The sequence below is a fragment of the Canis aureus genome, chromosome 26 (genome assembly GCF_053574225.1).
Source record: "Canis aureus isolate CA01 chromosome 26, VMU_Caureus_v.1.0, whole genome shotgun sequence".
NCBI lineage: Eukaryota > Metazoa > Chordata > Mammalia > Carnivora > Canidae > Canis > Canis aureus.
Genome location: NC_135636.1, coordinates 49,063,926 through 49,206,007, shown reverse-complemented (window position 1 = coordinate 49,206,007; position 142,082 = coordinate 49,063,926). Strand labels below are relative to the sequence as shown.

Below are 142,082 nucleotides of genomic sequence, written 5' to 3'. Positions count from 1 at the left end.
TTTTTATTTTTAATTTTTAAAAAGATGTATTTATTTTAAAGGGAGCGGGAGCAATAGGGAGAAGGAGAGCAGCGAACTCCCTGCAGAGTGCAGGGCCCAAACCCACGGTTCTGCGATCATGGCCTGAGCCAAAATCAAGAGTTGGACGCTCAACTGACTGAGCCATGCAGGCGCCCCAAAAAGGTATTTTTCTTAAAGCCCAGGGACAGGACAGAAACAACCGCACTATGATTATGAGGAATGATTGATTTTTATGGGGCTACCATTACTCTGATACCACAGCCAGATAAAGATGCTACAATAAAAGAAAACTGCACACCAATGTACTATACTACAATAACAATGATTATTGCAACTGATGCAGAAAAAGCATTTGACAAAATTTAACACCCTTTCATGATAAAAACATTCAACAAACTAGGAACAGAGGGAAACGATCTCCACATAAAAGCCACCTTTGAAAACCCTCAGTGAACATCATAGTCACTGATTGAAAATTGAAAAATTTCAATTTTTCAATGAAAAATTGAAAAATTGATTTCCTCTAAGATCAGGAAGAAAGAAGGATGTCCGCTCTCACCACTGCTATTCAACATTGTGCTGCAAATTCTATCTAGACAGAGCAATCAAGAAAGGCAAGTAGGAGGTGTCCCAAATGGGAAGGGAAAAAGTATAATTGTGTCTGTCCCCAGCTGATATGATCCTCTGTATAGAAAACCCTGTATAGATCTCACACACACAACCATTAGAACTATTAAATGAATTAGGCGAAGCAGCAGGACACAAAGTCAACATACAAAAGTGAGCTACATGTATATACGAGGACAATGGGTAACTTGAAAAGGAAATTACAAAACCAATCATTTATAATGGCATCAAAAAGAAGAAAAAATCTAGAAGTTAATCAGGGAGGTGAACGATGTACAATGAAAACTACAGAACATTGCTGAAAGAAATGAAAGAAAACATCAGTAAATGGCAACAAATCCCGCTGTCATAGACTAGAAGACATAATATTGCTAAGATGTCCACACTACCCGAAGCCGTCAACAGATCCAGTGTAATCTATACCAAAATCACATTTAAAAAATTCTGGGTTCTACAGAGTAGAAAAGCCCCATCCTAAAATTCACATGGAATCCCAAGGAACCCTGAATAACAAAAACCATTTTGAAAAAGAAGAGCTGGAGGACTTACATGTCTTAATTTCAAAACATTCTACAAACTACAGTAATCAAAATACTGTTGTACCAACGTTAAGACAGCTAGACAAATGGAACAGAATAGAAAGGCCTGAAATAAGCCCTCACATGTATATTCAAATGATTTTTGACAAGAGGGGCTGAGACCAGTCAATTGGGACAGGGTAGTTTTTTCAATACATGATGCTAGGAAATCTGTGTAGCCACATGCAAAAGAATGAAGTTAGACCCTTACCTAACACCATATACAAAAATTAACTCAAAATGGATGAAAGATCTACATGTAACACTTAAAACTGAAAAACCCTAGAAGAAAACAGGGCAAAAACTTCACAACATTGAATTTGGCAGTGATTTTTTTGGATATGACCCCAAAGGCACAGGAAACAACAAAAAAAATCCCATAAAAATTAGGGTCCCTGAAAATTTAACAATTTTGTTAATCAATACAGTATCAACAGAGTAAAAAGTTAACCTCCAGAATGGAAGAAAATATTTGAAAATCAAAAAAAGGAATGAATATCTGGAATATTTAGAGAACTCCTAAAAATGACAAAAATCAACCTGATTTTAAAAATGGACAAAAGACCTTAGTAGACATTTCTCCGAAAAAGATACACAAATGGCCAATAAGCACAGGAAGGATGCTCAGCATCACTAATCATTAGGGAAATGCAAATTAAAACTACAATGAGACACCACTTCACACCCATTAGGATGGCAACTATTAAAAAAAAAGAAACAGAACTAGTGTTGTCAAAGATGTAGAGAACTTGGAAACCTCATGCACTGCTGGTGGGAATGCAAACTGGCGTAGCCACTGTGGAAACAGTATGGCAGTTCCTCAAAAAATTAAAAATAAAACTACCATATGATCCATAATTCCATCTCTGTATATACCCAAAGAATTAAAAGCAGGATCTTGAAGAGATATTTGTATGCCCCATTTATAGCAACATTGTTCACAGCAGCTAAAATGTGGAGGCAACCAAAGTGTCCCTGAGTAGGAATGGGTAAACAAAATGTAGTTTGTACATACAGTGGAATATTATTCAGCTTGAAAAAGGAAATTCTGACACATGCCACAACATGGAGGAGCCTGGAGGATATTATGTTACGTGAAATAAGCCAGTTGCAAAAAGACAAATACTATGACTTCATTTATATGAGTTAGTGTAGACAAAATCACAGAGTTGGACAGCGGAGTGGTGAATGCCCAGGCTAGGAAGGAAGGTAAGTGGAGAGATATTGTTTAATGGGCATAGAGGTGGATTTTTTTTTTTTTAAGATTTTATTTACTTATTTGGGAGAGAAGAGAGAGAACATGAGTCGGGGGAGAGGCCGACTCTCTGCTGATCACAGAGCCCGACACAGGGCTCAGTTCCTGGACTCTGAGATCATGACCTGAGCCAAAGGCAGACGCTGAGCCACCCAGGCGCCCCTTGTTTTGTTTTTTTAAGTAGGCTCCACGCCCCTTGTGGAGTCCAGTACAGGGCTTGAACTCATGACCCTGACCGAGATCAAGACCCTGAGATCAGGACCTGAGCTAAGATCAAGAGTCGGTTGCTTAACTGAGTCACCCAGGCGCCCTTAGAGTTTTGGTTTTAAAAGATAAAGAGTTATGGGGATGGATGGTGGTAATGGTTGCACAACATTATGAGTGTGTTTAATACTCCCGAGCAGCACACTTAAAACCGGTTAAGATAGTGGAAGAAGAGGAGGAGGAGGTGGAGAAAGATCTTGCTCCGTGGTCCTAAAATCTACTTGCTGTGTTTTCTATGGACGAGCGCAGGCCTCTGCTCTTAAGACATCACAGAGGTCTGTTCTTCTTTCCCTGGGCTTATCTGATACTTGGAAATACAGTTGACTCCAGAACAACATGGCTTTGAACTCTGCAGATCCCCCATACGTGGATTTTTTTCCCCCAATAAATGCAATAAGTGTCTTTTAGCATTCTTACAATTTTCTCAATAGCATTTTCTTTTCTCTAGCTTACTTTGTTGTAAGGATATAGTATATAATACATGTAACCTACAGAGTATGTGTTAATTGACTGTTTATGTCACCAGTAAGGCTTCCACTCAATAGTAGGCTCTTAGTAGTTTAGCTTTGGGGGAGTCAAAAGTTATAGGCAGATTTTTGACCATGTTGTTTGAGGGTCAACTGTAATCACCCCGAATCTTTATTCTTTCAGAATAAAGTCTTTAATTCCCTTGAAAAAGATGTTAATATGATACTAAATAGATTAGAATTCATGCTGATATTATTAATAGTCATAGAAACCTAATTGGCTACAGATGGAAGATGTTGGAGAATGAACAAATTATTTTGAATACTAGTAAGTAAAGACAGAGAATTAAGCATTTACCTGTCTATCCTATACATACTATATATTTGGTAACCAAATAGTAGATTAGGGGAAGTTTCTTTTCAAAGAAGCATTCCAGCTAATACATGAGAAAGGAAGGCGATTCTTAGTTTTTGACCATATTACAGGCACTGATGAATTGGAATTGGACAAACATATAATGACATGTACCCGTAATTATGTTATCAGAGTAGTTTCTCTGCCTTAAAAATCCTCTGTACTCCACTTATTGATCCCTCCCTCAACAATGCCTGGCAACCACTGAATTTTCTTTTTTTTTTTTTTACTGATCTTTTACTGTTTCCATAGTTTTGCCTTTTCCAGAATGCCATATAGTTGGAATCACACAATATGTAGCTTTTGACTTAGTAATATGCATTTACATTTCCTCCGTGTCTTTTCATGGCTTGATAGCTCATTTCTTTTTAGCACTGAATAATATCCCATTGTCTGGATGGACCACAGTTTATTTACACATTTCTCTACTGAAGAATATCTTGGTTGCTTCCAACATTTGTTAATTATGTGTAAAGCTGCTATAAATATTTGTGTACAGATTTTTGTGTGGATATAAGTTTTCAACTCCTTTTGGTAAATACTACGGAGTGTGACTGGTGGATTGTATAGTAAAAGTATGTTTCATTTTGGAAGAAAAAGCCAAACTGTCTTGCAGAGTAGCTGCGCCATTTTGCATTCCCACCAGCAATGCGTGAGCGCTCCTGCTGCCCCCCACCCCCACCAGCACGTACGTGTGAGTGGATTCCATTATTTCACTTTGCATTTCCCTGATGACATATGATGTGGAACATCTTTTCATGTGCTTATTTGCCATCTGTAAACCTTCTTTGCTGAGTTGTCCATTAAGATCTTTTTTAGTTGTTTTTTTCCTCAATGTTGACTTTTAAGGGTTCTTTGTATATTCTGGATAACAGTCCATTATCAGATGTCTTTTGAAGATATTTTCTCCTGTTCCATGTCTTGTCTCCTCATTCTATTGCCACTGTCTTTTGCAGAACAGAAATTTTTAATTTGAATCAAGTCCAGCTTATCTGTTCTTTCTTTCGTGGATCATGTCTCTGGTGTTTCATCTGAAAATGCATCCCCATATCCAAGGTCATCCTGGTTTTCTCCTCCGTTGTCTCCTAGGGGTTTTACAGTTTTGTGTTTTACATTGAGATCTGTGATCCATTTTGAGTTAGTTTTGTGACGGGTGTGAGGTCTGTGTCTAGATTCATTTTTCAGCATGTGGCCTTCCAGTAGTTCTTGCCCCATTTGTTGAATATGCTGTCTTGACTCCTTCATATTGCTTTTGCAATCAAAGATTAGTTGACTATATTTATGTGGGTCTATTTCTGAGCTGTTTGTCTATATTTTTGCCACTATTACCCCATCTCGCTTACTGTAGCTTTACAGGAAATCTTAAAGTCTTGGAGCACTGGCCCTCCAACTTTGTTTTTCTCCTTTATTACTGGGTTGACTCTTCTGGGTCTTTCACCTCTCCACGTGAATTGTGGAATTTTTTGGTTGATACCCACAAAACAACTGCTGAGCCTTTGACTAGGACTTCAGTGAATCTATAGACTAAGTGGGGAGAAACTGGCAATCTGACAGTATTGCATCTTCTTATTCATGAACACAGAGATCTCTGCATTTATTTAGTTCTTCTTTGATTCTGATCATCAGAGTTTTATGGTAGATCTTGTACATATTTTGTTAAATTTATACCTAAGTATTTCATTTTGGAGTGCTGATGTAAATGGTACTGCATGTGTGCATGTGCATGTGTGTGCGTGTGTGTGTGTATGATATTCCACTTATTCATTGCTGGCACATAGGAAAAGCAATTTACTTTCATATTTTAAAATTGTATCCTGCAAACTTGCCAGGATCGCTTATTACCTCTCGGAGTCCCGCCACCCCCATTCTTTGGATTTCCTACATGCATGATCGTGTCATCTGCAAAGACAATTGTAGGTCTTCCTTCCCAATCCATATACCTTTTATTTCCTTTTCTCATCTCTTATTGCATTAACTAGAAATCCCAGTACAGCGTCGAAAAGCAGTGGTGAGAGGGGACATCCCTCCCTCGTACCTGATTTTAGTGGAAAAGCTTTGAGTTTCTTGCCTTTCAGTGTGAGGTCAGCCATGGGAGGAAGGGGGGCTGAGGATATTCTTTATTTTTTTATTTTATTTTTTTTTTGCAGATATTCTTTATAAAGTTGAAAATGTTCTCCATTTCTAGCTCACTAAGAGTGTTTATCATGAATAGGTGTTGGGTTTTGACAAATGCCTCTTCTTCATCTATTAATATAATCATGTGGTTTTTCTTTTTTAGCCTATTGATGTGATGCATCACACATTAATAGATTTTCCAATGATGAGCCAACCTTCTTGCACCCCTGGGATAAATCCCCCAGGGTCATAGCATATAATTCTTTTTATACATCATTGGATTCATATGCTATTTTTAATAGTTGACCTAGAGTTTGCAACATGCAGTTACAATTAATCCCAAACTTGTTTCAAAGAACACTATATCATTATACCATGTCACAGGTGGTACAAGAACCTTATAATAAGAAATGATTCCTTATTTTTTTCTCCCATATTAGTATTGCTGGTGCCATTCCTTTCACCTATACATAATCCTACATAAGTACTTGCAGGTACATTGGCACACAAAATTGAATACTGCTGTTACTATTTTGAACAAAGTATTACTGGTTAGGGGATCCCTGGGTGGCTCAGTGGTTTAGCGCCTGCCTTTGGCCCAGGGCGTGATCCTGGAGTCCTGGGATCGAATCCCACGTCGGGCTCCCTGCATGAAGCCTGCTTCTCCCTCTGCCTCTCTCTGTGTGTCTCTCATGAATAAATAAATAAAATCTTTTTTTAAAAGTATTACTGGTGAGATCTATTAAGAATATGAAAAAATTAAAGTTTTTATTTTATCTTCACCATTCCTACTCTGATGCTTTACCTTCCTTTAGGCAGATCTGAGTTTTTGACTACATTACTTTTCTATAAAGAGCTTTTAACATTTCTTGCAAGGCAGGTCTACTGGCAACAAATTCCCTCAATATTCATTTGTCTAAGAAGATCTTTATTTCTCCTTCAAGAGGTACAGAATTGTAGACTGGTGGGGACTTTTTCCTCTCGAAACTTTGTAAAAATTCTTTTTTAAAAAGTATTTTATTTATTTATTCATGAAAGACACAGAGAGAGGCAGAGACACAGGCAGTGGGAGAAGCAGGCTCCCTGCGGGGAGCCCGACATGGGACTCGATCCCAGGACCCTGGGATCATGACCTGAGCCAAAGGCAGATGCTCAACCACTGAGCCACCCAGGTGCCCCTAAAATTTCATTTTAGTGTCTTCTTGCTTGCATGGTTTCTGAGAAGTCAAAAATAATCCTTACCTTTATACTCTATAGGTCAGGTGGGTTTTTCCCCCCTCTAGCTCTTGTAAGGATTTTTTTCTCTATTCATCTTTGATTTTCTGTAGTTTGAAAATGATATGCCTAAGTGTAGTTTTGTTTTGTTTTGTTTGTTCGACATTTATCCTGCGTGGTGTTCTCTGAGCTTCCCAAATGTGTGGTTTGCTGCCTGACATTAATTTGGCAAACTCCGCAGTCATTATTGTTTCAAGTATTTTTTTCTGATTCTTTCTCTCTTTCTCCGTCTGGAATTCCCATCACACATATGTTACACTTTCAGTTCTCTTTGCTTTTCCATTTTTGAGGATTCTGTTGAGATGTCCTCTGGCTCAGAGACTCAGTCACGCGCAGTCAACGAGTAAGCCCATCAAAGGCATTCTTCGTTTCTGTTCCAGTGTTTGTTTGATCTCTGGCATCTCTTTCGGTTCTTCCTTAGGATTTCCATCTCTGTCACCCTGTGCCTCTGTTCTTGCACGCTGCCTGCCTCATCCATTAGTGCCCATGGCACGGGTGGATGTTGGAAGCACTGTGGGTCTGGTCCCAGGCCACCTCGACAAGGCCAATATTGCAGAAACGCGAGTGAAATGAATGTTTGGGTTTCCCAGCACGTACAAAAGTTATGTTCATCCTATGTTGTATTCTATTAAGTGTGCAATAGCATTATGTCTAAAAACAATGTACATACCTTAATTTAAAAGACTTCATGCTGGGACACCTTCGGCTCAGGGCGTGATCCCGGGGTCCTGGGATCGAGTCCCACATCGGGCTCCCTGCATGGAGCCTGCTTCTCCCTCTGCCTGTGTCTCTGCCTCTCTCTCTGTGTCTCTCATGAATAAATAAATCTTTAAAAAAAATAAAAAACAAAATAAAATACTTCATGCTGAAAAATGCTAACCGTAATTTGAGCTTCCAGCGAGTTGTGACCACTGATCGTAGATGACCGCAACAAGTGTAATAATGATGAAAAAGCTCAAAATATTGCAAGAGTTACCAACATGTGACACAGAGACATGAAGTGAGCAAATACTGTTGGAAAAATGGTGCTGACAGACTTGCTGGCTGTAGGGTCGCCTTAAACCTTCAATTTGTGTAAAAAAAAAAAAAAAAAAAAGCGGTATCTGCAAAGTGCAATAAAATGAAGTATGTCTGTATGTTTTCATAGTGTTTTAAATTTCCAGTCTGATAATTCCAACATCCCTGCCACATCTGGCGCTGATGCTCTCTGTCTCTTCCAATTGTTTTGCTTCGGTTTATTTCTCTTGAGAGCAAAACATGATGTACTGGGTAAAGGAACTGCTGTAAATAGGCCCTGGTAACGTGGTGGTGAGGGTCAGAGCTGGTGGGGGAGCATCCTGCAGCCTGTTGTTGCCTGTGATCGGTCTTTTCAGGAGCTTATGGGCCTGGACTTGACTCACCCATGTTTCTCCCACGGAGGTGGGGCAGAAAGGCTGTAGCGGGCTGCCCTGGGGTGTTCACCTTCCCCGGGCCAGTTGGCTCCGGTGGGCAGGCCTGGCCAAGGACAGGTCACACTGGGGTATTTAGAAATATTGGGATTTTTCTCAGATACTTATTGTGGGAATCTGTTGAGCTCCCACTGTTAAATCTCACAGCACTGGGGGGACCTCTCCAGGAGGGGTCTTTACCTGGGGGGTGTTGTCAGTTTGGCTCCCCCTGGGGTGGTCCTCCCTGGGCCCACCTGCCCCGTATGTAGCAGCAGGTCCCTGCATTCGCTTTCCAGACGAGAGGCAGCGCTTTGCCCTGTGTCCTCTCTCTCATGGATCCTATGTCAAGAAGCGCTCTTGACTTTTCACTCTGTTCAGCTTTTTACTGGGTCTTAGGATGGAGTAGCAACTCCCACACTCCTCACGTATGGACCGGGAAACTGGAAGTGGGCCCCACAATGCTCTTTTGCAGATAAATTCCTAGAAGTGGATAGGCTGACTCAGCACTCGTGTGACCCATGAAGACTTCCCTCCTTCCCCAGCTTAGCCTTCGGAGTCCAGCATGGAACCATCTCCTTACCGATGCCCTAATTCCACGGCCCGTCATCCTTTTACCATATACACCCCCAACCCTGGGAGACACTCCCTGTGTCATGCCTACAGCCGGGTGGCTAAGGCTTACAGAGAAACAAAAGCACACAACAGGGCAACCTGTTTCCTGGAAATTCCTAATCACCAACATCAACCAAATGGTTTATCTTTATATCCTGCTTCTCCCTTCTGGTCAACACCTTCTCCCTCTCTCTGCAAAGATGTTTCAGACTTTCTGTTTCCCTCCCCGAACCTCTGACGTCACCAGGCTCCAGCCAGGAGGCCTCTGCTACAGAGAGATCATCACGGAGGCCATCGCCTCGGTGCCCTGCCAGTGAAGGCAGATCCTCGTCCCCACCGGTGCTCACGACCCTCCCCACCCTGCCTCTCGGAAGCTTCATGCTATGGATCTATGGATCTATGGAGGACTCCTTTGTCCCCAGATTCAGTGTTTCCTTTCCAAAATAATATATATATTTTTTCCCTTCAACATGTAAACCTATTCAGGTAGCTTCCATCCTAAAAAGCAAAGCAAAACAAAGACCATCTTTCCTTGACCTCACCTCCTTTGGTCAGCACCCCATTTTTCTTCTCGCTTGACAGACCACGTGTCCCAGTTACTCCTCCAACCTGAGTGACATTTATTATTCTAGTGTTTTCTTTGGGTGAGGAAGCAGAGCCCAGGGGGGATGACTAGCTTCTGCTCTATAGCCTCTGAGCTTCAGCTGTTGTCCCCAGACTTGGGCTGGCCTTCCCTGCAGGCTTGCTCACTCACTCGGAGGCGGCTGGGGGCTCTCTGCCGGGGACCTCGGGCCTCTGCACGCACCACTTGGGGCTCCTCTGTGGCGTGGCAGCTGGATTCCAAGGAGGCAAACACTACGAAAGAGAACCAGGGTCAGTCAAGGTCCTGGAGTCAGAAAGTAGGTGGGGGGGTGCCACGGGCTGGGCAGAGAGGGAAGGGGGGCTCGTGTTTCATGGGGGTCACAGCTTCCCTTTTGTGGGTTGACAAGAGTTCTGGAGATGGGTCGCATGACGGTGTGAATGTACTTTACACTAACGAAGTGTACATTGGAACGCGATCAGAAGGGTAAGTTTTATATGTTTATTTTCCTTGAGAGAGAGAACACGAGAGAAGCTGCGTCGTTTTTATGGCCCAGCCTCACTAAGCCCACAGCACCACCTCCTCCGTCCTCCATTGGTCAGAGAAGTCACAGGTGCGCCCAGATCCAGGGCTGTGGGGATGGACTCCCCCTCCCGATGAGGAGAGGAAGGTTCTGGAAGAACGTGCGGAACGGAAGACAGTGCTGTGGTGTTTGCAAACACAGGCTGCCACACACGCCGGGCCCTCAGCTCCCACAAATCCCTCTTCCCTCCAGGCTGGTTTTTGCTGTGTAGCTGCTCACGGGAACGTCACAGATGATTTCCATGTGGATAAATCAGCTGGGTTGTCTTTATTTTCTTTTGTTGTGATGTATAGAAATGTTCCAGCATCTTCAAAAGGGGAGCGAATAGCATAAAGAGCCGCCCAGCATCACCCAACTTCCCAAGTACCAGTATCTGCAAACCCCTTGCTTTGATTCCTGCCACCCTCCATTCAGTGACTTTGTAGACAAGCTCATCTCTCTCTCTCTCTCTCTCTTTAAAAGATTTTATTTATTCGTGAGAGACACAGAGAGAGAGACAGTGACAGTGACACAGGCAGAGGGAGAAGCAGGCTCCCTGCGGGGACCCTGATGGGACTCGATCCTGGGACCCCGGGATCACGACCTGAGCTGAAGGCAGACGCTCCACTGCTGAGCCCCCCAGGCCTCCCAAGCTCATCTCTCTCGACCCCCCAGCAGCACTGGACAGAGGTGGCCTCTCCCTCTGCCTTGAGACACTGGCTTCCTTTGGCTTCCAGGGCACAGATATCCTCCAGTGCCCCTGTCCTTCTAGGCCTTTCTTTCTCAGTCCATTCTTTTATCATCGTCTCTCTGAAAGCACTCTGCCTCGGAGGACCTCAGTGCTTGCCTGGGCCTTCTTCTCGGCCACCTGTCACAGCCATGCCCTCGTGCAGGTGGCTCCTGGGGCGGAGACCACCAGATGCCAACACCCATCCATTCCTCCTCCTTAGGAGCGCTGACTGGTAGCCGGCCGTCGGGCTGCCCAGGGAAAGGCCACCGTTCCCAGCCTCCCCTGCAGCGAGGAGCGCCATGTGACAAAGCTGTGGTCATTGGGAGGTGAAGGGAAGTGACCCGTGTGAACTCTGGGTGGTCTCCTTCTCTCCGCCCCTCCCGGTGCTTGGATGTTGTCCTCGTGATGGGCCACCAGGCCCCTGGGGATGAAAGCATCCCGGGCCCTGGGCCACCTCCTGGGGTGGGGCCACCACACCTGTACCTTCTCGGGCTCCTCCGGGGGGCACCCGTGAACCCACTGTGCTCCTGTTCCTTCGGCCTAACCCGAGAAGCCAAACTTAGATCCTAACTACGCTGTTTCATCAATTCTAAGACACATTTATTCTTTTCATTTTAATTTCTCTGCAATCAGACCTGGTCAGTTCCTGGCAGGTGGCGCCTTGTGTCTTCCTCGGTGGCAGGGGAAGCAGGGCGCACCCCGACCAGGGGCATCGTGGCTGCACGCGGTCCCCTCCCACTGGCTCTCTGGCACTTCTGTTTGATGTCTTGAGGGCAACGAAGCCATCCTATCTGTGATCTGCCCGCTGCCCCCCAAAGTGGATCCAGCACCCCCAGGGACCTCCCGCCCACTCACCACTCCTGTCCAGGCCATCACCCATGTTTGGTTTTTCTCCTCTTTGCCATGTTTTGCTGCTAATATGGACTGCCGTCATGTCTGTTCTGAATTCCAGCAACACCCCACAACTGATGGCCCTTCTTCCATTTAACCGCACCCCCGGGCCCCTCACCACACCACAGCCAGAAGGATCTCAAACCCATGTTCATTCTTGTCGGTGCCTTTACCCAGAATCCTTCAGCAGGCCGCCCGATGCTCTTAGGACAAGGGCCCTCTCAGAAGCTTTGGATTATTCCCCCCTGTGACATACAAGGGCCCCAAAGTAAGAGCACCGTGGGTTGAGGTTCCCGGGGCTATGGGAGCCTTCCCTGACTTGGCCTCCCCCCACTGCGAGGGACTTCCCATGCACGTGTGTAGACACCCTAGGCCACGTATCCAAACTCTGTCCACACCCTCAACCACAAAAACTTGCCTCTTGCTCACCCCTTGGTCACCCCTCGGGCCCAGAGTGCACACACTCCGTCTGTCCTTGGAAAGGTGGCCCTGGGAGAGGAGACTTCACAAGGCCCGAAGAAGGTGGGAGCTGTTTGGGGAGGGGACTCCAGGCTGTAGGGGGTTGGAAGCGTTGTCTAGGACAACACAGGCTCCAGACAGGCACCGCAGATTCCTTGTCCTGGAGCGAGGGACAGAGGCCAGCCAAAGCGGAGGGCTCTAAGGACCTTCAGTGGGGCCCCAGCTGCCCGGCCCCATGGGCAGCGCCGCACTCATTGACATGGGTCCTGGTCTGTCAGCAGAGCCCACACGGGCCTCTCCCTCACACCCTCTGTGCCCCAGTCACCATGACCTCTACTTCCCCAGACAAGCTCTGTCCCTTCTCCTCTTGGGGCCCTTGCACATGCAGATCCCTCACTTTGGGACACTCTCTCCTGCTCGTCACTTGGCCAGCACGTTCCTTAGCCCCTCGATAAATAGGTACAGGTCTGAATCATAACAGTTTAAACATATTTTTTTAAATATTTATTTATTTGTGATAGAGAGAGAGAGAGAGAGAGGCAGAGACACAGGAGGAGGGAGAAGCAGGCTCCATGCAGGGAGCCTGACGTGGGACTCGATCCCGGGACTCCAAGATCGTGCCCTGGGCCAAAGGCAAGGCGCCAAACCACTGAGCCACCCAGGGATCCCCTGAATCATAAGAGTTTAAAACATTTGCCAATTTCTAATCAGAAAATCAGCTCACCTGTGCCCAGTGAGCAGAACTGCAAATTGGCCCAACGTGAGCAGGTCGGCTCCGTATCAAAACTTGACATTCATTTCTTCATTCAACAAATATTTATTGTAATAAATATTATGTGGGTGAAATGTCTTAGGTTCATCATCACGTCCAGATTTAGGCGCATTAGGGTCTCCTGCTACCTACTCTCAAGGCCCATCCCCTCCCCCTTTACTGTATTACTGAAGATGGTTAGGCCTCTCTTGTCCATTGGTTTGTAACCTTCCCCTTCCCCAGAGGATGCAGACTCCTAGTGGGGGCTGTGCCTGCTTGTTCACACGGTATCTCGGGGGCTTGGAGTAGTGTCTAGTGTGCACACAAGTTATATTGGCTGAATGAACCAATGCATCTCACTCTTTGGTACATGAAACCAACCCATCTTCTCAAAAGCTTGGGCCAGTTTATGCTCCAACCAACCACACCCGAGCATGTGATGTTCCTCCCGTGAATTCGCAGGCTTTGAAAACGTTTATTATTCACATGGTTCAGACATGTAGTACCCTTCATCGTCCTGCTTTCTCAGAATCATTCATGTCTTTTTTTTTTTTTTCAGACTTCCATCGGCGTGGCCATCTTGCATTAATCTCTGAGAACTCTTTGGCATAAATGGGGTACCAATGCTTTGCCCGACATGTAGGTTACAAATCCCCCCACTCCCATGTGTCCTTAGTCTCTTGGTCTCGCTTATAGAGATTCTGGTGGTTTGGTTTGTTTTTGTACTATGGAAGTTTAGTATGTGTTGGGTTTTTATTTATTACATTTAATTTTAGCGTCATGGTTAGGTATTTGTGAAGGCTCTAATTCCTTCAGTCGCCATATGTTTTGCTAGCTCTTGACTGGGCTTCCCCCCCTTAAATCTTTGTCCTTATAAAGCACATATTGACATCACGAATGAGGCAGAAAAGGGGCATTTCTGGGTTGTCCCTGTCCATTGTATTTGCTCTTTCTCTTTCCCCAGTGGTGCAACCTCTTGGTGGTCTGACATGGTGTGACCTCATCCAGGTGTGACCAGACATCTCCATCTCTCTGGCCACAGGGATTGGTCCAGGGAAGGGCATGTGATATAGGTTGGGCCAATCAGAATTTCTCTCTGAAATAGTTTTTTCTACCCCAACGATTAGGAAAGAACCACTTTCCTTAGACTACGCTTGTTAAAGTACTCTGTGTGTTTGGTGATAGAGGCTACCACGCACATGTTGGGGAGAGCTTCTCAGAGACAGGGAAAGAAAGATGGAGATCTGATGACATTATTTGAGCACCTAGATCCAACGGACCCACTACCCACAGTGACTTTTGAGTTACTGGAGCCAATATGTTCCTTTAAAAAAAATGACTTGCAATCAGAGGCATCCTGGATGCGTGACCTTACTTCCTACACCAAACACTGAGCTACGATCATCTATCTCTTTGTCTGCCTGTAAGAACATCCCTCCCTTCCTCTCACCTCCCCGCACCCCCCACTTGTCCTGGGAAAGTTTTCTCTTCTATTCCTGCCCTGTGGTTTAAATAGAAGCTGTCATTTTATAGAGCCACCTTCCCAGTCACCTTTGTTTTTAAACTTAAATTCAATTTAGGGGCCCCTGGGGGGTCAGTTGGTGAAGCATCTGCCTTCGGCTCAGGTCATCATGGTCCTGGGGTCCTGGGATTGAGCCTGGCATGGGGCTCCCGGCTCAGAGGGGAGTTTGCTTCTCCCTCTGCCTCTCCCTCTCCATTTGTGCTCTGTCTCTTGCTTTCTCTCTCTCTCTTTCAAATAAATAAATTAAATCTTTTTTTTAAAAGAAAATTCAATTTAATTAACATAGAGTGTGTTATTAGTTTCATAGGTAGAGTTTAGTGATTCATCAGTTGCATATAACACTCAGTGCCCATCACATCACATGCCCTCCTTAATGCCCATCACCCATGGACCCCATCCCTCCACCTCCCTCCCCTCCAGCGACCCTCAGTTTGTTTCCTAGAGTTAAGAGTCTCTTATGGTTTGTCTCCCTCACTCTTGTTTTTCCTTCCTTTCCCCTATGTTCATGTTTTGTTTCTTAAATTCCACATATGAGTGAAATCATATGGTATTTGTTTTCCTCTGACTTATTTCACTTACTTAATACCCTCTAGTTCCATCCACATTGTTGCAGATGGTAAGATTTCATTCTTTCTGATGGCTGAGTAGTATTCTATTGTATATATACATATATAGACCACACCTTCTTTATCCATTCATCTATGGATGGACATCTGGACTCTATCCAGTTTGGCTCTTGTGGACATTGCTGCTATGAACATTGGGGTGCAGGTGCCCCTTTGAATCACTATGTTTGTATCTTTTGGATAAATACCGAGTAGTGCAATTGCTGGGTATTAGAGTAGCTCCATCTTTAACTTTCTGAGGGGCCTCCATCCGAGTCACCTTTGATTGGCTCAGGCATGTCTCCTGATTCAAGCCTGACCTATCTTCCTTTCATGAGATTTTTTTTTCTCCGAAGAGTTGGGAGATGAGATGCGGAACAGGAGTATATCCATATTCATATTAGGCTACATCCAAAAGATCCTAAAGAATATACAGCAAAGATCTCTACAAGTAACTCTTGAAAATCAATAAGAAAAATATAGAAACCCTAATAGAAAAAAAAATGAGCAAGCAATTTACAAAAGAAATCTAAAATCAATAAGCATACGAAGAGATGCTTAAACTCATTAGAGATCATAGAGCTACAATTTAGAGCAATAACAGCTATCATTTTACACCCATTTGACTGGCAAAATTTAAAAAAACTGGTTATTGTCAAGCATTGGCAAGATATGGGGATAAATGCACCTTTGTGTCTGCTTATAGCGTGCCCTGGAGTAGCCATCCCGGAGAAGGATCTGGTGCCCTTAGTGAAATTAAGCACCTGCCCACCTGTCCAGAAATCCCACTCCTGGTTGTAGTCCACAGCAATGGTCCAGTGGGCCTGCGGGGGACACATGCGGGATTGTTCATCATACCATCATTTGGGGGGGGGGGCAGGGAGATGAAGGCAACATGAGGGCGTGTGACACTACTCCCCGGGACTGTCTGTGACTATTCCGACCCTCTCTCTTTCTATAGTCGCATGGTAGGATTGGACTTCCCTGCCATTAAAAGTTACGTGGATCCATGTGACATTCTCTGACCATCAAATACGGCTAGAAGGTATGTGTCTCACATTCAGGTGAAAATCAAGTCAGTGCACGACATTCTTTTACCTCTGGCATAGCACCTGGCAGCAACAGAGATGGGGCACGGGTCCCTGGGTGGTTGCAGGGAGCAAAGCCCTCCTCCCAATCTAGAGTGAACAGGAAGCACGAATGAGAAGTCAGCCTTTGTGGCTTTAAACTATTTCAATTTGGGGCATCTTTGTTACTGTAGGGCAATACACTCTGACTGATACAGCGGCCACGTGTGGACATTGGAAGCAGTGTGCTAGGCACACACACAGCAATGTGGGTGGATCTTAAAAATGGTTCTAGGGGCCCCTGGCTGGCTCAGTGGTTGAGCTTCTGCCTTTGGCTCAGGGCCTGATCCTGGGGTCCTGGGATCCAGTCCCGCATCGGGCTCCCCACAGGGAGCCTGCTTCTCCCTCTGCCTGTGTCTCTGCTTCTCTCTGTGTCTCTCGTGAATACATAAATAAAATCTTTAAAAAATGGTTGTGGGTGGGGGGGAAACTGAATGAAGGTCTCTATCATAATACCATTTACATCAATTAAAAATAACGTGCCCCAAACAACTCAAGCATTTTTCTAAGAACACATCCACACAAAAAGGGTACACCTCAAACATACTAGAATTGCTGTTGATGGTGGGAAGAGAAATGCAGCTAGGGGACTAAGTAATTCAATGAAACAAGTGGCCCTTGCACAGGCCAGTGATGGCCTGGCCGGAAACTGGGAGTGAAAATTAACTCTTCTCCTGAGGCCCAGGAGAAAGATTCCCCCTTTGAATCCCCTCCCTGGAAGCATCTAATCATACCTGTTTACTATGTATCCCCTTAGGGAGCTTATATTTAGGTCATAAATATAATGTAGTATGGTATAATAAGTTACATACAATTTAGTATGTAGTACATCAGCTTTTACATGTATAATTATATGAAATGAATATATGCAATAATATTAAAATATAGCACAATATTAATCTATAATACAATTTAGTGTTTAGTATATTGATTATATATAATTCAATACGTATTTCATGTGTATGTGTGATTTTTTTTTGTATTTTTTGTATGTGTGATTATAGATGAAACTATGTCATAGAAATATATTTGTTGTAGTATGATGTGTTATGAATAATTTATACCATCCTGCAACGTGGCACAAATAGTATCTAAAGTCTCTTACAATTGATCAGAGTATTTAAAAGTATTTGACAGGTCCTAGTGCATCATAAACACCCAAGAGGTGTGAATTTTACCATTACCGTTGTATGTATATGAGTGGCAAAGTATCAAACAGTCCTGGGGATACTCCATCATTTCTGTTTTTATCGTTAGGGTCACACATAGGTGAGCAGTAGCACACGAGGCAGTGCGGGCGCTCAGCAAGTGTGCAGTTGAGTTACAGTACCTGCAGGGGCTACGTGATCAACTTTACCTTCTACTTTCTCAGGGTTTTAAATCCAGTAGTGGGCAGCCCGGGTGGCTCAGTGATTTAGTGCCGCCTTCAGCCCAGGGCGCGATCCTGGAGACCCGGGATCGAGTCCCACGTCGGGCTCCCTGCGTGGAGCTTGCTTCTCCCTCTGCCTGTGTCTCTGCCTCTCTCTCTCCCTGTGTCTCTCATGAGTAAATTAATAAAATATTTTTTAAAAATCCAGTAGTAATTACTATTATTTTTGGCTAATTGCCCTGGAAGTGTAACCAGAACTTGCAGAGTGAAATTACATAAGAGTGATGAGCGCAGGCACTGTTCTCGCTCCTCCTGACTTCAAGAATGTCGAGAATATCACTGGCTGTGGGACCCGTGCACACACGATGTCGTATCCTTTTATTACTATGCTGCCAAGGACTTTAGAACACAGCCAGGAGGGGGCCCAAAGGTCTCACATGCCCTTTGAACCCTTACCAAGCAGCACTATCAGCCTTTTCTTTGGACCCATTAATATGGGGAATCCCACTGGCCTATTTTGCGATGCTCACCCTCTGCCTTCCTGGGATAAACCCCTCGGGCCGTGGTCTGGAGCCTGTTTGCTGTGATCTCCATCATCTCTCAGTCTGTAAAGAAGTGTGTCAAGCATCAGGGTCAGAAGACAAAGCGTCATTTCAGGAAGAACCAAAGGAGCAAGATGTGTTGCCAAGTTGTTGAACTGTTGTTGACAAACCCAAAGCTGCAGTGGAATGCAGAAGAGAAGTGGTCAGAATTGCTTGTTCCGAGGGCACGGGCAGAAAGCTGGCTCTCAAAACTCATCTGAATTTAAGCTTTTACAATGAGGATTTGGGTTTCAGAAGATACATTGAATTACACCTGAAAAAGCCCTTGTCTTGATCAGGTGTGTAGATAATTCTGTGTCTGAATTGCCTGGTTGAAGAAGAAGTAGGTGACTTATAAGTTCAATTTTTATTTGAGGTAGGTAGGTGTAAAGAAAATCCTGGGTACTTTTTTATTATTTTCTTTTTTTTCCTCCCCCCCCCCCCCACCACACACTTTTTGTATAGAAAGAAATACAAGACTCTGAGCTTTTACTTTCAACACATCAGTGGGTTTCATTGAGGGTTGAACCTTGATCGAGTGAATTCATATTGTCATAGGCACACCCGGGGGAATCCTGTGGTTTCTGTACTGGTATTGCTACTTAATAAAAGTAAGAGCCTTAAGGCAAATGATAAGCTACTATTACAACTTCAATTTATTGCTAAAACTATTATAAGAATATTTGAACCTCTATATGAAGATAATGGAAATGTTTATAGTTGTGGATGGAAGCTATTATAGAATCCTACATGGGGTAATTTCTCAATTGGTTGTACAATAAGCTATAATTTTATGGGTAAAGGTTTAATGCTTTGTTATCATGTGCTGTCGTTTGGAATTTAACTTGTAGTACCTGCTGATTTTTAGATTTTCGGTTACTAATTAAGGAAAGACCTCTTCTTTTTTGTGAAGTGTATTCATTTCTGCGTTGCATTCTTGTTCCTGGAGATAAATAAGAATTATTCCAGCTATTCCAGTGACAATAATTCTCTTCTATGTGAAGTCAAGAAAACATGAATTTTTCCTTAAAACTTGCTGTGCTTGCAGTCTGGTTTCTCCCTTACTTGGTACCATTTTTCTTGAGGGGTCTATGCTTCTTTGATCTATGTCTTTTTATGGCCAATCTCTGTAATCTGGTATTAAAAAAAAGTTTCAGCGGTTTAGTGCCTGCCTTCGGCCCAGGGCATGATCCTGGAAACCCGGGATCGAGTCCCACGTCACGTTCCCTGTGTGGAGCCTGCTTCTCCCTCTGCCTGTGTCTCTGCCTCTCTCTCTCTCTCTTGTGAATAAATAAATAAAATCTTTTTTTAAAAAAAGTTTTCAGTTTGAAGCTAAGGAAAGAAATTGTAGCAGCAAATTACCCAAATGGAACTACATTGGAGGGTTCCTCAAACTCTAGGAGCCTAAGACATTTCACACTTGAAAGGCATCGGAAAAATGTTGTCATTGTGGACACTGCCAACAAAGGCTACTTAATAATTGAGAAAGACAAAGCAGAGGGAGAAATATTGAATAATTGAAGATTTACCAAATACAGTGTGATTTTTAATTTTTTTTTTTGCAGTGTGATTTTTAATGGGTCTTCAGATGTTTGCTCAGCACTATTAAATTATAAAACCCTAAAGAACATAGTTTAGAATGTCCTCACTGGCCAGTTATTACAATGTCCAAGGATCCCCATTTTGCTAGTGATCTATGAAATTTTAAAGCAATACCAGACAATCAGGGAGTAAAAGATGAGAAAACACAAAAGCATTCTTAGCCTTTGTCTGAAGGGCTGTTTGGTAATCCCAGCCCTGTGTATAATTATCCATTGCTTAAAGTCCCTGTTCACTGAAACCCAGTTTAATGGAGACTCTCTCTTTCCTTTGAGGATCCCCAACCTTGGGAAACAGGGTCATAGAAATTTTTTTCTTTGATTGTTTCTTTTCAAAAAAAAAAAAAATGAGAAACTGATTATTCCCTCCAGCTCATGGATCCTTATTTCCAGCAGCTGATCTCAAATATACTCAGACTTGACCTCCACCTCTGAAGCAGTGCGTGTGTAGAACAGTCCAGGCCGGTGGGGGGGGTCAGGGAAGTCCTACACTCACCTCCCCAGAATCGAGAGAGCCACTTTGATGAGCTCACTCATTTCACCAGGAAGTTGATTGAAATGCCCTCCTGTTTCCCCATGGGGTCATTCTACAACTCTGCTTCCAACAAGTGAGTCTTCCCATCACCTGCCCTCTTCCTTACCCCACCCCCAAGTCCACCTGGCCCAGCCAAACTCTCCGCTTTTGGCTTGTGTTTCTATAGAGCCTCGCTGTGGAAAGGAAGGACCCGAGAGGCCCGGCCAGAGAGCCATGGGTGGTGTCATGAAAATCCTTAATTATAAGCACACATTTGTGTCTCAAAATGTGTGCTTCAGCGACGTGGAGCACACCCGGGACCTTCCACTGCCCCAGCTCCTGCCTCGCCTCACATTTCTGGTCTCAGGCCAGTATCACCTCCTCAGGCAGGGCTTCCCTGATCACGCTTCTGAAGTGATGCCACCGCCACCACATGACCTTGCTGTAGATGGACCTCGTGACCCTCCGAGTTACCTTGGTGATGGAGCTCCTAGAATGAGAGGGCTTTCCTGCCCTGTTCGCTACTGTGCCTAGCACCACGCGTAGTGGGGAGGAAGTACCCAGTAACTGTCTGCTGAGTGGGCAAAATAGTCCATGCTATGACAAAAAGTGAAAATATTTGTTTTGGGTTTTTAAGTTTTCATTTAACTTCCAGATAACATACAGTCTAACATTAGTTGCAGGTGTACAGCATAGAGATTCAGCGCTTGCACACATCACCCGGCGCTCGTCACGACAGGTGCCCTCCTTCATCCCATCACCTCTTCCCCCAGCCCCCACCCACCTCCCGTCTGGTGACCAGCAGTACGTCCTCTGTTTCTGAGTTCACCTCTCTCTTTTTTCTCCTTTGCTCATTTGTTTCTTAAATTCCACATATGAGCAAAATCATATGATGTGTGTCTTTCTCTGACTTATTTTACTTAGCATGATACTCTCTAGACCCATCCATGTCAGTGCAAATGGCAAGATTTCATTCTTTTTTATGGCCTAGTAATATTCATATATATTGCATATTATTTATAATATGTATATATATATTTTATAATATGTATATATTGCATGTATATATATATATTATTTATAATATGTATATATTGCAAGTGGGGTGGGGAGGGCCAGAGGGAGAGGGAGAGAGAATTTCAAGCAGACTCTGTGCTAAGCACAGACCCCAGTCCGGGGCTCAATCGCATGAATTAGTGTTTTGTGTCCTTTGGGTAAATACCTAATCATTCAATTGCTGGGTTGTAGAGTACCCCTATTTTTAATTTTCTGAGGACCCTCCATACTGTTCTCCAGAGCGGCTGCACCAGCTTGTAGCCTTACCAACAACGCAAGAGGGTTCCCCTTTTCCCATATCCTCACCCATACTCATTTCTTGTGTTTTCAAAATATAGAAAAATTACTCTTAACAGATTTATGCTGAGAAACTACCAGAAAGAACACCGTGTTGATAAAAGACTAACCTCAATCTTTATATATCAATAATCCTTGCAATCTTGCTCCACTGAGCCCCCCCAAAATGAAATCCCATTGTAGAAATGTGCTTGGCTTCCCAGCAGAGGTGTGCTGCCTGAGGACAGGAGCCAGATCTGCCTGGGTCACCATCATCTGGTTTAGTTCTAGTCTAAAGGAGGCACTCACCAGATTTGTATTAGAAAACAGTTCTCCTAAACAGTGCGTTGTTGGTGGGCTGCATCATGGGTTTATTTCCATTCTAGCAATTTGGGGTGTTTTGTTTTTTTTTTTTCCAAAAAATTAAGTGGGGTGCTTGGCTGGCCCAGTCAGCAGAACATGTAACTCTTGGCCTCGGGGTCTTAGAGATTACTTAAATAAACTATAAATAAAAACCAAAATAAAGTAAAATTAAGTGTCTTGGGTCAGAGTTTAAAATATCAGGCTCTGGACTCGGACTACCTGGATCTGAATCCCAACTCGGCCACTTTTGGCTGTGCGAGCATAACCCTAGGAAATGGTTTGGCTTTCTGCTCCTCAATCTCTTCATCTGTAAAACAAGGATGATAAAAGCCCCACATTGTCCCTCAGAAAGCTCTTAAACCAGGGTCAAGCAGGTCATAGGCACTCAGTAACGTGGTGGCTCTTACTGTCATCATGAACCACTGAGGTGGCCATGTGATTTCTTTATTTTATTTTATTTTTTTATTTTTTATTTTTGGCCATGTGATTTCTATTCATAATTATCTGCAATGATAAACCGTAACATTAAAAGGCTTAAAAAATTTAATCTTGCAATTTAGGGTTTTCCTTTTTTTTTTTTTTTTTTTTAGGGTTTTCCTTTTTAAAATTTGTAATTAAAATGTCAAGCATAGGGGCACCTGGGTGGCTCAGTTCATTAAGCGTCTGCCTTCGGCTCAAGTCATACACCCAGGGTCTTGGGTTCAAGCCCCACCTCGGGCTCCATGCTCAGTGAGGAGTCTGCTTCTCCCTCTCTCACTACCCCTCTCCCCAGTCATGTGCTCGTGCTCTCTCTCCCTCTCAAATAAATAAAATCTTTAAAGAAATGCCAAGCTAAATAAAGAAAGAAAGAAAAAATAAAGAGATGTCAAGCATATACAGAATGAGATGGAGCTATAACGTACAGCTCGGTGAGGATAGTTAACAGAACTATATTGTATATTTGAAAGTTACCAAGAGAGTAGGTCGTTAAAGTGGTCACCATGAGGATAAAACCAGGTTTGTAACTATGAGCGGTGATGGATGTTGACTAAACGTATTGCGGTGATCATTTTGGAATCGATACGTATATCAAATGATTATGTTGTGCACCTGACACTAATACAATGTTATGTCTATCATACCTTAATCAAAAACTTTAGAGAGACCAGGAAAAAAAAATTTAGAGATGAGGAACCCCCATGGACTCATCACTCCATTTCAGCAAATACCAGCTCCCATCCAGTCTTGTTTTGCCTCTGCCCCTGTTGGTGATGTCCCGGAGCTGGATGCCCGGGTCTGCCAAGAGCTGGTCATCTTCCTCTCTTCTCAAATGATGAACCACAGGGAGTTTGAATTTAACTGTGATGGGCATGTTTACATCATGGAATTTGGCAAATACTCCCCATCGGGGCTCCCCTCCCCCCACCTCTGGGCCAGGGAGCCTGCTGTTAGGCCGTTACCAGCACACCCTCGCTCCAGCTCCCCTCCTCCCTCCGCCCAGCTAGTTTATTTGGGGACATCATATTTTGTTTCAGTGGGTACACCTAAACCATGAGAATTCCTTAAAACAATATAACTGTAATTTCCCATTGCATGTAAAAAAGTTCCCACAACTTTTTTTTTCACACAACTTTCAAAAATATTGTCAAATGTCCATCACTGTTCCAGTTTCCCAGATAATTTTGTGATTTTTTAAAATAGTTGGTTTGGGGGTCCCCGGGTGGTTTAGTCGGTTAAGGGTCTGCCTTCTGCTCAGGTCATGATCCCAGGGTCCTGGGATGGAGCCCCATGTCAAAACCCCTGCTCGGCGGAGAGTCTACTTCTCCCTCTCCCCTGCCACTCTTCTCTCTCTTTCTCTTTCTCTCTCAAATAAATAAAACTTTAAAAAATAGTTGGTCTATTCAAACCAGAATTCCACATAGGTCTGTACTATGGGGATGCAGTATTTTAGAAAAATCTAAAATATGGAAAGCTCTATAGGACGAAGAGCCTGATTCCTTTTTTTATTTGATTTTTTTTTTATTTTTTCAAAGATGTGGGATCCCTGGGTGGCGCAGCGGTTTAGCGCCTGCCTTTGGCCCAGGGCGCGATCCTGGAGACCCAGGATCGAATCCCACGTCAGTCTCCCGGTGCATGGAGCCTGCTTCTCCCTCTGCCTATGTCTCTGCCTCTCTCTCTCTCTGTGTGTGACTATCATAAATAAAAAAAAAAAAAAAAAAAAAATTCAAAGATGTTATTTATTTATTCATGAGAGACACAGAGAAAGAGGCAGGCTCCCCGCCGGGAGCCCGATGCGGGACTTGATCCCAGGACCTCAGAATCACTACCTGAGCCAAAGGCCAACGCTCAACCACTAAGCCACCCAGGTGCCCCTGAACCCAGCTCCTTGAACAGTGAAACTGTAAGGGGGTTTGGAGAGGGAGCCACAAATCAAATAAGACATATAAACCAAATGCAACATGGTGCCCTATGCAGCCAGTGGTCTCCTGTGTTTTCTCCTAAAAGCTTTATTATTTCACCTTTCCTGTGTTATTGATCCCCCCATCTTTACTGGGGTATAATTGATGATTTAAAAATATAGATTTGGGGCAGCCCGGGTGACTCAGTGGTTTAGCACCACCTTTGGCCCAGCATGTGATCCTGGGGTCCCGGGATCGAGTCCCACGTTGGGCTCCCTGCATGGAGCCTGCTTCTCCCTCTGCCTGTGTCTCTGCCTCTCTCTCTCTCTCTCTCTCTCTGTTCTCTCTTATGAATAAATAAATAAATGAAATCTTTTAAAAAATAAAAATAAAAAATATAGATTTGAGTTGTACAGCCTGATGTTTTAATATATGTCTACATTGTGAAACTATCACGTAGTCAAATTAATGAACATACCCACCACCTCCCCTGGTAACCATTCCCTTCTTTGTGGCCAGAACACTTACCACCTACTCTTGAGCAAATTTCAAGTACTCAATCCAGTATTAACTGTGGTCACATTGCCGTGCTTTCGATCTCCAGAACTTATTTGTATCACTGAAACGTTACCCCTGGCCAAGATTTCCCCTTTCCCCCTTCACCCCAGCCCCTGGGAACCACCATCCTCTCTGCCTCTATGAGTCTATTTTAGATTCCACATGTAAGGGAGGTCAGGCAGTGTTTTTCCTTCTGTTTCTGGGTTATTTCACTTAGCATAATGTCCAGATTCATCTATATTATCATATGTGGTAGGATTTCCTTCTTTTTAAAGATTGAATAATATTCTAGTGTGTGTGTATGTGTGTGTGTGTGTATATATACTATATATGTATATAATATATATATTTATATATATAAAACGTTTTCTTTGTTCATCTATAGACAGACTTAGGTTGTTTCCATGTCTTGACCACTGTGAATCATGCTACAATTAACGTGGGAGAGCAAAGATCTCTTCAAGATATTGATTGCATTTCTTCTGTCTCCATACCCAGAAGTGGGACTGCTGGATCCTAAGTTCGTTCTATTTTCATTTTTGAGGAACCTCTATATTGTTTTCCGTAGTGGCAGAACCAATTCACATCCCCATCAGCAGTGTGCCAGGGTTTTCTGTTACTCCGACACTTCTCTTCTGCCTTTTGGATGACAGCCATTCCAATACGTGCAAGGTGATACCTCATGGCGATTTGGAATTCCATTTCCCTGGTGATTAGTGCCATCGAAACACCTTTTTTTTTTTTTAAAGATTTTATTTATTTATTCATGAAACACACAGAGAGAGAGGCAGAGACACAGGCAGAGGGAGAAGCAGGCTCCATGCAGGGAGCTCGATGTGGGACTCGATCCCGGGACCCTGGGGTTATACCCTGGGCTGAAGGCAGGCACTAAACCGCTGAGCCCCACAGGGATCCCCAAAACACCTTTTATACGCCTTTGGGTCATTTGTATGTCTTCTTTTGAGAAAAACTTATTTAGTTTCTTTGTCCATTTCATAATTGGGTTCCTTGGTTTTTTGCTGTTGGTTTTTGGATATATATTTATTGGGTATTAACGCCTTCTCAGATATGTGGCTTGCACATATATTCTCCCTTCTGTAGGTGGCCTTTTCATTCTGTTCATTGTTTCTATTGCTGTGCAGAAGCCTTTTGGTCTGACATAATCCCTTTATCTGTTTTTTTGCTTTTGTTGCCTATGTTTTTGGTCGTATCTAAAAAATCACTCTCCAAACCAATGCAGAAGCTTTCCCCCTATGTTCTCCTCCTCTTCTCCTCTTCTTCTCTTCTCTTCTCTTCTCTTCTCTTCTCTTCTCTTCTCTTCTCTTCTCTTCTCTTCTCTTCTCTTCTCTTCTCTTCTCTTCTCTTCTCCTCTCCTCTCCTCTCCTCTCCTCTCCTCTCCTCTCTTCTCCTCTCCGCCCAGTGTCTGGAGAGGCTGAGATCAAGACCTGAGGTGAAATCAAGAGCTGGACATTCAACCGACTGAGCCACCCCTATATTTTCTTCTATTCATTTTATGGTTTCAGGTCTTACTTTTACCTCTTCAATCCATTTGGAGTCTATTTGTGTATATGGTGTGAGACAAGAGTCCAATTTCATTCTTCTGCGTGCAGATACCCAGTTTTCCCTGCACCCTTTAATGAAGAGACTGTCCTTACCCTCATTAGTACTTTCATCAAAAATCAATTGACTAAAAAATAAAAAAAATCAATTGACTATAGATGTGTGGATTTATTTTGGGGCTGTCCATTCTGTTCTATTGATCTATTTGTCCATTCTTATGCCAGTGCCATGTCGGTTTGAATACTGTAACTTTGTAATATATTTTGAAATATATTTCCATGTGATTCCTCTAGCCTTGTTCTTGTTACTCAAGATGGCTTTGATTATTTGTTTTGTTCCATAATAATTTTGTTCCATGATAATTTTAGGACTTTTTTCTATTTCTGTAAAAAATGCCTTTGGGGTTCCAATAGAGGTTACACTGAATTTATAGATAATTTTGGGTAGTATGGACATTGTAACAATATTAATTTTTCCAATCCATGAACATGAGAGGTCTTTCCATTTACCTGTGTCTTCTTTAATGTCCTTCATTTTATAATTTCAGCGTACCAGTCTTTCACCTCTTTGGTTAAGTCTATACATAAATATCTTATTCTTTTTGTTGCTGTTGTGAATGGGATTCTTTCTTTCTTTCTTTCTTTCTTTCTTTCTTTCTTTCTTTCTTTCTTTCTTTCCTTCCTTCCTTCCTTCCTTCCTTCTTCCTCTTTTTCCTCTTCTCTTTTTCTCCTCCTCTTCCTCCTCTTTGTTGTTGTTGTTGTTCTTCTTCTTCTCCTTCTCCCTCTCCTTCTTCTCCTTCTTTGCCAGTATAACATTTTAAATACCCAGCGTTTTTTTAAGATTGATTGATTTATGATAGACATAGAAAGAGAGAGAGAGGCAGAGACACAGGAGGAGGGAGAAGCAGGCTCCATGCTGGGAGCCCGATGGTGGGACTCGATCCCGGGACTCCAGGATCATGCCCTGGGCCAAAGGCAGGTGCTAAACCACTGAGCCACCCAGGGATCCCCCAATACCCAGCTTTTTGAACATAAGGTAAAACAGTCTTAGACAGGTAACCCCTGGGAATTTTTTAAATGTCCATGGCAATTACACAGATATGGATCACATTCAGTCTTTAGTGTTTGATCAAGTTAATTAAAAAGAAGTCAAAAACAAAGTTAAAGTTAAGAACTGATACTTCTTTGAAAAGCTTCTCATGTTAATTTACTTCTGGACAAATAAGTGAGAAGAACCATGAATGTAAACCTATTTTAATTTCAGTCTCTATCCTTAAAATTGTCTAGAAGTTCTTAGAACACAGAAAAACTAACTTTGAATACATTTGTAATAGATTAACAATTTATGGACCCTATTAGGATCTTTTAATGGAATGTTTTGAAATCAATCATAATTCTCTGCAAAGATAAATCAGAAAAAGAAAACAAATTTTTGAATGGCATGTTACAATGTCCTGGAAAAAAGTAATTATCAGCTGGTAATAATTAACACACGCGACAGATTGAGAAATTAAATCCTCTGCTATACGCTTTTAAGTATTTTGTCAGATATGAGGAATGTTTCTATCAATAACATTCATCTTCTCACAAATTCAATTTTATTTTAAACAAGAAAATAATTCTTTCTCTCCAGATTTTTATGTTTATCAGTACGAAGTGAAACAAAGCAATCTCAGGAGATTGCTTATTACAGTCTTAATTTAGGAAGTTTTTTTTCTCCAAAATGTACTAAAATGTGTCCAAATCATGAGAATGATGAATGTCAATGGCATCCTCTGTGTCTGTCCACCTTTGCCTCTCCGTGGCCTTCTGAGGGCTTATCTTTTTCTTGTCTGTTTCATTCGTGCCACTTGCAAAGGTTTCTCATAATGCATCTCGATCTTCTTAAAAATTTACATTTTTGGGACACCTGGGTGGCTCATTGGTTCAGCTCCTGCCTTCGGCTCAGGGCATGATCCCGGGGCCTGGGGATCGAGTCCCGCGTCAGGCTCCCTGCATGGAGCCTGCTTCTCCCTCTGCCTGTGTCTCTGCCTCTCTCTCTCTCTGTGTCTCTCATGAATAAGTAAAATCTTTAAACAAAAAATTAGATTTTTAATAGCTTGTTTCATCTTTTTTCTCCAACACTTGTGTTCTCTTCCTAGCAGCCTTTTCATGTTCATACTCCTTTTGATTTTCAGTGTAGAAAACATCCTTAATTTGTTCCTCGCCGACACTAGGAATGTTTCCCAGGAAATCTGGGAAAACACCACCTGGTGTTCTTCTTCAAGTAGCATCCATCATGAAAAGGCCAGCCGCATTTTGTTCAACTTTGGCATTTCTATCAGTTCATTTGCCTTTTTGTTCCCAATTATCCTCACTCCTTGTGCTATCAGATCTTTCTTTGGTGCCTGCAACCCGAAAGAAATTTTATCAGCCGCTTTCTCATGTGGATCGTCCTCCGTGATCTGATACTGGCCGGTACAGGTCATTTCTAGTCTGTCCCCAGGCCTGTCTTTAACGGGTCAGTTCTGAGTGAGGTGACCTCGCCCATTTTTCTCTCCCTTTGATCTCATTTTTTTGCCACCACGCTTCTATTCATCTAGGTCTTTGTCTGATTCCTTTGTATGTTCTCAAGATTTCCTCTTAAGTTTCCTAGCAAGCAAATAATTGTAGGTCCCCCATCGTCTGGTTCTGTCAACAGCACCCTCCACTCCCAAGATACCGAGTGGCCACTGCGCCTCGATTCTCTTCCGGTAGCCCAGCACCCCGGATGGTGTCACCTTCTTAGGTCCAGGCACACGTGGTTTCTGGCTGCTCTGACTTGGGAGGAGGCTTAAAATATTTCTGTCGCTTGCATTTCAAAGAGAGCTATTATCATCTGCATCAGAAAAACTCTCTTTGCTTGAATCCATACTTTTTTCTTAAGATTTGATTTAATTATTTGAGAGAGAGAAAAAGAGAGCATGAGCAGGGAGAGGGGCAGCCCCCCCCCCCCCCCCCCCCACCGAGCAGGGAGCCTGACTTGGGACTCGATCCTAGGACCTCTTTGGTCATGACCTGAGCTGAAGGCACCCACTTAATGGACTGAGCCAACCAAGCGCCCCTGGATCCACACTTTTAGAGTCTGCTAATGTGATACACCCGGGTGCATATTGGTGTTGCTGCACCCAGGGAGGGCCTCCCCGTGCTGCCCCCACCTAGTGTTTTCAGTACCTGCAGCAGCCTGTCACTGGGAGCAGTGGTGGTGTCGGAATCCAAGTGGGAAAGCTGCGCATCCTCCATGTCACCAGCCTCCCGCACCGTCTTCCCACAGCCTAGACTGTTTTCTCAACTTCCTTTTTGGATAATTTGTGTTTGTGTATAGAAACATGACTAATTTTTGTACGTTGATTTTTAATTTCGCAGCTTTACTGAATTCATTTATTAGTTCTAACAGCTGTTGTTGAGCTTTCAGAGTTTTCTGTGTATATGATCATGGTCATCTGCAAACAGAGATCATTTTACTTCCTCTTCTCCCATTTGGATGACTTTTATTTCTTTTTCTTGTCTGATTGTTCTGGCTACAACTTCCAGTTTTATGTTGAACAGAAGTGCCAAGAGTTAGCATCCTTGCCTTGTACTGGATCTTAGAGGAAAAGCTTTCAGTTTTTTCCCATTGATTATGGTACCAGTTGTGGACTTTTTTTCATACTGGCCTTTATGGAGTTGATATAAGTTCCTTCTATACCTATTTTGCTGATAGTTTTAATCATGAATGGATATTGAACTTTGTCAAATGTTTTTCTGCATCAATTGAGATGATCATGTACTTTTTATCGTTCATTTTGTTAATGCATTGTATCACACTGATCGATTCGCATATATTGAGCCATCTTTACATCTTAGGGGTAAATCCCACTGGGTCATGGTGTATGATCCTTTTAACGTGCTATTAAATTTTATTAGTATTATATCATTTATGTTCATCAGGGATATTGGCCTATAGTTCTCTTTTCTTGTGGTGTCTTTATCTGGCTTTGGTGTCAGGGTGACACTGGCCTCAAAACACGGGTTTGGAAGTGTTCCCTCTTTTTCTATTATTGTGGAAGCATTTAAGAAGAATTGGTATTAATTCTTCGTTGAATGTTTGACAGAATTCACCAATGAAGCCATCTGGTCCTGGGCTTTTCTTTGTTGGGAGGGTTTTGATTACAAATACAATCACCTTATTTGTTATTGGTTTGTTTAGGCTTTTATTTCTTCTTGATTCAGTATTGGTAGGTTGTATGTTCCTAAGAATGTATGTATTTCTTCTAGATTATCCAGTTTGTTGGTGTTTAATTGTTCATAATATTCCCTTACCCTTTTTATTTCTGAAGCACCTGTTGTAATGTCTCCTCTTTCATTTCTGATTTTAAAAATCTGAGTCAGGGCACCTGGGTGGGTCAGTTGATTAAGCATCTGCCTTCAGCTCCTGGGATCAAGTCCTATATCAGGCTCCCTGCTCCGTGGAGAGCATGCTTCTCCCTCTCCCTCTGCAGCTCCCCCTGATTGTGCTCACTCTCTCTGTCAAATAAATAAAATATAAATACATAAATACATAAATAAACAAACTGAATCTTCTCTCTCCTTTTTAAAAAAGATTTTATTTTTAAGCAATCTCTACACCCAACATGGGACTTGAAACTGTCAAGATCAAGAATCACATGCTCCAATGATTGAGCCAGCCAGGCACCCTTGAGTCTTCTCTCTTTCCTTAGTCTAGCTAAGGACTTCTTTCTTTTTCTTTTTCTTTCTTTCTTTCTTTCTTTCTTTCTTTCTTTCTTTCTTTCTTTCTTTCTTTCTTTCTTTCTTTCCTCTCTTCTTTCTTTTCTTTTTTCTTTTTTCTTTTTTTTCTTTCCTTTTTTTAATTCATGAGAGACACACACAGAGAGAAAGGCAGAGGGAGAAGCAGGCCCCATTCAGGGAGCCTGACGCGGGACTCAGTCCTGGGACTCCGGGATCATGACCTGAGCCAAAGGCAGATGCTCAACTGCTGAGCCACCCAGGCATCCCTAGCTAAGGATTTCTTGATTTTGTTTATCTTTAAAAAAAAAAAAAACTAATGGTTTTTTCTATTGGTTTTCTATTTGATATATGTCTACCTAATCATTATTATTTCCTTCCTTTTGCTAGCTTTATGCTTAGTTTGTTATTCTCTAGTTTCTTTAAGGTGTAAAGTTAGGTTGTTTATTTAAGATATTTCCTCTTTTTTTCCCTCTCTCTCTTTAATGTAGGTGTTTATCACTATAAACTTGCCTATTAGTACTGCTTTTGCTGCATCCCTTAGGTTTTGGTAATTTGTATTTTCATTATTATCTCTCTCACGATACTTTAAAAATACCTTTCAATTTTCTTTTTGACCCAATAGTCACTTAATGTATTCTTTAGTTTCCACATATTTAAATTCTACATATTTTATTTTATTTATTTTAAAGATTTTATTTATTTATTCATGAGAGACACACAGAGAGAGGCAGAGACACAGGCAGAGGGAGAAACAGGCTCCATGCAGGGAGCCCAGTGTGGGACTTGATCCCAGGACTCCAGGATCACCCCCTGGACTGAAGGCAGCGCTAAATCACTGAGCCACCCTGGCTGCCCAATTACACATATTTTAATTGATTTCTAGTTTTGTTTTATTTTATTTTGGATGGGAAAGACACTTGGAATAATTTTGATCTTCTTAACTCTGTTAAAACTTGTTTTGTGACCTAACATTGCTTTATCCCATTACTGTTAAGAAGAAAGTTCTGTATATATGTTAGGTCTACTTGGTCTATAGAATTGTTCAAGTCAGCTGTTTATTGATTTTTCTGTCTGGATGTTTTTTTTTTTTTTTTTAAGATTTTATTTATTCATTCACGAGAGATGGAGGGAGAGGTAGAGACATAGTCAGAGGGAGAAGCAGGCTCCTCACAGAGAGCCGGATGTGGTCCTTGATCCCGGAACCCCGGGGTCATGCCCTGAACCAAAGACAGACACTCAACTGCTGAGCCACACAAGCATCCTCTCTCCAGATGTTCTATCCATTATTAAAAGGCTATTGATTTCTCATGTAGATCTTATAAACTTGTTCTTTACTAAATTCTTTTTTTTTTGTAATTACTTTTCTGTAGATTTTTTGGGGGAACTTATGATAGTTACATAATTTGCGGTACAAGATAAAGTAAAAGTTTTACTTCTTTCTTTCAAATTCTCAGGCCTCTAATTGCTTTCTTTTGTCTAATTGAATTGGTGTATATTTCCAATACAATGATAAATAGTATGGTGATATGGCATCCTGGTCTTTTTTGTTTCTTGTTTCTGACATTAATGGGAAAGCTTTTAGAGGTTTCTCATTAAGTAAAATATTGGTTTGTTTGGAGTGAAAAAATGTGTAGAGATACTTAATATATCTATATTAATTGGTTACTTAATCATCAGTTATATATTTATATCTATATTTAATGTGTGTATAATGTGTTTCTAATATTTAATACATTTACATATATAGAACATAGGAATGTACATTTTAAATACTATATGTTCATATACACACAATGTATTTTATATATTATATATACACACATACATATATATATGTAGTATACCTATAGTCATTAAGAAAGCACCCATTACCATTTTATTGGATTTCCAAAAATATAAATGGGTATTAAATTTTGCAAATATTACTATTCTGCTAAGATTGAACCAACCTTGAATTCATAGAATAAATCTCATCTAGGCATGATGTATTATTTTTTAAATGTAATATTGGATTCTATTTGCTTATATTTTAAGATTTTCACATTAATATCATAAATGAGATTGGTCTGTAATTCTATTTTTGGATGCAGTCTTTGGCATATTTTAAAATCATTGTAAGGGGTGCCTGGGTGGCTCAGTCAGTGAAGCGTCTGTTTTTGGCTCAGGTCATCATTCCAGGGGCCTGGGATCGAGTCCTGTGTTGGGCTCTCTGCTCAGCCTGCCACTCCCCCTGCTTGTGCATGCTCACTCTCTCTCTCTGTCAAATAAATAAATAAAATCTTTAAAACATTTTTTAGAAAATCAATATTATAATTTCTTTACAAAAATAATTTTGAAATTTTCCTTTGGTTATACTCTGGAATAATTTAAGTAGTATTGGAATTATTTGATCTTTAAAGATTTAGTAGAATTCTCTGTGAAACTACCCAAGTCTAGTGCTTTCTTCCTTCCTCTCATTTAAAAAAATGTTTTTGAAGTATAGTGTATAGACTGAAATCTTCATGAATTGTGGCTATATAACTAAATGAATTTTATTAAATAACTTTGTTTAATCAGCATTTAGGTCAAGAAACAGATATCTCATAAGCCTCCCTCATGTCTCCTTCCACTTGCCAGCTTCCCACTCCAACATCAGCCTGGAGCCATCTTATCATGGTGCTCACTAGGCTCTGTGGTTTGTTTGTTTTCCTACAGTAACTGATTTGCTTAGATTGTTTTTGTCTCCACTGGAGTCAGTTTTGATAAACAGCATTTTTCTGGACAACTATCTATTTCATCTAGGCTTTCAAACTGATATGCATAGAATTATCCAAATTGCTCTCTTATGATTTGAGAGTTTTTTCCTATTATCTTCCCTAATCCTTAAAAACTACAAGCACTAGATAGATCTTTCTAGATGCTCCATCAAGGTCTGTGCAACAGAAAATTGCAAATCCTTCTCTCTCTGTGATAGTGTTATTAAGCATACATTTTTCTGTCTGTCTAGCTAGTTATCTAGGCATCTAACTATCTTGCTCTCTAGGTATCTATGTATATTTCACGTGGTTGAGAAAATGGAAGGGCAGCTACAAAGCGTTTGCATTCCTGATAAAAGAGACAGTTGACTAGGCTTTCTCTCCCTCTCCTCTCTGCCTTGGGCTAAGATGTGATACCATGTCTTGCAACCAGGAGAGAGACGCCAGGAGAATTGTGGCGGCACCGGCCCTGCCATTGATGAGCTGCTTAAGTAACAGGAGGAACCACTTTCAGAATTCTTCAGGACTCCTGTGAAGTGAGTTACAGGCCTCTCTTTCTCTGTGACACTCCAAGTCAAGGGCTGTAACGCGTTCCTGACTGATAGAATAAATTAGACAAAACCAGCAAACTTTAGATGCTCATAGTATATGCGTGTTTAAACATACCAAAATTATCACAGAGATGCCAAATCCCTTAACTCTAAAATAGGAACCTGGGTAGCAATTACTCCAATCAAGTGCTTACTGCAATGGCCTTTTTAGTGTAGGCATTGTTAAAAGCATAATTTGCATACATTATTCACCATGTCTCAGATATCACTTTTTGAAATTTTGTACAATGGGGTACAGATTGGGTACATCTTGTATAGATGACAGAACACATCCTCAAAGGGTTTCAAAGAGATTAAATGAGATAATTCACAAAAAGGGCCTCGGACAGCACCTATCATATGTTAAAGTACTCCATAAATATTAATTATAATCTTTTAATAATCAGGATTAATAAAACCCATTGATGTGAGCTACTTCTATGGATGGCAAGCGCCTTCTCAACTTTTGCATTCCCATGAGAAAATCACCTCCCCCGAGAGGCCCTCTCTGGCTGTTCTATCTAAAGTGGAATCCCTCCCCAAATACCTCCCATTCCCCATTGCCCCGTTCTTTTTATTAGCTCAGAGACCTTGTTGCCATCTGTAATTCTTTTGATTATTTATTTGGTAAATGTGTGTCTCCCCTGATAGAATGTAAACCCCATGAGAGCAAAACTCTCAGTGGCTGGCAGGGATTCTGTACTCTGTATGCTTGTATTGCATAAAGATGACCAGTAATATCCGAGGAACAATTATAATAGAAGGCCATTTGACGTAGAAGGGTTTTGCAGAGGTGGTCATTTTTTTGGATATGATTTCGCCCACATTTAAGTAAAAATGACAGTGGATAAAGATTCTGCTCAATTCTAGATACTCCTCATATACTAGGCCTTATTGGAGAGCTTGCTGGTTTATTATTATTTTTATTTATTCTCTAAATAGTCACTAAATAGTTATACATGGTCTATACACCTTTAGAAAGGGTGGCACAACTTGTTACCTTTATTTCTTAAAATCTTTAAAAGGTTTTATTTATTTATTCATGAGAGACACACAGAGAGAGGCAGAGACACAGGCAGAGGGAGAAGCAGGCTCCACGCAGGGAGCCTGACATGGGACTCGATCCCAGGACTCCAGGATCACACCTTGGGCCGAAGGCGGTGCTAAATCGCTGAGCCACCCCGCTGCCCACAAATTGTTACCTTTAGAAAAATGTTGTTTTGCATTCATATAGAGATGTAAAATTCAGCTGAAATTTTAAAAACTAATGGCTACTTGTAATCAAAGATTTAGATGAAATTCTTCATAATTCTTTGGTCTTCTGAAGGTCCTAGAATTTAGATTTTTAAAGTAGCCCTATAAAAGGAATGTTTGGGACCAGGTCCGACGGAAAATAGAAATGGAAATGTTTTAAGTAGAAGGAATAAATCCATAGGAACAGAAGGAACCCTCAAACACATTTGAGTGACTAGGGGTGGCCCCATGGCAAACGTCTGAACTGGTGGGGAGGCAGGAGTATGGCCAATGCCACTGTCAGAGGGAAGAGGACCCCCTCCCAGCTCAGCCACTGACCCCACCCACCCCATCATCACCACTGGCTTTGGATTCCAGAAGAGTCCTGCAGGATTTCCCCTCCTGACAACTGGCATCCTGGACCCAACAACAGGAGGCCATTTTCTCTTTTTTTTGGTATCTTCCAGAAGGGACAGTATGGTATGGTACTCAAGCAGTGGGCTTTGGCTACCAGAGTTTGAAGCCCAGATTCCTGGTTAAACAGCCATGTCTTTTGCAGCAAGTGATTTTGACCTCTCTAGGCCTTGGTTGACTCATTGGTAAAATGGTGGTGATGGCCGAAACTGTCTCATTGGGCAGTGGTCGGCACATAATAGGGGCTGGATAATTGTGACTTAAGTGACCCTCCTTCTAGAGGTTATTGTGAAGTTATTGTGAAGTCTGCCAGTTCCAGGGGGTGGCCAGGGGGTGGGGTTCTGGGGTATCATTTTCTGGGTGTAATTGCTTTATGGCCTGAGAATTTGTTTCTTAATTTTGATGGATCTGTGGCTAGTGCTGTGGTCATTTCCTGTGGATTCTTCAGAGAAGGTTCCAGAATATCTAGGGAAGCATACAGGCAGCCATCTTAGAAGAGCTGGCCATCTTGGTGGGCTGACCTTGATAGCTGATACCCAGATTTTAGTTAGCTGTTTATTTGGAGTACTTTGGAGGATTATGGGGATTGGTGGGCTGGTCTTGTGGCTTTATTTGCATAATAAGCACTTAAGTGGATTGATGTTAATTTGGGGGATTGTATGTTAATTTGGGGGTACTTTTGAGGGTTGTTTTGCAACAAAATCTACAGAGAATGCACACAATTTTTGTGTGGACTGAGACTGAATATTACGTAGGAAGCTTTCAACGGGTTCATGGAGGTATTTGCTACTTTTTCTGCCCTCCTTGGGGCTTATTTTGCTCACCTCTGGTAAGCTATGCTAGAGGATTAATTTGGCTAGGATTAATTTTATCTGGAAAATAGAACCAGAAGTGGATTTTTGGGCTGAATTACAGAATCAACTTAAAGTTTCATTTGGCCACTTTCAGAGGGTGCAGTGGTTGATGCTGAAGAGGAGCTGGTCTCACTCTCCCACTTCCCCAGGAAGCCACACCAGGGGTGACCATAAGCTTAAGGTATGACCCTGGGGATGAAGATTAGGAAGCCCAAGTGGACATCAGGTCCAAGCCACCCACAGTTCATTACAGCTTTACTGAGTTTCATGTGGGGCCTGTGAATGCTGATGACCCCCACCACCAGAGTTTATAGTGTATATTTCATTATAAGTTAAGACTCCCCATTTTTCCCTTTATTTGTAATTTTTAAAGTAAACTATGTTTATGAACTTTGCATTTTTATGATGGCTTATTAGGGAAATGAACCCTTTGTTACAGATTTTTACCCAGTCTCCACCCATTCATATTTTGTTTTATATAATCTTAACTTCCTATAGCCCACCCCACCCCCATGGCTTGTGGCTATTAGGTCATATAGAAGGGGCCTCCTATAAACCAATATTCTGATTGTAAATATACCCATTTTAAAGTACATTAAAAAAATTAAACATGTGATTGATCAACCTAAAATTCCTTTGCGTATGGAGTGAGGTAGGGATCCAGTTTAAGTCTGTCCCCAAGTGTTTATCCATTGGTTTAAAAACCATTTCTTTCTGATAGCTTGTTCATTTTTTCTGCCAGCTTTGAGGGTAATTGACGAAATTCTGAGATACTTATTAGAAGTGTACAATGTGAGGATTCGATAAAGGTCTACATTGTGCACAATTTGAGTAACCCCACTTCCCCTCTTTTGAAACTGCATTCCTGAATTTCCCCCGTATACGTGAGCCCATACCCTCAAGTTGGACAGAGCCCCAAACTGAAAACCTATTTTGGGGAGACTCTAGGCACACTGTGATGCTATATATCAGGGAAGCTGGTGGAATGGGTAGGGTGGCAACCATCAATGCAGAATTCTTAGACATGGGCCAATGGTTTTCTATGGGGCATGGGCAAAGGACAGGGGTGGACCTTTATGAGTTATCTGCAAATTGTTTTCAGATACCCAAATCAGGTCAACAAAAAAACAGAGAGTGTCAAGATTTTACCCCATTTTATAAACCTTGGGGACTTTTCCACGTGGGGCTTCCCATCTCCTATAGCCATCAAAACCGTTAACAGGTATTTGCTCAAAACTGCAAATAATTCACAGGACTCACATCTTTTGCTCACATTTAATTTTTATTTTGATTTTTTTAATGCTGCACAAGACAATATTTATTTCATTTATTTCATTTATTTCTTTTATTTCATTTATTTCTTTTATTTCATTATCTCTGTTTGCTGCTGTTATTTTAATTACTGAAAGAGAGAGGGAACTTTTGTGGCCTTTTTCCTTTTCTTTTTCTCTGTAGGCCGCCTTAAGCCTTCTAAATTTGGAATATTTAAGCAAGCGGAAGGGAAGAAAAGGGGGTTTCGCAAAATCACTTGGGGAGAAAAGGAAAGGTTGCGTTGTTAATCATGCCCTATGGTGGGTGATCAACTGCGTGTACAATTACGTTTCACTCTTAATTAATTGTGCTTAAGGCTTTAATTAAATTTGGGTGTTCCCTTCTTAGAGCAGCTCATACTGACGAAGGTGCATGCGCTGAATGATGTCACGGCAGTCGTTGAACACACGGCGAATGTTCTCGGTGTCCACAGCGCAAGTGAAGTGGGGGTAGCAGTAGTGGCGCCCATCTCCACTAGCAGTGCTGATTCTCTGTGGCACAAACACAAGAAAATGGAGTCAGTGCCACCTCTCTACGATCATCAACTGGGGACCTGCTGAGGACTAGCTGACCAGCTACTGATGTTATGTTAAAGCTAAAATTCTCAGTGGCTATCAGTGACATAAAATGGAAGAATTCAACAGTTTAATCCCCAAATGTTCAAGTAAATTTGCACTTCTGAGAAAAAGAACCAGTAAAGAGAGATCTAAAGATGGACTCTACTCACCAGAAATTCGTCGCGGATGAAGTACTTGGCCCGGGTCACGCGTGGGTCCTCTCCGGGCTCGGGAGTAGCTGTGAAGAAGAGAAATATTTTGGTAAGGTAATTAAAAGGTTAGGAGCAGAGCTTGAATGCTGGCATCCTTGTAGCCCTGGGATTTTTCCATATGCAAATTAGCAGAAATAAATTTTTCTTGCTTCCCTACAGACCCCCTTATAGTTTGGTGGTGCAAGTGAAGGGAGATTTCCATTCTTAGAGGTGGTTCATTTAGGTGATTCTTCAACTCTACGTATGAAAAACCTCCAGAAATGGAAACTTTTAGCACTTTCATGAATGTATAGGACCAATGAACTTAGACATGTCCCAGTGCAATGGCAGAAGGCCACACGTACCATCCTCAGGAGTAGTGTAGCGAGCAAATTCTGGAAAGTAGTCCTCAATCTTCGATTTTCCAGCAAGGACTTTCTCAGCGAGCAGGTCTTGCTTGTTGAGGAACAGAATCACAGAGATGGTGCGCAGCCATCTAACAAAGAGGGAGGCAGGTTTAATGTCCAGGAAAAGAAATCATTCTTTCTGGGAGGGGTTTGGCATTCTTACGTGAGTCTTTTTATAATAGTGCAAATACAGGGCCTTGAGATCACAGTAACAGGACCCCTGGGTGGGAGGGTGGGAGAAGCCAGGGAAGATGCTCCACAAACCTGTTGTTCCAGATGCTCTTGAAGAGGTTCAGAGCCTCCTGCAGGCGGTTGGTCTGGTTGTCCTCCCGAATGACCATGTTGTAGCTGCTGCTGGCCACCACGAAGATGATGGCAGTCACATCTTCAGCACAAGAAAGCAAAAGCAATGCACGTTAGAGGTGAAAATGACCTTTAACGATCGAAAGAGCAAAACGTGCTTATAGAGCTGAGAAGTCCATGGCTTCCATACCATTGAAGCATTGGATCCATTTGCGGCGTTCATCGCGCTGGCCACCCACGTCAAACATGCTGCGGAAGACAAGAGGACACCGGGTCGCTGCAAAGGGCTAACACCACTCCACCACTCTGCTGGTGGGAACGTAAGGGAACCATTCTGTTTCAAAATGGGAGTCATTCACTTACTGGAAGTTCACTTTGTCCACCTGGAACTTGGTCTCAAAGATTCCAGAAGTCAGGACGCGGCAGCGAAGCAGATCCTAAAACAAAACCCAGGTCAACAGATCTCCCCAAAACCAACTGCAATATTAGTAACTGCGAATTGGAAAGCAAAATCTTGACTAGCTTGGAATGAGGGCTCCGAGTCCCCCGACCAAGAACTTCTGCATACCTGATCACTGGGCACGTAGTCAGCCTGCTTGATGACATCAATCTTGTCCAGGAAGCTGGGAGGCAAGGAGAGACACACCGCGGTTTTCAAGGAGCTCATAAGCTCATGGTGATTGGCCCCCAATTCCTGCCTCGCTACAAAGCTGAGCTCAATGGAAATGATGGTGTCATCGTTACGTGGCGTTAAGTCAATGGGAGTTTTGCCTGCGTTGGGTATGTTTATGACTCAAAGCTTATGCCTCAGAAAGGTTAGCTCAAGCAGCATTTAAGATAAATGCATTTGGCTGATGAGATCTAGGAACCAGGAAGTAGGATGGACTCTTGGGGCCCCTGGCCTACAGGTACAGCACAGGACAAAAGGTGGGGTTCTGGTTCTGTGCAACCAGCAGAGGCCCCCAAACCAGGCCTATCTGATCTTGTGCCATTTGAAAATGATTGACTAAAGATTTAAAATTTCTCGGGTTGTTTGGCTTGGACTAAAATGACAAGTAATCTGAAAACTGTATACTTATGCTCCACACATTTTTTTTTTTTTAAAGTAAAATGGCACACTTAAAAGCAGCAAGGATTTTCCCCTCAAGGGACTCATGAAAATGAGATTGTTTGAATTACTCAGAATGGGTATCCCTTCCTCCTACTTTTTAAGAATCTCACTTATTAAAAGAGAACAAAAGAGGTTGACACAAGAGGCCCTTTCTGGCCTAACCACACCGAACAGGAAACGAACACAAAGTTCCCTTCCGTTCTATTTGGTCCATGAAATAGAACACTCCAGAGAGGAGACTTTTAGTTATTAAAAAAAGAATCCCATAGCCCTCCAAGGTTATGGATCCTTCTCTGGCTCGGATCCTGCACAAAAGAGGGGCTTGGGGCTTGAGAGTGGATCTTCCACTGGAGGGGAAGTTATGTGGAAGAGGGGGCCCCGGCCATAACCTTCCCAGAGCAAAGAGGACCCTGCTGGTGTTGCTGGACTAGACACACCATTAGGAAAAATAACTTTGGAAAGATTGGGGGGTCATTTAACTAATATGCAAAGTTCATGTTAAAACTAGGGGGGAGTTTTGGGGGCGTGCCGAGGGGAGGAGGGAGGGGGTATGGAACTGTTTGAAAACTGAAAAAAAATCACAAAGGCAGAAGAAGTCTACTGAACGACATTCTGCAAGTTTTTTCTCCCCTTCTTTTTTACCAGTTTAGAGTTAGTCTGGCTTAGAGGATACACTAACTTGCCCAATCAGTCCCACATTACAGCACCGGTCCAGAAATAGCTCCCCAGCCGCCCTGGCCTCCAGCATGTTGCCATGGCAACAGAACCACAGTTCTATAAATAGATCATCAGCACCAAATCTTGTGAGAGAGACATCTGGAGCCCCGCCAGCCAAACCCCAGCTCAACAAATAAAAATAGGCAGCTTAAGAAATGGGCAAGAGACCAGGATGGCAACTTTAACGTAAAGGCAGTTAAACCAGACACACGCTGGTCAGCGTGAATGCGGGGCTGTTCCAATCATCCCGCCAGGGAAGACATTTTAAAAGTTTGAAGCTGGGTTTTTTTTTCCCCTCCAAGTTTCCTTAAAACTTTCCATAAACTGTGCAAACGTTGCCATTTTCAGATAAAGTTGCAGGAGCAACTGAATGGTGCTTTAAGAGAAAACTTTTAAATGGTGGGAAATAAAAATTAAAAAAAATAATAATAATTTAAAAAATCCCAGAAACCTGGCTAAAATTCCAGTCAATGAACTTGTTACACCCTCCCCTGCCCCCTTCCAGGGCACTCAAAGCCTCGAGGGTTAAACCCTCCTAATCTTGTACCTGTGCTTCTGACTTGGATCCAAAATACAAAACGCAAACAATTCCAGGATTTCCATTTGTTTTGAGTTACTATAATTAGCACTTCCAGCTTTTAGTTCAAACTTTTGAGAAAATCAGGGACTTTGTTAAAGAAGTGGTAGGGGGTTGGGGTCACAGGGACCGGCCAAGATGGACTGTTTTTCTGTTCCTTGAGAAAACACACAGATTGGCGTGTCTAGTCCACTGCGACACAGCTCTGTCTGTGACAACTGGAAACAATCCACTGGGCACTTCCTATGGGAAGGCGGGGCCAGGGAGGGAGGAATTGATAGGTTTCACAGACCCTACGAGAAGCTTCTGTGATTTGTAGATAACAGGATTCTAGGGGACTTGCTGTTTGTTTGCTGTTACCTGTTCCTCCCTCCTATTTATTCAACCGGTGGTAGAGTCACAATAAATCCCTCAGGTTTGGGGCTCCTAAGTAATGCACTTGTTGCTGTTGCTGAGCCAACTGGGAACCTTGCTCCTGACTCCTTATTTTCTATAGCAAAGTCGTTTCTGAGTTTCAGCTACCTACATCACCATTTGTCACCTCCCTCCCCCCACCAAGTCATAAGACACCCCAACTTCAGAATATTTTCACCGAGACCACGTAGCGTGTTTGCGCTACCTTCAAAAACCCTTTATGGCTCTGACCGTCATGTATTTACTGTGTCAGGTACGGGATCGGGGAGGCTGTAGGCTATTTAAAAGGCAACGCTCCAGGTAGGTATGGTGCTGTCCATTGGAAGAGAGCTCAGGAGGGGACAGGGCAAGGACCCCACAGGGGGAAGCATCCTTGAATTAAAGCCCTGTGTGAATGAACGAATGAATGAATGAATGAATAATACGGGTAGGCAATGGAATTCAACACAAAACCTCAGTCCACATGAACAGCATCCAGTAACGCTGGACACGTCCTGCAGTCCCTTACCTGATTGCAGAAATAGCAAGGCCATCATCAGCCACCAAGGAGGGGGAGGGGCATGGTTCTGTCATCATCATTTGTTAGGTTTTTAAATTATAGCAATAAAATATAGTATTTTTACATTATTCAAAGCCCGAGAGCTGCCCAGTCTTCCTTCCAAAAGCTTGGAGGTCAATCCAATTAATTACTTCAAGCTAATTAATTACGAACATCACTTTACTGCAAGTAATTATCATTTTGCTCTCACAGGCATTAATTGTTTATATAAAATAATGTCACTGCACTGAAAAGTGCAATTAAGGGCTTTCTGAAACAAATGAATCAGACTAGAACTTTCTACGTGCAGGTGGAGCTGACTGGCTGGCGTCTATGAACAGAAGCCCTCTGCCAGTAACTTCACAAGCGGGAATTGAGAGTTTGAGCACTTTCTCCACGTGTGCGTATCCCGCGTGTGGCTGTGGAAGAGGGGTTACTCACTACTGGGCGCAGTCAATCAGCTGGTACTCGTTGGAGCGCTCATAGCAGGCACGCACTCCTTCATCCTCCCACAGAGCCTTGGCATGCTCATAGAACTCCTGAGAGCAAACACAAGAAAGGCCAGGGATGAGCATGTGCCCGGGCAGGAGCACGACCCCTCCCAACCCTCCAACTCAGGCACCACCAGGTGCCCTGTGACCAGCATGGGGTGGGATTCCCGGTGGTGAGCCAAATTAATGACTCTCTGCTCACAAGAACTTTCATTCAATTTGTTAAACGTAATTAAAAGCCAAAGTAATTAATTCCTGCTGTCCTCTTATTGTGAATTAACTGGTCCTGGGTAGTGTTCCTCCTATGTTATTTTTTGGGGGGGCGGGAGGGGGAACACAGGGCAGAGTAAACTACTGAATCATTTTGTTTCCTCACACAATTGCCTTTATGGGAAAGATATACATTAATCTGAATTAGGAGAATATGCCAAGGAATGATTCAGTGTTGTGAAAACAAGATATTTCATTTGTAAGATGTGCTGGGATGAAATTTCCCTTCCAGGAAAATTTGAATTTTACCCCAAAAATATGATGGTTAGGAATTGCTGGCAAAGCTGGCCTTCTCGGTGCCCATCCCTCAGGGAGGGTGGTGATAGGGAGAATAAAAGGAGCAAATGACCTCTGGGTTGTTCTGAACTGCAGTGGGGGTTACGATGCCCATTTCATTTGAACATAGAAACGTTTTTAATTATTTGGGGGCGATATTCCCTTAACAAGGAAAAGAGGTTTTTTCTTCGATGTGAATTCAGCAAGAGAAGGATTAAAAGTAGGAAGGGACACAGTCTAGCTATCAGCACAACTAATAAAAGGTTACTGTTCTGGTGCATTTTCAATAGGCTGCCATCTCTTCTTCTATTAGAAATAGGCATTATATATATTGTGCTGACTGCTTGAATTTTTTTTTCCAAGCAAATGCTGTTTAAAAAAAAGCACCTAGCCCTACTTATTAATACTGCTTCCCTGCTAGTAGTAGTAGTTTGCAGCCAAGCCCATTTAAAATACACAAACACAAATTCCCAGGAAAGCCTGACAAAAGGCAACAATAACTCATTGTTTTAACTGTAGACAAGTCCTTTCCTTCTGGGCCTTATAAACTTGCGCATCTTTCCATCTTGTTTCCCCGTTTTCCTCTCATAAACTACTCCTCCCCTACAAACAGGGGTGGGGGGGTCAAAATGTATATGCTTGGGCCTGGGCAGTTTTGTGTTACCTAAAAATAGTCCTTTATGGAACAGAGGATTTTTGTAAACAGCGTCCTGCACACCAACCAGGGCGCACAGAAGAAAATCTCCAAGTTATAATTTAGGTGAAAGTCCTTTTTTTCCCTTTTTTTGCAAAAAAGGGAAAAAAATGAGAAAGGGTTTCATTTGCCCCAATGCCAAGGACTGATTTTTGGGAAAAACAAGACAAAAAAACCTTAATAAAGGTCAACTAGCAAATTGTTTAAAATGAGAAAACTCAGGGCTGGCACTTCGTTTCTGCATTCTTTGGTATCTTGGGATACTTTCCTCTAACTGGACAATTAGCATTTGTGTGCCATGTTTAACATACAGCTTTGCTTGTCACAAGTCGCGTACAAGGGCATGATTAAGGCTGCGACACAACTCCTGACACTTTCCCGCATGAAAATTTACGATCTAATCAGGTTGAAGATTAAAGTGTGTTTACTTGTGGGGATGGGCGAGGCAAGATTTACAAGGGGTGATGGAATTCTGCTCACCCATTTTGAGCAAAAGCTCTAATGATCTGATTATTAGGGTTTTGTTTTGTTTGTTTGAACATTAAGGATCCTAAGGGAATTCACTTTTTCCTAAGAATCAGGATTGCTGAAACGAGTTTTGCCCGAAGTGTGTGGCTTTGGCACAGGTGTGCCTGGGGGTTGTGTGTCACCCATGTTCCTGTGCCACATACAGGTGACTCGCCAACAGAGCTCACCACCTGTGCCGCCCAGCGTGCCGGGGAGGGGGTTAAAGGGACAATCCAGGAGCTGAGCTTACAGGAGGGAAGTCAAAGTCAGGCACGTTCATCACGCTCAGAATGTAGTCCACTCTGAACTGGTTCTCAGGGTTGGCCAGCTCCACGGGGGGCACCAGGTTGCTCATGGCGGCCACGATGGTCTGAAAACAATTTAGCAAAGAGGTCAGGGGGACAGCACTGTCTGAAAGGGAGGCGAAGAGAAAAGAGAAAGGACCCAGACACGTACTTCGATCGCCTCTTTCAGGTTGTTTTTGATGTCCTGAACTTTGGTTGCCTTCTCACTACAGTGGGATTGAAAAGAGAAAGAGATCATATTGCATCACATTGATGAGCAGGGCCTCTTTAGTCAAGATATTCCAACTAAAAGCATAGTATTCTGTTCTTGTAAGAGCCGTGGCTTCCAATCTGTCCAGATTGGAGGTTCCTGAATAAAGGATGGTTTCAAATTATCACTCCCAAAGGTGTGTCCTGAGGACATGCCCGATTGGGGCAGATTAGCAAACTGGCATCAAGATAATGATCAAGTCTACTGTACCAGAAGTCAGGCCTGGCTCATTGACCGTTTCAGATGGGTTCCATTTTGTGAAGCTCCCACTGCACAGCAACACTCCTACAAGGTTCCTATTGGCCCTTTACAACACCCCTGTGTGTGTGTGGTGTGTATATTGGGGCTGGGGGAGGCTGATAGGTCAATCACATATTGGGGAGGAGAAAAGGTTTCATGGTTCCACTTGGGGCTTATTCCATCACTGGATTAGTACAGGGAACCAGTGAATGCAGATGAGGATACTATGAATTTTAAGAATTTGGGGCCGTTTTTATTAAGTCACCATGTCAGTCACCAGCCAGCAGCAATGATGTTTTTCAGTGACATTAATATAGGTTGATCCTTTGATATGAATAGGGATAATGTAAGATTCTGTCCCCAGAAGGCTTCATGACCTGGGACTTGTGTGCTGGGGGTGGGGGGTGGCAAGGGGGGGGGTACCTGTTAGGAGAAGTTAAAGGTTTAGCAGCCTTTTTAATTACGATTTGAACTTAAATCATATAGGACATGTGGGATGATCTTTATTCAGAGTCACTGGGGCTGTAAGTAAAGGCCACACCCTTTGGCTCGTGGGGGCGGGGCAGGGAGGGACCCTGATGGAATGTGTCAAACAAAGTGCGGCAGGTGTCTTTCAGTGCTGTCATTTGAGACAGGACCCAAGCAGATTCAAGTCTGTGTCTTCAGGGAATAAAAAGGACCTCTGCCTTGGGGTATAAATCTTATCACACCTATTGCCTCAACCTTGTGGTTTTGGGTGGGGGGGGTGGAAGGGAACCCGAATGCAGGACACACCTACAGTGCATTAGAGCCGCACCGCAGGAGTTGATATTACTGTCACGTGGCAGGAGGGTGCCACCCCTCAGAGGGAACTAAGGCTGAGGAAAAGTGAGTCACAGAAGCAGAAGGAACAGAGCCTCCTCTTTTTCTTGCTGTGTAGGACTTTTAAAAAGAAGCTGAAGATTCGTATCTGTGAAGCTTTCACTTGGTGGATTCACCAGGAGTCCTGGAATGGAGGGGGGAGAATCAGGCTTGTGACCACCCAGGAGAAGAGGAAACACAAGGAGGGGGGGTTGGTTAACAGCTCCTGCAGGCTGCAGGGTGGTTAGTAGTAGAGCAGGGTGCAAGGGGTGCAGGGTAGAGGGGAGGTGCAGGGGGTCGTGTGCTCACCTGCCAACAGCCCTGCCCCCCGCCCATCCTGGCCTTGGGCGTTCTAAGGAATAGCTAACATTTGCTGTCTCAATCCTATCAAAATAGAGATCTGCATATTGATCTGAGGGGTGAGCCCAGATTTCGGATTTCATTTCACCCCTTCTCCAGAGTCAGCCCTCTTTCTCCCTTAAACTGGCCTCTGAGAAACTGCTTTTGATATCGAAGAGGCTGGTTTAGGAGTGTTCTCATCAGTGGGGGGAGGGTATGTTGTGGGGTGGGGGTAAAATATGGTCCCAGGAACACGCCCCCCCGTCACACCCACTTAAAAGTGCTGAAGTCAGGAGAGCTTGAGGAGCAGACAGGACAGCGAGAGGCGTCCTGCAAACAGTCCAGCAAACCGGGAGTGTGGGCATTCAGGCCTCGATGGGAGGCTGGGCTCTGGCCCCCTCCTCTTAATGCAACCTCCCTACGCTGTCCTGACCCTCCTGTGGGGCTTTTCTGCTCTCCACATGCACCACTCACTGAAGCTCATTTCTGAAATTAGGAACCCTGTGCAGACCCAGTGCTACTAGGGTCAAAATCAGTTATTTAGACATGAGAAATTTCTAAAGGATGTGTGTTTGCCCCTAAAGTTCACTTATGGACCCAAATTTACCTAAAATCCCACGGGACAGATCCATTCCCATTCATTAAAAACAGGCTCCTTTTGCATGGTAATGAGAGCCATTAACCTTCGCTTTCAACGTCTCAGAGTAGTTAAAATTAGAGATGTCCGGGTATTAAATACCCAAATGTACGTACAGCAAGAGGAAAGTACCTCCAGAAACTAGGTTCTTTCATTCAGTTTGATATTTTGGTCTAAGTAGTAGTATGATAATTGGAAAACTTCCAGTCTTAAATACGGATATTTTGAGAACGTGTTCAGTATTCATCTACGTATGTGAATAGGTGTGGGAGTATATCAAGTATAAAACAGCTAAAATAGAAATCTAAAATCTAATTCGGGTGTGTAATACTAAAACATAAAATTCTTCCATTGAAGCAATTACTATGTAGATGGAGATATTATACTGGGGCTGGCAGGTTTATCATCATTTTTACTATCACTTAATGAATTTAACGTTGATTGTGAAAATCAGAGAAAAATCCCTCAGAGGTCTCTAAAACTACTTACAAAGCCAAATTATGTATCCATGATCAAGTCTGCATGGACTAAAATATCAGGACTGGGGCTGAAGTGCTTTTTAGCACATTGCTTCCCCCCTCCCCCCATATGTATATAAAGCCTGTTGTCAGGGTTTGAATTTTAAGAGCCCGTCCCCTCCCCCTCGTCAGCTGCCTAAGGGGTAGGGGGAGGCTAGGTCGTCCTAAGAGTCTCTTTTCCGTCCTATAATACCTTATCATTGTGCTTTTGTGGGAAAGGACAGACAAAAGAAGACAGCAGACAGACGCAGGATACAGGGATTGCTGAGACATGCAGAGAATTTTTATTTATCACGTATGTTAATTCTTATATTTACTTGCAGAACAGTCACAGATAGAAGTGCAGGCAAGGTATTAGTAGGGTGCAAGGGTCTAGTACACAGTAGGTGGTTCAGTTAAGGGCTTGTCAGGTAGTTCTCAAACGCCAACTTTTGGTACAGTAAACGGTCACTTTTACGTAGATGCCTTTGAATTGCTGTTACACTAAGTTTTTGCCAATGAAGGATTTCATGTCATGTATTTTTTTTGTGGGGTTTTTGTAAATTGTTTTTTTTTTTTTTTTGAATTTTTTTTCGGTTTTCGGTTATCTTTAGAGGTTAGGTGGTAGGGCCCCATTCCCCTCCCCCCCACAACAGAATAGTATTCTTATTAGAAGTTCCTAAGACCAGGCAATTCCAGCATGCAAAGTGTGATAGGACATAGCCAGGAAGATGAGAAACTGTAGCCATCATCTAGGGATAATATATTCTAAAAGAAACAGATGAACAAACATGTGTAAGTTACTTTGTCCCAGGATCCTTTGCCCCGCCCCACCCTGGCCTCAGAAGCTATTTCTTTGAGATACCCTAGGCTAGGTCAATTGGCTCTGCGTGTTCTCATGAGAAATAGCTGCTTCATCACTGCATGCTGAATGTGCAAGCAGACCTGCAATGGTTACCTGGCATGCGTGTGCGTGTCGGCATGTGATGGGGAGTGGGGATGGAGAACTGAAGAAACACAAAAAAATTGATAATGAATGGAGAAAAAAAAAAAAGCGGATGCCATCGTGAATTTCCTATCCACTAGCTAACACAAAATGCCTCCAATTAAAAAAGTACTTGAAAATCTTGAAAAGATCGGAGACTTTTCGAGATCATTCTTAACAATGACCTCCTGAGAGGTGCCGAGGCACTTTTTTTCCTCCCCAAATTACAGACAGTGCAGCACCACGTATTTTAATAGGAGAGAAAGATTTTTGTCTCCCCCCCTCAAAGGTCTGAAATTTTAAAATCAGACCAAGCACTGGGTGGAGGGAAATTAGTAGATAGTTTTTAAAAACAAGTAGCCAATTTGAATGGACAGCTGGGGTAGGGGTGGGGAGTGGGGAAACAAACCATACGGAAAAACATCAATTCTCGAAATCTTAAACTGATCAGCTAAAGCTGAAATGAAATCTATAATTTGTCCCCAGCTGGATTTAATTATACTTAAAGGCTCCCCCCCCCCCATTACGTTCTGCGCTTCCCTCGCTCTGCAATGTTAAGAGACTGTTCATGTGTCATGTGCGAACGTAGACCATGATGGCTGATGGCCCTGAAATGATTTTGTTTCCTCCCCGGGTCTCGGTTTCCCAGTGTGATCTTCGTGTGTGTGTGTCTGTTAAAAAAGTTTTTCTGTTTTTGAATGTGCCTACCCATCGCTGTTGCTCCTTGCAGCTTGCGGGTCCTCTTCGCCGCCCCTTTTAAAGAGAGATTGAAAGCTCACCTAATCTGCAAGGCACCGCGATTTCCCAAAAACCCCACACAGCCTCTCTACATTCCTAAACAAATGTCCGCCATCCTCCCGGGTCAATCCTGGTCGCCTTCCTGGCTAAGTTGGAATGTCTACTGAGACTGCGGCCGTGGAGGGAAGAATGCCACACCTCCGCCACCCTATTAGCCGAGCCCTCTGGAGACTCTCTGGTCGGGTATACAGAAGGGACGGATAATTATTTTCTTGTGCTTTCACTAAATGTACACGCATCAGGGAGATAAAGCAGTGATTTATCTCACAATTCTTTTGAGAATATAGCAGCTCGTAAGGCTTATTTCTCCCAGATCTCAATCTTTCCCATGTTGTATCTGAACACACAAAGGCAGACATGCCTGATTTTTGCCCATGATTTCCTGGTGCAGTATTAATTTCCTCCCTTCTTGTAGTCGGGGTAACTACCTCTAAAGTGTTTTTATTTATATAATTGTTCCCGATAAATTGTCATCAATTAAAATTGTGTCTGCACCATGAGGCAGCAAAAAAAAAAAAAGAAAAAAGAAAAAAAACTGGAAGAACAAAATCCACTACTACCACCATAAAAAAATAAAAAATAAACAAACAACCAAAAGCCCCCAAACCCTACTCAAAACCTAATCTTCATAAATGGTAGGAATTCCTCCTTGAAGGTGGGAAGGGCAGCGCAGCTAAGCGTTCTACATGGGTTTTTTTAATTGATTAGCTTATTAGCTCAACCAATGTTAATGGCACCTTCCCCCACCACCCCAACATGAGGAAGAGTTAGCTTTGAGTTAGGAAAATCCACACTTGACCTCTGTATTTCTCAAGGTCAGATTAATATTACACTTTACTCTCAAAATGTAACCGGCCCGGCAGTCTGCGGATAGTTAAGGCAAATTTAATAGCTCAGCCCAGCCCTGACAAAGCGCACATTTACGGGAGTGAGGAGGGAAAGGCCCCGCGCCACGCAGAACACCCCGAGTGGATGGATGTCACCATTATTTCATAGGGAATTCCTAGTGAAGAAGGAAACCGCTTTTGTTGCAATACCGCAGTGAGGAAAAAGAAAAGAGGAGGCTCATTTGAAGGAGACAAAAATAAAGTTTCTAGACTCACACGAAGAATTCCCCTGTATGTCACTTCCACGGGCTAAATTTAACATCCTGAGAGATTACCTATGGCTTCCTCTACCAGGCAGGCAGACTGGGAATGTTGCTTCCTCTTTTTAAAAAGAAAATAGAAAAGAGAAGTTCTGGTTTAAATGCCTCGTGTGTGTTACAGACTGCTCGTCAAGGGAGAACCCTTTCTCTAAAAATTAAAAAACTGTAGGGCAGCCTGGAGAGTGAGGAAGCCTTAAGTTATAGCAAGGATGTCCTACCTTCTGCTGGACTCAAGAAGGTAAACAGCGGCGGCTGCGTCCTTTTAAAAATGCTAGCCATGTCCAGTTTTAATCAAAATATTTATCCAGAGGGTACATGGTCAAATTATTTTTGCTTAACTAGCCTCGTGAAGAAGCACTCCCCGGCAAGTTGCGAGGGGCGGGAATAATTATACAAGATTTATCTTTAAATTACAAATTCACATAACTAAAAGTCAGTTTTGTTTATCAACTGCTGGCAATCTCTGGGAATAGGGCTTTATTGAAGGGTGTGTCAGGAATTAAGAATCTCAGAATTTGCTTTGTGACAAGTGAGAGTGAGCCACTCTATTAGTGACCTGTATGTGCATATTGATAACACATTGGGTCACTCCTAAAATTGGTAAAGTAGCCCATCCTAGCGAATCCATGCTTAAAGCATAGAAATCATCCTAAACTAAAACACCCAGTTGTATGTGTGACATCATCCTCAGCCCGGATTAGCTGACCTAAGAAAATTCTAGAATGTTCCATTAAGGGCTGCCTTTAAGTGCAGTCCTTTTACCTCTGAAAGGTAATAAAATCCATCATTGTGTCCTCAGTGCCTGGTGCGTAGAAGGCATCCGTACGTAAAGTATGTAAATGGCATTTTATTTGGGGGGGGGGGGGTGGGCAGAGGGGGTACCTTTGGTGCATAACAAACTATGCAGCCTTGACTCAATGTCCCCTTTCGAAACCAAAGGGGATGCAACGGAGACACAAGTTTTAAACTGAACCCAGGTTTAGGGAAGGGATTAGGACTGCTAACCAGCTAGTAATTCCAAACTAGTGCCTTCAGGTGTTTGCAGTCTAGTGCAGTGAATGGCTGTCACCCCAGTGAAAGCAGAGGACCAGAGATTTAGTGTCTTCTGTTTCCCCAGGGGGGAGGAGGGGGTGTCCATTTGGGGTCTGGAAAGAAAAGCAGTGCCCTGATGATATTGAAAGCTCCCCTCTGTTTGCATTCTTCATGGCAAACAGGACCCTACATTTCTCTTAGGTCCCTCACTCTTAATCTTTGTTCTCAATGCGGTATTGTCACCCTGTCCCTATACCACGATGCCTGCAAGGACTTTTCAAAGGCAAAAATGCCCCTTGACCCGGCCGGCCGGAAGTACCTAACTCCCAATCTCCATCACTTACATGTCTCCTTTTTCTTTCTTTAGGCAAGACTATTGATTTTTTTTTTTTTTAAAGAAAGGGAAACAATGATTTGCCTATAATATTAATTCCAAAGGGGGCTGGTGGGGGAACAATTAACAGGGACTACTTGCCTCTTCTAACTTTGTTTTAGATGAGGACATTATTGAAACAGTGTTTTTCTCTAATAGCTTAAAACATCCTGCATTGGTGCATTGCGCTGACATCTACTGGGATGCGGGGGTGGGGGTGGGGGGGGCTTCTCTGCAGTGGCCAGGGTGCCCGCAAAGGGGGTGGCCTCGGCAGGTGTCAGCCATGTTGAGGACCCACTGCACCAAAATCTGTGGGCAGGTCTGCGGCAGACCTGTCACAGGGCCAGCCAGGTGCTGTTTTCCTGGGGTGGGGTGTGGGGGTGGGGGTGTTTTCCTAAGAACCCTGGTGCTTTATTATTACTGTTATTATTTATTGCTGCACCAAAGATTAAAAGGAGGGAGGGGGGAGGGGAAATCCCCAAAGAGCTCTTCCCTGGATTTTCTAACATGTAGGCTGAAAAAATTAAGTGAAAATTGGCTACCCAGCCCCCAAAATCTACCTAAACTTCCTAAAGGTTAGTATCAAACGTGTTAATCCTGCTGTGCCCTTGCACAGAGTTGACACTTACTCTCCATTAAACCCATTAACATGCAGGATCCTCATCTGCTTCACAATGGTGCTTTTACCAGATTCTCCGGCACCTAGAAAATGAAAGTAAGTCTCAGGTTATGAAGGAGGCATTTTACACACTTTGGGCAGGGAAGAGGACTGCCGTCTTTTCCATAGGAGCAGCACGCAGAAAAACAAAATAACAAGACTTGCAATTTTCCTTGACATTTCGACGCAGAGAAAAATGAAACACATGTACAACTCTGTCTACCTGCAGTATTCACCATCACCGTTAATGAGAATTCAAAAGGGATTGTTGTTTTCAGGATTTTTCTGTCCCCCCCCCCTCTTTGGGTTGCTTTAAAATTTGTGGGGTGGGGAAGCCAAGGGGCAAAGGGAAGGAATGACGCAATTTTGTCATATGGGGGGGGGGGGAGAGAAAATTGAAGTTAAAACTGAAACTGAATTCTTGAAATAGGAGCATTCACTTGGTGAAACGCACACATCAATGTAGGCAGCCACAGAATTCACTGTTTGTTGGAGGTTTCATGGTTAAAGCACCCAGGATTCACAAACAATGCCCAGACACCGCAGTCTCCTTCAGCTTTGCACTGACGCAGCATTTCCCTCCCGCAAATTCTCACAATGCAGCTTCTTTGCGGGCAGCTTTCTCTAGCCTTGGGCTACTCAAAAAATCAACCCCAACCCTCAAGGTTACGAGGATCCTCCCTCCCTCCCCGCCAAAGGTATCATCCTAAAGATAAATTCTCTCTGGATACAAGCACCACCATGTTGCAGGGGCTGGGGGGGGGGGTAGCTGGGGTGCTGGGGGGGGGGGGAGTGGAAGCCCATCAATTGTATGTCATCTTTCTCGAAAAATACATTTTTAATATCAAACGTAGTGCTTGAGAACAACCATATTCACATACAGCAACAACTGTAGAAAGTCTTAAAAGGACACGACTTAATGAGGAAAAATATTCCTGGGAGCTACTGAATTTTCAGAACCCCCAAGCCCTTCTCTGGAAGTCAGAAGGAGCACATGCCTCCATTTTAAGTCACCTTTCATTTGTAAACATATATTTTATGGGGGGGAAAAAAAGGCACATTTCCACCCAGCTAGAAGGAGGATTGCTATTTTTTCATTTTCTTTTTTTGCAAATGTACACTCTCTTCAACAGATACTCTTTGTGTGAAAAATTTTTTGCCCTCCTCCCACACAATCCTGTTTGGGTTTTTTAAATTTTTAATTTTTTTTTACCCTTTTTCTTTTTTTTTTTTCGCTTTTCATTTTATTAATTGCTTTTGTTTTACTGCCCAGAGAGCAAAGCATTCCTCCTTCTCTTGCCTTTTCATAAGGCTGTAATCAATATCTGTAAAAGTTAAAATTAGTTTCCACAGAAACATTGATTTCAAAGCAAACACTGTATCTTAATGAGACCAACTCTAATAAGTCAAAATATTATTCTCTAATAATGCAGAGAATACAGGACATTAATCAGGATCTGCAAATTCTTTTGTCAGAAGTGTTAACGTGTGTAACACCTCTCTCTCACAGACACAAACAGGTCTGTGCCTCAGTTTCCATATTTATGAAATTAGAGGATTGGGCTGAAAAATTACTGCAGGGGCTTTAGTGGCGCTGTAATTTACTCAATTTCATGTGATTAATAAGATGCATTTACAAAGAGGATCTGGGGTATCATTAAGGTTTCCTGGAGGGGGGCATTATTTGGTGAGAACTACCATTTAAAAATGCAAAATGTGTGGCACTGAGTTGGGCTGCAGACCCTTATGCCAGGGGCTATCAATAAATCATGATAAAATGTAGCCATAAAAGCTAGGACACCTGGGGAAAATTAGCCCACAGGGATGCAAGGTGTGTTTCAGAGTAACAGTCTCAAATTAAGTGGAGACTTTGTGATCTCTGAGCAAAGGTGTCAGAAATCTAAGGCACCTTTAGTATCACATTTGTTTCAAATTAGTATTCAGGTAGAAGGATGGCATTCCTAGGAAAGATTCTAGACTTTTCCAGGCTTCTACTTTGAAATCAAGTTATATACACATTAATATTCACATAGCATAATTCTACCTTTAGCAGTTTTAGGCAAGACTTCAACACAGGTTATCATTTAATTTTTGAAATGGCAAATGCATAAACACCAGACTTATTACCACTTAATTTTCAGCTTTATAGAAATCTGGACCCAGGAGAACAAAGGGGTGACCCATCCAAAAAAAAGCAAACCAAACACCACCAACAAAGAAAAATCAACCTTTTTACATTTTTATTCTTTATACTCAAGCTGTTTTGTTGAAATGTGACCATGAACTAGGCTTCAACCTAGCAAATTCACAAATTAACTCAGATAGCCAAATTACTAAGGAAGTGGAAAACTTCCATACTAATTAATGCTTGTGTAATTCTTCTGGTCATTTCAACAATTTCTTTTATGCTTCTGTTTTATTTTGTCCCATCCCCCCCTCCCTTAAGGAAAAAGGAGGAAAGGCCATCTCCTTATAGTTAACACGCCCCCCCTCCCCGCCTTTTTTTTTTTTTTCTGGCCAAAGAAAAACCGCAATCAAGAGAAAACCCAAAACCAAACAACCAAATGTCACTTGACAAACAACTAATTAACGTCTTTTCATCTCCTTCCACCTGGAAAAGAAGTCTTCTCCTGAAAGCGCTCTCAATGCCCCCTCCCACCTTGAAAAGGACCAAAAAAAAAAAAAAAAAAAAAAACCACGCCATTTCCAGACCAAGAAGCCATTTACAGACAAATGTCATTTTCCAGTTCTGATTTGTGAATGTCTTTTTTTTTTTTTCCTTCTTTCACAAAGCACTCTCAATGTGGCCGACTAACAGGAAAATGTGTGTGTGTGTGTGTGTGTGTGTGTGCGCGCGCGCGCGTGTGTGTGTGTGTGTGTGTGTTAATGGTTTGGTGCTGGTGGTGGTGGTGGAGGGGCTACAATTAAATTCTCTTTGCTTTTCAAAAAGCCTGCATGTCTGGAAGAGGATAAAAAGGTCATACTGTAAAAATGACGTGTCATTTGGCTTCACTGGGCACTTAGCGTACTAACTCCATTTTCCTTTTTTTTTTTTTTAATTTTTTTTTTAATTTTTTTCTTTTTTGGGGTCTTAATTTTATTGGATTCTCCTGGTCTTCCTTCCACGGCCCGACCCGGCCCGGGACACGTCTGCTCCGCGCACACGGCGTGTCCGGCCCGAAACGCACCGAGTCGCGCCCAGCGGCGGCCGCGCTCCCGCCCCCCGCCCCCCCGCTCCGGCGCCACGACTCGCCCGCGCCCCCTCCCCCCCACTGCACCACCTTTACCGCTGCGATCCCTTCCGAGGGGCTGATGTCACCCGCCCCCCCCCCGCTCCTCGGCCACTTCCCCCGCCGAAGCCTCCCCTTGGCGAGGTCCCCCCCGCCCCGCGTCACCCCCTCCTCTCCGGCCCCTTTCTTCTCCCTCTCCCAACAAATCACACATCCCACGGAGGCGGGTCCCCCTCCCCCTGCCCGCCACCCCATTTCCTGTCCCCGAAACCCTCTTTTTTCTTTTTTTTTTTTGTCGCAGTCTCCCGAGCCCGGCGGGGCTCCCCCTCCCCCTCCCCAACATGCACCCAAACCCCTGGCGTCGTGTAGGCCTCGCGGAAAACAGAGAGAGGAAAAGAGAGCGAGGGGGAGGCGAGAGAGCGCGAGACGGACGGACGGACGGACAGAACGGGCGGGCCGGGGGGGGGGCCCCGCGCCCGCGCCGCCGCGGCCCCCTGCCCCGTTTTGAGCCCCCGCCCGGCCGAATCCGCGCCCCGGGGTCCCCCTTCCGGCCTCGCCCCCCCGGGGACGGCCCGCGAGCGGGCGGCGGGCTCGGGAGCGCGCGCCCGGGGCGGGGGGCGGGCTCGGCGCGCGCGGCCTGCGGGGCGCCCCGAGGGGCCCCCGGGCCGGGCCGGGCCGGGGCCGGCGCCCCCCGCCCCGCCCTTACCCAGCAGCAGCAGGCGGTGCGTGGCCCGGTAGACCTGCTTGTCCTTCTGCAGCTGCTTCTCGATCTTTTTGTTGGCCTCGCGCTGCGCCTTCTCCTCGTTGCGCTGGTCCTCGGTCTTACTGTTTCCGAGGCAGCCCATGGCGGCGGCGGCGGGGCGCGGGGCGCGGCCGGGCTGCGGCGGCGGCGGCGGGGCCGGGCGCGGGCGGCCTCACGCGGGCCGGGAGGGCCGGGAGGGCCGGGAGGGCCGGGGCAGCGCCGGGCGGGCGGGCCGGGCGCGGGCTCGGCTCCTCGGGGAGGAGCGCGCGGGGCGGACTGCGGGCCGCGGGGCGCGCGGGGAAGGGAGGTTGGCGGTCGGACCGAGGGGAGCGCGAAGCTCCCCGCCCCTCGAGCCGAGGCCGAGGGGGGCTGATGGCCGCCGCCGGGCCGAGGCGGACCAGAGCAGGAGCTGCGGGAGCTGCTGCCGCCGCTGCCGCCGCCGCCGCTCTTATTGCCTCGGCCCGGGCCCGTCGCCGCCCCGACCCAAAGCTTTGCAGCGGGCGGGGGGAGGCGGGGGGAGGAGGAGGAGGCGGCGGCGGCGAGGGGGGTGGAAGGAGGAGGAGGAGGAGGAGGAGGAGGAGGGATGAGGAGCGGCGGCGGCGGCGGCGGCGGCCGCGGCGGCGGGGAGGGCGCGAGCTGGCGGAGGGAGGCGCCCCCCGGCTGCCCGGGAAGGGGGGTCCCTCCGCCCGCGCCCGCGCCCGCGCCCGGCCCGGGACGGCCCGGGGAGCCGCCCCCTCGCCCCCCGGGCTCCGGCCCCGCTCGGGCCGGGCCGCGGGGGGAGAGGGGGCGGCCCCGAGCCGGTGACGACCCCTCGCACGACGCCAACGCTCCACCCCCCGGGCCGCGTAGCCCTGCGGCCCCCGAGGCCGAGCGCCCCCACCCCCCCTCCCCGCCCCTCCCGCGGGCGCCGCCGAGGGGCCGGGGTGGGCGGAAGGGGAGGGAGCGCGAGCCCGAGCCCGGACTTCGGAAAATTTTCGAAAAGAGAGAGAGAGAGAGAGAGAGAGAGAGAGACACGGAGAGAGCCAGAGAGCAGGGAGAGTGTGGAAAAAGCGAGGCGAGCACGAACCAAAGGACAGAGCAACCGAAAAGGAAAATGTGTCCAAACACACACACAAATACTCAATAAAAATCCACACTACACAGCGATGGTGGTGTCTGGTGGCGGTGGCGGGGGGCGGGGGGCGGGGGGCGGACTAGATGAGCCGCTCGTCGCGCCCCCGGCGCCGGGCGCCGTGGCCCGAGCCGAAGGCGCCGCCGGCCCCCGAGCGCCCGCGGCCTCTGCGCCTGGCGCGGCCGCCCAAGTAGGAGAAGAAGGCGCAGCCCAGGAACACTCGGAAGCAGCAGGTCGCCCCGAACACGAAGCCGCAGCCGCGGCCCTGCTCCGTGCGCTTCTGCAGCAGGAAGTTGAGCACCCACGAGGGGCTGCGCACCGAGAAGACCAGGAAGACCACGAGCGGCAGGTGGGCGCTCAGCGCGCCGGCCTTCAGCGGCCCGGGCCGCCACACGACGCCCCCCACGCGCGGCGCCGAGTAGTAGGCGTCGTCCTCGTCGCCCGAGTCCGTGTCCCACGCGGCCCAGGCCCTACTCGCGCCCCCGCCGCCGGCGCCCTCGCCGCCCCCGCCGGCGCCCTCCGCGGCGCCCTCGTCGGCGGTGGCGGCGGCGGCGGCAGCGGCGGCGGCCTCCGGGCCTCGGGCCTCCTCCGGGGCTTCGGGCGCCGCCGCCTTCTTCTTCTTCTTCTTCTGCATCTTCTCCAACTTCTTCCTCTCCTTCTCCTTCTTCTTCTCCTCTCTCCTCCTCTGCTCCTGCAGCTTCTTCTCCACCTTCCTGCGCTCCTTGTCGGTCAGGAACTTCTCGGGGGGCGCGCCCCGCGCCGTCGTCGGGGTCCCCTCGGCGTCCCCGCTCCTGCGCGGGGCGAGCGGCTCTCTCGGCCCGGCCAGCGCCGCAGCCGCCGCCGCAGCTTCGGCAGCCACCTCGGCCGCAGCCGCCGCCGTCTTCTTCTCGCTCTCCGCCGCCGCTCGGGCTTTGATCTTCATGGCCATCTTCAGCATGGTGGCTCGGCCCCTTCGGGGTGCCCGGCTCTCGCCTGGCCCGGGCGCCCTGCTTGCCCCCGGCCTCGGCCTGGCCGGACCCCGTGCGCCCCGTGTCGGGGAGGGGGCGGGGGTGGGGGCGTCGGCCGCGATCCCCGCCGCGCTGCCCGGAGCGGGGGACCCCGGAGCGGGGGACCCCGGAGCGCGCGCCGCTGGCTCGCTCGCCCGCCCGCCTGCCCGCCTGCCCGCCCGGCCGGCCGGGGCGTCGGGCTGCTGGGCTGGCTTGCCTAAGAGTTAGCGCCAAAAAGGATGAGCAAACGGAAAAAAAGGGGTGAGAACAAACCAAAAAGCACCCAACAACAGCGAGAAACCAAAAAGCACCGAGAAATGTCAAACAACTCAAAAAAGAAAAGTGCAGAGGCGCGATGGCACGAGTTTGCTGTTACCCTCAGGCGCTCCTCGGTTTGGCTCTTGGGCACGCCAATGGAGAGGAGGAGAAAAGAGAAAAGAGAGAATTGGGGGGGTGCCCGGCGGGCTCGGGGCAGGGCGGCAGCGCCGGGGCGCCCCTGCCCTGTCCCGGCCCCGGCGGCTCTTGCCCCGCGCCGGGCGACTCGCACTTCCTCGGGAGGCCACGGTGCACCCGGACTTACATGTGAGTGAGGTGCACTCACACGCAAGCAGTGCCTGCCTGCCTGCCTGCCGGCCGCCCGCCGCCGCCCCGCGCCGGGACAGGGGTTCGCTCCAGCCGGCGCCGCAGCCCCGAGCCGGAGAGCCGGGAGCCGGGGAGCCAGCGAGCGCCGCCGGGCCAGCCACCTGACGCAGCCCGCTCCGCGGTGCCGACGCGACTGAGTGTCCCCGCCGGAGACGGCGCTCCTAAGCAGCCCGATGACGCCCCAGCCTCTTCAGAGGACGGACCCACAGCGGCGGCCCCTATAAACCGAAGGGGAAGCCGAAAAATCGGCCCGCCGAGGACGCGCCCACACGGGCCGCCGCGCGCGCCGGGGGTGCGGGCCGGTGCGTGAGGGGCGTGGGCGTGGGCAGGGGGCGCGGGGGGCGCGGCGGCGCGGGGCGCGGGGGCGCCCAAGGCGGTGGGCGCCGGACCCCGCCTCCCGGACCTGCCTCCCAATTTTCGGTGAGTGGTGTAGCCCTGGGCGGCGTGCAAAGTGTGCGACGGCGGCGCTCGCCCCTGCCGCGCGCCTCCTTACCTCCAGCTCCGGCCGGCGCACGCGGGGACCGCCGCCCACCCCTCCCCTTCCCCGGCGGCGCGCGCCCGCCCGCGGAGCTGGGTGTCGGAGACACTAATTAATCGCGACGCCCGCGGAGGGTGCTCAGCTGTCCTGGCGGGAGGCGCCGTGCGAGCGAGCGCTGCTGCAGAGGCCGGCGGCGGGCGGTGCGCCGCGGTGCAGGGTGCAGGGCGCAGGGCGCAGGGCGCTGGGCGCTGGGCGCAGGGTGCAGGCGGCGGGCTCCGGGCGGCGGGCTCCCGGCTGCACCCTCGGGGCCCGCGGCGGCTTCCCGGGCCGGACGGGACGCCTGCTTCTCCGCGGCCCGGCTGGGGAGCTCTGCAACAGAGGGGAGAAGTAGTTTACGGAACATGAATTAGTTTGAGCGTCGTTTAAAAACTTTATAAAAGTGTGTCCCGGCGCCAGGCACACGCACAGGACGCGGGGTGCGGAGCAGCGACACTGAAGTTCTGCAACACCGACGCTGCTCTCCTCCCCGCGGACCCCCCGCGTGAGTCACTTGCACCCGTGTCTGCTTGGGTGCAGCTCGTTCGTTCGTTCATTCATTCATTCATTCATTCATTCAATAAAGGTGGTGCATGCGGCTCACCTTGTGCGCAGGTGAGCACAGGTGAGCAGGCTAAGACACCGCGACTGCCTTTGGTGGGTGGGCGGGTACCACCACCTAGACTAGGTGGTCGTGAACTCTCTCCCACCCTTGACCTTCGTTGACTTAACAGACTTCCCGGAGCCTCCGGTTAAAGTGAGGAAGGAAGCCCACCTGTAAATGGAAACACACCTAACAGAGCTAGGGGCCAGGGGTGACTGATCCCACCGGACGCCTGGAGCCAACTGTCGCCAACAGTTCCTAAGTTTTCTTTGGAAACCGAAAGACACTAGTAACTGTTCAACGGCACTACTGAAATCCCCTTTCCCAAAAGTAAGAGAAGCTGTGACAGATGAAGATGTCACCTATTATTTTTCTTGGCCCCATCAGGTACACCTCCATCCCTGTTCTACAAGGCCTCTTTTTTATGGATCCGGGAGACAACAGGGCAATTCAAAGTCACTAAAAGAACACTTGGAGTTAAGCACAGGAAGCAGAAGCCGCAGGCCAGACCCTCATAACCCTCAGCGGCAAGGCCGCCGAAGGCCTCCGAAGCTCTCTGCCCGCCACCGGTTGCTGTGCTTGCCTTCCCCTCCTCACGCGCAAACTTCACCAGGTCTCTATCACACACATCTGGCCTCTCTTCCACACAAAAATATACCTTCTTTTGAAAAGAGCTCAAAAGAACTGCTGTTCCAGGTTGACTTTTTTTTTTTCTTTACCTAAACCAGAGCGGGTAAAAATAGTGAACCCGTGGACCCAAAGGGGCCTGAAAGCCACCTCCACAGCAAGGCCTTCGGAGCAACTATTCTGTGGCTCTTCCGAGAGATCGTGACTCACAGTCATTCACCGACTAGATTAGACACTAGTTGAAGACAGGGCCCACGTTTTCTATCTTCCTATATTGAATAAAAACTTCTTGGTTGAATTTGATTAACTGACTGTGGATTTTTAAAAATTGGCAAAGATTTATAAGGAGGAGGAACAGGCCAGAAATTTGTTACGCTCCATTTGTACAAAGGCATCTTCCTTCCTGCTCCTAATGTGGCAAAACACAAATATACTGTATTTAAGAGGAACAAGGTAAATAGTAACCAATGATACTTATGCCAGTAGCTACACCTTACTACAGTGAACCTAATGCCCAGTCTCCTTATTTGGAAAGCCTTGAGGTGGGTTACCCTCCTCCCCCCCTTCTAGATAAACGTCACACCTAAACTTTCAAAGGGACGAACCTGTCCCATGTCACACTCAGAAACATATTCCAGGCAAGGTACAATTGGGACCATTGTCCCGGAAATGTATCGAGCAAGGTCAGACTTCATTCATTTCAGCCTCTAACCCAGCAGGCCATCCTCCAGAGGTCTTTGTTTTGTCTTAGTGTAGGTTTCACCTATATGTCATTATGACCACTGATGGACAAATAAAGCATTTACTTTGTAAATAAATGACAGCAGGTGGAATCAAGGGTTTACAGGTAAGCAAATGACACCGAGCACCCTGGAACACAAGCTCGTTTGTGGTCTGTTCGGCTTTCTGTTTTCACCCGACACAAACTGAAAGACGAGATTTTACTTAATTGGCGTGGTGAGCCGACACCGTCTAGAGTTTTCGGCCTAGCATTTGACCTACCCAGGCCTTAAAAGCTTTAATTTTTTTTAAAAAAGGTTTTCACATTTGGAGGCCACCATGCGTGACCTTTTCATATGAATTAGTAATTTATTCTAATAGGTCGCTGCCATTTTAAGTACCTGGCTTACGCTTTGAAAGTACAGCAATCCATTAGCATAATTCTTGGAACAGTTCAGCTAGAGTTTTTTTTAATGGAAGGGGCCTCTCATTTGGCTCTGGGGGAGATGGAAGTTGTGGAAAATTAAAGGCTCCAGAAAGGGGCAAAGGGCCGGAATGTCCTGAGGATAAAATGTCTAGGGAGGGCACAGGTCCCTGGCTCAGGTGACCTGCTTCCTGGCCAAAGCCAGCAACTTGGGATAGCACACCCTTAACCTAAAACATTAGGTCCCCTCATGATACGCCTTGGATTAAGCAGAGCCGCACACGACCCAGAGGGATGGCCTAGCAAGAGATCTTCCCAACACGACGTTTTATGACAATGAATTCACATGTCTCGGTTTGAATTTTGTGGTCTTGCGAGCTTCGTATTTAGGGATGGATGTGTTCCTTGGCTCTTTTGCATCTTCCTGCCTGGGTAAGAAGGCCTAGTCTGCTTTTAGAAGCAATAGACTCGCTATAGCTTGGAATCTTGAAAATATTGTTACACTTAATGATGTAATTCAGTTTTTGGACAAGGGTGTTCTTACTGGCTTTTCATCTGTTGGGGTCATGGAAAGAGCCCAGAGAAAATATAGTAAGATTTTAACAGCCTCGGAAACAATAAATAGGTTTCCACTGAAACGGAAACCTCAGCTGTAAGATTTTAATAGTATTTAGTGCTTCCACAGTGTTTTCAGTCTTTAAAGCACATTCTGTACTTTATTTAGATAGAAGGACTAAAGTGGTTGCAAATGAACGTGACCTGAAACCTGTGCTATGTAGATGATGAGAGTAAGAACTAAGACCCAGTAAATCCCTGGTAAGGAGGTCCTATTATTTAGGACCACAAAGTTCTTAAAATCTAACCTGGTGATTACCCAAGGCATCTTTTTCTTGTCATATTCCCTAGTTAGTAACTTCAATCACAAAGTACTTCTAAACTTGCATTCCAAACTAAACGCAATGTTTAAGTCAGTAAAACTTCATTTCAGAAGATCTGAAGTCAAAGAATTAACTACATGCCATGTGAAAAGTCCCTATTTCATTGCCATCAACTAATTTCAAAACAATTTGTTTCAAATTCAAAACACAGCTGATCCAAGCAGAATGTGGGAGCACAATGGTCCATGTGTTTGGACCCAATTTCTTGAGCACTGGCTCAAGAGCCAGTGCTTTGAGATGCCATTGAAGCATCTACTTGAAAATGATGGTGCACAATATGAGGGTGACTGAGACTTTTTGCCTCTTTACTGATCTTTCTTGACTCTGATGAGGGGGCCCCATTTATGAAGGGAGCTTTCTGGTCTCCACGGATGCCCTGTGTCTGGGGCCATGAGCGCCCTCCTTACCTTTCTCACCAAACCCCCAAAAGGCCCCAGAGTGGGTGGGAGTAAACCTTTAACAAAGCCAGCCACCATCTAACCTTAAAAGGGGGAAACCATCCAAGAGAGACTATGTGCTTTACTCTGTTCCTTTTAAAGCTTAAACCTAAATAATATGATACACATGTTAAACTTGACTGAAGATTCTAGATGGACAGACCCTTTGGATTAGGGGCACAATGACATCAAACATAACAGATCCATGGACCCACTAACTGGAGATCATAATTGGGTTTGAAAAAAAAAAAAAGCTGTACGAGTGTTACTGCCCTTGAGCAGGAAAATTAATTTTCCTCAACTTAAAATATTTTTAACTCCCCTTGGGGGAAAGTCTTTTCATGAGGGCTAAGGTAATGGCAAAACCTGTTGCTTAGAACTTTTAAGTTGGCCTTGAGTACGGAAACTCATCCAGGATGGGGAGTGGTGGAGGCAGGGCCGGCTAACTTCTATTTTCATTTACAGGGTGTCTTATTTAAATGGCATTTTGATCCGACATCTCACTAAACAAGGAACAGCATAACAGGAAAAATATAAACAAAAAGCAAGTTGGCGCGATCGATAGGGCGCTAAAGTCCTAATCAGACCTCCTCAGATTAAAGAGGCCCTCTAATTGCTCTGATTTTAAAGATTTTAGTTTTTTTCCCTATCGCATTCAATTCTTCAAATTCAGCCCCCTTTAATTAAGAGTTTAGAGAGTTAAACGCTCCGGATTAATCAGGTAATAAATTTCCTTTCACTAAATGCTGCTTTGTGTATATAACATTCGCAAATGCAACAATTTCTAGCTTCAAGTTTTACGTCCTGGGTTTTACTTCATTTCCCTACCAACTAAACGCAGGTGATCATTTTCAAGTGGCCCTGCAGTTAGTTACTAGCCCCCCCATTTGCCATCACTGACATCCTGGCGAGGCTGGGCTGTCCTCTGCCCTCCTGGCTGGAGCCCCCTCCCCTTGTCCCATTTCCATCTGCTGTTGGTAAACCCTGAATGAAGCAATTCATGTGACATAATTAGTCACATGCCTTCTTCATCTAGACATGGATCTACCTTTTCATCTTTTTGTGTTTGCCCACACACGTTTAGACTGAAATAGAAAAATGTGTAATTATAGTGTGGCTCCACCTATTTCCCTGGGTTTTTGTTTGGAGGGGGGAACAAACCATCCGGCCGCCAACAGCAAGGCCCCCAGATGGGGAAAGCCGCCTCCTCCTGGCTGTCCCCCCACCCCCACCCTACCCCACAAACTCCACTAAGCCACCATTTGGTGTAATTCAGGGTTTGCTGGGAGGCCCAAGGCTGGTCCCCCCTGGCTCCCTTCCCTCAGGTTACGGGGTCAGCAGGGTGCACAACTGTGGCCGGCCTGCCTGTCAGGAGCCCATGGACATCAGCAGAGCCCCGCTGGCACTCTGGCTTCCTGAGGTCTCTGCTGACCTCTGGAAGTTAGGACGAGAAAAATCACTCAGCCAAAGCACCAAGCAGTTGCAACCAGTCTGGGGATCAGATGAAAAGGAGATGTTTCCATGAGCTCCAGACCTCAGCCCTAGCCACAGCCGCCGCGTCTCGGGGTCTCTGCACGCCCGCCCAGCACTGGGAAGGCGGCCTCTGCCGCTTTCCTGAACATTCCTGCCCATCGGTTGCCTTAGTCTCTACTACCTTCTCAGATTACGGCTCCTTTTGTGCTAATTACACTGAAAAAATGGAAAGAATGTCGCTGACTTTACAAAGAACACAAAGCAGGGTTGCCTTAAACCTAAATATAGCCAATTTCTTTCAGAAGGCAGACAACTCGGCTTTCAAACGAGCTGCACTTTGCGGATTAATTGCAGATGGCCAATTCATTTATTAAGACCCAGGTGACAGAAGGGCCCAGCGATTGGGAGGACAAATTAAAAATGTGTGTTGCTTTTGGGGGCCATTTACATAAAATGAGGAGACCTGATTAACGATGAGCTCCCCCCCATCTCACCCCATCCGCCCCGTCCTAGCACTTCATTGTAAATTATGACTTGCCAATGATGGCAGGCTAACGTGGCAACCCAGGGAAGAGGGAAGAGACCAAAGCTGCAGACCTGCAGAAAGCAGTACCTGTTCTAAGGCAGGTAAAGACATCAATGAAATGCAAGCCTCACTTTCCCCCCCTCCAAGGCGGTGGCTGCAGCCGAGCAGAGGATTTGGTTTCTGCTGCCCCAGCTCTCCACTAGGTAAGAAGCGGCCCCGGGAGAGACAACACCGGAAAAGATGAGCTATCCCCGGGAGCCAGGCAAATTATGGATTACACCACCCCTCCTTCTCTGAAATCCTCCTCTAAGGGTTAATAGGTGAGCAGTAGCAGCTTGGAATGATTTATTTTTCTAAGGAACATTAAATACTGAGTTGCTCATGCTGAAATAATGCCACAGCTGTGACCCGTAGGGCTGAATTTTGGACACGGGCTCTAGTGACAGGTGTACTTGATGTATGCCCAGCTTGGCTGGAGTTGCAATGCCCCACTCAAATTTTCCCCCCAATTAATTGGTGGGGACTCTGGAGCCGGCCAGGAAAGCAAGTGCCTTTTGCCACAGACACAGAAGACCATGTGTGCTCAGCCGTCAACAAAAAACGCCAGCCTGGGGGAGCTGCGGTGGGGGGGGGGGGGCACAATGGAAGCACTGCTCCCTGAAGGTAAAAGAAGAAATCCAGGCAGACCCTGGAAGGTGGGGGAAACGCAAAGGTGGGAGCGGAGAGAACTGATTGGGACCAAACCCTTCCCGGTTTTAAAGCAAACAGGTCTGTCCTATAATCACTTCTTGGAGGATTTTAGCAATTGAAGCGAGCCCGGGATTCTAGGAAATGTGTCACCAAAATTGGTATTATTAGAGGAAGTGGCACAAAGCTAGAAACGCAGAGTCTAATCTGTAACATACTAATTATACCTATTTTTATCACAGGGTTGCCGTGACCTAACACCAAGATACAAGATCTGTAGAAAACTGGCCCTTTGCGTATGTAAGACATGAACACCTTGGGAGTGGGGGTGCCACAGGACAATGGCTTCACTGAGTCCCGTGGTCCTCTCTGGGGTGAGAAAGCAGCAGTCACCCATGAAGGCAGCTGATTTTCATGGGAACTTGGAAGCAGTGAAAGAAGCCAAGTGAGGCTCTAGACCAAACCTTGGGAATTCTGGGGTGATGTCAGCACACTGGGAAGAGGGCAACTCTAAAATGTCAGTCTGGCCGGGGCAAGCTGGATTATGCCCACAGGGTGTCCTGGTCTAGAGAGAGAAGGAAGAAGGCTGGGCTGTGTTTTGTCAAGCCAAGATGGATCCTGGACAGGCTTTCCTTGGTCCTTCCCACTGACTACAAAGGCCCCGGGTCCCCTGTCTTCTGGCAAGATGGCGCCACATGGCTGATGGATAGAAGACCAGCTCCAAACGCTGCCACGTCTCCCACTTTAGAGACTGGTTCCAGTAAGACTGCTTCTCGCTAAGATGAAGATGGCTTAAGATGTTGACCAACTTAAAGCCATGTTAGTTTTCTCTGCTTCTTATTCTTAAAAGATTCTCATTCTTAATCTCTGCCTTCTGAGTACCAGTATTTCTTTAATAACTGGATCTCCAGAGCTGCTTCCAAAAGCATAGCTGTGAAGGAACCTTTGAAAGGAAGTTGATCTAGAACTTAGTTGGAACCCAAAGACACCTAAACTTCAAGTTAAAATGGATATTCCATTTACTCACCGCCATTGAAAGCATCCCCACAAGTCTAGGAAACCCTGACCTCAAATTCCTACCATGAGGTTATTAACCCATGCCTCAGGGGGGCGCCCCAGAGCAGGATAATTTAAAACCACTCTGTGCCTTAAAAGTGAGTTTCTTAGATGGTTTTCTGTTAATTAAGTCAAGGAGTACTCTAAATATATCATTTCAATGAGCTGCCATGAGTTGGCTGAATGCAAAATGTGAAAAAAAAACCAAACTGTTGACTAACTAGTGTGATCCCCAAGGACACTTAATGCTTGAATCTTCAATATAAAATACCTTGATATTTCATTTCCCTTGCACATTCTTAAATGTGTTAAATAAAGGTGTTTTCTTCAACCTGGCATAGCTATCTATCTGACAGATTGACTGAAGCTATGGATAGCAGCGAGGGGAACTCTGGAAAAAGGAGAAGGAAGGCAGGACCCGAGGCGAAGGAGAGAATTCTGCGACAAACATCTAGTTTCTAAAATGGATGCCAAAGGCAGGGGGGATTTGGGAAGAAAAGTATACATGTCATTTCTAAAGCATGCAGAGCACAACAGCACATTCTGCAAACAAAAAATTTTTAAAAAGCGACCAGTGGCCCACAAACCCCAGGGAAACAGACAAAAAAAAAAAAAAAAAAAAAAAAAGATCGTTCTGATTTATCATAATGGAACCTTTGCTTAACCTTCTTCCCAATACCTGGCAATTCTGTGAAATCACCCAGCTGTCACTCTCTTCCTTTTAGGAACGTGACACTGATTTGTCTGGCCGAGACCCATTATTAGAATTCTGAGGTCTGCCTAATGGGGCTACTAATAAATCTAAGTCATCAATTCTTGACCTCTCTCTCCCGAAATTCTCGGTATTGTGGTCAACTGCTGCAAAGACGTTTTCCAGGTTCTGTAACTGTAACATAAAAATAAAGGATCGAGGCTGGGTGGGTTTGGAGGTCTGAGCACATCTGGGCTCTGCACTCCCTGTGGCCCGGAGGGAAAGTAAGACCCGGTAGAGACAGCATCTGGGGGTAATATCAACGCGCTGCGTTGGGCTGAGCTGTCTGCAAACAGGAATGAAGGGTAGGAGGCTGGAGTACGCCGGGGGCGCCAGTGCCCTTCCCTGCCTCTCCTCAGCCCCTTCCTCCTCCACCTGCCTGGCTGCTCACCGCACTGAAAGATCAGGACAAAATGTAGCCCAGAGTTGAAACTGGCTATCCACGCGAGAAAGAAAGAAAAAAAGAGAGAAAAGATAGATGATCTAGCTCTAGTTGTGATGACTTTGCGATAAAGGGGATGCGGGGGCCAGCTTTTTTGAGAAAATGAACCGTGGACTTTTTTTTTTCCTTTCTTTTTCTATAAAAGCTGCATCTCTCATCCTTAGTGTTGACTGGTGGGACCGGGGCAGGTGGCTTTAGGTTTTAGCTTCCTCTAAATTCTAAGATGGCTGCAGACACCAGACAAATCTCGACCTTGATAAGGATGTTGCCGAGAGCGAAGTCGTAAAGCTGTCTCTTGGCATCGTTCTGCCTCCCTGCGCCTGCCTGTAGGGACCGCCTTGCCACTTGGTCCCCGCCGCCCCTCCGCAGCCTTCCGATGGCCGCTGCAGAGAAAGCGAGACACTCGTGCCCTCCCTTCCTCGGCCCTCGGAGCGCAGCCTGGCTCCTAGGTCTGTTCCCTCTGGTTCCAAAAAATAAGTTTATCTACGGCATTGGGGTTGTGTTGCGGTGATGTCAGGGTAGGTGGCCGGATGTTCCTCTCAAGTGTTCGGGCAAACTGGCTGGCTGTAGACAAAACAACCAGATGCTCTTTCACGATTACATTTTTGACCAAATTGATTGGAAGCTTCGGTGGGAAGAAGACAAAAAAACTCAAGTCAAGAAGGTCACCAGAGCAGGAAATTTGTGGGCGCGAAGACGCCGTAGGAGAGTGGACAGCATTACATTTTTCTCGCAATGAAAAATCCGAGTTTCCAGATCGTGCTAAATGACTCCAAATTTGCCAGAACAAAGCCACCGCAGAGAGAATGGATTTTTTTTTTTAAAGGTTATACTGTTCCTATTTACTTGGCGTTGCTGCTGCCAGAAAAGTGGCCCGGGCCCTCCTTTTCAGCACTGAATAAAATGTAAATGGTCTAAATTAAGAAGCCATCTAATCTCAACCAATATTAATTCTGATTCTGACATGAAAAATGAGACCACTTCTCCAGGCAGCATGATGACCACCGCCGCCCGATATTAACCGATCGCCTCACCGTGTTTCTCAAAGAACGAGCTATTTTCCCCTTTCCGAAGTGCCTATTTCTCTCAAAGAGGGGATGAAATCCTCACTGTCTTTATTCTGACATCGGAAAGGCACAGTATCCTCGAGTGGGCTCGCCTTGACCGCCCCCCCCCCCCGTCTCCCACTCTGCCAGCTTCTGTATCTTGTCTGTTTTTCTGTTCCTCCAAACTATAAAATCACTATAAAATAAAATATCGAAGTACCCTGAGGGCTGTAAGTCAAGATGCTGTCCTCGAACGTTTCTCTTTGCAGACCGAACTGCCAGCTCCTGATATTATTCTCCAAGCAAAGAGGGAGGGGAATGGGTTTGAACATCTTTTTCTAATGTTTTCCCCTCAACTGGTCCACTGAAATCAGCCCGATCATGGTGCCTCCATCTCCGTAGCACACAGAATCCCCGAGTATCTAGATAGAACAAGAATTTGCATCTCGGCTTGGCTCAGACGGGGAGACTGCAGTGGTTCCAGGGAAGGAGGCATCTCAGCCCAGCCTGCAGTACCGACCGCTGCCCCCTCCTCTACGAGTCTACAGATGTGGCATTCTGCTTGTTAATCCTCTTGTTAAGTGCGAGAAATAAAGTGGTTTTACTGGTAAATGTCCATAATTCATCTACCACAAAGCCCTAAGTCCCTGCTGTTTCATTATCCGCTGCCCGTTAATAATTGTCAAAATTAGAAGTGTCTCTAGCAGCACGCCAATTTAGCGAGGGCAATAAGGAGCCCCAGAAAAATCACAAATTGTTTGGGGGAAGTTGCTGCAGAGAGGGCCTCCTCGGAGGGACATAATGCCCACCGGTGTTTAATTCAAGGCCGAGGGGCACGCGGCAGCCGCGGCGGCAGTGGTGGCGGCGACATCACTTTTAACAGAGACATTGTGTAATTCAGTTACACAAAAGCAGCCGAGATGAGCAGGTTCAAATCATGTCTCCTGCTCTGTGCGATTCCGCGCTGGAGGCTCTGGACGCAGCCTACACCGTGCGTTTTGCGGCATGAAAGAGCCCTAACAGAGCGGGGAGGTGAAAGGTAGCAGGAAATAATGCACCTTCTATGTCTGTGTGTTTTCCCTCTGCTCCCCTCATCCCTGGGGACCCCACAGCCAACCTGGACGCCTTCTGCTACTCTCTTGCTCACATTCCTAGTCCCAGCAGCTACGGCCCTTTCCAGCTACGAGAGGCCGGCATTCACTTTTACATTTCTCTCTAAACGCTGCCAGCCCCGTGGGCCCAGTGCCTCGGGTCGGGCCAGGGATTACAGACGAGCCGAGAGGATGGAAGGGGGAACCAGGGCTCTGTCCCTGATGCTTGCCTTGCGGGCACTGAACCCAGCCTATCGACACCTGCCTTCCTAACTCCCTTCCCTGCCCCTCGGAGCATTAGGCCCCGGCTCTCCCTGCAGCTCCAAGGCCCCTGAACGGCCATGTGGAGCCTGCACCTGACTTTAGGAAAAACTTCATTTTCAACGATGGGGTGTGTGTGACCACTCAAAACCCCTCCAGCACCGCTTCCAGCGGTGGTGGAGCCGAACACATGCTGGCCTCCTCCTCCTGGGGTGAAAGTCCCAGCTCACCCCCCACAGAAGGGAAGAGAGAGGCCAACACCCTGCAGCTTGCCGACTTCTGTCCTGTAGGCCCTTCCTATTCACTCCTCACCCCTGCGACAAATGACAAACGGCAAGGCGGGACCCACCGAGCCAGGCCGGGACCCCAGGCTGCTGCCGCTTGTCTGCCCGCAGGCCCCCCCCCCCACCAGTGTATCCATCACGCGGGTGACAGGCGCTCTGCACTCCCGCTCTGCAGTCCTCAGGTCCCTTCCCTTCCCCCGCCACAAGCCTCCTCTGTAAAAACCAAAAAACATCTTGTTCTTTCATCATAATTAAAGTGCTGTCAGGGAAATGGCATGGCTGATTTTTGCTGCAGTTGAAATGACCCTCTCGTTCCTCTTCTCTCATTTGCTAAAGTGGTCCTTTCTCCGCCTGAAATCAGGCCCTTTGGGGATGGAAATTTTAGCTCGAAGCCGAGAGTTCTAAGCACAAGCCTAACCTTGGGAGGGTGGGGGGGGCGGAAATCGATGTTTCGAGCGGCCTCTCTGCGGCAAGGTGCCGGCGAAGCCATCTTAGCGGGCGGGAGCGGTGGCGGCGGCCCCTCGTTACCAGCCATTGTCAGGGTGCACCGTTCAGCCACCCCGGGGGGCCGATCCCCCCGCCTCTGGTGACTGAGCAGAGGGGCAGGGGGATGCTGCTTGGAGGAAGCCAATAGGTTCTGGATCTGGGAAGATAAAATCCGAATGCCTTTCACGCTCCCCGGGAAAGCGTGACTGTGTGTTTAATATCAGCGGCGGCCTGCGTGTTTGTGTTCGAAATAAAGCTATAACTTACACGCATAATTAAATGCCCTCCTCCTCCCAGCCGAGCGCGACCGAGCCACTGGGTGACACTCCTGCCTGTCATGGACGCTGCAGCGTTTAGGGCTCTAGTCCTGGCAATGGCGTCCCTTCTGGGTTTTGTGCAAACGTCACGTTAATCCTGCTGGCCATCGCAGAACTTTCTGCAAAGAGCCTCGCAGGTGGGGTGCCCATCAACGTTGCAGAAAAACAAAAGGCAGGAAAGGGGGAAAAAACGTGGAAGGAAAGAAGAGGAGAGAGAGAGAGAGAGAGAACCCAGGGCCCCGGGTAGCTCTGAGCTCTGCCGCTGGAATCTATGACATATGTTCAAATACATATTATGGGAGGAAATCATAATATTCATCCTAGCCTTCAACTACTTACATTTTAAGGAAACTCGTATGTCAGGAGCTTTCAAAATTAGCTTAATTTCCTTTTCCTAAAGATCACACATCTTGGAAAGGCCCCTTTTGAGTTACACTGGGGAGCTTAATTGGCAGGCTTCCGGGTTTCTATGAGGGTATGCTAATATCTAGCAAGTCAAAATGGCAATCCAGGCCTCCCTCAATTGAATCATTAGTTGTTAATGCACCTCTGAGTAACTGGAAGCTAAGGTGTGAAATCAACCCAAGTGTCACTAAGCACCAGTTTTTCCTGAGGCTGCAACGCAGGACAGTTGGGGGGCTGTTTATGTAACATCCGGGCAACAAGAGTGTTTTTGCTGCGGGATTATTTGCCGGCCTGGTCTCCTGCCTCCTTGCTCCTTCTCTCTAACTACCCCCGACAGGATTTTTTTTTCCTTTTTCTCTCTCTTTTTTTTTTTAAAGAAAGCAAAGCCACCATATAGTACTGGAGCCTTTTATTTCCTGACTGCTCTGTGTGTCATAGCAGAGGATGCTAGAGGAAAACATGGGGCTTGTTATTATCGACCTGAGCTGGAATGAGTCAGGCACCTAAAGGCTTCGATCTGGACCTGACTCGGCCACTCGGATGCCCACCCCCGGCCCCCCACTGCCAAGCGGAAGCCAGTAAGGCGCCCTGGTAGCACCTGGAGAGCTGGGGGTGGACTGGGGGAGTGGGTGGAACCCTCAAGTCCTGCAGGGTCACAAGGGAAAAAAGCCAATTCCATGAATTCACTGCATTACGGGGATGGGGGGTGGGGTGGGGAGGGGGAGAATGGGGGTAAAGCCCAGGACAAGGAATGGGGAGGGAAGTCCACTGCCCAAGGGCCCCCTCCTCATCCTTTCTCTGTGCCTCCAGTTACATTTTTACCTCCAAGGCCTCCACCATTAAAAATGTGACTCTGCTTTTTTCTTTTTTCTTTTTTTTTTGTAGCCTCACAGAGCTCTTTATTAAAATGCAAATTTCCCTTAAGGGTAGCCCTGTAAGCCTCTGCCAGCTAATGGGATTAACTGAACCGAACACAGCCACCTGCGGGGAGGTATGGAGGCCCCGGGTCAGGTCTCCATTTCTCAGATTTGCCAGGGGCTCGTCTGGGAGGGCGCAGGAGCCACGCGGCATCCCTGTCCCCGACCTCCAGGCCTCGCACCCCAGCAGGCGGACCAGCTGCCCGCGGCGTCTCCGGCCTGATGCCCTCGCCTCTGCCCATCGCTTCTCTTCGGGCCGACCCGGCTTGGTTACTGTCCTGGACACGCCGCCGGGGGACAGAGCAGCCCGCAGCCGGCCCGGGACGTGGCGCCACACGGACTAACGCATGTCACGAAGGATGCTTTCAAGGGAACCTGGGCGACTGACTTTTCTGAGCCACCTCACGCCCTGAGACCAGTCTCGGCCCCTCTACCGGCCGCGGGGCTCTCTGGGGGCAGAGGTCACGGGGTCATGGCCGGCCGGGGCCTAACTGCGCATGCCAACCCTCTGTACGTGCCTGCCCTGAGCTAAAGCACAGTCCCGGTCTGTAGACACTCGCACGTTAAAAAACCGTCTTTTATACAGAGATCACGGAGGCGCTGAGCCTTACGGGAGGCCTACAGGTAGCACCATGCCCCTCCAAGGCTGAGGCTTAGAGTAGTTCCTGAAACGGAAGTTGGAAATTAATTCTGGAATTTAAGGATGTGTGTTCTTTCCACAATGACTGGGAACTAACCGCGCTACTTGAATACAGAAAACCTCTACTTGCCTCAGAGAGCAGGAGAAAGGCTGAGGGCCCAAGATGGGGGCCTGGAACCAAGATGGAGGGCAGCTCAGGGCCCAAGATGGAGGGCGGCTAGGGCCCAAGATGGAGGGGAGCTAGGGCCTAAGATGGAGGCTTGGAACTAAGATGGAGGGCAGCTCAGGGCCCAAGATGGAGGGCGGCTAGGGCCTAAGATGGAGGCTTGGAACTAAGATGGAGGGCAGCTGAGGAGCTAAAATGAAAGCACTCCACGGCCCATCAGGACCTCTGGCGGCAAATTATGAGCACGTTCCCCTCCCACCCCGGGCACAGGAATCCCAAAGCAGATCCTCAGGTAGGGGGAGAATTTGGGCCCATCCGCTTGCAGAGTTTCCAGGTCTAGAAGGTCCGGGAGGCCCGGCGCACACACAGCAGGGGAGGGGGCGGCTAGCTAGGGGCCTGGCAGGCAGCCCGGCCGGTGACCTCTGGTGACCTCCAGTGACCTGGGGGCACGTCCCTCCCCCGGGAGAGAGGCCCGCAGAGGGCTTGACCCCGACCCCTGGGTACACAGTTCCAGCCTCAGGCGACAGGGTACCTGCCCTACGTGGAGACACCACTGTTTGTTTTGACCAAAAGCAGCTCAGGCGGGTTCCCTGCGGTTAAAGGTCAGGGCGCAGTCCTGTGACCTGCGCTGGCCGGGTTTGCTCTGCGGCCCGGGGGGCGCTGGGGGGTTTCTGACAGCAGTTCTCTGACCGTCCCTCCACTGTCCTCTCCACTGTCCTCTCAGCACAGACCTCCTGGGTTCCTTCTGACAGTAAGACCATCAAAGGGAGTCGCAAGTCTTACACCTCCGTCTTCCCCGTGGGGAAGGGCACATGTGGGGCACCACGCGTGTCCACTGAACAAGTCAATGAATGAATGAAGGAATGAAAATGCCCAAGAGAAGGCAAACTCACCGACCCGGCAAGCATTGCATCCTTCGGAGCGGCTTGGCAGACACACGGGCGGCGGCTAACGCAAGCTAAGAGATGCTACTAGGGAGGCAAAAAGGAAACAAAGCCATTTCAACATTCGACTTGACCCCCACTTTGGGAGATGACTTATCAGGGAGGGAGAATGGGTACACATCTACCAAGGACCGGGCAATATTCCATGCTCTTTGCCAAGTTGGACATGATGCTGCATATGAGGTAAACCTCGGATCTGCCAATAGTCAAGAATTTGAAAAATTAATTTGTGACAACTGTTTTCATTTGGAACGGAGACTTTCCTGGGCCAGGCGTGTCGTTTTATGCTAGATTCCCATTAAACGCTTCCCAGCCACCCTTCTCTTGCTCTGAAGAACCACCATGACCCCCCCCCCCCCCCCCCCAGTGATTTCTAAACATCAGAGAAGGCCCATTTTATAAACTTATTTTGTGGCTGGTCCCTTTTCTTGGCCATCAGAACAGCAATTGTTGCTTCCCCCTCCCACCTCCCCCCATTGGCCCCTAATTGACCATTTGCTAAGTCTCAAAGCAATACAAATTTAGGTCAAATCAATTAGTGACACATTTCTAACTCTTGGCACTTGGTGTGAACTTTTCCTGGTGGAGAGAAGCTAAGCCTTGAGAGCAAACCCCTTATGCCTCTGTGGGCTGTGCTTTTTTAAAACAAACAAACAAACAAACAAACAAAACAAAAAGGGCAAAAACTTGGGAGACTGGGGTCCCACCACAACAAATTAGGACAAGACTTTGATTTTTTTTTTCTTTCTTTCTTTTTTTTTTCTTCTTTCACTTGAGTTAATGAATAAAGGCAGGACAGAGAGGCCGCTGACGAAATATTTTCCCCACTAACTCCAGGAAGCTGAAGGTCTGTTCTAGCGTGTTGTTCCTTGTCATAGCCTGAGAGATTTGCATCTGGGCGTGATGGTCACTGTCGACCCCCCAGCACAGGGCAATCAATCTTGTGTCTCCTCCTGCAGAACCCTGCCCCCCATTCTTCCTCACTGAATAGAATGTCTCCCCTCTCTAATGAACATACCCAGGAGAATAAAACTTGTTTTTCCAAAAAGGGGGGGGGGGGGAGAAGAAAGGAAGGAAGGGAGGAAGGAAGGAACAGAAAAGAAAACAATGCCTATACTGGGTCTGGCTGGAGCCAGATTCTCGAGGACACCAACCTGTAAACTTCTAAGGATTTCCTCAACATCTGAGATGTATACGTAATGTACAGGGTGTTTTGCTTTTAACTTTGGGACTTGCTTTGTTTTGCTTCGAGTAATTATCGAATCAAAGAACTCATGAAGACTGGATTTTTTTTTTTTTTTTAAAGGACAAAAAGAAGGTCCACTGGGTGCCAGATTTCTTAAAGCAAAACCAAACCACGGAGTGGGGTGGGGGGTAAGGCCTGCGCAAGCAGCTTGGAAAATCAGGTTGTGCTAGACGGGGCTTAGTTATTAGTTTCAAAAAAAAAAAAAAAAAAAAAGGATTCCAGGAATTGAACAATCATTGTAGGACCAGGAGAGGAATGTGGGGACGCAGAAAGGGTCCACTGTGTGAGAGAGGAGGCGGTGGTCAGAGCTCAGGGAATGAAGAGCCACTGTCCCTGCCATGCACACCTCCTAGTCCACCCCCCGCCCCCACCTCTGTCCCACTCAGGGGGCTCCTGGCATCGACATCCAACCCTGAGGGCCCAGAGGGATGGGGAGGATGAGGCCCCTCAGCTGTGCTGGCTCCTACAGGACTGGCCGCTGGCAGCCCTCCATCCTCCGCCTGCTGCTGCTGCCCTGACTTGCAACCCGATCCTCTTTCCTCCTCCCTTCTCAACTGTAAGCTCCCAGAGGACAGGGACCCCGGCTGCCACTTAGACCTAAATTTAGCCAAGGCAACTTTTCTCTCTCTTTTAAAAACTTCCATTTGATCTCTGTGTTTAAGTCTTTACTTCCTTTTGCACCTTCTTTCCTTCTCTTTCCCTTCAACAACAAAGGACTGGTGAAGGGGAGATGGTTTTTGACTTGGGGGGGGGGCGGCGGTGGGTGGTTCACAAGCACTCTGGGATTTCTAGAGTTCAGAGGAGGAAAAACCAAGGAAGGGAATTCATAGTCCTTACCCCACCCGGTGCAGGGACAGCACAAGTAGAAGTGGTAGGCACCATGGAAAACGTGGAAAACCTCTAAGGGAGTCTGTGCGTGTGTGCGTGTGCATGTGTGTGCGTGTGTGCTGGGGGGCGGGTGAGGCACGAGCACAGAAGGGTTTGTATGCCGAGGTTAATACCCTCTTTAGAAACATCCATACATCTGGCTGAAGAACAGGAGAGATAAGGAGATGTAAAATCATGGCAGGATGAGGGCGGGGTAGGGGGATTTCCTGTAATATTATAATGTCATTTTAACAATAAGTACAACCTTCTGGAAGATAAAGGGAAAGGGGCCAGGGAAAGTCTGGGGCGCAGATTCCCAGTCCTGTGGGCAACACATGGGCAGTTTGGTCACCTGTGGAAGGCTCTGAACTCTAGAGGGCAAGGTCCCTTGTAAGGAAACGGGGTGTCTGTGCATATGTATGGGTTGGGGGGCTGGGGACACTGGCAAAGAGACCCCAGTGAACAGACCAAAGCCCCCCCCCCGCCCCCCTCAAAGCCCAGAATGGCAGGACTGGTGTCAACACTAATCCCTCTAGGGACCCAGGACAAAAGGAGACCCCAACCTAAGATGTCCCTAAAAGGTGGGGCTTTTTTCCGTTGGGTTTCCTACATTCCATCTAGAGAATTCTAAGCGATCCCACTTCCTGCGAGCGGGCAAAGCCATTCTGAGCTCTCTGCTGACCTCTGGTGGGAAAGGAGCTCTACTGGCCCCAAAAAGGTGTTCTAAACAGGGGCAGCCCACCTGTCCCGTTCCCCAGCACCCCCAAAATCCTGAGTTACATCCCCGGGGGGGCCACCATGGTCACTTGCCTTGGCCAAGGTTCAGGGCTATAAGTTGGGAGGTGTGGGGAGAAAAGAAAGAGCAAGAAATGCTTTAAAGGAGCCCCAGAAGATTATGGGCTTAAGACAGGAATGTTGGAATAAACTTTGTTAACTTAAAAGAATTTTAATAGCGGAATGGGGGAAGCTCCTGCCTGAAATTAATACATTTTATTCAGTCCGTTTGGCTTTTCAACTATAAATGGGGGGAAAGTATCTAGGGATGGTGTATGGAGGATGAGTTTTGTTGGAAAGGGATGGATTCCCTTGACTGGCTTTGAAGGCCCTTCTCAAAGGGATGACCTCATGATTGTACAGCCACTGCAGGGAGGGAGGGAACGGGGGTGGAAAGATGGCGGAAGGGTGCCTGTTCTTTTTGGAACCAAGGAACCTAGCCCCAGACATCACCAGAGCGAGCTGTCCCTCCAAGGAAACTTGGTCTAAAGGTGGCAGAGGTGACCTGCTCCATGTCCTGAGGGGTAAGGTGGGGGTCCCATCCTTAGGCAGGGAAGGCTCTTCATACCCTAGTGCATTGTGGGTTTGTAGCACTGAAGAGTGGAGAGGGTCTGAAGGCGGAGGAAACTAAAACTTGCCCTGAAACCTCAGGGTCCCTTAAAAACCCAAGGACGCCCTCGTAAGCAAAAAAACAATAGGAATTCATCCTCAGCCAGAACCTTCTCTTGTCAGAAAGCACTGAGCCTCCAACCCATACTCTACTCCCTCATCTCGTTGTATCTTCCCACATTGTCTCCAACGCTAACTCCTCCACGAAGGCTCCTTGGGTTTCCCTGGTAGAAAAGGGACCTCTGCCCACCTCTGAATCTCTTTTCTTGCCCTTGACTGGGGTGGGGAAGATGCACCACTCACCCCTGCTTTCTGCAAAGATTCTCCCAGCCATGGCTATCCAGAAATTATTCATTATTTACCAAAGGACAACAGATAGGCTGAAAATTTCCTGTACGGTCTGCCATTTTGAAAAGGACACTTTAAAGGCGGTGGGGGGTAGAGGGCCATCCTACCTGTTCTAGTTACACTTTTTACGAGGGAACTAAAGTTTTATTTTTTTTATTTATTCATTTTTAAAAGATTTTATTTTATTTACTGATTAGAGAGACAGAGAGAGAGAGAGAGGCAGAGGGAGAAGCAGACTCCATGCAGGGAGCCCAACGTGGGACTGGATCCCAGGGTCTCCAGGATCACACCCTGAGCCTAAGGTGGTGCTAAACCTTTAAGCCACCGGAGCTGCCCGGAACTAAAGTTTTAAAGTGAGGAGGACATCCCTCTGATTTTTCAGATGAGGGAAAAGGGGACCCAGAAGATAAAGCAATTTGCCCCCAAGGTCTCAGAGCTGGTTCCTAGAACAACCACGGCACACGCGTGGGCTGGGACCTTGGAGGTCACTGTGATAGTGTGTTTTTCTGCACTGGCTAAAGTCTCCAGAGCCACTAGTTAAAAGTGACAGGATTTGTCCTCAGATATCAATTGTTCAACAGAAAAATCTTTAAAACTATCCCTAGGCTGTGGGGGAGGGGTCTGTGTCCCTGAGAAAGGGGATTAGGGGAGGGGGATGCAGAGGCAGAGTCGCCTAAGGCGGAGCACGTGGTGAGTTTTGAAAAGCCAGGCTCCCAATAGTAAAAGCCGAGCGCCATCTGCCAGCCAGCTCTGAACAGACTTGCTTTATTTTACTGTTTCTATATCTCAGCCTCAAACAGTTGGGGATCTCACCTCTTTCCCTAAAAACAACCTATTTCCTACTCAGAAGCACCCCACCCCCACCCCTAAAATTAAGAATCTGATTGTTAAAAAAAAAAAAATCTCAAAAGAGAGGGGAAAGAAAAGGAAAGCAAGAAGGGAATAAGAACTTCCTAGGAGGCTGATTTCTGCTTCCATTTCTGAGCGGGCCGACCTGTGTGGGGACAGGACAAGCCCTGATGGTGGTTGTCTTGACCCCTTCTTCCTGCGGGATGAGAGGTCAACCCCCAATTTTGAGCCTGCCTTCACATCTGAAGTCAGACCCCCACCTCTGGGGAATGAAGGTTTAGGGCCAGAAAGAAAAAGAGAAGAGAGCCCTCTGCTACCTGCCAACTTAAGTCTCAGGATAGGGGTTTTTGCAAGGGTTTTGATGTTCTCTACACAGAATCTTTTTCTCAAGCCCTGCCTTGGGTCATTACCTCTTTATACATAAAGTTGGACATAGAGACACCACCTGGCTTTCTCTTAGACTACCCATCAAATTTAAGTCCCTCTCTTGACCGTGGCAGGACCCCAGGACTACTCTTGCAGAATCATCACAAAATGAAGGCTTGTCGACATTTTTAAGAATCAAACTTTGGCCTTTTCTGGATGTCACACTTGGCAAAGTCATGGGATCTCTAGAAACCACCAATGTCCCAGGAATGAGAACCCCCACCCACCCCCAATGCCTAAGCCAGTGCTCTCTTTCCAATCTCCTAGAACCCTTCAGAAAAACTGGGGATCCTCTGTCCACTCCCTCCCCCATCAGACCAGACTCCCTCCCATCAGGGCAATGTGGGAAGACAGCAAGCAATAATCGCCATAAGCTCACCCGATGCCAAACCACCCCACGATAGATGATTTCCTAAGACTGCTCCAGAATGACTGGATCCCATCAGGAAAATTTCCAAAGACTCCCATTTGGAAAGGGGAACCCTCCTTCAAGTGTCCATCTTAAAACCAGCCCTGGCCATTTGTTTGTAAAACAAAATGATCTGGTATGCTTCTCTTTTAGCAGCAAAAATGAAGAAATGAAATCACACAAATGTTTAATTATGAATAGCTTATTAGTTTTCTGGCAAATCCAACTTTTAAAAAGTTTCCCCTAATGTCTGGCGTTTGTTTTTGGGTTCTGCCCGGAGTCTAAGTACTTCCTTGGAAAGATGCTGTACTTGGTCCCAGGCAAAGTGTCAAAATCAACATTCAAAAAACATGCCTTGGGTAATTTCTAGGATTCTGCAAGAAGGATGTGTTAGTTCAGGGGCACTTTACTTAGCTAAACTCGAAACATATAAAAAGATATTTTTAAGTTTTTACATATCCAATATATAATTTATCAAACTCCCAATCACTTTTTTTTTTTTTTTAAATTTTTTTAATGATAGTCACGAGAGAGAGAGCAGCAGAGACACAGGCAGAGGAAGAAGCAGGCTCCATGCACCGGAAGCCCGATGTGGGATTCGATCCGGGTCTCCAGGATCGCGCCCTGGGCCAAAGGCAGGCGCCAAACCGCTGCGCCACCCAGGGATCCCTCCCAATCACTTTCTACCCCTCACCCCTAAAGTCATCCTAATAATAAAAGCAAAAGTGTTTACCTTCATATAGAGGTCTGTGGTTGGGAAGTAGTTATTCTTTTAATTTTTTTTCCTTCTAGACTTTACAATTAAAGATCACAAATTTCAAATGCTCTAAGCAAAAACCCACAACACTTTGCTTAAGAAAAATTCAATCTCTGATGAATCTGTAAGATCTGAAAGCTCTATAGAAAGACCAGATGGGGGCAAGATTATAAATGTGTTGGGCTCAAAATATAATAAAGAAGCAATAAAGTCTTCTACCATAATGATTAAGTGAGGGAGAGGCTGTTTAGGTGCAAGTGTGTGTGTGTGTGTGGGGGGGGGTCAGGCCACTGTTTAAAACTAAAATCATGATTTAGTCTTGATAGGATTATTACAAGAGGTGCTGGTTGTAGAATCCACCCTAGGATGGAGAAGGGGGCGTTGACCATCTTATCCAGGACCAAGTACAAGACTCTTGACCAGCAAATGTCCTTGGATTATTACTTCTACTGACACAAATATGTTTTATTTCTAAAAGATCTTATTTTACCTTTCTCAGGCAGTCATTCAGAGGTATTCCATGCCTTTGCCCCTCCCACCCCACAAGGTAACTTCCTGCCTTGAAATATCAGTTGCTAAAGGTCATAGGGTCACTTCCATGCACTGGGCTGCTTCCCTGTGGACCTGGGACCAAGATGACCCAGCTAAGAGCCTATACCCTTGTGTGCACACACACTACCAATTAAAGGCTCCATTAATGTTTGGCGGGCTCATGTCACATGGGGCCCAGCCATCCCAGGGCTGCTATGTTAACAGCCGTCTGAACACTAGTCCTGACTATCCTGGCATCTTTCTTTACACTACCCAGTAAATTAATTTAGTACACGCCTGACAGAAGAGAGAATCCCCAGCCTGCTCCCAGGGCCCCTAAAAGAACCTCTAAGTGGTAGAAATGATCATGTAAGGGTTAAAATCTATTTAAGCCCTGATTTATCCTGGCCCATTGATTAGCTACGGGACTGACTTCGTTAATCAGAGTCTTAGGCCAATTCATTACTTACATCCCTGGAATAATTCCCTTTTCTCTTCTACTTAGGGTCATCTGGGTCACCTCCTTTTCTGCGATTTTTAGAAATTACTTCTATTCACGAATGCGGGGTCGCCACCACCAGGCAGCAAACATTTCTGACTGGTTATTAGTAATTGGAGTCCCCAACCCGCTCTCTTCTTTTTCAGGTGCTCAAGTTATGACGAGTGTGATCCCTATCTTCCCCAGAACTTGATACTGATGATGCTAAGGCAGTAAGTTATCCACTGGGGGGTGATGTCATCCCCCTGGGGACATAGTTGTGGTGGTCGCACTGTATCTGTACCTAGTGGTGGCATGGTGGGGTGGGACACGTGTGTATATGTCTGTCTGTCTGTATGGGGGAGGGGCAGAGAGAGATAGAAATGGGCAGAGGTCAGGGATGCTGCTAGACATCCTACAATCCCTCCTACAGACAGCCTCCATGACAAAGTATCAGTAGAACTCCTATAGAGAACCCTAGGGTTAGATATGGCCCCCTAAAATGCTCCCCAAATCCCAGTGCCTGGCCAACAGGGAGATGTCACAGCTTAAAAACAAAAGGCTGGGATGGACTAAAGCTTTGGGGCCTATGAGATGGGGGCTTTGTCATGGGATGGGGGAGGGGTGAAAGTGGAGCGGGACCCTCCCCCACCCATTCCCTGTCCCCTTCCCCTCTCATTTAAGGACAGATATGACCCTTTTCTTCTGCCTTATATCGTCTCACCATCTAGTGGCCACCTGAAATATCAACTCACCTTTACCATCTCTGGACCCTACTAAGTCAGTCATCAAAAAAAATTCACACCTGCGGGGGCAGTGGGCAAAGGACGCCTGAATGACCCATAAGATTTCTTTACTGTGGTAATTATGCAGCGTGTAGGCCTTAAGGGCCTATAAACACAGAGGCTGTAAGGAATTAAGATGGACACTTTCTAGGATCTGAGAACCCAAGAAAACCAAAAAATTCAGGGGACTGACGACAAATGAGGTTTCACTTTTTATAAAGAGGGGCCACACAGGCTTTTGCTTTTCTATAGACAAGAAGCAGCCACCTATTGAAAGGGACATGTCCACCTGGCTCCAGACATTTAAGGACCCAGGACCCTTCCTAGATAACACCATCTATTCTCAACAGGTTGAAGGGGTTCCTCATTTTCAGTTGGACCCCAGCCAGTGAAACAGGCCCCAGATTCTAGCATGCCACCTGACTCTGGTTTTGGGCATTTGTATGAACATTAGTCTTTCTTTTCAAAAATCCTGCAGACTTACCTGAATGCAGGTTCCCTGTAAAAAAAAAAATCTGATCATCACCTGCACACTAGCCATTGGTTTGATGGAAGGAAAAACCGTTCCATTTACTAATTAGGTACGAGGAGGGAGGTGACACAGTCTGTTGATTGGGGGAGGCAAAAGCTGTGCCAATCAAGGGCGTGCCTCTCGGGGTCCTTGGCCTCCCTGTTAGACTCAACTGCGGTCTCGGGGGGCCGTGGAGCTGGATCACGGCACTCCTCAGGAAGTGGGTACAGATCTTCCTTCCCATTATCAGCTCATTAGAGGCAGTTTAAGGTACTCACTCTGTCCCACACACCAAATGTGTGTGACAACGTCGGAAACACTGACTGACTCATAATAAGTCTGGGATCAGATAACAATTTATACACCTCTCTCCTCGCCCCAAACTGAATCATTAAGAAGCATTTAGTAAGATCTAATGTTCAAGTTCTGTGGGCAGAGCTCCACGAGTCAAAGGCTCCCGAATTCTCCCGAGGTTTAACAAATTACTCTGTAGCGCAATTTGGGATTTTCCCGTTAAGTGAGTACAACAGAGGCACACTCCCTTCATTTCCATTACTCTGTCATAGATCAGCTCCCTAACACTCTTCCCGTGTGACAGCCCCTGCTTCCTGCACCGGGGCACAACCGCTCTGATAATTCTAACATGAAAGGTGTGCGTCTGTGTGCTCACGGTTTGTTGGGGACCAGAGCACCCCAAGTCCCAACTGAGCGTATGATCATCAACAATAATCAAATGTCAAACATTGCTTTTTCGTGTTGTTCTTACCTTATTCTTGGAGATCTCATCTTCAATTTTCACTGGCTGGTCGGCTTCATCATCCGGCTGTCGAGAAGGAAAACTAGAAAGAATCTTTTTTTTTTTTTTTTTTCCCCATGTGTAGTAAATATAGAACAAGCTGTGCTCAGGTCCCTGGGTTCAGTCATGGTATGGAGATGGTTTATAGATGGGAGAATATAAATAATAAAAAGAGAAAGAGGTGTTGGGGGGGTGTGAGGAGAAACTTTTTCAGGACAAGTAAAAACAAGTTCTCTCCTATCTCCTTTTGGCCATGTCACTCACCTGAGAGTGACTTCACACAAGCATAAATTTGGCAAGGTGTCCTCTGTCTCCTGTTTGAGCTGACCTTTATTTATAAAGGGTGTACAAAGAGTGTACTCTGAAACGTAGAGAGAGATAGGGTGCCTAGTACTTTTAGAACTTACAAGTTAAGTCTCATGGATAATACAGAAAACAAACCAAAAAAAACGAGAATCTTACTCAGAGCAGGGAGAGAAAAGTCCAAGAGAGTTTCTAAAAACAACAGTTATCATTTATTGTGCCCTTACACGTGCCAGGCACAGGGTTGAGAATTTATAGAGGGTTAACTTCACTTCTAGCACCTGGCCCTCTTTTTAGAGGAATTATGGGGGGGGGGGGGGGAGACCTATCTTCCTTGGATTCTTCTGGATGCCCCTCCTCTCCCTCGTCCAGGGCCCCCTGGCCTACCCCCATGGTAACTCGTACCTGGGGCATCCCCCCTGTCCTCCACTTTTAGAAAGGCCACTGAGGATTTGCTGATTCTCCAGCAGGACTCTCTCTCAAAGACACACAAACTCAGGCAGATTCTTCTGCCTCCCTGAAGAGGTCAGGATCTCATGCCCAGGGTGACCACAGGCCAGAACAGGAAGCTGATGGGACCAAGCCCCTTTCCAGTCTAATTCAAGGAAATTTGTCTGGGAGGGTGTCAGCAGAGCCATAGTCAGAGTCACTGTTCCTGGGGGGCCACCGGGGCTGGGGAGGGTTAATTGGCGGGACCAATGCTTGACTGTTTCACTTGGTGGGGGCAACCCTGTCCTATCAGTTGGCCCTGCCCTTCCTATTTTGGAAAGGGCTCATCTTCCTTAGAAATCTGATTCTGAAATGAACAAGTGGCATGCTAATTTCACATTCCACTAGGAACCCCAGGAGGCACAAGGTGGGTTTGGAAAGAACCCTTTTGCCACCAGTTAAAGAAACCAAGAAGTGTAGAAACCAATTTCAATTCTATCGAATGAAAGGCTATTCCTGTGTCTCCTGGAAGTTACTTTCTGTAGAAGCACTGGAAGTGCCACATTTTGCTAGGGGTGAGGGTAAGTTTTATTTGGTGGGGAAACTGACTCAAAAAAGGAGAGGCATGACGGTATGAGGAATTTCAAATCTAGGCAACAAAGCTACCCTCTCTTAAAAAATATATATACTTTTTTTTTTTTTTTTTTTTTTTTTTGCTTAATGCCAACATTCCTGTATAAAAGTCAAAGGTGATTCCTAAGCCTATGCATTAAGTCTTGCTAAGTAGGAATTAGGCCTCAACTAAAAGTAAGGAATACCTTTATATTTTTTAAAGATCACTATGAAAAATATTAAAACAAAGAGTTATTTTAATAGGGTTATTAGATCCAGGCCAGGATTTTAAAACAGTCTGCTCCTCTAACACTGCAAAGGTAGGGGAGGGAGGCATAAAAGCACACTTTTTAGTATTACTGTAAATTATTATTATTATTATTTTTTTAGTGGGACTCCTAAGTAAGGAAAGCTTTCAACCCCACTGAAGAAAACCACAGAGGATTCTAAAGGAAACCTGCAGTTAAAAGAGAACAAAGCCCAATAAACAAACTAAGACTGCAGTGTTGGCAGATGAGTTAAAACAAATGTGGAAACCAAATATCACCGTAGTGATGACAGGTATCTCAGAAATGGGGGAGCTCACGTGTCATGTACACTCAATGGACATTTATAACCAGAGATCTGTAGAGTTTGGCTATCCTTCAGAAAGCAGAAGACTGCTAGACACCTGTCATTTGACAAGGGATTTGAAGAGCACACAGCACACTCAACAGTCATGCTTTACATTTAAATAATGCCTTATCGCCTATTACCATATTTTTTTGGTTAAGCATGGTCTTATCTGAATTAGAAACTTTTGACTCCTTCACTTACCTTGCAGTCTTTGAGCAAAAGTCCCTGACATTTAATCTCTGAGCTTTTGGTTTTATTTGCCTATGACATGTGGTCCTACCACATTTTTATTGCCCAAGGCTGTTTCAAAGGACAAATGTGACTTAGATGAAAGGCTTTTAAAAATACAGTAAGAATGTGGTATCATTATCTGTGATCATCACTGTTACTGGTTACTAATACCTGAAGGCAGTGAGACTATCCCTTTCAAGTCAGGAGGGGGTATGCAAAAAGCCCAAGGACCCCACTTTTCTTTGCCTAATACCAATTTCCCATGATATTCATAATGTGGGTAAATTATAAAAATGAACCTACTTATATAGAAAACTTTTTTTGAGAGAGAGAGAAATCTACGGGAAATTGGATTTTAAAAGGCAAGGAAGAATTTTGGGTTTCGAGAAGCATAAAATACTACTGGGAGACAGAGGGAAAATCATAAAAGTCTCTCTTAATTCTAAAGATTTGGTGGCCTGATAAGCTATGCCCTTCTCACTGCACCAAACAGCTCAGTGGAGGCATTCTGAATACGGAAAAATGGCTGTACTAAAGAAGAAGAAAAAAAAAAAAAAGGCGCTCCTGCACGATGTGGGATGCAATGCATCATTGTTGCACCTGGTGGCATAAATAAATTATCATACAATTAATTGAAATTCACTGTATAAATAAAGTGTCATGGCAGGATGGCCATTATTATCTATAGCATTTGCCTGCACACTTTTAATAAACGTAGCAGATACTAAAAAATTCTGATCTGCAATCTCCTTCAAATCTTAAAATACAGGGGAATCATACCCAAATTGGGTTTCCAAAAACATGGGAATACTTAAGTCTATTACTGATAGTGTCAGATAAGAAAAAGGCTTCATCTCTTACACACTGTAAAATTTGAGTCATGTTATTGATTATCTATCTTCTTAAAAAAAAATTCCCTGGAATGTGGTTAAACTGGGCAATAAAAATGGAAACAGTGTATACACAGAATTACACACACACAGTTGTAAAGCAACAGATGAATATGCATGTCACAAATTAGTAACCATATGAAAAGATGGTCTTTTGACATGCCTTTTTCACTGGTAGCAATATATGGATGTCTTGTTTTATGTTAGACTGTTAATAAGAGGTCTTGTCCTTACATTTGTAAGTCCTCATCCTTCTTCCCCCTCCTCCTCAATCAGTAACTCAGACCCAGATGGGGTGCCTCTCTTGGTCACTTTGGGCAAATGAAGCCTGGTCAGAAATTAGCCTGGTTTGACAAACCGCATTATGGCAGCAGGTGACAGTGGCTGCCCTAGTTCAGGGTCATGTCTGACATGGCCTGAGGTTTAGTCTTCTTGACCAGTGACTCCCTGAGAGCAGAGTCAGGACAACTGCAGGATGACCCCACGACATTCCCTTTAATTAAGGTTAATTTTGCACCCTGGATACAAAACAAGGGTAAGCAAGGTAAACTTCTACTATTCTTAAGACTTGACCCCAGACATGGACAGGTTGCTGCAGGGTGGGCATCTGCATAACCCATGGTTTAAGCTTCCAGTTCTGACTTAAGTGGACTGTGCTTTCCACCCCTCCCCCGCTCCTCCCCCAATAGAGGACTCAAGACATGGAACAAAGGTGACTGTGGTGGAGATCTGCTGGGAAAGCTTCATGTCACAAATGAGACAACCAAGACCCCAGGAGATAAGGGACAATGCCAACTAGGGTTCAAGCGGACAATCGTCACTTGGCTTCCTGTCTGTACCCACTATGTCCCCTCCCCATCAGAGGCTGGCTCCCTAGAGCTATGCTTGGAATATTGAGATGGGACTGTCAGGGCAAAGCCAGTTGTCTGCAGGAGAACAGCGCACTGTCCTCTAAGGCTCTGGCTGTAGTACAGTTGGGACATCCCAAATTTAAAACTGCTTCTCTTCCATAGGTGTTTGGGAAAGTGATGATGTCATTATTACCCTGGGTGGGCGTCACTGAAGTGACCACCATATGTAAAACTGTGATTTGTGAAAGAAACACATGTCACAAAAGCACACAGTTATGTCCATAATGTCATTAATAAAAAAGCGTCACACATTATAAAATATTTAACAAACAAATGTAGCCCAGCTTTAGAAGTTGTGATCTTTAAATCCCTTGAAAGGTGTTAGAGAATAAAATAGAGAAATTAAGATCGTGGAGTTTCGCTTTTGAAATCTTCATTCAAGCCACACATTTAGACCCTTGCTAATTGCTGCTAATTTGATGGACTGTGGCACAAGAAGCCAAACCTTCAGATAGGAGCTAAGGTGAGGGTGGAGCAGGGGCAGTCGGGGGGAGTGGGAAGGACCACTGAGGTAGGGATGGGGTGAGGGAGGGACTTGTGTGTGTGTGTGTGTAGCAGGGGGGGAGAGACTCCCAGAGGGGTGGGGGTGGGGCTCTCAAAGGTGAGAAAGATGCAGAGAGGAGGGGGGTGAGGCGGAGGGCCGCCAAACGTACCAGATATGGTTATGAACACAAGACCTTTTTAATTTCTTGGTATCCCAAGTCCGTGCGCAGAGGATCTTACCTTTGATCCTCTCTGCCCCCAGCTAAAGCTGCTTGAAAAGATTCACATGCAAACATTTACATATTTCACAAGTCAGAGTCACATTTTTACCACGTTTCGTCCACATACTTAAAATACACTGGAAACATTTTTAAAATGTTTTTATTTTAATTGCATTTCGAGGACAAGACAGCATTCCACTCCCAACGCATAACACTCTTTTTAAACCAAGCCCCTCCTCCTGTACTCTTTGTAATAGCGTAAATGATTGGCTTACCTCGGGCTCTTCCCTAGGAAAAAAATTATTTCATATTTTTTAAACACAGCCACGCCCACCCTCTTGGAACCAGCCCCGTGTAGGTTTGGATCCAGACCTGCCTGTGGCAGATTAAGTGAGGTGTTGCTTTTTAAATTTTTTTCCCCCTCCTCCCTCCATCCCCCCACCAGGTGAGCTGAGTGTGTGCAGAATACTGAACTTCTGTGTGCAGCCCCGGCGCCCCAGATACCTGAGTGTCTGGTTTTTCAACCGTAAAGGCGGGAGGGTTTGGCGAACGAATGAGAAGTGAGGAAACGCTTAGCGCAAAGGGAAAAAAGAGAGAAAGACATACAGAAAAAAGGTTATGGAGGCCGACGAGGGGTGGCCGCCTCTACCCCGCGCCAGGGACCCAACACGCTCCCCGAGACGTCCCTCCACCTTCTCCTCCGCATTCTTCGCGCCGCCCGCTGCAGAGCGCCAGCGCACAGGTACCACCAGAGTGTGCAGACACGGAAAGTTTTTGCCCGCGCCAAGGCGCAAAACACAAGACAGCCCGTTCCCCGGTACGAGTACACAGTCGGCGGGTAACCTGGGGGTGCCAGGGACGGGGTCGGGGGCACTTGAGCGGATCATGCACAGGCGGACACAATAAAGACACCAACACACACCAACGAGAAGCTGTCTGACCCAAGCAGCAGTGCCAGGCGAGGCGGGGGCGCACCTTCCCCAACGACCCCAGCCCACCGCGGCCCCAACCGGCCTAGCCTGGGGAGCCCCGGGGCCCCTCCCCGGCAGTTCCTGGCTCACCTGAACCCCCGCCTTCCTTGCCGGCCCCCACCCCTGGGCTCGGGGGCATCTTACGGTCGCTGGCGCTGGCTTGTCCAGCCGGAAACGACCCTCAGTGTTGCTCGGCACCACTTTTCTCCCTGGAGGGCACATACTTCGGCCACCCAAGCCCAACCGAGGCCCCCTCCCGCTCCCAGGGCAAAGTTGGGGCCCCTCACTGGAACTTTCTCGCAGTGTCTTCCCGCCTGGGCCTGGACCCCCTCCTCCCGCTGCCAGGCCCTGAGCTCCACCGGGCAGCCCTGCCACCCGCGCCCGGGGCCCCCCGGCGGCCCTGCTCCCCGCGGGCAGAGTCCGCCGCATTACCTAGAAGCAGCAGGCGGTGCGTACACATGTACCCCATCTTTTCTTCCTGGAGTTGCTTGTCGATGAGCTTGCTGCGTTTCTTCTCTGCGCGCTTCTGGGCGCGCTTCTCCAGGGCTTCCTTGCGCATCTGTCTGCGCTTCTCCGCCAGAGGAATCTTCTTGACCTTGGGGCTGTGCGCGGCTTTGGGCTGGGGGCTCTCAGCTCGGCCGAAGCAGCCCCCGAAGGCCTGCATGAGGAAGTTGCGGAGCAAGTTGCGCCGGGGCTTTCGGCGGCGGCGGTTTCGCCGGGGCTGCAGCCAGCGGCGGCATCCGGAGGTCCCATCGTCGGACTCATCGCTGCTGTGGTCGTCGTCGCTGCTGACCGACCCCTCGTCGTCGTCGCGGCTGCGGCCAGACCTGCCCCGCCAGGCAAATGCGCGAGGAGGCTGCGGAGTAGGCGGATCGGCAGCCTGGATCTCGGGGCTGGGGGGTCTGAGGAAGCGGAGCTTGGGTCGGGCTCCAGACGCAGGGGCGGCAGGGGCGGCAGGGGCGGCAGGGGCGGCAGGGGCGGCCCGGGAGGCAGGAGCGGCCCGGGTGGCAGGAGCGGCTGCCCCGGCGGCAGGAGCTGCCCGGGCGGCAGGAGCGGCTGCCCCGGCGGCTGGAGCGTCAGGGGCGGCTGGGGCTGCCCCGGCGGCTGGAGCGTCAGGGGCGGCAGCGGCTGCCCCGGCGGCTGGAGCGTCAGGGGCGGCAGCGGCTGCCCCCGCGGCTGGAGAAGCAGGCTTGGCCCGGGCGGCAGGGGCTCCGTCCCCCGGAGAGGAGACTTTTCCTCCCTCCGCAGCAGCGGCGGCCGAGCCTCCTTCCATCTCGGCTGCTTCTCCCTCAACTGGGGGTCTCTCTCCCTCTGCTCGCGCTCTCTTAACTGGGGCTCGGGAGACCTCGATGGGCGGGCCGTCAAGCGCGATTGGGGGGCTGTCCATGTTGACGGGAGCGTCGTCGACCCCAACGGGGGCGCTGCCAATCTCGAGCGGGGGTCCGGAGATCTCCATCGGGGGGCTGTCGCCCGCGAAGTGTGGAGGAGGTCTGACAGCCTCTCGGGATGGGCTGCCGATGGCGCCTGGGACCCAGAGGGGGGGCTCGTTCGCGGCGGGAGCGAGGAGGACCGCACTCGGGACCGCGGCTGCCGCGGACTCGCCGCCGCCGCCGCCGTCGATTTGTGGGATAGCTCGGGGGAGCCCGGGGGGTGGGCTGTCGTCCCCGAAGGCTGCTCCATCAAACTCAAATGGCATAGCCTCCTCAGGGGGAGGGCTCCGGTCTCCTCTGAAGCCTGCGTTTGCAGGTTTGAGAGCCCGGGGCTCCTGGGGAGGGGTGGTATAGACCCCTGCACCTGGGCCTCCTGGAGCCAGGTCTGAGACCTGCAGGGGAGGCTGGTTGCAACCTCCCTGTGCAGGCTGCTCAAACTCAAAGGGCATGGCTTCCTCAGGTGGAGGGCTGTAGCCTCCCAGGCCTGGTCTGGCATCATCGAAGGCTCCGGGCTCCATGAGCGATGGGCGGGAGACCTGAAGGCCTGCATGGGCCCCAGTGGTGTCTCCAGGCTGCTCCGGGGTAGGCCAGAAGCCTCCTGAGCTGGGCTGCTCGACCTCGAAGGGCATGGCTTCCTCAGGTGGTGGGCTGTAGGCTCCATGGGCTCCGGCTTCCTTGACGGTCTCGCCCAGGTCTTGGAAGTTGGGCCTGGAGACCTCTGGGGGTCCACAGGCCTCGCCTTCAGTCTCGACGGGGACGGGCTCGCTGTGAGGCGGTTGGGTCTCCATCTCTTCGGCTGCGCCAGGCCCAGGACTGGGGGCAGCTGCCCCTGGGGCCTCCAAAGATGGTTGCTCGGGCTGTTCCCCGAGTTCAAGGGGGATATCGCGTTGTCCTGACATATTATTGCCGTCGAGGCAGTTGCGCACGCCCATAACACGGTGGCGGCCTCTTAAAATAAACTTGGGGCCCCGTAACACGGAGCACCCAACCGAACTAGGGTGAAAAAATTTTTTTTCAAAAAAATTCAAAGTAGTGGCTGGAAAGTTCTCCAACCTCACTTTTCAACCCCCTTGAGGTCTGGGGGTTCAGGGCCTCAAACCCAAGATGGTGGCGGAAGCAACTCTACCGTTGCTGGTGGAGTCTTGGTCCTTCCTGGCCACTTTTTATCCCCTCAGGCTGGCCCCTGGCCGCCCCCCCACCCCTTGGCCTGTCCTTGTCCCCTCCTCTCTCTCTCTCTCTCTCTCCCTCTCTTTCTATCTCTGCTCCAGGCCAGCCCCGCCTGCTTGGATCTGAGGAGCGTGCCGATTCGGTCCGAAAATCGCTCGTAGTGTTCGCTCGCTGCCACCAGAGGACGCCGGCCCCGGGCCGAGGCGGCTCCGGGAGCCGGATCCTGGCGCCGGCAGCCCCGGACTTTGGGTAAGGGGGCTGAGGAGCGCAGGCCTCGCAGGGATGTTTTGGCTCCTTCCACTCCTCTCCCTGACTGATTTGGAGTCTTTCTCCTCTCTTATCCCCTGGCCAGAGAGAGAGAGAGCTCTCCTGCGTTGCGGGACACGTGACGCAAGACGTGGGCCCCGGGCTGCTCGAGCGCAGGAGCTGAAACCCTCCCTCCCAGACCTAAATGACTCTCCTTGGGGGGAGGGGGGAACTGCAGGAGGGTTTCATCACCCCAGGATACCCCTGCACCCCTGAGCCGCAGCCCCCAGACCCGGGCAGCCCCCCACCTTAAGCTCCAAGTCCGGAGTGTGAGGCTTTGGGCGCGTGGGAAGGGGGCGCGGTGCGCGCGGGGATGCGACAGGTGGTCGTGAGCCCACCGGCGCAGCGGACCGCAGGCGAGGGGCAAGGGGCTGCGGTGTGTGCGCACATAATTTGTTTTTAAAATGCCTTGGGGTACTTTCCGCCGCTTCTGCAGCTTTTGTCTGCCGGCTCGCCGAGGCTGGCTCCCCGTAAAGCACTTCAATGTCCCCCATCCCCACCACACTCTGGGGGTCCTCGCAGCAGTGTAGGGTGGCGCGGGGCAAGGGTCTCCCCTGGTTATGTATGATGATGCAGAGGAATTAAGAGGGTCTTGGGCGCGCCCCACGGAGACCCTCCAAGCGGTAGTCGCCCGGCACAGAACTGGGGGGCGCGGGACGCACAAGGAGACCCCATCCTGTGCAGGCCTCAGAGTTCCGGGGGTCCCGCTGTTCTGGGGGAAGGGCGAAGGGGATTTCAGCGGGGATTTACGGCCGGCTTAGCGTGGTCTCAGAGACCGGACAGCCCCTGTGCGCACCGAACCCGAAGACAGACAACCGTGCCGCGCCTGCGGCAGCGGCTACAACGTGCCGCTTATCTGCCTCGGATGCCGGCTGCAGGGTCGGTGGGTCAGCGGCCCCAGTCCCTCTCCGGCCCCCTTCCAGCCCCTCTCCCTTCGCTACGGGTATCCCAGGGCACCGCTCCACTTTTCCACCGCTGGAGCCCTCAGAGGCGGCACTGAGCCCGGCCGCAAGTCCGCCGGCCGCCTGGCTGCGCTCCGGTCGCCGAAGCTCGCGGGGGGCTTGGAGCCTGCTGGGGAGAATGCCAGCCCTCTAGGTGGGCTTGGTGCGCGCGCACTGCTCTGGGTCCGGGGGCTGGGGTCTGCCGAGGGATTGGGGCCGCGGGAAAAAATTACTGCTTGCGGATCACGTACGATCCGGGACACGGGCATGAGGTCTGTCTCGCCAGCGGGTGAAGCGGACCTGCGAGCCACCTTTAGGTGCAGGGCATCGGGCACGGGGCGGGTGGTCGCCTGGCGGGCGGGCGCGCGAGACCGCAGGCTGAGTGTCGCCAGGGGTGGGCTGCGGGGAGCGGGAGCACCGCTTGGATCGCTGTATCTACGAGCCGCCGGCGGGTGAACCACGCACCGCTCAGTCTCGTTAAGTCGAACGCATCCCTCTTAGAACGATGGGACCACAGCCACGGCGCACCACTGCCCCGCATCCGCCATCCACGTGGCCGTGCTGCAGAGGAGAGCTGACAAAGTCGGACTCTGGGCAACGCGTGGGGTCCCCCAAAGGCGCATCATGTCAGGTCGGCGGGTCTACACACGTGGAAACGCCAACACTGAACTTTGGCTCAAACTTTGCCCAACTATCCCCACGCGCCAGGGCTCAGCCGTTTGAGCATCCACTGAATGGGCCAAGTGGGTCGCGACCGTCAACTCACTCCCCTCCGACCCCAGCGCGGGGTCAGCCATTGGGCTGGGGTCACGCCAATCAAGGTTGCCTGGCGAATGAGCAGGGGGCGTCGGACCGGAAACCGGATATGAAGGGGAGGTCCAATAGGGGGCGCCGCGTTGGAACGCCCCAAGAGGTTGTGCTGCTGGGGTGGTTGGAAGCGGTTGGTGGGCGTGCGTATGGCGGCCAGGCCTGGGACGCCACGAGGCTCACTGGCGCCGTGGGGTCACTCTTCCCAAAGCCACAAGTCGCCAAGGCTGGAAGGGAAGGTCTGGGCCTACCAGGAGACAACCCTAGGGCTCGATGGGCAAACCCACCCTCCCGAGGGGACCGCCGATGAGGCCAGGCGAGGAGGAAGAAAATGTCTAGGGCCTGTTGGTAGAGGGCCAAGGCCCTGATGCACAGGAGGGGCCCAGACGCCTAAGGACCTGAGGCCCTGGGATGCTGCGCCCTGCCGAGCTAGAAGGTCAGTAGACATTGGGGTCTGCAGCCCCAAAGGGACGGTGTGCCCCCCCTCTCTCCTCAAGCACTGCTCATCAAGGAACGGGTACAGGGTCTCTTTGTTTGACATCCTCATGGGCATGGGGGACCTTTTTGTTCAACACTCTTTGGTATGTTGGTCCTTTACCTGGAGAACACATGCATTGAGGGGATAAAGGCTGGGTAGATACCAGACCTCCATCCTAAAGGAGCAGGAACATAAAAATGAAAGATGACTCCTGGGGGTGGGGGTGGAGGACTCTTGGAAGTCTTGATGGGGAACATGGTGGCGGTTCAGATGGGCTTGCATGGATGGGTAGGGCCGCCGCCTACAATTGGGAGGAATGGGAAGAATGGGAAGAATGGGAGGAATGGGAGGAATGGGAGGAATGGAAGTAATGGGAGATGTGGGCCTACCCTTAACAAAGACCCAATTGGGGGAAGCGAGGGACTCCATGTGGAGTCCTGGGAGGGGCACTGGGAGTGAAAGCAGGACCAACTGGATGGGATCTCTCTGGGCATACTAGGAAACTCTAGGACAAGCACTTTTGAGGCTGTTTTAGTAGGAAATGGAGATGTTGAGTGTTTTTTTGTCCTGCGAGTGAGGCTTTGAGCCTAGTTTTAGTAAAGATGGAGGTGGTGTGGAGGATAATCCTGATGGAGCGAACATAGGAAGCTGTGGCTGGTCATGACCTTTAAGATGTGGAGAACCACATGCATGGAAGGAAGCAGGAAGGCTGAAGGAAGGGCCTCTAGAGGGATCCAAAGGGCCCTCTAGCAGCTTCTGTGACAGAACATCACCAAAGGTGGAGAAGCCAAAGTATGGCACTTGGATGATGGGACACAAGTGACACAGGGAAGCCCAGAGGATCTGGGGAGGAGTTGGGTGGTAGCGGAGCCCATTTGGTTTTAGACTGGGCAGAGGTGAAGGAAGGGTGGGCAATTGGGAAGAAGTTTTTCACGGCCTTTTAAGAGGGCGGGTCTGGTTTAGAAGGAAGGTACAGACCCCAAGTTCAAAGTCACAACCATCCTTCTAGGGTATGAGATCACTGGATCAGAGACTACCCCAAAGGGGAGGAATACATTGGGTGATAGGAACACAGAAAAGAAAAGGAAAGATGTCTCGGAAGAGAGCAGTGGGCTAGGACAGGACTAGTGGGGGTACGCTGGAGGTGGTGGTAGGCTGGAGGTGGTGGTGGTGGGGTGGGAATCTTAAGAATCGCTCAGAGTGCCTCAGGGAGATTGGGGTTTCCGAGCCCCTGCATGGTTCACATCAGGGCCAGCTGATTCTCTGCTGTGGACTGTCCTGGGCGCTTGAGGGTGTTAGCAGCATCCCTGGCCTCTACCCACTAGATGCCAGTAGCAGCCCCTTAGTTGTAGCAACCAAAAATGTCTGTAGATTTTGCCAAATGTCCTCTGGGGGGCAAAACCGCCCCCGGATGAAACCATGGCTGGAGGCTGAGAAAAGACCCTTAGACCTGAGTAGGAATCATCTTAATTTAAAGGTAAATTGGGACTGCGAAGAAGAAAAACCCCACTATTTAACTCCAGTGTTCCCCATTTTGTCTACTTTTACTTATTTACTTATTTATTTTCTGTAGGCATTGGCCACCAGAGTCTAAAAACCCCAAATCACTTATGTGAGGGGGTTCAAAGCAGAAACCATCACAGATGAGCAGTGGGACCTGGGACACCTCAGAAGTACAGCCAGATGTTTGAGGAGCTGGCTGAAAGGCAGCTGGTGCACCTGGCAACAGGGACCTGAGGAGCCCGGTGTGGTGAGCACTGGGGGCAATGAGTGGGAGGGTTGTCTGGGGGCTGCTGTGATTGGTGGGGCTGTCTCGTCAGCCCACCAAGGACTTGGCAAGCTTTCCGGCTCAAGACAGAAATGTGGCCTTGCCCTGGATGGAGATGGCCAGTTACAGGTGTGGTGGGCAGCCTAGTCCAGATTTCCACTTCTGGATGATTTCTATCAGGGAAAGAGGCCACTATTTGACAGGAAGAATCAGGAACGAGGAAGGCAAGTGGGTTAATGAGTTCACGCGGATGACAGGAAGAGGCAAGATGGGCTAGTCGGGGTGCCTGAGAGGAGGGGGAGTTGAGGTGAAGGGCAGAAGCTATGTGCCAGGGTCTGGGCCCTGTTCCCACAGGGAGTGCGGCAAGATGGTATACCCGTCAGGGAAGGGAAGGATTGGCTGTCAAAGTCTAGGCGAAGGTTTCTGGGAAATTGTGTATCTTTAGCTACTTAAAAAGAATATGTCTTCTACACTACAATGGAGAAAGGAACAGCAGACACCACTCATGGTTCAGTAAAAGTGCGTTTCTGAGGATGGTCGGCCTGTTCGCCAAATGGCAGGTGCCTTAGGTGGACTATCTGCTGGCTTTTTGCAAATGAGTAATTCCCAATAGAAAGAAGGTATTTCTGCACTGTTGGCTCTCCCAGCAGCACCCTTGCCATCTGCAGGGACGTGGCCCCCTTCCTTGGTGACCCCGTGTGGTGCCCTAGGCTTCCCAAACTCAATCTTCCTGCTCTGTTGATGCTGCCCCACTAGCACGCACTGCAGTCAGCAAACGGCTGCTGGGATACTTAGATTTGGGGGATTCTTATTCATTGCCTAAAGCACCAGACACATCCAAGTTTTTAAGTAGCTGCCTGTCAATTTTCTTCCTTAGTTCATCCCTGTATCCAAGAAAGAAAAAGCAAAGCAGACAGAGAAGGGGATGGTCGAGAGGGAAGAGAGCAGAAACCTAGGAAAAACCTTCTTTTTCTGGCAGTAGCATTTCGTCCTAGCCTGTGGTGGGGGTGGGGGCCATTTGCACAAGAGCTGGCTCCGCAGACCACCTCTGTCACTTGTTGTCAGTGGCTTGCTTTCAAAGGAGGAAAAGGAGAATCTTTGTACCAGTTGTGGGGGGGAGGGGGACAGAAAGGAGAGAACCTGGGAAGAGAATTCAGGCAACTATTCCGTTTCTCAACCTCCCAGTGACAAATGTTTTTTGAGTGCTGACTGAGTAGCCATAAGACTTTGAAGCTGTTCAGTTAATTACTGTTCAATTAAGACTTGCTGTGCCCATCCTTCTACCTTCCAGCATCTCCTCTGCCAGCCTTGGCCGGTGGAGGCAGCAGCAGCCTACTGCTGTCGGCAGAAGGGTCTGCGTGACCAGGCTGTTTCAGGCAAATGCCAGCTGAAGAGAAAATGCCTCAAATGGAGGTTAGGAGCAGGTGCAGGGCTGATCTACTCCATATGCTCAGATTAAAAAGCCCCGTGCTGGAGCCCTGGGGGCTGAGGGTCTCCTACCAGGAATTCAGACCCCTTCATTCAGCTCACTTGCTAAACTCAGCAGCCCTCCACTTGGAAGGGCTACCCGTTCCTGCTGCAGCCAGGCACATGACTGTCCCCTGACCACTCGCGCTGGTATGGTGGGTCCATGCCTTCTGGACAGTTGCTGGGCCTGGGCTGTGGACTCCTCCTTTAAGCTAGCCAATGATGCAGCAGAGAACCTGGAGGGGAGTGGCCATTCCAGAAAAGATGAACAGTGCCCCGAGAAGGGGGACTAAAAGGGGGGGAGAAGTGGGGAGGGGGGGGCGCAAGAAGGGCAAGAGGGAATCTCAGAAGAGAAATTCGGCTTTAGTGGAAGCTCTGTTTAAGATTTCAGTAATCATGGTGGAAACTCCAGGCACCCTGGGGGCGGCCGGGCACCATAATTTGAATGTAAGGGGAATGGTGTATTTCATGTTTGCGCCTGGCCTCAATTTCCCAGAGCGCATCCTCCTCCTGAGCTCAGATACAGACAGCAACATAAGCCAGGGCACTCAGAGCCGCCTCTCGCCGGGGGTGGGGCGGGAGGAGAAACTGGTTGTCTTCAGCTGGCGGCAGTCCTTGGCCAGTTTGAGAGTTGGGGCCTCTCCTTGAACTGAAATCCAAGATTTAGCATTTAAACTCTAAAAACAGTATTTCCTAGGTTTTAAATCTTTCTGTTGGGCGGATGCTGTTGGGGTAAATACACAAAAACCCCCGCTGCACCTATGAAATTGAAATTTCTGGCCTTCCGTGTGCCTAATCTGTAGTCCCCAGGGTGCTCTTCTACAGCAGGTGTGGCTATTAAAAATGCTCTTCCTGACGTTACTTCTGCTGCCACCAGATTTTTGAAGATGGCCATGAAGTCTCCCCTAAACCTTTTTCTCCCTGAATCTCTATTTCTTCATAAGAATCTAAATAGCCCTAATATTACGGGCTCTGTGACTCCTAGTTCCAGATAGTATCTTCTCTTCCTTTTCCAGTGTTCTTGTCTTTGTCTTCCAGTATTTTCTGTGATTCCCCCCAAACACTCCTTTCCCTCTGTTCTCAACTCTTCCTGCACATTACAGATACCACGTACCATCTGTGCATGTAGTCTAGTCTTACCCTGGCGTTTCTGATGGCCATGCCCCTCTGTTCATCTGCAGCATGCTCGCCCTAAAATAAGCTCATAGAGTAAAAAATAGGCCCTGTCCACAGGCGAAGCCAGGAAGGCAGCCTCCCCAATTCTACCTTGCAATAGGGAGTTTGCCGCCGTCGGCAGTGGCAAGGGAGTGTGTGTGTGTGTGTGGTGGGGGGGGGTGCCATGGCGCCAGCTCCTCTTGGATGTCCTGCCTTACTGGCTGAGCGCTGTCAACAGGTGACGGTAGCCCTGCACTGCAGACTCTTGGCCTTGGGGAGAATCTAAGTCAGTAGGCTGTTCACTCTGGCTCCTCTGCTCTGAATTAGCTAGGACCTAGCACCAGGACCAGTGCCAGGGGATGTGGAGCTGGGAGTGGGAGGTAAGATTTTTAAAAAGGGAAAACCAAACAGCAAAAATTTACCTTATATGTAGCCTTGTGATATATAGCCAAAACAAAACAAAAATGGGATGTTAAATCATTGATTTGACTGTTTTTTTTTTTTTTTTCATTTGCATTGTTATCCCACGCATTTGCAACAGGGGGAAATTGGTTTAGGAGGAAATGCAAAAAAAAAAAAAAAAAAATCTTAGCTCTCACAAGGTCTTGCAGTATAGAAACAGATACATCTCTAGAACTGTGGTATTAAAATTTCATGGGAGGAGCAATTAAGAAAAAAAGTCTGAAAAAGCTCCTGGGAGGGAAGGGTAATAGAAACAAAGGCCGAGGATGCTGGTTATCCAAACTCACTGCAGCCTCTGAGCCATGTTTGCAGGTCTGGCCTAATCAGGACACTTACAAGTGTTACCAAATAATATATTCAACACTTGTGGTCGGTTAGCTAACGTTGCTGTCAGACTGCTTGCTCCCAGAGCTGTGAGCATCTCCAGGCTGCAGTACTCAGTGCAATGCTGGCTTCAGGCTGCCTGCTCCCACTCAGAAAAGCTTGTTTTCGCACACCATCAGGGAGAGGTGAGGGAAACGGGCACACAGAAGACACACACTATAGATCTGCTCAAGGATGGCCAGTTCCCCTTCCCCCCAGGCTAGTAACAAGACACAGTGGAATTCTGTATTCTCTAAGTTGCCTTTTTAAATTTTTTTTTTGCCACCCATTCAAAAAGACTGGATAAAATGGAAATTGGAACAACACAAAACAGATTTCTTCACAACTGGTGCTTTTTATTTGATTAACCTTGAAAACCTTTTTTTGTTCCATTAGTGTTAAAATCATGGGTAGAGTCAAATTGGGCAACCCTGGGCTTAATCAACCTGCAAGCATTTGGAGCTGAAGGGAATGATGGGAACATACTTCATTTTCATTGAAGAAGTGGAGGCAGTGAGGTGCTGGGTCTGACCCAAGGCCACTGGGCAGGACGAGGCCTAGAAGATTCTTAGGTCCTGCTGTCCATCCCTGGGGCATCCAGACTTAGGAAATAGTCATTAATGTCAAAACCCCGGAGAGCAGGACGAGGGATTCCATCCCCCATTCTGGAACATGAGGATTAAAGATGGAATTTGAGGACCTCATCCCTTTTGCTGGGCAATGTCTAAGAGAAGGGCAGCACTGGGGCTGGCATATGACATCACTCGCCTCTGGAAGCTTAATTTGATTTTAGTAATTTGTTTTTTTGTTATAGGTCACCTTTCTGTTAAGATACATACTTTCCCCAACGCCATGGTTTCTGCTCAGTTTCCTCTCAATAGCTTCCCTCTGCATGAGGAGCTGTGATAACACAGGTAAATTAAGTAAAATCCATTCAGATTATTAAAACAAAGGAAAAGACCTCATTCTTACCCACGCTGAAGTTTCAGCTCCCTCATGAAATCTTCAATCCCAGCTGCTAGAAGTGAAGGCTAAAGAGTAAAGGGCTGTAAGCATTTCCAGGGGGGTGAAAAAACAGCCTCTAGCGAATTATAGAAACATCCTCCTAAAACAGTTCCAAACTTTAAAATTCCCAGTTCTTGAATTCTGATAAACATAAAAGTTTAGTTTGCCAAACTTTAGTAAAAGTAAACCTACACCAGCTGGCTGACAGCACACAATATTTGAACACTGCTATGACTTTCCAACTCAAAAAGTTCAGTTATAAGAAGACCTTTGTCCAAGAAAAAGCAAATTTCTAGTAAGTAAATGATTAATGTAGTAAAGGAAAATCCTAAATGCCAGAGCACACCATCACCTTTAACTAGCTTTATTCTCCTCCCCCTCTCCACATGAGATACTACAACCAGCTAGTAAATCACTTATGTGGTCAACTAGAAAGTCTGGTTTGGTTGTGGTGTGTTTTTTTTTTTTTTTCTTGAGTGAATTTCCTCACCAGACACACCCCACCTAAATTGAAAGGGCAAGTGAGCCCATTCAAATGCTAACCCCAATTTCGCAGGGTGAGACAAAGGGCCAGTTTGGAGACTAGTGAGTTGGGAATGCTTGGGAGAACTTGCCAGAAATGCCTCTGGGGATTAAAAAAAAAAAAAAAAAAGCGGTGTAGCACCAGTGTCTCAGGTAGAGAGAGGGTTTGAAGTGTCTATGAAGTAAAATCCCATCCTTGGGTGGGTCCAGGGCACTTCCTAGGAGTTTGGCATAGAAACTGAGTTTCCTCAGTTATTCTGTAGAGTCCCCAAAGGCTTTTCCACTCTGGAATGGGGGTGGAGGGAAAGGGTAGAGAGAGGGGGTGGAGGGGGATGGAGAGTGGGGGAAGGGTGGGGGAAGGGAGCTGAGTGGCGCAGGGGGTGGGGGTAGGCAACTGACTTTCACAATCAGGTAGTTTATATGGAAGAGTGCGTCTAAAATAGGGCCAACTATTTGTGCGTTCTTAGATGGGGACCACCCCCTCCCCAACAATGATCTTGGTGTATTTCTTCCAATTAAGAAGCAAGCCTCCCAATATGGGGGTTCTGCTTAAAAGCAGACCAAGGTTGGCGTGAATGGTGTGTGCTTAGGCACTGAGGACTTCTTAAACTTGTTTATTCTTCCTGCAACAAGGCAAGATGCTAATTTCTCTACTGAAAAACCTAGCTCTGCAGGGGCCCCCCCTCCCCCAAGCTGGGAAGGGAGCTCCCACCCGGAAAAGCACGCCAAAAGAAGCCACCCAAACCCTGGCTTCTGTCGCACATTCACTAGACACCTTTTACTTGAACTCAGGCTGGTAAGACGTCCCCAGAGGAAAAACAACACTTATGCCACAGAAAGGAACCACAGCCATCACTGTTTACCCAGACTAGAAATTCCAACTTTGGGGAGCTCCATTCCACTTAGGCAATTTCACACATTTAAGCCAAAGGCAGGGCACTCCTGGCCCTGCGGCAAGTCCTCAGGAGCCTAAGACTTCTGACACTTGTCCGCTGCCCAAGGAAGCCTCTGCTCATCAAGAGCCTCCTGGGTCCTTACTAGTGAAGACCTGTCCTTCCCAGTTAAGACCTTAAAGGCATCCAACGGTAGTTAGTCAGCGCCGCAGCCGGCGAACTAAGTTGGGGGCACCGTCGCGGTTCCTATGGAGGAGACCTGGAAGGAAGACCGTGGCAAGTGTGTGCCTTCTGGCTTCACCCCTGATCCTTTACTTGAGTCTATAAAACCCGACCGATCTTATCTTTTCAAGCCTCAAAACGCGCCCCCCCCCCCAATCTCATCATTCCCATCAGACTAGCTCAAACCGGCGCAAACCAAGACGCGCGCACCACGAAAAGATCAATTGCCACATCAGGTGGGGGTTGTAAAATCTATTTCACTCTATCCGTCTTCTCCAGGGTCGGCAGTAAGGCGCACTTTACGCACTGAAGACGCGTTACGGACCGCCGCGGTTTCTGTCCTCTGGCCACAGGACGGCTTCACCTCCAGGTTACAGATACCAAACTTAGCTCCACCCGAGCTGCAAATGGCCGGTGCGCCGCCTCCCCTCCCCGAGGCTGCCCAAGCCGCCGGCCCCTGCCCCCTCTCGACCGGTCGCCCAAGGACTTGCGTCCGATCCAACACCCTTCCCCAGCTCGGCGGTGCCGCGCGGTTTGGGGACGCGGTGTAGGGTATCCCGGTGAAAGATGCCATCCCCTCTCCAGCCCCGTTTCTTGTGCCGCTTTACCTTTCCTCCCGGCACCGCCTCGCGGGCCGCTTAGCCCCGCTCCCATCCCCAGGACCTTGCGCAAACAGCCCCAGACCTCTCCAGCCAAGCTGCACCCGGCCCCGCCGCCAGATCAGCTGCGCCAAAACGCTTTAGCGATGCCCCGACGTGACCAAACCCGCGCCACCCACCCCGGTAGCCTGTAGGGGCACCCCGTAAGACTCCCGTACCTTCTCTGCCAGCCCTCCAGGTACGCGTGAGTCGCGGGGAGCTGCCGGCCGCCCTGGAGAGGTCGGCTCCGGAGCGCGCGGGCAGGTGCGCACGCTCCTTGCGGCGGGCTCCGGCCCCACGCGCGCCGGCGGGCGGCGGCGGCAGCCAGGACTGGCGCACGGCCGCGGGGAGCACTGGCGCCGAGGTCCCGCGGCTCCAGACTGGCAGCGCTGGGACCTGGGCTCCGGGCTCCCGGCTCCGGGCGCCTTAAAGCGCGGCGCGCGACTTTTCCCGGAGCCGCCAGTCCCCGGAGTTGCCCAATCCCAGCGCGGTTACTCTCCGCACGTTGCAACAGTGTCGCTACAGCGCGGCGGCTCTCCCCGGCCAAAGTTGGCGCGCGCACCTCAGAACCACGTTTCGGGCGCCTGCCGAGGCCACCTGGTCGGAGACTAGTGTTTAGTTAGAAAAAAAGTGTGTAAAACAGGTGACTTACCTGTGCCTTGTGGGTGTGCAGCTCGAAACCCGGGGCGCGCCGGGGCTTCCGCCGGCGTCCTGGACCCCAGCTCGGAGACCTCAGGCGGTCTCCAGCGGAGCGCGCGGAGCGCCCCGTCGTCCAACAGCCCCTCGGCCACCTGGGCGCTCCCGGCGCCCCGAGGAGCCCTCCCCAGCTCGCCCTGGCCCCCGCCTCCCGGACAGGCCAGCCGGGCCCCCTGCCCTTCCCTCCCCCTGCCTCCCTCCCGCCCCGACCCCAGGCTCCCGGGCTCCCGGGCTCGGCGGCCGACAACTAACCTGAATCAAAGAAAACAAGGAGAATCTGGACCGCGTCCTCCATTAGTGACGCCGGATGGGGATGGGTCCCCTTTTGGAAGGGGACTCCGGGGACGGGTCGCGGCGGGTGGGCTTCTTCGGCTTGCAGCGGCGCTGCTGCTTCTTCTCCTTTGGCTCCTCGGACTCTTCGGGGTCCCTCGGATCCTTGTCCTCGGGCTTGGGCTCGGGCTCCTCCCCCTCCCTGGGGTTCTGGGGCTCCTGAGTGCTGGGCTGCGCGCGACTCGGGGAGGCGTCGGGGCTCCGCAATCTTAGAGCGTGCAGACGCTCGGTGAGAGATTGGCCGAAGCTGCTGTGCTTGGGCACCACGGGGCCGCGCTCGTCTTCTGGCTCGGTCTCGGGCTCAGTGGCGGGGGCGGTCTCAGGCTCGGTCTCGAAGTCGGTCTCGGATTCGATTTCAGACTCGGTCTCGGTCTCGGTCTCAGATTCGTAGTCAAACTCTTCCTCGTACTCTAGGCACTCGGGGAGGGACAGCTCTAGGTCGGCCTCCTCGTGCTCGTGGTCCGACTCGGGGGGCTCGGGGAACACCTGGGCGCCGGAGCGGTGGTGGGCGTTAAGGAAGCTCCGGCGCTGCTGGGCGGCCGCGCGCTGCTGGGCGCGGGCGTTGGAGGTGGCGAGGGCGCGGAGGAGCGCGATGGAGCAGGAGAGCCAGAGGAGCGCGGTGGCTGCCCGGCGGCCGATGGGTGGGCACAGATCGTTGTAGTTGTGGCGAGCTCGGCGCCACTGCTGAGCCCGGGACCTACGATCCATTCTCTTAGGCGCACACCGAGAAGACCACCCGCCCTCTGGCTCTGCAGAGCGGGGCTCCGATGCGCATTGGCTGCTAGAGCCGACGGAGGTGCACCCCACGAGGTGAGAAGCTGGGTCCGGAGGTCCCAGCCCCACCTCGCTGTGAGGGGGGAAGAAAAGGAAGCACCTACCTTCCTGATCACTCAACTTTCTAAAGCTCCGCGCCTCTGCTTGCCTGTCTGAGCAAGAAGGGATGGGTAAGGGGAGAAAAAGTCTTCCTCCTCCGGGGCTCCTCTCTCTAAGTCTCAGACTCTGCGGCCTAAGACCCGGGAGAGGTGCCTCCGCTGGTCCTCTCGCCTGGGAGAGGAAAGAGGAGACTGAGGCGGGAGGGACGCGGCGGAGAGGTTCTGCAAAGTTGCGCGCCCGGACTTCTGCCGGGCATGTGCAGTAGGGAGGCGGGGGCGCCTCCCCGCGAGCTGCGCCGTGGCGCCGAGCCCGTGGCGCAGACCCTAGTGGGCCGGCAGGTGGCAGGAGGGAACCTTGTTTGAAACGATTTGGGCGACTTGGGCGAATCGAGGGGCGGGGGGGCCTGGCGGGTGCCAAGGAGCAAAACAAGTGAGCCAGCTAGCCACAGGTTAGGGTACTCGGGCAGCCGGGCATGGGTCCGGTTCTCCGTGGGGTCCATACACCTTCCCAACTCCAGGATTATCGGTAAAACAAGCCAAAAGACCAGACCGCAAAATCGCAGACACTCGGCGGAATGAAACGGGGGTCTGTGCGTGGGTATTAATGATCCAGCCCCGGGCGAGTTCCAGGGGTTTAATAGTTTGAGGATGGTAACCTCAGGCAGTCATTAATCACGAAACCACCTTTGGCAGATCCCTTATAGTGACTGTAATTAGAGCGTTTCCGAAAAATATCCCCCGCACCCCCCTGTAGTCTCAATTGGCTAATTACCTCGTGGACAAGTAAGCATCGTTCCTAGGAAGGGCCCCACAGACAGGGTGATGGTTTGCAAGTCCACAGACCCATCGGTGGACTGCCATGAGCTCTAGCTGAGAACATGTGCTGCTGGAAGACAGACTCTAATTAGCTGGAACCACTAGTTAAGGCAAATCTTGCCTGCCCTGATATTCAGTAGGTACAGCCCATTCTCTACCCCTGTGGGGCGCTGCAGGCCGGTTAGCCATCAAGGAAATCTCACGGGGTACCCCTTAAAGCGCTTTCATTTCATACACAGATAGGTTTTCAACAAAGCTAGTTCATTCAGTGAATATTTATTCAGTGCCTGGCACATGCCAAGCCCTGTTCCAGGTGCTGAAGGTGAAGTTAAAAATGAAGAAAAGAAACTTACATTAAGGAAAGCCCATTTAGGACTAATCTGCTGTTAATCAGAGTGTTAAACCACTCCGAATTCCTCCTTGCCCACCAATATTTAATCCGTCTTTAATGCTCTGAGAAAACTATTGGGTCCATCAGAGCATTAGGGTTAGGTGATGTGGCTAGATGTTCCAAGACCATGCTGAACCCCGGAGGCTGAAAGGTTGGAGGAAATTAGTACCTCTCTTTCTCAGCCCTGGAAAATCAAATGAGCTCCATGTCCTCCTGAAGGGGGATCCCTGGAGTGATCTTAGCTCAGGGAAGCATGGTCCTCGGAAAGCTCTTGAGTTCTATCTATAACCTGACTGCTGCTTCTGGGTTGTATATGACGCCTTCCCTGTTAGAGTATGGAGTGGCCCTTTTGCCATGGTGGCAAGTCCAAAGGTAGTTGCCTAATCCAGAGCCACACCGTCTTCCTAGAATTCTTGGACATGTCAATAAAGTTGCTCCACTTGGAACACATGGGAGTTTTTTGTCTTTGAGTCAACATGGGGGAAATCTGGAGAGGCATGCCCTCACAATTCTGCTTTCCTTTTTGAGGTCACCTACCAGGCTTTTGCTCCTGGTACCCCCTTCTTGGAGGCTAAAGAGTCCTGTGCCTACAGCCATTACCTGGCATGGTGGAACTTGTCCTCATACCTTCAACACCATGCTTACATGCAGCTGTCAAAACCAGAGTGTAGACCAGACCTTAGCAAGATTCTAGCAACTGCTTTCGATGTGCTGAGGGTTTATTTTTTTATTTCTGCATCTTGGCTGTGGATGTTCTTGAATGTTCCTGACTCGGCTTCTTGGCTGTGTCTGTCTTTCCTCTTGTGTTCTTTTGAGTTCTTCTGTGGCATTAAAATACTGATTGGTCTAAGAAAGTAGGGTTGATTTGGCAAACCCCATAAAAGGACAAATGTCTGTATTCTAGTTGTGCCTACTGTCACACTTTGCAAAGGAACTGAAAGGGTCTCCTCACAAGAGCCTGGTTCCAGTCATCATGTGATTATTAGTAGGGGGCACTGGATGGGCTGTTGGGTCCTGCATACTTCAAATCCATATCTCTCTGCCTCCATCAAGGAGGGACATCTCTGAAGGTTTTGCTCACATTGACCCACCTGCTTTATTTCTTTCAATTAGCACAGCCCCACTGACAGTGCATGGAGCATAAAGACGTCGTTCAAGGGATTTTCAAGGCACGCTGGGGAAAAAAATCAGGAATATGTGGGTGCTGGTGAATGCCCTTTCAATGGAGACGAATGCCAGCTGTCAGCAACAAGGTGGATTATGATTCTTTAGTGTTCATAAGAAAGTACTTCGTTTTTCAGAAGGAGTGCTTTATGCCTATAATGGAGATGGCAGCCCCGAGCTGATCCACTAATATAGATACACCGAGATTGCCTGCATTATTAACAAATGTGCATTACATAATACGTACTTTTGGACTAGATTCTGCATTAGTAATGCACTTTCTTTGCAAGATGCATTTTAATCAGCAAATGAACATTTAACAAAACACTGCATTTTAGAGCCCTGGTCCTGTATAGTTACACATACATTTTGGTGAACATTCCGCATAGTCTCCGGGAGGAGCAGCAGGACCACACTGAAATACTGCTCCATCTCGCACTTAGGGCCGAGGTCGAGCAAATGGATCTGTGCAGAAAATGCTGTTTAAAATGCATTACGTGCACGACTTTAAAAAGTGCTTGCTGCAGAGTGAATTTCAAAAAGGAGCAAGTGGGTGATGAACAACCTCGGGTTGTTAGCAGCTAAGGAACAAGGGGCTCTGTCTGTCTGCCGGTAAATAAAGTATGGTCATATGTCACCTTTGGGCTTTGCCAGAGGGAGGCTCCCGAACCTGTTGGACAGGAAAGTGCACTTCCCAGTTCATCCGAGCATCATACAATAAGGTTCTGATTGGGATGAATTGTGAAGAATATTGTCTTCAGCCCCTTAAAGGATTGTCCTGTGGAACAGGCATTGAGATGTATTTTACGTGGCTCCAGAGGGCAAAATTATAACCTATGGGTAGTAGTTACAACAGGCAGATTTCAGCTGAACCCAAGGAAGAATATTCTAACAATTAGGGCTCTGAAATGGAATGGCTGTCAGGAGGCAGTTGGCTCTTTGTCAGAAGCGGTGTTAAATCAAAGGACAGATGAGCACATATTGGAGATGTTTTCCGTGGGACTCATGAGCCAGGCCGAGTTGGAACTCGATGCGCGCCAAAATTCTTTTCAACTCAGATTCTGATTCCATGAAAGGCATTTGGAGACCTTGGGAGAGGGGCTGGGGGCTCTATTGATGGACATGCCCTTCCGACTCTGCTTCTATTTTAGAAGCATTTGAAAGTGCAAGCGGCTCAGTGACAGGAAGGAATGTTTGGGTGGCAGTTTCAGGACATGAGCAAACAGGTGTATGCAGAGGGAACCAGCAGGGCTGCTGTGCGGCTTCTATAATCGGGCTCAGGCTCGGAGGCACTTTGTTCCATAGCCCTCTTGTCAGAGCAAAGAAATTTGTCAAGTCCGTCTAGTAATTCTTTTTTTTTTTTTTTAAAGATTTTATTTATTCATTCATGAGACACACACACACACACAGAGAAGCAGAGGCACAGACAGGGGGAGAAGCAGGCTCCATACAGGGAGCCCGATGTGGGACTCGATCCCGGGACTCCAGGGTCAGGCCCTGGGCCGAAGGCAGGTGCTAAACCGCTGAGCCACCCAGGGATCCCCTGTCTATTAATTCTATCGGTCCTTGCCTCCCCTCCCAGAGCTGTCTTGGAAATTAGGAATGAAATTGGCTATTTAGCCATCAGGAGTTGAGTCACTTGTGTGAGCAGGACGCTGTCGCAGGCGCTGTGGGGGGGCATGGCAGTAACAGAATGAACTGCAGCTCCCCCTCCGACATGCATGTCAGCGCGAAGTGCCCCCAATTCTACAAAGTGGGCTGCCAACCAGTGCCAAATAGTGAACCCTACAGTATTGGGGAAGTGCTGATACAGTCAGGGGAAGTTCATCTGTGGGGGGAGGTTTCTGGAAAAAGATGTGGTGGTGTTTTTTTTTTTTCCCCCCTGGCCTGACTTTTTAGATTTTTTTGTTTTTTTAAAAGTTCTGTGGTGAGAAGATCGCTGTGCTGGTCTCTCTGAGAGAGACCAAGAGGAATCCCATGAGTTCTCAAAAGGCTTGACAGACTATTGTCATGGGTTCCCCTAGACACCAACACAGTTTCCAAGATGAGACACGAGATAAAAGACTGGTTCTGCTCTGCCAGGTGAGTGGGTATAATCACCCTTGAACGTATTTTTTGGACAATCATTGAAAAGGACTATTTTTCGAGATGGAGAGCTTTTCAAACTTTCTTTTGGGTAGAAATGAATTCAGGGAGCTTGAAGTATTCCCCACCCCTGACTGTGGCAATCAGCCAGAAAGCCTCAGCCCTACTGAGAATTTGGCACTGTACGTCCCACTTGCCCCCAGGTCTGGGTACAGTACAAGAGCATTTGGCTCAATTCTCTGGGGCGTTATTTTGCTGTTACTCAGACTGCACTGATCCGGGTTGGCTCTCACCAGTAGAAATAGTGACAGGCCCAAACTCCTGGTTCTGTGATTTTGGGGGAATGCCATCTCGAGCTAAAAGCAAATGATAGGGTGAAATAATCACCTATTTGACATGGCCGGATGCTGTCCAGGCCACTGTTGGGATTATAATACTCTATTTGTGCCCTGTGGACAGAGCTGCTGGGAGTTGTCTTCTCGAGAATGGCCTTTCTTTCCCTTGGGTTTGGGTTCTACCAGTGTTCTCTCATCCATCCAGCACCCACTCACCTACCTGCCTACCTACGTACCCACCTCTGCCACAGGTGGAGCACTTTCTAGGCTCCTAATCCAACAGGAAGTGTCTGGTAGCTCCCTTATTTAGGCAAAGCGTACACTTGGGCACACAGGTCCTCCTTGGGCATGGTGCCTCCTTTTCTCTGCTTCTGCTCTAGCTGTCAGCTTTCATGTGGTCCCTGGTTGACAGCCTGGACTCTGGCCATTTGCCTGGCCTTGTCCTACAGAAATTAGGACTAGGTTCTCTCCATCTGCCTGCCCTCAACTTACACTTGAGCTTGCCTGGTTCTTTCCCATGGCCCGCTGAGACATTGGTGTCCCAAGATGCCCACAGCCCCTGTGATTCTAGTGTCTGATGTCCCCGCTGCCCTGCATACCAGCTTCCTCCTGGAGATGGGCTGCTGATCGCAGAGGACTCCGCTATCAGGAATGTCCTCTGGCTTGTGCTTTTAGCTCGTGTCCAGCTCTCCTGGGCATCCAGCCTTTACCTCCAGCCACCAGCACTGACAGAGAGCCTCAAAATTGTTTTTCTCTCATCTGCTGAGAAAGTGACTCACCCCTTCAGATTTGGTGGGGGAGTGAGCAAACGAGCAACGCACCCAGAGGGGAGAAACTCTGCCTGGTGTCATGGTTCAGGCTCATGCTCACAGAAACCCTTTCAGCTCGAGCTCTTCAAAATATGATTAGACCAATTTTACATGTCTAGTCACTGAGGCTCTGGTAGATTGGGACTGTTTCTATACGTGCAAAGTGAAGTGGGGAATTGGGGCAATTATCTTCAGGCAAATGGCTCTGGGCTCTGTAATCAGTCCGGCCTGGTAACGGGGGAAATCAGCCTCATTCACTGTAACGCTGCTCTGAGTTAAAGAGGATTCTAGGTATTTGTTTGTTATTTGAGCTGGGCTTTGTTTTTCTAAAAGGCAGTCTGGTGAAGCTGCATCCCACCCTGCACAGATGTTAGGGCACGTGGCTTTTGGTGGCAGGGCACTGTTGACCAGTCAGACGTGGGGGACAGTGATATGGATCTGTATGTAATCAGCAGTTCACCTGACCACCTCTGCTTCCGGTGGAAGTAGCTCTGGGCTCGCCTGTCTTTTCTCCACACCCCTTCCCTCCTCAGGATCCATAAGGATCCTGAGACATGGGCCAGGTGATTGACAGGGTCATCCCTATGCCCGGACCATCCAGGTTCCAGCGGGGCCCACGGTCAGACATGAACTATGCATGCTACAGAAAACATCGTGAAACTAGACTAACACAACAGAAATGAACAAAATCGGAAATGAAAACTCATCAATAGGCTGGCCATGGCTTTCCCCTCTTCCACTCATGGTTTTGGCTAAACATCATTGTAAATTGGGGGTTTTCCCTTTACTGGTCTAGAAATACGCTCACAAAACACCATCACTTCCCTCCGAGCTCTTCACTCATAGAGCAAGAGAAGACTCCTGTTTTTCCAAAGCACAGAGGTCTGGTTTTGTTTTGAGGCAAGTGCGGACTTCAATCATAATTGCCCTTGAGGACAGTCCTTGCCATTAGGAAGCCAACCAGCGGGTAAGCTGGGCCGCGTGGGGCCTGCTGGGGGACGCCGGGCATGGGCCCTGGCCAGGGAGCCCTGGTGGGAGATTCTTGCCTGTCCACTGCCCATGTCTCCTTCACCTACACTGGTGCTCACAGAGAACAAGAGGATCTAATTAACAAGCACCCCAGCAAGGACGCTGTGGGTCTTGAGATGACCATGGGGAAATAAACAGAGGAGGCAGAAAGGTGTTTTTTTTTTAGACTGTCAGACAACTTCATCTTTGTCACTTGGAAATTGCCTGATGTTTAGTTAAAGCTAAAACTTCCTTTCCATATTTGAGATAAGAGGGTCTTGAAAAACCTCAGGCCAGACTATTGTGACATTAGGTGGCTTGTGTATTTTTTGTTTATTGATAGCTACTTTATTCCTGCTGCGTTTGTTAAATCGTAATGTCTTTCTCCATTGTTTTACCCTGATTGATTTACAGCCTTAATGATCATCACTTTATACTATATTTTAAGATCTACTGGGGCAAATGCCTTCTTATTGGATATTATCTCAGAACCCTCTGATAGTTTTGTGCACTTATTTTCCTACAGAATTTAAGAACCACTTTTATCAAGTTCTGTAATGACCTTGGTGATCTTTTGACTGGAATTCCCTTCAATCTATAAATTAAGTTGGGAAATACAGTCATCTTTTCTGCGTTTAGCCTTGAGCCCCAGTATGATCTCACTCTTCATTTACTTGAGTTTCTATCTCTCCCATTAAGGATTTGTGTTTTCATTATATAATGTCCACGTATCATATGTAGAGTTTGGTATGTGAAAATATATCATGTATTTCCCAAGTATTTGATACTTTTGTTGCTATTATGAATGGGCTCTCTCTTTTCATTTTATTTGCAGGCTGTTTACTGTGCATTTATAGGAATGGTATTGATTTTTGTGCATTTTTCTCATATTCTGTGACTTTTAGAATTGGTTGGTTTATGAGGCAACCAGCAGCCTGCTCAAGCAAATACTCAACGAAGGTTGAAGAGGATTTTGTCGAAGGGATTCCTACATAAGAGAGAGAGGTGAACAACGTCAGTGGTCACTAAATGCAAACCCGCGGTGAAGTGTGAAAAATTAAAGACGATGGGGTGGGTTTTTCATCAGGCTCAAGTTATTCAGAGAAGGGACTTTTTTTTTTAAAGATTTTATTTTTAATGGATCTTTACTCCCAACATGGGGCTTGAACTTAATAACTCTGAGATCAACTCCACCAACTGAGCCAGCCAGGCACCCCAGGGACTATTCTTGACCACGGAGCCTGCAGAAGCTTCCCTCCTATTAGTATGTCAGTGTCACCCCCTTTTGAATCAAACAGATAGTAATGTGAGGTTTTTGTTTTAAGATTTTAGAGGTTTTTTTTCTTTAGAGCTTCACAAAATGTTTATCATTTTTTAAAAATGATTTTACTTATATTAAAAAAATAAATTGGCTGCCCCAGATTGGCATCTCACATTTCTTTTGAAATTTTAGTGTTGTCTGAAATCTCTGAATCAGGGACTTCCACCTCATTGTCCTCTTGACAAGTGGTACAGTTTGTGATATTTGGTAATTCTGGGCTTCTCTTTTTATTTAAAAATAAGTTTGGGTTATTCTTTTATATTCTTCTGGTTAGTCACGTCATTTCATTAGATTGATGTTTTATGTCTTCTTTCATCCTTTTCTAGTCTCCTCACCCTCCCTGGTGCCTCCACATGCTGTCTGACAGCATATGGCAGAGAAGAGCCCTTATTCCTTTATGAAACAAGGGAATGGGAGGGGGGGGAGCCTCGCTGTGTTTCTTTTTTTAAGGGATTTTCTCTTAATGTCCTTTCTCTGAGTGTATTTGGGTGGCTTCTAAGAGGAAGCAAGATGGCATCTAATAAGAGGGACTCAGTAGAAAGGCTGAGAAGTATGAGAGGTGAGAAGCCAGTGTTGGAACCAGATGGACCCAGATGTGCATCTTATATATTCTGCTTCATAGCTGACCAGTGGCATCACCTGTCTGGACTTCCATCTCCTCCATTGCAGGAAAGGTCTTCCAAGGGTCCAAAAAACTCTCCCTTCCAGGGTTATGGAGAGCATCAAATGAGGAAAGAAATAGAAAGTGCCCAGCAAGGGTCTAGAACAGGTGAACTCTGAACCAGTAGTTTGGCTGATGGCAGCTCTCAGTGATGGTGGTGAAGTTTGTGATGTGAGTGGTGGTTGGGATGATGTAGTGACGATGATGCTGGTGCTGGTGGTGGTGCTGGTGACGGTGGTGAATGTGATGGTGGTAGTGGTGGTGATGGTGGGTTTTGTTTCCAGTTCTCTCATAGTGGCTTCCTGATGAAGGTCTTAGGAGCGGTGGTTTGATGTACAGAAGTGCACGGAATACTTGCTGTGGGCCATGCACTGTGCTAGGCACCAGGAATGTGTTGGTGAGCTAAACCAGCCTCTTGTCTCCCTACTCTTTATTCGGCGGGGGATCTGGAAATAATGAATCATCACGCTAAGGAGAGTCTCGTTACAACCTGAGCTAAGGGCACTGGAAAAGAAACTTTTTTCAGAGCGTACAGCAGAGGAAGCTGCCCTAGATCTGGGCATGTCAGGGAATACTTTCCTGGGGAAGTGATATGTGCACACTTGAGCTGTGAACTGAAGGATGAGCATGTGGCAGCGGCAGGGGTGGCCCGGGTCCAAGCGCAGGAATAGCGTGTTTGCAGGCCCTCTGCTGGAAGGGACTGGATGGATGAGGGGAACTGGCAGAAAGTCAGCAGAACCTGGGGGACAGAGTGAAGTGAGTCGGGGAGGTGGCCCCAGGGCTGGGGCCTCCTTGACCCAGCAGAACAGAATGCGGTCTTGGGTCTCCACCACCCTTAGGACGGTGGGAAGCCCTTGTCCTGGTGGCTGGGAGGTGCCACGATCAAGTTGTCTGTGACAAAACTCTCTCTGGCTGGGGGCTGGGGGTAGAATTTGGAGGCAAGCCAGAGATGGTGGGAGTAGTTGGGTCTGGGGAAGGTCATTCTAGAAATACAAAACTGGTGGCAGTGAGAGTGACCTCGAGAGTCGTTGTTGGGGACATCAGCTGACAGCTTGGCGGCAGCGTGGAGTCAGGGAGTGGGCTGTGTGAGGGGGGACACGCAGCTGGAACTGGAAGGGATAGTGGCTACCTTCCACTGAGCACGGGAAGGGCGGGGGGTGTGGAGTGCAGGGGGCTGGTGGACCTCAAGTCCTGCCGAGCCTTGTGGGGCGAGTTCTGCCCCTGGCCCATTGAGTTAGAGGCGCCTTGCATGGCCTGCGAGAAGGAATCTACTAGGCCAAAGGGTAGGATCCTCCATAGTTGGATGGAGGGGCTGTGGCGATAGCCGGGAGCCTAGTGGGAAAGCCCGGGGACGACAGGGCCCCGGAGTTGAGTTTACAGCTCCACGTGGGGCGGGAGCCCTCAAAGATCGGGTTCTTCTGCCCTGCTGCTGTCCCCGTGCGCCGCCCCGAGCCGAGGGTCTTCGCGGGGGGATGGAACATGAACCCCGCGCTCAGATGTCAGCCCCCTTGATAGCAGATCTATTTTTTGTCAGCATCCAAACGGACAATGTGCAGCTTTGCATTCTTTTCTTGATCACGTTAGAACTGACATTCTGCTGGCTTCTTGTTGGAGAAAGAGCAGGTCGAGAGCTGGCTGGACGTGGCTCGGAAGCTCGAAATAGAACTATACCATGGCCTCGCTGCTCTGGCCTGGCAGGGTCCCCGCGGCAGCCGAGGACGACTTGGGCAAGGTGAGAGCCAAGAGCACTCGGTAGCACTCTTTTCCTGCCGGTTATTCAAAAATCCAGCCAAGGCCCAAAGCGCCAGCTGTTACTTGAAGCCAGTCCCCGGGATATGGGGGAGTAGGTACAAGAAAGGCACACCCGTTTCCCTCAGAGACCCTTTTGTGAGATGCCTACTCTGAAAGCTGTGATGTCCTAGCAGCGTCTCCTCTCCGTTATGGCAAAAAATACAGCACTGCGTTACGTATGGCGGGCATGAATTAGATACGTTCCATAAATTCGGTGATACTGACCGAGGCTTAAGCCTAGAGTCTGCTTTAGTGGCCCTCGTCCAGCCGCAGCCTCCGTAGCCCACCCCTCACGTTCCCCCGAGGGACCAGCTTCACACAGAATGACCTATTTCCATAGAAAACGTCTTCCTTCCACCCTTCCAGGCCCCACATCCAGTGTGGGCCCCGAACCTGTGACCCCAAGGTCAAGTGTCAGACGCTTAACCCACTGAGCCGTCCGAGTGCCCTCAAAAAGTGTCTTTTTTTTTTTTTTAAAGACAAGTAGTGACTTTGCAGCCTTTTCATTTGGCAGCGTTATCTTGCAGACCCTCGTATGTCGGTTCACATAAGATCTCTGTGGTTCTTTTTAATCGTCGCCCCATCGGCTGTGGTCCCAGTAAAGGACTGTCAATAGCCGTTTTCCCTGTTGATGTGTATTTTTGCTGTTTCGACTTGGTGCCCCGTCCTGGCACATACTTCTGCACACATTTACTAGGGTTCTCTAGGGTCAGTCCTAAGGGAGGTCACAGGTAGACACAGCGCTTTGCCTTGGTGGCCCTTTAGCCCGAGGCTACCAGGCAGCATGTGTCTGACCCTCACCTTCTCGGCACCCAGTTGCTCTGGCCAGGAGGGCAGTGGCACCAGTGCTGTACCCAGACCCCCACATGGTCTGAGGGGCATGACCTTGGCTCTGACCGGTCAGGAAGAAGAGTGAAACTTTAATGAACTACATTTCAGAGACCTGCCGCCCAGAGGGGTGGGGGGAGACCTGGCCTAGAGGCGGCCGGGGCACAGGCTGTGCACTCAGCTTCTTCCAAGTTCTGGTGAAGGGCAGCGTGCCTTTGGGGAGGCAGCATTGACAAACCGTTCTTGCTGGCGATCCCTCGAGAACTCTGAGCTGCGCTCTGGTCTTCTGATCATTTTGAACCCGCGTGGTAGGCCTCCCTGCCTAATCCCCCATCTAGGCAGTTTAAATTGGGAATGGTCACAATGGAAAGAATGCTCTCCAGCCTTCGAGATCGGGGGACCCTGTCCCCCACTCCCCTCCCTGCCCTGCTCTTTGCAGGCTAGACGAGTTAGTCACGGTGTATAACCAGGGTTACTGTGTAATTTGTCATCCAGCTGGGACGTTTTTGAGTGTGGAAGGCCGTGTTAACTGGAGGGATTTCTGGGATGACAGGGGTAATGTAGGGCTTTCCTGCAGACCGGGTTGTACGGGCTGCCTAGCTTTTCCTCAATAGTAACGTTAATTTGTTATCCATAATGTAACATTGTAGGGAGATATATATCTACAAAGTTAATGAAATAATATGATTGACATTAATATTATGTTTAGTAGGTTTAAAAGAGTAACTTCCCATTTCCAACTAGATTTATTTATTTATTTATTTATTTATTTATTTATTTATTTATTTATTTTTCCAACTAGTTTTAAAATAGACTTCTGTCTGAAGAGAGAAAGGTCTGCTCTTAGGAGCACCTGTTACATTGGGTGAACTATCAGCGTGAAAAGGGAAGTTTGCTCGTCTGTGTTTCTGAAGTCATCGTGGAAACGTAAAGAAGGAAAAGAGCAAACTTGGGAGAAAGAAAACACTAACTTGACCTTTCATGTGGGTTCCTGACCTGAGAGCTGGTGCGTGACCACCGGCCTAGGGGCTCCGCTCAGCATCAGCGGTGGGGACTCTGGGCTCCTTCTTTCCCGTCTCATGCACCCGGATGGGACAGAGAAGACTGGAGGTGGCTGGCCTGTGGTGTGGATGGAATGTGGTCAGAACTTTCAGAGCTCAGAAGCACTATACAAGTTAGAAAAAATTTTACAGTCCCTTAGAAATAATTGAGATTTTTGCTCAAACTTCAATTATTTCCATACCAGCTGGATGAGTTTTGCCATATTCCCGCACTATAGCTGCACTTAATGGTTTTCTTTAAATCAACTTGTTGTATCTGTGTAAATGAATTTAGTTTTAAAGGAAAATTCTACCGTTACTGCTTCGCTTCTGGCTAAGAATTTTTTAAATACTTGAGAAGATAAATGCAAAGCTCAGTTGGCCCTTGGCCCATTGGGGTTATCCTGGGCACCAGGTTCGGTTGGTCCAGTGCAGCACTGTCTTCTCCCCGGCAGACGGCGAGGAGCTGAGTCTGCTCATCCCCTTCAGGAGGTACTGGTGTGGACCCGAGAAAAGATGTCATGACAGGTGACAGCACATTCTGGTCTCCCTCGCCAACAGATATGTACCATCAAGGGGGGACAAATTAGATTTTGACCCCAGTATCTAATGAGGCAACTCTTAGCTGAGGAGTGCTGGGAAGGCCTCTGGTTCCAACCAGCTGAAGCCTGTTGAGTTTGCACAGGACTAAATTACTTGGGGCATATTTTCTTTCCATGACATTTGCCTTCTAATAATAAATCGACAGATGTAGTTGTCTTGATCTGCCTTTACCATGACATTTGCCGTCACTTCACATGTTTTTGTTTGCAGACGCAGCCAAGAAACAGGCTTATCAGTGAGGCTTTAACCCGTGCCCTTGGCCTCAGCAGAGCTCTGTCCCAAACAACAGGAGCGTGAGCTCAGGCACCTTCTCTACTTCCTGCTGGCACGTCTTGCAGGGCCCACCCACACCCCCTTTGAGCTGAGGCCTCTTCTCTCATGCTGGGCTTTTCTGGGGATTTGGGTGGGGGTAGGTGGGTCTTTCTCCCATCATGCACTTGGTTCTTGATTGGATGCCAGAAAATGCCAGAAAAGAGCCTGTGCCTAAAAATACGCCCTCAGAAGTGTGGTAGGATATGCTTTTCATACGGGTCAAAAGCCAGCAAAACTAAGCCAGTATATACATGATAGAAGAAACACATTCACAGAAAGCAGAAAGCCTATGATAAACTAGAGATTTGTTACTGTGTTGCTGTGGCGGCGAAGGTGGGTGAGGGCAGGCGAGAAAGGCGTTCTAGTAGATGAGGTTACCGGCTGTGTCTTGCTTGGGTTGGCTCGTTGTGTATTTTTAAATACTAAATTTAAAAAAGTATGTGTTGAGGCTGTCTCCATGGGTCAATGGAATGGGACAGTTGAAACAAATCCAGGGCATTTGGGGAGGAGACCCGTTGTGCTGTGGCCAAAAGGAGGTCGTTTTCAGGCGGGGCAGTTGCTGACCGGCACACCAGGGCTCTCTGCTCACGTCTCTTTCTTTTGTACACGTTGAGAAGTGTCCCAGAAGGGTTCCTAGCACACGTGAGGTTCTCCGTGATTTGTTGATTTGTTTTTTCACATGTATGTTGTGAGTATTTTTGAGTGTGTTCAGATTTTGTTGAATTTTTGTTGAGTCTTTTTTTACATGTTGAAGCTTAACCTTGTTAGGGAAGTTTGCCAGCACACAGAGGTGGAGACGAGACCCTGGGGCCCCAGCACAGCTGTGCTAGCCCATCAGCTCTTGCTCCCTCTTTTCACCCCTACTCCTTTGGGTAGCTTTATTAAGGCATGTCCCAGAAATCATACCATTTCACTCTGCTCTTTCTGGGCTCTTTTGGGCTCTGTTGAAGCCACCCTCTTTCCGTTAAGAAGAGCAAGTCACGTAACTGCCCCTGCTTTTCCCTCCTCCTCTCCATGAGACGCTTAGTCACTACACAGATCTGGGGCACCCTCGAGAGGGGAGTAGACTCTAATCCCCATGAGCCCCAGGAGATTCCTGGGGCTCCCACCCGTCTTCTGGATCCCTTTTTCAAGGCCCCCAAATCGGTCACTGGAGATGTTTTCCCAATTCCCGAAACAACATAGACACATTTTCAGTGACCAGGCAAATTTCAGCAATGCTCTTTCTAAAAGAATGCACATTTGGAACGTACAGAGCCCAAATCAGTGTGATGTCAGTTGTCACTGTCCGTGTGGAAAGATTTTGCCACGGCCAGCTGCTGGGCCTCTTGGCGCTATATTAATAGCAGAGCCATGGGGCCCAGTGGGGTGGGAAGCCAGGGAGGGCAGGGACAGCTGTGGCGGACATCACACCATGCTCCAGGCATGTGCTCCCGTGTCCTGGGCACACAGATGGCCCACACCTTGCCCTGCCGCTCAAAGCCCCCCGGGCCCACGCCTGTCTTCTCCTTGTAGGGGCAGGAATGGGCTCCAGCGGATGGTACACTTGACGGAGGAGCCAAATTAAGATTGGCGTGATTGGAATAGAGGGTTCGGGTGGCCCGATGTTCTGGGTCAACTTACGCTTTTACTGGAAGCACGGGCATGTGCGGGCCGAATGAGGCAGTGGTATTTAAACAGCTGGGGGTATTGGGTTCTATATGCCAAGGCTGGACAGATATTTTTAAATGTCACAGGCCAAATGGAAGCTCCGTTGGCAGCAGGATAGAGGGGCAGGGGGATTTGGAGGACACTGCATTACCATGGCTAGATATGGTCAGGAGAGCTGGGAAGGATTAGTGCCTGGGAAGGAGCCCAGCATGTGCAGTTCGGTGAAGAGGTAGCAGGAGGGTCATTTGAGTAAGCGGTAGGCGGCGGCGGGCGGGGGCGGGGGCGGATGGAAACGTGGGGAAACGCCAAGGACAAGTGTGGAGCCCAGAGGTCAGCGGGGTTGAGCCCCCTCGCTCGCAGGGACGGCCCCGGGGCGCAAGCCTTGTGGGTGAGGTCCCTGGTTCTGGTGTCACGCAGAACCGAGCGCCAACCTCAGCCCCCCGCTGTCGGCCCCGCGCCCCCGGGGGCGCCTCGATGGCCTGCCCGGTCGGTCTCCTGGTTTACGAGGAAGGAACCAAGGCTCTGCGCCCTTAAACTAGATGAGCAGCACCTGACGCCCAGAAATAAGTCCCGAAACGGTGGCCGCTATTACTACCGGCAAAAACTGATGTCGGGGAAAGCCGCCCTTCTGGAAGGGAGTTGGAAACCGCCCCGCACGCCGATCCCGCCCAGAAACGGCTTGTGCTTCAACCGCACACGACAGTCTTCCTAAGTCTCCATCATGGTAGCCGCCAGTGTTTAGGTATTAGGAGATATTACCAAAACTCGGAGGGTGGACTTCTCCTGGCCCACTCCCGGGAGCCTCTAGCCGCCCGGGGCCCTGTCCACAGGCGGCCGTCACCGAGGGGCGGCCGCCCCCTGTCGGGGAGCCGAGGACCGCCACCGCGCTGGCCGCCACCTGGCCTCGTCACTCATCTCTGAGCAGGGCCTGGCCTCTGTAGGCATTTGCACTTGCTCTCCGTGCAGTGAAGTGGACCTATTATTATCTCCGAAGGGGCGAGGGCTGTCAGAATTAGCCACCCAACTGCTGGCTGGGGCCTCCTTGACTTTGCCATGACATTGATCTTGGGAGACCTGGGCTCATGGGAGAGCGCGGAGTGGCCCGGCCTGGGAAGGGGGCAACGAGCTCTCACGAGGGCCTCTGGCAGGCCCCTGGAGGCGGCTCGGCTGCCGGTTTCCCTCCCTGTGGCCCCTCGGTAACCTGAGTAGGAACACCACAGGGTCAGGGCGGTTTCTGTGGCCATGCCAGCATCCGTGCGGCTCTGGGCCTCTCAGCCACGAGGATGGGCTTTTGGAGGCCTGGGGAGGCCGGAGCGGGTCTGGAACCTGGATGTGGCTTCCAGAGCGGAGGAGGAAGGCAGGAGGGTGGGGGGTGGTGCTCAGGGGGCTCTTGGGGCTCTTGACTGGGGGCAGGCGGCCCTCAACTTAACCCCCGTGGCTGCGCAGAACCTCCTGTTTATCCAGGCCCCTGGGAAGAACCCGAGGCAGCCGTGGTGCGGCTGGGCCGTCGGGGCCCCGGTGTGAGGGCTGGGGAGACCACTCCTCTTCTGAAGAACCACGTCTTCTGTGGGAGAGACGCACACAACCAGCCTCACGCTCGGGAAGCCCCGCTCCTGACTTGTTTGCTCCTTTATTGGGTATGTCTCGTGGTGCCTCCCACATCCAAGGCATTAGGGAAATACAGTAATTTATACAATCTTCATAGCAACTTCACCGGGAAACTGAGGCGCCCGGGTCAGATAGCCTGTGCAAGGCCATACAGCTGGACAGTGTGGAGTCAGGATTCTAACTCCAGAGCCCACCTTCTGAACCGCTGCTTAGGGATGGGAGGGGGGAGCTCCAGGGAGGAGTCTGAGGTGGTGCTGGGGCTGAGTCAGGAGCCCCCATGTCCCCGTGTGTCGTGTGTCGTGTCCCCGTGTGTCGTGTGTCGCACACTAGGGGAAGGGCTTGGGGTGGGAAGAGCTGGTTGCAGGAGTGAGAAGGAGGGGATGGGCTGGACCAGGGCCAGGGTCTGAATCCACCACCTCTAGCGCCCTCTCTGCTACTGTGTAAGAGGCATTGCCAGAGGCAAGAGGAGCAGCTGGGAGACCAGCTGGTCCAGAGGCCTGGCTGGTCCCGTCAGTGGGGATGGTCAGCGGGGATGATGAGTATGTTTGGGATGCATTTGGAGGCTCACAGCGCTTGCCTAAGGATGTGCTAGCGGTGAGAGGTCAATTTGATTTGAACAGAGCTGAGCTGGGGTAGCTGGGGTCTGATTTCCTGATGTGGTCCAGTCTGAAGGAGGCTTTCACTCTGAGGCCTGTTTCTTGACAGCGTAGAGGAGGGTAGGGTCCCTGTTACTTCTGGAATGTTTGTCAGCCTACGGTCAGAGCTGGTTCCTTCCAGCCTGGAGCAGACATGGCCTTGGGGCAAGGTGGCCTTGGAGCACTGACTGGGGTGTGGGATGTGACTATTAGAGTGTGGGCAGGCTGAGGGCAGAGGCCAGTGTGTGCATGGTGATCCGATTTCCAGCAGTGCCTTCCCTCTCACCTGCACTTCTGGAAGGAGCAGTAGGACCTGTACATGTGGAGTTCCAGAGACTCCCCATTTTCACTCTCAGGTAGGGGAGGACAGTGAGCCTTGAGAGGTCAGTGCCTGAAGCCACGCCTCACGTCCCATGAAAATGGTCAACTAAGTGGGTGTGTGGGTGACCATTGCTCACTGTGGGTGCACTGTGAAGAGGTCTTCTGGACAGCCCCATGTTGGCTTGGAGCCCTGCCCTTGGTCTTCCTCTCTTTGGGTGATCGATGTTCCCAGGGGCTGGGACCGTGCCACAAAGTGCCCCAGTTCCTCACCACTAGGTGGCGCAGCTGCAGTAATGATGTCGACTGCTCTCCATGCCCCTTTCTCAGGAGAGTCCCTGGGGTGGGGGTTCCTATGGTCCCCTTGGCCCAGGGGACCTCTCGGACCTGCTCTGGACCTGGCCATGTGGTCTCAGATAAGTGGTGGCACCTGCATGTGTTTCCTTGCCTGGAATGCCAGTTGGGTACAGAGATGATGGGTTTCCATCGGCGCAGTCATTCGATGGTGAACGAGGCCACGAATTCAACTGCCTTGTGTCTTCTTGGGTTCCCTAGCCTCTGTCCCTGCTTGAAAAGATCAACAGGCCCGCCAAGTTCTGTCTCCTTCCTCTTGCCAACCAGAAAGATTTGAGAGAAGGTTTGACTTGAAATCTTGACTCCTTGTGCTTTGCTCTTGGCTGGCCGAGGCTCTGGAGTCAACTGTGGGTGGATGATCTAAGATCATCACACAGGAAGGCCTTGGAGAATGTGGCTCGCGGCTGATTTCGTGAACCACCCGTTCTCTCTCATCAGAAAAGGGGCCACGTTTCCAAAACCATTGCTGCTTCTCTCTCAGATTGACAAGAGACAATAGTCTAGAGATTGCCTGTAAATATAAGTTGCTCTGATGGCTCTTCTGGCCACTGGAGGAAAGATCAAGTAGAAAAGCCCCCTGAATGTGACCTTGGGGGTTGTGTGCATGTGTGTCTGTGTGTCTGGCTTTGTTTATCCTGTTAACCCTTCCCCTTTTCTGCTTTCTTTCTAACCCAAATCTATTTGCTCTCGGGTGTCCTTGGAACCTCCAGCAACAGTGTCCCCTTTGAAACTCCAGCACCATTGAGCCTTGTTAATGCCACCTCCTTGATTTGACATCTTAATGCTTCAGACTCTTCTCCATGGGCGTTTACCCTTTGCTCTCTGAAGGAAAGGTCAACTAAAAACATAGATTTGTGTGAACAAGGTCTTAGGAGATAAAGACTGATCTTTGCCTTCTACCGGAACCCAGCCATTCTTAAGGGTTTCTAAGGCATGTTCTCTGCAAATGTCGGTTGGGAGTTGAGTCATTTATAGCTTTGAGCACAGGCCGGGCGGTGGCCCCTTACAGACGCCGAGTCAGAGCTCACTTTGGGTTCGCCACCGGGCTTCTGTAAGATGGCTTGATTAATTCACAGTGGCAACCCCACCACCCAAAGCCTCCTGAAATGAGAGGATTTACTGTACCAGTTTACTGCCAAGCCATATCAGGTGAAAGCAGGGAACTCCAGACCATCTGTTGTTAAAAAAAAAAAAAAAATTAATAACGGAACATCCATAGAGCAAACACTTTGTACTGCTGCATAATAAATGTGGAATGCAGTGACCTTGGTTGGGGTGGCCATGGGCCTGTCTCCCCACTACCTGCTTGTCTGGGGCGCCAGGCTGTTAGGTCTGTGGTCTTCTGCCCCCCCGAGGAGAAGGTCCCACTCAGACGTCCTCTTCCTGATCCGGTTGCCGTCGTCATTTTCTCACTATCTCCTCTCGGCCGCAGCGAATGTTCTAGGCAGAACGTTCAGGCTCCCGTTGACACTCCTCACCCTCCAGTGCCATCAGCCTAGAACCACCCAAGTCAGCGGTGGGGGTGAGCCCTGGAGCAGGACGCGGGGCACACGGTGGGCTGAGGGCGGAGGGCAGGCTGCGCTCCCGTGGTTTTGCACCACCAGGAAGGACCAGCCTCCTGCTTCCCCAGGAGTGAACTGACAGCTCCTTTTTGATTTGCAGCTTTTGTTCAGAACGAGGCAGGGGTTCGCCGTGGTGGCAACCCTCAAGTTAGGCCATTGTTCATAGACTCTTCTCCTGGGGCCCCGCACAGAACAGCGTCGTGAGCACGCACCCGCTGCTCAAATCAAGGTGGCGACAGAACCTTCAGGGAGAAGCCTTCAGAAGATGAACTGCTGAGGCCGGCTGTCAGCGCGTGAGGCCGAGACAGAGCCGTGATGAAGTTCCTCTCCGTGGTGCTCAGAGCCTGCCGCCAAGGCCCCTGCAAACCCACGTTCAAAGGCCGTTTCTTCAAAGTCAACAGTGCTGCCTTTGAACTGGGATGGGGAGCGGGCGGTCGGAAGGCAGGCTTCGATGTGCATGTTTGAGTGGAGTGCATGAGGTTCGTGGTGGCATTAGCCCTTGGGGGGCAGAGAGGGGCCACCGGTGTCCTGTGCCGTCTCTGTCCACCTGGGGCCACCAGAGGTCCCCGTGCAGGGCCGGGCCAGGAGGGGTGATAATGAAGATGAAGGGCTCTTCCGGAGGGCACCCCCCAATCCTGTTGTGCTGGATTCAGAGGGTTGGGTGGAGGCTTTCCTGAAGGGCTGGAGGAGCGCTGCGCCCACGGGCTGGGCTGTACTGTCAGGAGGCGGGACATGGGGAGCCTGCCCCCCAACCAGCGAGTCCCCCACGTGGTGGCCTGTCCTACTGTTGTTCTGCCCCAAGCCTCCTGTGGCTACCTGCAGTACAGCCCACCCTCTGAGCTTGGCCTTGACCACCAGCATTGCCCCCAAATGCCCCCAAATGTTCCACACGCTGTTCAGCCCACAGTTGCCTGAAGACCTGCACCTGGGCCTGCTCTTCCTCTCCTGGGGGCCAGAGGGGTCTTTCTCACCCTGGCTTCCCACCTGCAGGGAGCCCCCTGCCACCCAGCTCTCACGGCCCCCATCATCCCTGTCGTTTTGCTGGTAATGTTTGCTGCCCCCTATTCTAGTCCGAGAGCTTGTGGGATGGGGGCCAGAGCTGTCCTGAGGATTACTATGTTCACCAGCCCGGTCCTCTCCCAAGGTGTGCAGTGGGTGCCTAACGAATACCTGAGCTTGAGTAGGGTAGACGTCTATCTCTTTGTTCGTTCTCCATAGAGCCCTCCCTGCTCGCCTCGCACCCATGGCTCCCTCGTCTTTTCTCTGGTTCCCTGGAGCTCGTGGCTGCTGCTCTAGGGGCTCCGCAGGGAGCGTGATGCCCGGGTACCCCCCCGTCCTCTCCCACGGTCACAGGTGGCTCTCTTCCTCCGTGGCACTTACCATAGCGTAGAACTTACTTTCCTAATGCCTGGCTCCCCCCCACCCCCAGACTGAACCCCCGAGGGCAGGGCCTGTCTTTGTCACACACTTGGAACGAAGCAGGCAGCTGGATGGACCGCGCCGAAAAAGTCAGACCCTTGGGACATGAAAAAGGCAATTTAAGGAGTGTCCCAAGTGCCGGGCGGCTTCCTGACAGTGCTCGGGACACTCGGGCCGCGGGCACTATGAGAGGCCGAGAGAGGAACGAAGGACAGGGCCTCTGCTCCCAGAGTGCAGCTGCGGGGGAGGCTCAGCATCAGCAGCTCTGGTGCCCGCGTCTCAGGGTGGGGGGTGGGGGTGGGTAATGGGCCTAATGGTCCGGTTCTGGGGCCAGGCACCCCCACCCACTCCCCATCGCCAGCACAGCTGTAATGCCAACCACCACCTGCTTCTCTCGCCTATAGCTTTTCCTCCTGTCCCCAGCGAAGACCACACGCCCGTCCTTGCCAAGGCCAGCCTTCCTTCCTCGTGGCTTCTGCCCACTGTGGCCTCCTCCTCCCTGCCACCTGTTCAGCCGTGGGCACGCCGGCCCTGCCGAGCTGCACAGGAGAAGCAGGAGTCCCTTCGAGGCGTTCCCTCCGTGGGAAGTGGAAGGCTATACAGGAGAACTAGGAATTAGGTAGCATGTTAGTGTTCTGTGTACCTGCACTCGGGCGGAGCAGGAGGACAGGCTGCAGGTTTAATCTGGGGACCCCACGCTCCCCACCCTGTGTCCAGGCCCAGGGCTTCACCTTCCACATCACTGATATTGAGGCTGGCCACACCCTGGGCCTCTGCCCCCACCAGATGCCAGTGGCCGCCCCTCTGCCCATCTCCAGACATCACCTGGTGTCCTGGGAGGGATCCCACACCCCACTGGGAGACTACAGTTAAGAGACTTACCTAAGTTTTACCTTGACCTGATGGGAAGAAATAAATCAGGACAAAAAAATGTTTCACATACCGTCTGCTCTGGACTCGATCCTCCTGCCCCAGGGTAGCTGAGATGTGAAGTCTGTGCCCTTCCGCGGGTCCTGGTGTTGGAGGGCCTTTGATCCGACATTGCAGAAATAGCTCTAGATCAGTGTGCATCGTGTGCACAATACACAGACGGATTTCCCAGCTCTGCTCGGGGCCCTGGGAAGCCCTGGAAGCAGGGGCACCCCAGCAGCCGCAGCCGTGCCCCACCTCAGACTTGGTCTCCGATGCCAGTATCTGGTGGAAGGAACCAGCCTCCTTGTTACAAGAGCTTCTTCCTGGGCTGAGGCGAGGACTGTGATGAGCCTGGAGCCCAGAGTCATGGCAGAAAGTAAGGATGTGCTCAAAAACCAAAATGAGGGCCTGGCAAGGGACACAGGAGCCACCCAGAGTGCTCCCAGGGACCCAGAGTGGAACCATTCAACTCACAGGCTAGTCCGGGATTAGGATTCAGTCTACACTGTTGTAGATAACTGAATAAATAGAGGAATGCGTGTGAGAGACAAATCTCTTGTATGGAGAATTGCAAAGAATTCATATAAAAGCCCCTTTAGAAGCGGGGACACAACTACCCACCCCTTCAGTCTGGGCAATGCTCGGGGTCTTGCTTCCAGAGCACAGCGGAGAACCTTGGCTGAGGGGAGCACCGCACAGCAGCCGGGGCCGAGGTTCACTTCTCCCATTGACTGTTGGTCGGGAACACAGACCCAGGTAGGGCGTGATGAGTAGCCTCCACGTCCAAGAGTGCCTCCTGAACCCATCATCCCAATAATCCAAGTATAAACCCAACCCTGGGGACGTCCTACCAGCACTCCTCAGGATGGTCAAGGTCGTTAAAACAAGGGAAATCCGAGAAACTCCAAGCCAAGAGGAGACCTAACAGTAAAATGTAATGTGTCCAGGAATGGATCCTGCAACAGAAAATAAAGGGCTTTTGGTGAAACCTGAGTAACACCTGGAGTTGAGTTAATAATGTATCAGTATTGGCTCAGTCACCGTGGCAAATTAGCCCAGCAATGTAACAATAGTAGGAACTGGGTGCTGGGTGCACAGAAACTCTGGACTCTCTTGGTAACTTTTCTGTAGATCTAAAACGATTTTAAAATAAAAAGCTTTTTTTAAAAATATAGGCACGTGTGGCCCAGTCTCATGAGAAATAGAAACTGAGGCACCAGGCCTTCCTGGATGCAGGTCAGCACCACAGAGAGAGAACTAAAGTAAAATCGCACCCTCTCCCATACCCACGTGGGCTCTGGATGCCCCGTCACCCCCCATCCTCATCTCTCTTCTGTGCCCTGACTCACAGCATTGTGTATTTACAGTGTAAGGGGTTCCTCTTCTGCCTGAATGCAGGCTGCACAGTATGGGGGCGCTGCTCTACTCTGCCCACTGGTGTCCCTGCATGTCCTAGGACGCTGGCACCAGCAGGTGCACAGCCAGCATCAGGAAGAAGAGACAAGAGAGGACGGTCCCTTATGTGGGGGTGACTGGACAGGAGAGAGGAAGTTGGCCCGGATACCTGGTGAGGGAGAAGAGCTGGGGCCCTGGCTGGGACCAGCGGGGCAGTGGGTAGGTCAGAGGGGTGGTGCTGAGCCCGAGGTAGGTCACAGGAGGGGGGTGGGTGGGGTCTCTTGCCCGGAAGCCCTAATACTCCAGCGTGTGCACCAGGACCTCCCGGGAAAGGCCCAGGCCTCCTTGGGCTGGAACTCCTGAGCCTCCATGACCACTTCGGGCCTGGCAGGTGCTCTCCCCATGGCCCCGAGTCAGTGGGGCCTGGGCTTCCCAGCTGCAGGCCACGGTCTGCACAAGTTGAAGAAAACCCAGAACACACTCTTGGAGGAAGGAAGTCCAGGGCAGGGGCCCTGTCTGCCCCAAAGTATCTCCCCAAACTCCCCTGATACTCTCTTCACTTTCTCAAAAGGAAGAATGTTCTTGTAATCAGGTGAATTGGGACTGATACCATCTTCTCAGAAAGAAGGTGTTCCTGTGTACTGGGCATTGGCACCTGCCTGTGAATGGGAGCCATCTGTGGCCTGTTCCTTCACAGCTAGCTGTGATGCCTGTGGTCCAGGCCAGGGTCATGACGGGGTCCCTGTCCCCTGACCAAGGCTGGGGTGGCTGTGGTGGGGCACCCCCCAACTTGGCTTTCCTGAGCACCATCCTCCTCCTGGGAAGAGGTCCAGAAAGGGCAGGGGAAGGGAAGCAGAGGTGCCCCCCCGGCCATCCCCACCCAGTTCTCTGGGGCCAGCCACTACCCATCCCTCCCCGCAGCAGTCTGAAGTGACGTATGCCGCAGGGACGCAGAAGAGGACAAGATGGACATGGGTCTGTGCATGTAGAGCTCAGAGCCTGTGACCCTGTGACAGGGGCTTGGCCAGGAGAAGCAGGGAGGGCTGCCTGAAGGAGGCGGCACGGACACGGACACGGACACGGAGGAGGTAGCCAGCTGGCCAGGCGGAAGGGAAGTGTGTGCCCGTGATGGGGAGGGGGAACACATGGGGTGGTCTTGACCCTCAGGACTCCCCCAACCTACCCCACCGCCCCAGCTTGGATTTTACTGAGAGGGCAGGGATGAGCCACGTGAAGCATTTTAGACACATTGACAATCCGGCTTGCATTTGGGAAAGTTCCTTCGAGAAGCCTGGAGGCGTCACCCCTCGGTCGATGGGAGCCCGTGATGGGAGCCCCTGAACGGGGAGAGGGCGCTGGCAGAGGGAGGAGAGAGGAGTGCCAGCCCTCCGGTGCAGAGCGGGCCCCAAAGCCGCACAATGGGCACAGCTGGGGAAGGCGGTTTGGGCAGGACATGCGGCAGGTTGGCATCTCCCGCGGTCTTGGAGGCCCCTTTATGAATAGGGGAGCTTAACTGGCCGTTGGCCAAGTGCCCTCCCAGCTCGGGAGCCCGAGGTGCGGTGGACCTGTGCTGCTGCGCCCACCCGCCGCCCCAAACTTTGGGACCCACAGTGTGCGTTGCGGTCCCCTGTCTCTGAGTGAACATTTAGCCGTCCTCCACCGCAGCCCACGTCCACAGCCGCCGGGTGCCCTTTCTGCATGGGTGACTCACCAGAATTAATGTTCATTTGATTTTTACTATAAATTACGCCTCACATAATTTCTCCATTACGGGCGGAGGACGGCTCCTCAGGAAGGCTGGAGCGGGCCATTTGGTCACTCCTGCCGGGGAGGCACTGAGTCATTCCCCCTCCCCCGCGCTGGCTGGTAGCGGACGGCCATCGCAGGTGCTTAATGGATGTGTCTCCCCAATCCTCTAATGGGAGATGCTCACCTCGGTCCCCAGGAGGGGAGGAGAGGCGGGCAGAGAGTGCTGATACTCAGGTGCCACGTGAATATGGAAGACTGGGATGTTGAAGGTTAAAAAAAAAAAAAGAAAAAAAAAAAAAAAGAAAATCACACTTCTAAAGATGAAGGGGACTCCCCTCCCGCCTTCCCTTCTTCTTGCCTTCCTTCCTTCAGATATTCATCGGCTGTGCCTCAGCCATCAGGGTGCTTATGGCCCAATGAGATTAATTGGATAATCACAGAAACACGTGTCAAACTGCCACCAATGATGACGTGCAGCAGAGGGGGCTGGTCCCGACCCAGATGATGCGCTGTGGGGCAGAGATCCAAAGGACAGGGAGGCATTACCTGGCACGGGCAGACTGCATGTGCAAAGGCCCTGTGGGAGGGAACCATGGGAGCAGGGGGGCCCAAGGAAGGTTGGGCCACCTGGGAGAAAACCAGGGTCTACGCAGGGCCTGTGGGCCCTGGAAAGAACTGCAGTTGTTACCCCGAGGCTGGGGGGTGCACTGATGTTTCAGGTAGTGGGGATCATTTTAGGAAGCAGTCAAGCTCTCCTGGTCCCACTGGGCTGGGTGAGGGGCGGGTGCTGGAGTCTGCATTTTGAGGGAGACCCAGGGGTGTGCGTGCAGAGGTGGGGGAAGGGTGTGGGTGGGGGTGGGGAGAGCAAGGAGCCAGAGGCTTTGCACCAGCATTGAAACCATACGCTACTTTGTAAAAATCCAACAACTGGAGGACTGTGACTCATCCACCCCAATTCCCCCGGCAATGGAATAAACCAATTTGCTTAAACCTCCAACTGATCTCATACATTTGTCTTTTTTTTTTTTTAATATCTAAAGCTCAAAAGAAACCAAAGTTTACACGAAAAGAAAAAACCTAGCACACTAGATTGAAGCAGACGTGTGCTTATCTGTTTTCCAAAAGAATTGAATTAAAAAACAAAGCCCACAAACAGAACCTCACGACGCTGTCTGCACCAGCCCCCTTGCTGCTCCTCTTGACTCGGTGCCTGGAATAAATCACCCTGAAACCCTGCAGCCGGCCTTGTCCCTGAGGAGGGGCCAGCCTCCCTCCAGCCCTGGGGTCCCTGCGACCAGAGCCACAGAGCCAGGCACGTGGTGACACCACCCAAGCAAGGACTTCGGACAGGCCCGTGGGGTCATTCCCGGCACAGGCGCTCTGTCCCTGTTTCTGGAGACGTCAGGTCATCTACCTGCAGCTCTGACCTCATAAACATCACAGCTGGTCCCCGCCCCCTGCCCGCAACTCTGATGCTAAATACCAAGGGACACAACAGTCAAAACCCTTACTCTTTCCGCCCCCACCTTCTCTCTCTCCAAACATTGGGTATAAACAGAGCAGTAGAATCATGATTCCATTTATCTCTGGGGTTCTCAACTAGGGTCCGTTTTGCCTCCTCCTTCTGGGGGGACATTTGGGTTCTCAGAGTTCAGGGATGGGGAGATGCTCTGAGCATCTAATGGGTAGAGGCCTGGGATGCTGCTGAGCACCCTACCATGCCCCGGACGGCCTTGCAGCAGAGCCCAGAATGTGAGGGGCAGGTGGAGAGACCCAGGAGCGGCCAGCAGGGTGTTGTGGGTAAAGTACATGCACGCCCGCATGCAGAGAGGGCTGGAAGGATCGGCACCAAAACGTCTACATTTGTTTATATCTCTTGCTGAAGGGATTTGGGTAATTTTTTATTTTTCTTCCTTATGTTTTTCTGTACCGTTTGAATTTTTTTTTAAAGAACAATGTGCATGTATCATTTTTATAATCAGGAAAAAAAAAGAACTGTTTTCATTTTGTAAAAATAAAAAAAAAGGGGGGGTACTCATGACTTATCGATTCTGATCCAGTTCTCCCACTAACTAGCTGTCAGGAACAGCTCTCTGGGAAATATGTCTATCTGGAGAGTGAGAAGAGCAATCCCTTCTTGCATTATATTATAGGAATATAAAGTAACATTGTCCTGGAAAAGCTCTCTGAGCTCAGAGGAGAAAAATTGTTGAGAATACGAAGATATTGCTTCTCTCATATATTTCCCCTCTGAGCTGATGTGTACATGTTTGCAGCCTAGACTTGAGGAGACGGGGGACTCAGTGAGGGTCTAAGTGCCAGAGACCTGGAAACAGAGAAGGGGGAGTGGAGACATCAAGCACGTTTCCTGCCTTCAGGTGAGGGGACCGGGTTCTTCCACCTTTCAAAGACAGTGTTGAGGGACACCTGGGTGGCTCAGCAGTTGAGCGTCTGCCTTTGGCCCAGGGCATGATCCCAAAGTCCTGGGATCGAGTCCCGCATCAGGCTCCCTGCATGGAGCCTGCTTCTCCCTCTGCCTACGTTTCTGCCTCTCTCTGTGTCTCTCATGAACAAATAAAATTAAAAACAAACAAACAAACAAAGACAGCGTTGAGTCCCCAGACCATTTTTGATGGTGTCACATGGCCGGGCCAACCCGCGCGTCACTGACATTTGGCGTGGGGTAACGCACCGCTGCCAGGAGGCATCCTGGACGTGTAGGGTACTTAGCAGCCTCTCTGGCCTCTGCCCACAGAACAGGAATAGTTCCCTCCTCGCCCAAGTCGTGACAACCCAAAGTGTCTCCTAGTTGAGGTCAAACAGTCTAACACGGGAGCGCCAAGATCGGGACCTGCACGGAACCACGGTGTGGGCTCTAACGTGGTGCTCTAACGTGAGGACCCCCAGAGGTGGTTCGGGCTCCTGAACCAGGACCCCACGTGTGGCTGTATTTCTGAGTCACTGCCTCTGGTGTCCGCCTTCAAAAGTCTCCCTTTGTGCCTACCGGGCCCAGGGGAGCCCCTCACGAGGGGGGGCACCCAGAGATCCAGGTGCCCCCGCGTCTTTGGGACACGTCCCACGGCCACGAGGCCACGGCGGGGCCTGAGGCTGGGGTACCAGTGATCCCGCAAATACTGCCACATGGGCAGGCCGTGCTCCAGCAGCCCCACCAGCGGGACACCCAGAAGGAGCCCGCGTCTCTCGGGGAGCCCATAAACCCACCTCCTAAGCGTGAGGGGGCCTGGAGCGGGGCTGCTGCGGCCACTTTGCACACCTGTGCCAAAATCCGAAGCGCAAGATGAACTTTCAATTAAGTAAGATAAAACCAGTTTGGAAATTCAATATCTCACCTCCCTTCCTGTCTTTTTAAAAATCCGTAATTCATGGAGAACCCAATGGTGTGTGTGTGTGTGTGTGTGTGTGTGTGTGTCTCAATGGAATTCTCCATTTTTTTCCCAAAGATGGAGACTAGGAGAGGCCTGTTCTTAAATTGGAGGAAATAGAACCAGCTCTTTGGAGCTCCTGTCCCCAGACGTTGACCTCCTTGGTGGAGCCCTCCGTCCCACGAGGACAGGAACATCACAAACACGTGCGAACAACGTTCTAAGGCTCCTGCTAATTGCACTGCCAGGAACTTCTCCTTCCGATGCCCTGCCCAGGCCAGGGATGATGAATACCCAGGTTTATTCATTGCCGAGTGGTTGGTAACAGCAACAGGCTGGCAACAACGTAGATGCCTGCCATCGAGGGCTGCTTAAATAAACCCCATTCCTCCCTTGCGATGGAATTACCATGTAGCGCTAAAAACAGAACCCGGAGGCTCATTGTATAGTGAGAGGAGATGCGTCATCACATTGTTGAAGCCACGGTGGGGAACAATGTTTATAGTATGCTACCATCTGTGTTTATAAGAAAAGGAAAAAATATACACGTATGCATTGGCTTGTATATACCTAGTGTGTCCCTAGTCTGGCTGGCTCCCAGGAGGGGGGGCGGAGAGGCCAGAGAGAGAGAGGAGGGAGGCCATGGGACACCTCCCCGCACACCCTTTTGTATGTTTTGGTTTTTGAGAACCAGAAATAAGTGCTCAGAAATAAATACATGAAATTAAATTCCCTTTACAAAAAAAAAAAAAAAAAAAAAAACACAAACAAACCCCACACAGTGCTAATTTGTTACGAAAAACACACCATAGGGAAGGGATGGTGAATTCCTGTGAAACAGGCAAGAGTGTCGCCTTGGGGACACCCAGGCCCCTCTCTGGCCCTCAGAATTTTTCCAAACTCTGCAGTAGTTCTCTTGCTTTGCCAATACTCTTTGGTGATACTTTGGTGTCTTCCACATTGTAACCCGGCCACCGACACCCTCTAGTCGTGTTCCGGGACCCTCGTCCCCCTAGTCCCGGGCCCCTAAGCGAGGTGGTGAGGGTTGCTGTTACCACGTTTGATAAGTATGGACTTGTTTTTATGTGTATTTCCTATTTGTGGCGAGTGATACAGATTTTTCCATTCACCGTGGTGTAGCGTAAAACATCTCTTCCAAGTAATTCATTTAAATAATGCAAGAGCAAAACAAAGTTAAGTAAATAATGGCACAATAGCTAAGCCAGCAGATACGCAGAAGCCACAGACGTGGAAACGTGGTGGGCTGAACTTTGGGGCACGCGGCTCCGTGCAGCATCCCCGCCCCCCCGCCCCCAGCAAAGTGACTTTCCGTTCAGTGGCCTGGTCTCTTGGGCTCTCTGACTCGATGGGCTCAAGAAAAGAGAAGAAATAGGCACCTGCAGTGAGCTTTCCATTTACTCCGCGGAGCAGAGTTACATGTCAGAGACCCAGGGGAGGGGCTCCAGTGGAGAAGGGACAGGGTGGTTTCTCCTGAATTCTAGCAGAGTGGGACGAGGGCCACGTGTCGCCGTCACTGCTACTCGGAGGCCGTGCTTCCTGGGTCCGCCGCTCTCCCGTTCACCTTGAAGATGCCCAGAGTGTCTGCTCATTTGGAGCTGGTTACTGCACGGCCGCCTTGTGTGGGCCTTTGCACACCTTTCTGGCGGTTATTCTCTCCTGGAAAGCCCCGCCAACCCTTCTGTCCAACTTTGACTTAGGCTTGAGCTTGGGAAAGGGAAGACCAAGAGCACTCGCTTTAACCCAGATCAACACCTGCTGAGGGGGCGGGGGGCGCAGAGAGGCAGCAGAAGGGTATTTGCTGGGAGGGAGGAGGCCACCTTCTGCAGGCCCCTGGTCAGGATGACTTCGTCCTAGTTCCCGCAGGAGGGGGAGAGGGCGTGGGAGGGAGGGCTGGGAGGCAGGCCCCGGCACGACGTGGGCCCGGTTGGCCACGTGTACCGAGACATGACCGTTTTATACACCAGTGTCTAATGAAGTTTGCAGGTGAATGTGAATGGAAATAAGAAGAAAATAATTATCCAAGCCGGGAAGCCGCCGAGGCTCTGGCAGCTATGATTTTGGTGCTAATGGAAATGTGGCAGAGGGAGGGGTGGCCGGAAGAAGAGGCCACACTTGTACTTTCCTGAACTTGAGGTTTCTGGTTCCCAAACATTCTGGGTTGGGGAGAGGAGATGCCAGCGTCAGAAGTAGGCTCCCTCTGTTCCTCGGAAGTGGGGCAAGGTGGGAAGGAGTGAAGGTGGGATCTGACTCCGCAGACCCCAGAGGTGCTGGCTGCGAGGGGAGAGGGCCGGAAGGGCCCAGGCTTCCCACTGATCTAGCACTTTTCTATCAGGTGGGGCACCACCCCCTTCCCTCCCTCCTCTGGCCTCAGAAGAGGGCTTGGTCAGGGAGGGACCCAGGGGAGGACAGGCAGGTGCCCATGGGGGTTGGGCTGGGTGGCCTGGGGGCCATGGCTTCCGAGGCGCCCTCTGGCCCTGCCCCTGAGCCCTGCTGCCCTGCCCCCACGCTCAGGTAAGATCCAGGATTGTTTTTACGAGAGGAAGGGGCAATCCTTCCTCCAAACGACATTTGCCGCCCAGGGCTTTCAATAGCTCCAGGCTTCTTGGCGGTGCCCACTTATTGTTTCTCAAAACCTGACTGTCCATTTGGGTCAAGCTGCGAGGCAGAGATAAGACTGACCTTGAGTGCTTAGGCCCCAGCCTGGGAATTCCACCGCCCAGTGTCCTCGTCCCCTCCCCCCTTTCCTGGAGGCTGGGACAGTCATGGAACCTACAAATGGGGCGACACCGACCACGCGCTCAGCTTGTCTCCAGGACCCCCCACCCTCTTCCTGGGGGTCTGCGTTGCTGCTGAGCTTAGTGCTGTGGGAAAGGACACCCATCTTCTCGATGCTCACAGACCTTCAGCCTTTGGGATCAGCCTTGGGTCTACAGGCAGCGGAGAAGCTAACCTGCCTCATCAAAGGCTTTCTTCTGTGTCTTCTGTGTGTGTGTGTGTGTGTGTGTGTGTGTGAGAGAGAGAGAGAGAGAGAGAGTAGGGGGAGGGGAGGGCTTGGCCACTCTGCTGGGAGACCTTTGAAAATACAGGCTCCCAGGCCCACCCCCAGGCCTGCTGGTTCTAAGTCTCCTGGGGTGGGGTCCAAGGTCTGCACTCTTATTAAAAAAAAAAAAAAAAAAAACCCAAAAATAAAAACAACAACCGTTCCCCCAAACCAACCTAGGAGACACCGGCCTAAGGATAATTCTAAAACAGATTCTTCATTCCAAAGGATTCAGGCTATAGTTGAGGTTGAGTGGCGAGCAACCCGCTTGATTTGCATGAGGGTCCGGGGCGAGAGAGGTTTCCACTTCCTCGAGACTTGCTCTCCGAACAACTGGAGGCAGTAATTATCCATGCAAAGTGAAGCTAAAATTTCAGAGAAGTATCTGGAGAATTCAAGTCAGAAGAAGCATGCTCATCTGAAATACCTAGATAATTAAAGAAAAAAATATATTCATTGCATAAAATCGCTCATTAATTCACTCCTCTGTGGGGGCACACAGCTTAAAAGCAGGCGCTTTGATTAATCCAAGCTATATTAAATCCTCAAGATGCTTTTTTCCCCGCTCCCCCCTCCCTCCCTGTGCCTGGATCTTCATATTTCCTTCCTCTAAAGAATCATAAATAAAAGTTGTCCCTTTGCAAAAATGCATTTCAGGTTTGGCTTGCCGGAATAAGCCCTCAAGTTGGTAGAATCAATTTGGGTGCACTTTTTCTTTTCTAAGTACACATTTTGAAATCAGATGCATTCTTTCCAGTTCACTGGAAATGCTAATTTTTTTTCCATCACATTTCGAAGTTACATTGTGTGTGGCTAAGCGAATAACACCCGGCACAATAGCACTTCAGAAAGACTGAGGAGGAACATGATCCCAATCAGAGGGAGAGCCAGAGAAATGGTTAATTTCAAAGATAGGCCACTGATTGGGGAGAAGGACCTATAGAATTATTTATTTCCAGAAAGAAAGGAAGAAAGAAAGAAAGAAAGAAAGAAAGAAAGAAAGAAAGAAAGAAAAAGAAAACCTTGAAAATTCAGAAACCACTTGGAAAGAACAAGCATCTAATCCTGACAGGTTGATTTTCAAGACCCTCTTAATGAAATTTCAGCACATCTGTTCTCCACTCATTCTCCTGCCTGGCTACCCAAGGTACCTTAGACCCAGCTCACTTCTCCTGTCTCCCTCAGCCGTTTTATTCAGGTATAATGGATTCCACTATTCCCCATCCCTTCAGCGGCTCCGGGAGGGGTAGGCCGACCCCACCTGCAGCGCCTCTTTCAGCGGGCTTGGGGGGGGGGGACAAAAACAGATGCCGAACATGTGGATTCCACTGTGTAGCCTTGAGAAAACCAGCCTTTTAATGCGTGTTGGCTTGAGCCCGAGTGTCCTCAGTGTCTTCCCAGAGATCAATATTAAATACTTGGCAGTGCCTTGTTTTACAAAGCTGGCAGAGCAAGGCAGAAACATCCGGTATCACAAAAACCCCTTTGTAGTATATACAGGAGGTGGGTAACTATGGGCAGTTTTCAGGTGCTCTAGGGATACCCCTCTCCAGGCAATGAATACGCCATTGGACTGATTGGTTGTTGGATTCAAGATTTTGCAGAGCAGTAAAAAAAAAAAAAATATATATATATATATATATATAAAATTAGAGCGGAGCTAGCCACTTTTTATTTTATGGAGAAAGGGCATTACGAAGCAATCACCTTCCAAGGTGTGTTCCCCAGAAAAGGGGAGCATCTAGACTTTTTTTTTTTTTTAAGTATTTATTTATTTATTCATGAGAGACACAGGCAGAGGGAGAAGCAAGCTCCATGCAGGGAGCCCGATGTGGGACTCGATCCCGGGACTCCAGGATCGTGCCCTGGGCCAAAGGCAGGCACGAAACCACAGAGCCACCCAGGTATCCCCCAGACTTTCTTTTCTTTTTTTTTTTTTTTAATTTTTATTTATTTATGATAGTCACAGAGAGAGAGAGAGAGAGGCAGAGACACAGGCAGAAGAAGAAGCAGGCTCCATGCACTGGGAGCCCAACGTGGGATTCGATCCCGGGTCTCCAGGACCGCGCCCTGGGCTAAAGGCAGGCGCTAAACCGCTGTGCCACCCAGGGATCCCGCCCCCTAGACTTTCTAAGGGCAATGGGAGCTGGAAGCACTCAACCCCAGACCGACGTTTGCTGAGCACCCACTCTTGGGCTAGCAGCGTTCGAGGCCCCCGGGCTGCGGGGCGAACCGGGTCCCGCAGCACACACTCCCCCCTGACTGGAGAGCGTCCAGCCCCACGAAGACCTGTCTGTGCCCGTTCAGCTCACCTTCCCGTGGAGCGGCCCCACACTCGGGCCGCCGTGCTGTGCTCACTAGCGCCCTGCCGACCGAGTGCCTGCTTCTCCCCTGCGGCGGCCAGTCACGCACACTGTCGGGGTTGGGACGCGCCTGTGTCACAGCTAACCAGGCTGGACGGCGTTGCACCAGAAGGGCAGCCAGTCAGCCCACATCTCCAGGACGGCTGCGTGACAGGAGACAGGCGGAAGGGGTGGCCCACTCAATTGCTGCTCCGGAACACCTCGAGAAAGCCACCACCCTGTTGGAGGTTGTAGGATCCCCAGGGACCTAGCTGGTGCCGAGGGCAGGGCCTGGCATCACAAGGAGAGTCGCCTGTGACCTCCCGTGCTGCCGGACGGACCCCCTGCCCGTCTGTCACCTCCCCTACTTCCTGCGAGAACGTCCTATGAGCCGTGTGGGCCACAGGGTCCTCTTCCACTAGCTGCAAAGGGCCATGTGGACCGGCTTTTGCTCATGTCACTCAACCTTTCCTTCCCTGCAGGTAGCACGGAAGCAAGGGGCCCAGGCTGTGGGCGGGCCGGTGACTCAGTCATCACAGAAAGACCACTTGGGACCTGCCTTTATTCCTTCCCCAACAACTGTTTTCTTAAAACAAACAAACAAACAAACAAACACCCACCTCCCAAACTGCTCAGGCCTCATTTGAAAGGGGGCAGCAGCAGCAGTGGGATGGGGTGGACACGGGGGCAAGGAGGAGACCCCACCGGGGGGCGGGCGGGGGCTCTGGAGCAGGGCTTAGGCACACTGTGACCTGCCAGCTGAGAACGGTGTTTATATTTTTTTAAATGGCTGGGAAAAAAAATCAAAAGATTTTTTTCTTGACACACAGAAATTATTTATGGGAACTGAAATTTGAATTTCCCATAATGTTTTATTGGCATATGGCCATGCCTGTGTGTATGTATCAGCTATGGCTGCTTTTGCTGAAGATATTTATTATCTGGAGCTTTGCAGAAAAAGTTTGCTGAGCCCTGATCTAACTAAATCCTTGGATAGGCTTTCAGAGGGTTCCATGAATTCCCTGGAATTGTTGGCAGAATGGGGCCCGGGCACTTTTCCAGAAGAAAGCCTGGGGTTTCTATCAAACTCTCAAAGGGGTCCAGGTCGCCACAACACAGGGCTGCCAGTTAGCAAACTCAAATAAAGCATGCCCGGTGACACGGAATTTCAGAGAAACAACGGATACTTTTTCAGTACAAGTCTGTCCCATTTGGGAATCTGTGCTGTATTCTATGTGCCACCTGACCAGGAGAGCATCCTCTCCCCACAGCCCCACTCTCACTCCCCAGCTGACCCCCCCCTTGTAATCCCCCTCCTGGGCCTTCCCCACAAGGTTTCGTGAGCCGTGGAGAGGTCGAATAAGAACATGAAGTTACATTTATTCCCTCTAAATCGATTTTTATATATTTTTATGGCCTAAGCTCTTTTGCGATTACAATGGAAATCCATGCTCATTATAAGAAATGAAATCCTTATAAATGAAGGCAAAGTACCCACGATCTGGCCGCTGGCCACTACCTGCCACTGCCCGTGAGGATGCTCCCCCACACCCCCCAGGCCCAGGGTTTTTGTGGGCGCCTGACCATATAGACATGATTCACGGCCCATTGGCTGACCTTGGCGTCCAGCGCTTCTGGAGGTCAGGCTGATAGACTGGGTGGGCCAAGGTGCCCACGGTGAGTCATGTCATCAGCATAGACCATCAGGCGTGACCCAAGACTCCCAGGTAAACACAGGCACCCTATCAGGACATCCCTAGGGCTTAGAGATCTCCTCCTCCCAGGAGCCTGGGCTAAAGGAAGACCTCTGTTTGGACAGGTGAACCCTTCAGGCCCAGTTACTTGGCATGTCCCCAGTTTAGGGTCTTGTAACCCTCCATGGCCGATGCAGCCTGGAGGCTGTGCCTGAACACTGTG

General features: G+C 48.9%; 2 protein-coding genes, 2 long non-coding RNA genes and 1 pseudogene across 14 annotated transcripts; 2 read left to right on the top strand and 3 right to left on the bottom strand.

The window, feature by feature from the left end:
- Nucleotides 1–28,263: 28,263 nt before the first annotated feature.
- LOC144298750 (phosphorylated adapter RNA export protein-like) lies at nt 28,264–30,420 on the bottom strand (annotated as a pseudogene).
- A 7,950-nt stretch (nt 30,421–38,370) lies between these two features.
- Nucleotides 38,371–105,788, bottom strand: GNAS (GNAS complex locus). 6 transcript variants are annotated; one of them, XM_077873752.1, is made up of 13 exons: nt 105,664–105,788; nt 53,544–53,616; nt 50,273–50,317; nt 45,928–45,982; nt 45,722–45,841; nt 43,675–43,772; nt 40,445–40,499; nt 40,240–40,313; nt 40,067–40,125; nt 39,838–39,958; nt 39,532–39,662; nt 39,146–39,213; nt 38,371–38,909 (listed from the first exon to the last, which is right to left on the bottom strand). In XM_077873752.1, the coding sequence occupies exons 1-13, from the start codon at nt 105,704–105,706 to the stop codon at nt 38,763–38,765; spliced, it is 1,089 nt and encodes a 362-aa protein (XP_077729878.1). In that variant the 5' UTR covers nt 105,707–105,788; the 3' UTR covers nt 38,371–38,762. The 6 variants fall into 6 exon arrangements, with proteins under 6 accessions (XP_077729878.1, XP_077729873.1, XP_077729875.1 ...); XM_077873747.1 differs by lacking the exon at nt 105,664–105,788 and adding an exon at nt 91,524–93,468; XM_077873749.1 differs by lacking the exon at nt 105,664–105,788 and adding an exon at nt 57,509–57,658.
- On the top strand, nt 52,265–62,331 carry LOC144298611 (uncharacterized). Of its 3 annotated transcripts, none has more exons than XR_013365559.1 (2): nt 52,265–52,340; nt 61,532–62,331. It is a non-coding gene; the product is annotated as an uncharacterized LOC144298611 (long non-coding RNA). The 3 variants fall into 3 exon arrangements; XR_013365560.1 differs by lacking the exon at nt 52,265–52,340 and adding an exon at nt 60,757–61,302; XR_013365558.1 differs by lacking the exon at nt 52,265–52,340 and adding an exon at nt 60,757–61,422.
- Nucleotides 95,361–129,407, top strand: LOC144298610 (uncharacterized). 4 transcript variants are annotated; one of them, XR_013365555.1, is made up of 5 exons: nt 95,361–96,178; nt 97,794–97,970; nt 102,250–102,349; nt 104,357–104,491; nt 126,005–129,407. It is a non-coding gene; the product is annotated as an uncharacterized LOC144298610 (long non-coding RNA). The 4 variants fall into 4 exon arrangements; XR_013365556.1 differs by having other exon boundaries at nt 95,371–96,178; nt 104,357–104,447; XR_013365557.1 differs by lacking the exon at nt 104,357–104,491 and having other exon boundaries at nt 95,489–96,178.
- LOC144298609 (neuroendocrine secretory protein 55-like) lies at nt 105,706–106,819 on the bottom strand. Its single transcript, XM_077873753.1, has one exon. It carries the CDS (start codon nt 106,447–106,449, stop codon nt 105,706–105,708), a length of 744 nt encoding a protein of 247 aa, XP_077729879.1. The 5' UTR covers nt 106,450–106,819.
- Nucleotides 129,408–142,082: the final 12,675 nt, after the last annotated feature.

Excerpts from the sequence above, each read along its gene's own strand:
- GNAS (XM_077873747.1), bottom strand. The coding sequence starts at position 93,453 with ATGGGCGTGCGCAACTGCCTCGACGGCAATAATATGTCAGGACAACGC. Across the intron at positions 53,617-91,523 it reads GCACCGCCTGCTGCTTCTAG|GTGCCGGAGAATCTGGTAAA; the intron begins GTAATGCGGCGG and ends TTCATTTTCTAG. Across the intron at positions 40,500-43,674 it reads CTGATTGACTGCGCCCAGTA|CTTCCTGGACAAGATTGATG; the intron begins GTGAGTAACCCC and ends CTTGCCTCCCAG.
- LOC144298609 (XM_077873753.1), bottom strand. The coding sequence starts at position 106,449 with ATGGATCGTAGGTCCCGGGCTCAGCAGTGGCGCCGAGCTCGCCACAAC.